Raw genomic sequence first — 110,991 nt, forward strand, 5'->3', positions numbered from 1 at the left:
TGTGCCTGTCCGAACACTTTTAATCCCAGCGCTTGGGAGGCAGAGGCAGGCAGATCTCTGTGAGTTCAAGGCCAGCCTGCTCTACAAAGCAAGTTCCAGGACAGCCAGGACTATTTCACAGAGAAATCCTGTCTCTAAAAACAAAACTAAATAACTAACTAACTAAATAAATAAATAAAGCAAAGCAAAAACAAAAACAAACAAACAAACAACAACAACAAAACAATGTGCCTGTTACCCAGAATATATGTCCCCCACTCATAGGTTCCCAGGAGACAATATGGACCACAGAGAAGGACTCATTGATGACAACCAACATTTCTAGGCTAGGTAAGTTAATGGGCTTGTCTTGCAAAGGAAACTTGGGTCTGGCAATGCCCCTGATTTTTGGTAGAGGAGGAAGCTGAGTACTTAAGTCTACTTGTTAAGAGGTATCAGCAAACGAGATAATAACTGTTTGTTCAGGATATATTTAGGCTGAAATGTTAAGTGTGGACTCTAAGGCCAAACTGCTAAGTCTCAAGAAATCGCACCATCCTTTGCAAGCCATTTGCTTGCTTCAGGCCCTTGTGATCACTTTGGTAAAACGAGGTTATAATAATACCTACCTTGAAGAATTGGGGGTGCTGGTGAGTCAACGTGAGGCCAAGCATGTAGAATATTGGCAGTGAATACTAAACAGTCGCTCTTAACCAGCATTTCTGCTTCCCCGTAGCCTCTGCTCCACGCAGTGGCCCAAGACAGGTACTTGGGTCCCATTTTACCAAAGTGGTTCAGCCACTAGTCCAAAGTCACAAAGAGCAGACGGCAAAGCACGACTAGAACTTCCAGGTTAGCATGAATTGGATGACTTTCCTTTTCCACATCCTCAAAAGGTTGCAGAGGGAAGAGCGTCTCAATGACCAAGTGGGCATTGGTGACAGGAGGGAAGAGAGGGCACGTGTTCTCCTGACATGCGTGGTTCAGAAAGACGCCTGTAACATAAATCGTGCCCTCCCACTCAAGGGCCAAGAGCACCCCACCTCCAGCCCCAGTAGGCAGCAGAGAGCTGTGGGAGGCAGAAGATGAAAAGGAAGGCGTGGTTCTGGAGGCTAAGGGACTGGACCTTCCCCCAGAGCCAAACTTTCACAGCTGGCCCTCGGCAGCACAGTCTCTCACGAAGCCCTGCCCTCTCTCCGAGCTCCTTCACAGAGCTGTTATATTTTAGGAATTAAAGCGGTGCTTGGTAAAAGCACCAACGCCACGCGCCTTAGCAGAAGAATGTGCCTTCGCTGGCCACCCGCCCCACCTGCCCCTCATGCCCCATGTTCAAAGGCTTCCTGTCTCTCAGTGCCTACCGGTTTTTCCTCGGAGTTGCCTCTTAAGAGCCGGCTAGCTCCGTTTCAGAGGCTAGCTGAGGACAAAGGAACCTCTGGCCTGTTTGTCCTGTTGAGTGTTTTGAAAAGAATGCTCTCAGAATAACCACCTCACTCTCCAGTGTGCTGGGCTGGAAGCTTTGGCCAAGCTGGCCCTTCATGTTCACATGTGCATCAGCGGGGCTGGAACCAGAACTGGTTCTTGCTAGGAAGCTCACCCAGCACAGGCTCTAACGTGATTCCCTTTGAAAGCACACAGGTCCGGAGAAGCCTGCAGGGACTTCACTCACAGTTCATTGGTTCACTGTTTAACACCGACAGCAACGTGCTGGGTTTTCCGCCCACAGGCAATGCCCAGGAGACTGCAGCAGCCAGAGGCCGGCATTGTCTGGTGGGGGAGCCACAGGGCTCTTATATGACAGAACAAAGCCTCTGCTTTTTTGCTCTGGCTAGAACCTAAGGAAGATCCTAGGGAGGGGAGGAGAGGAAGGTGAACTCCTAAGGCCAGTGGCTTCCAGCACTTGCCCTTGGCCCCAACCCACCCTTACCTTCAATGAAGAAAGGTGAGGCCCTCAAGAGTGTCCTCAACTCCACCCCCACATGACTTTATAATGCTTTGAACCTGATTTCATCTAAATGGATAGGTGAGGAGAAGTGGAGGAGGGACCAGAGTAGGCAGAGTGGCCTCAGCACCCTCTGAGAAGTGGGGTGCAATACAGTAACTGTCAGAGCCTGGCTGTGCTCCAGAGAGAACTGTGTTTAAATCGTACCTCTAGGATAACTGTTTATCCACACGTGTGTTGCTTACAAAGTATGGGTAAAGACACCCACCTTCTAGGATCGATATCATAATGAGCTAACATGAGGCCATAAAGTGACCTTCACCCATAGGTACCCACTAAATGCCTCTTCCCTTCCCGCTATAGTGCGGGAGTGGGGGCGGCGCCTCTGGGGCTTCTAGCTTATTGCGGTGGAGCTGAAAAAGAAAACTGTGTATCCAGCTCAAATGGGATCTCAGAGATAAGCAAATGAAATGGAATAAACTTGAATCCACAAAGGCAAGCAGCGCTTTCTGATCTTTGCTTTCCCTCGGAGGAACCTTCTGGAATAAGGAAGAACAGAAAGCCATTTTTGTGACTTTGCATAATCTGATGGAGGGGGCATTCTGCGGGATGCTAAGCAGCTTCCAAGCAGATAAGCCTCCTCCACCCCAAGTCAAGCCCTGGAACATTCTGAGACTCATATCCAACCTTTGCCTATGAAAACTCGAAATTATTCTTTCTGCCTAGGTGCCCGAGATGCTGCCTAGGCTCCCTCAGATCCCCCTAGCTAAGCTCCCTCAAATCACTACAACCATCTACTTTGAGCATAGAAATATCACAAAACACTGCCACATGAAGGTCATTCTTTCAGGAGGACAAAGGGGCTCTTAATAAAGGCTTTTGGAGACACCACCCACAGGGGCTACATCCCTGGTGGGAGGGATCTCTCCTCCCGCTGCAGAGGTAACCTGCTCTGCCAGGCCAGACACTTTGATAAGCATGCTTTACCATATTTGTTAAGCTGCCTAGAACTGTATTCCTCTCCCTCCCCGCTAACTGCCTGATGTGGCTGCCCGACCCAGGTGTGGCTGCCCAACCCTGGATCTGAGACTGAAAACCTCACTCACGGTGGCTTCACCTTGCCAGTTTGAGTAAAGATTTAAGGCAAATACCAGAAAGAACCAGTGAGAAAGGAACCACTGGGAATTGGGGGGAATGGATCTAGAGAACCCCTTTAAATGATGGTCTCGTGCCCCACCTTTTGACCACACAGGAAGGCAATAAAATATGTAGTTAGCTGCACTATTTGTCTTGGGTGGTTCCCTTAAAGAAGGGTCATATCTCTGGAATAATACCGGTCCAGAATCTTCTCCCAAGCAAAGGGGTAGATACATCTTTCTCTCAGGTCTGGAGGCAACCCCAGGAGACATTGAAAACTCTAGGGTCCCCAGGCAGCCAAACTCTGCCATTTAGAAGTCTCGAATCTAGCTGAGCAGAAATTTCCAGATTTCAATTGTGCTCACCCAGGCATGATGAATGGCCTCAGACAGCCTTGAGTTTGCTCCAGCTTCTTTGCCGGCGGTCAAGTCCTTATTTGACTCCACGGTCTATACCCACAAAAGCTCAAGGCCCAGTGTGGCTGCAGGTTGGGTGTCCACCAATAGACCAACAAGCCATCAAATCCCCATCAGGGTCCTCCCAACATAACAGGAAATAACAACACAGTCAAGTTGGACTTGACAATGGCAGGCAGGCTGGTGGATGATCCTTAAGAATTCTGGCCTTAGAGTCCCAGGACCTGAGTGAGCGAGGTCCCAACCCATTGCCTTCTCATGTGAGAGTTTGGGCAAACGCCTCCATTTCTCTTTGTCTTTGCTGTCCAGGTGTTCTAGGGTGTGTGTTGGGGTGAGGGGTGAGAGAATACAAAGAGTGGCCTCTATGTTCCCATAGCACTTCCCGATCCCTGTCTCCAAGAACAGCAGAAGAAGTGGCGTTGGCCACTCATTCCACAAACGGCTGTCCAGTGTGCATGGGTGTCCAAGGCTATTTCTGAGACCCTCAACGCAGCTCTGAAAGGCAGACTGAAGAAGCAGCTTTCCCCCAACTGGGCATGGCTTGTCCAGACCAGTCTGTTCAATACTCAAGATGGCTCAGGTCCCATTCTCAAAACTCTTTCACACTCCCCATGCTCCTCTGGGGGTATAGTGCAAAAGCTGGTCCAACTTGCATCCTGGGTCAAAAGACTTGTGTCCCATCTCCTGTGGGATTTCAGGGTTGCTTACTTACTTAGGGTAGCTCATAGCTACCTAAGAAGATATGGGGAAATCTACTCCTCCCCATCCACCCCTAAGATCAATAAGGCAACTGCATTCGTTTCTTCCAAGGTCCTGGGGGAAGGCTCTGAGCAGAATGGGCCAGAGGATGCCTCCGTGTAACCCAGCAGCTAGCGAACACCTTGTTTCATGGAACTATAGCACCACAGAAGTGTTTGCAGCTGCAGGGAGTGGTGTGGGGGCGTGGGGACTGTCCACACTTCATTTGCTCAGGGAGTCGTAGTTCTTCCGTAAGGCGGGGAGGCCAGGTTTATTTATGCTGGGCTTCTGTTCAGGGTTTGCTTTGAAACAAATATTTGCTCCCAAAGAGAAGATCAAAAATCACCTCTCTCAGAGCCCAGAACCCTGAGTTCATCGTGGAGGTTACTGGAGACAACCTTGCTCTGAGCCAGGAGACACCATGGCATACCTTCTGGTTCATTCAGCCGTATATCAGGCACCTGCTGTGTACAGAATACCAGACTAGGTGACAGTAAATTTTTTTAAAGGAAAGAAAAAGCAGTGGCTCTTGTCCTTTGGAAGGCAGAATAGACACCCCTAAAGGCAGAAGAAAGGGCCAGCAATGCTGCTGAGGATAGCCAGCCTGGTCCTCGGGCTTTATTATTTCGTGGGTTTTTTCCCTATTTGTTTATTTGTATTTCCATCCCCCAACAAAAGATAACTTTCCCCGGGCAAACATTTGCACATTTGCACATTGCACACTATTTACCAGACATGTTAGACAAGGGGGGCGCTCACACTCTCAGAGGAGAAAGAACAACTAGCACTTCCAGCCTGGGGTCATTAATATTCTCTGAGGAGTTCTGGGAAGGTGCCACAGGGAGAAAAATTGCAAGGACAGCAGCTTTCCAGATACCTCTTTCAATCTCCAGGGGTTCAGGAGAGCAACCCACAGGACATCCCTCAAGGATGCAACAGGAGCACCCGGTGTGAAGCAAGAAAACACCTGGCCGCCCAGTGTGGGGTTTCAGGCCTCCTGTGGGGGAGGAGTGGAACCCGGTGTTGACGAAGGAGCCCAGAGTGGCTCTGTGGAAAGAGGAGAGTATCCAGCTTAGACCCTGCCAGCTCCAAAAGCAATTAAGTGAAGAGGCCACCGGCCTGAGGCAGAGTCTGGCATGGTTAAGGAGCTGAGGCAATGCCGGTTAAGCTGAAGCGGAGCCAAGCAAAAAAAAGTAAAGGTTCAGAGAAGGAGCTGAGAGCAGAGGGAAACAGCTGGAAGCTGCAATGTTAGGCTGCTCCGCTTTAATACAGTTGCGGTGTCCCAGCAATGGACCATCAGAAGGGACAGTGGTGAGTCACATCCTCAGTGCCCCCTCGGAAGTCCAGAGCTTCCCAGCGCCTGCCAGAACTCCTAGGCTGCCTGGGTGGGGATGGTGGTGGTTTGCGTCTGGCTTGCCCGTAAAGAACGCCTCCGATCTGTGACCCATATCTGGGGCTTTTGGAACCCTGACATGAGTCTCACTCTACATCCGTGCCTAGTCCTCCACAGCCAGGTACAAGACACATGGCTGGGGGGAAGGAGGAAAGGGAACACACTCCCCAGTTCCACAGATTGCAGAATCCCCGAGGTTGGGAAGAGGGGTGACCGGAGACGCGGCTTCCCCAGGGTCCTTCCAGGGAACCAACCTTTCCCTCTGCTTCCTTCACTCTAATAATGTGAATGAAGCTTGGGAGAGAAAGTGAGCGCGCGTGAGCGCGGGGAGGGGAGTAGGGGGGAGGGGAAATCCCGGCCGGGGGGGTGCGAGCGCGGGGCCCGAGGCGGAGGGGCGGCGCCGAGAGAGCGCGGCGGGCGGTGGGTGGAGGCGCGGAGGGCGCGGGCCGAGCGCGGAGGGGAGGGCGGGCCGAGAGGGAGGAGCCCCCGGCCGCCGCCGCCGCCGCCAGCCCGCCTGGCGGCCCGCGTAGCCCGCGCAGCCCTCACTCGCCGCCGCGCCTCGGAGTTTGAGCCCCGCGCAACCCGAGCGCAGGCACGCCCGGGGCGCGGGGTCGGAGCGCGCAGCGCGGCGCCGCCCCCCGGCCCTCGGCCCCCCAGCCCCTGGCGCCCCCGGAGCTGCGCGCCGAGGGAGGAGGGCGGGCGGGCGCGGCGGGCCGGGCCGGCGGGCGGCGGACTATGAGGCGCCCACCATGGTGCGATGCGACCGCGGGCTGCAGATGCTGCTGACCACGGCCGGAGCCTTCGCTGCCTTCTCGCTCATGGCCATCGCCATCGGCACCGACTACTGGCTGTACTCCAGCGCGCACATCTGCAACGGCACCAACCTGACTATGGACGATGGACCCCCGCCCCGCCGCTCTCGCGGCGACCTCACCCACTCGGGACTGTGGCGGGTGTGTTGCATCGAAGGTACGACCCCTGCCCCCAGCGCACGCACATACACGCACACATGCACACGCACACACTGCCCCAGGGAGCGGGCCGGGGGAGGGGTGGGCGCGGCGCTGGCTCCACGCGAGACACAAAGAACCTGAAGCCGGGAGGGTGGGTCCCCGAGCGGACATGGGTGCAGTAGCCTCGGGTCCCTCCAGGCTGGGGACCTTCCCCAACACACTGATCCGACAAACTCTCCGATCGCACGCGCACACCCCCTCGCGCACAGACACAATGAAACACACAGAAACTCACGCACACGCGCGCAACCCAAGAGCGGAGCGATCCCCCAGGGGCCTCGCCGGCGCCCCTGGGGGAGGTGGAGGCTGGCGTGGGGGCGGGAGGAGTCTAGGGTTGTGGGGGAGCGGACGCGGGAGGAGGGGGAGGGGTTGCTTGGCAACCGGTGTCTGTGCGATTGCTATGGGAACTGGCCATCCTGGGGCGGGGCCGGTCGGGGGCGGGGAGCACCGGGGCATCTAGGTGCTCACTCCAAGCCCCCAACTGAGGGAGTGAGGGTGGAGTACAGGTTGCCCCCCCCCCGAGCTGGTCTGAAGGAGCCAGGTAGCTCCAGCCAGACGCCCTTCTCACATTCCAAGAGGCCACAGACTCACTCCTCCATGCGCGATGGGGGACAAGAGGGGAACCACACCGCGTCTCCTATAACTGAAGCAGCGAGCCCTGGATCACAGCCCCTAAGCAGGAAGGCTGCCAGAGACCTCTATAGGAACCACACTGGGGAGTGGGGCCGTCCGCGGACCGGTAGTGGGCTGGGAGGGGCGTGGTCACTCTGTCAGGGCAGGGCGGGGATCTGCGACCCCCCTAGCATTCAGAGGCCTGAGAGGTGTGCTGAGGTTGAAATGCATCTAGAGGTCGCGATCGGGTTCCCTGGACTGTAGGAACAGCTTCCTGGAGTGCGGACCCGATGCCTCCGACGCCCGAAAAGCACTCGACTTCTTAGCCCTCCTGGCGCCCTCATACCCAACTGTGAAACTCGAACTAACAGGTGTCTACAGAGGGGCGGTCTGGTTCTGCCAGGTTGTTGTCTGAACCACTGCTTGGTCTTGGCTCTGAGACTGAGTACGGAACAGGAGTTGGCAATCATTGCTTTAATTTTTCAAAAAAAAAATCCTTGGATAGTGTTTCCTCTTTCTTTCCCGTCACCTTTGTCTTGTGTTCACTCCGCCCCTGGGTGCTTAAGGAAATTCTTCCATCCTCTGACTGCAGCTACGACCCCTTCCGCTAAGTGTGGTGGGATGTGAGGGGAGATTGGGGACCCGCTCTTAGAAAAAGGGCTCTTCCTGGCTGCAGTTGGAGCCATCTGAAAGGAGGCTTTGTGAGGTCGTGTCTGCTCCGTGACGCCCCGCTGTCCCCACCAGACCCCGGACTCCTATCCACCTTTGTCCCCCAACACCGACTCCAGATCAGGGCTGCTTCTGCACTTTGGAGCTTCATGCCAAAGCTCTGAGCAGTTTGTCGATGACAGAAGTGTGAGATTAATAGTTAAGGGGGGAAACACGCCTGCCTCACAGAGGAGCCAGTGGGCCTGCGATGACACCCCCCTCTTTTCTTCTGAAAACCATCATTTGGGGTATGCAGATGCTCAGATCATGAACACCTACTCCTCTTCTAGAGAATGTACCCACGTCACTACCTGCCACAGCACCGGAGTTAGACAGAGAACAAGGGCTGCGGCCGTGTTCTACCTCCCAGGTTTCCCTGCATGCCAACCAAGTGTGGCATAGGGAATCAGGACACTGTTGCCCCCACCCCCGAGAAACCTATGGAGCTGGGACCTTCCCCTTTCCCAAGGGAAACTTGAATGCTGTCAAGCCTGGCCTGCACGGTGACTCCAGTGCCTTCTGTATTAATTCCTCATCCTAATTAGGATTGATGCTGCACTTAGCGTCTTGCCAGCTGCCTCGAGCCGTTTGAACTCACTGTTCATCAAGAGAGCCCGGAGCTGATCAGGGCAGCTGGCTCGCCTGGCAGAGAGAGCCATCTGGGGGACTTCATGGGAAGAACTGGGCTGCCTCTGTTATTCCCCAAAGCTCAGGGGTTTCTAAGGGACAGGCAGGCTGTGTCTACCCCCCAAGGCCAGAACAGCCTCCCGAGACCCAGCGCCATCCAGAGTTAGTTCAGGATTCCTTGTCCAATGCTCAAATCCATAACTAGGCGGGAACTGCCAGCTTATCTCATAAGAACACAGCATGGAAGCCGACAGCTCCCAGAGCTATTGATGCCTCCTGTGATGCCAGGCAGCACGTGGCCAGGGCCTGAGACCAAGACAGTGCAGCTCACCTCGGGCCACTCCGTAGGGACACTGAGAGGTATTTCGGGGGTTGTGACTTCTGTGTTAGTACGTGTGGGTAAAATACACGATTTCTTCCTGTTTTCTAGCAACAGTCCCCCCACAAACATGACATCTGCAACACACACACACACACACCACACACGCACACACAGACACACACACGACTTCTAAATTAAGAGGTAGAGGAGATGAAGAGATGAAACCTTGGGGCAGAAATGGACTACTGCAACGGGCAGCAAATACCCATAGCTGAGTGCAGCTCTGGGAAGGTGGTGGGTTTGCTGGCAACTAACTCGCTAACAGCCATTCCATTTCCTGTGTGTTTCCTATGCGTGCTAGCCCTGGAGAACTCAACCCTCTATGCTGAGGCCACAGAGACCCCTGAAAGGGACAACCGCCATGTCCAGCTTCAGCAGAGCTGACCTTGCCCCATTCCCCGCCACCACCAAATAGCATCTCCTCCACCCACCTGACTTTCCACCGGACAAATGTCAGAAGACACGGGGCACAATACTCCCCGGCAGGCTCACACAGCTTTGTGAGGTACTGCCTTCACCCACACGTGCCGGCAAAGAAAGAACCGTTCTGGGACTTGCCCAGAGGCACCCAGGCAGGAGGCAGCCAGGCCAGATTTGAGCCTCTATCACTACGAAGCTCTTCCCGCCCTGTCACCCTGCCCTTTCACCCAGCAGCTTCTGGTTGCCATTAAAAATAGAACCAAGTATTTGGCTACTCAGTGGAGCCCAGCTCTAAGGTTGGGTGGCTGGCAGGAAGGCCTTTGGAAGCGAGAATGTACAACCAGTGCATTAATTGCATAACACACTCCTCTCTCTCTCTCTCTCTCTCTCCTCTCTCTCCTTCCATTGTGTTCTGGACTAGCTTGTCCCACCAGATGCTCTTCTATCCTCCCCCACCCTGCACTCACCCCACTATGCATCTCTCTATCTCTGACTGAAGCCAGGGACAGAGGAAAGGGGAAACAAAGTCAGTTCTGTCCCAGGCATCAGCAACAAATCCTTGTTGAATCCCTTGTCATGTTGGGATGTGGAAGGTGAAGATCACTTCCTGCTCAAAGACAGAGCACTCTTTAGATGTGGAGGGAGAAGACCCTGGATCCAGAAGCGCAAGCCTAGAGCCATCTACCAAGGCTCCACACCTATCATGCACCCCAAAGCACACACAGGCTGCTGAGGCCCAGACCCCTGAGAGACTCTGTGTTAGCATCGGAGTCGAGTGGAGCCTGAACAGCACACTTTCCTCCCGTGCTCCCCCCTCCACCACATCACCCATAGATGAAGCCGCCTCCAGCACACTCACGACTCTGTCAGAAGCTTAACAAGACAGTCTTGACACTGGGGGTGTGGCTCTTATGCCTCCTTTGTGCAAGCTCAGTGCCGGGCACTAGGAGGAGAAAGTGTAGAGAAGGTTCTAGAACCTTAGGACAGGGAACTCCTTTGCCCTGGTCACATCCACCTCCATCAGCTGGCCAGAATCATACTAGTGTCTCCAGGCTTTATTCCCACAATGGCACACAGATTTTCAAAAATGTATTTCTTAGCACTGTGCCTTGTGTGGGAGAAGAGAGGGGCTAGCTAGGGCGCCTGCTCCCGGGGCTCCTAAGCCTGTCCACCTGTCCACAGGTGGGAGAGGTGTGTACTCTTTGTACATCTCGAGTTCTTTCATGGTAGGTGAGCTGGGAAGTGGGTCTTCATACCACACTCTGGTATGAACCAGGCCACTCAGAGCCTGTGCCCAAGCGGGTAGCTTTGCCACGGCAGCTGCAAGGCCCTGCACTGTGCTGGGGAACACATCGCCTTTTGTGTTTGTATTTCTTTAACTTGCACTAACCACAGACAACGCATCCAGTCTGGCTGTGGTGGGTGGTAGTGGCTGCAGCAGGCTCTCCATCGCTACCACTTTAAGGTGCCACCTTCTGATCTGCTGGTCCCTTGGTGTTAATAGCCGTCATTACTTACCGGAGACGTTCGTAGGTGCGTGTAATTGCCAACAACACTTTCAGGTAAATATTAATTCTCCTGACTTTTTGAGGTGGAGAAGTTGAGGTTCAAGGTGGGTGGAGGACCTGTGTCAGGACTGCCTTTCCCAGCCCACATCAGCTCCCATGTAGGCCATCCCTTTTCCAGCAGTTATAGAATCTTGTATGTCAACCACTCAGGCTTGGGAAAGGGCAGTTGAGGGGCTGTTTTACCATATCTGCTGGCCTAAGAGAATGGCTGACAATATCAGAGGCAGAGCCGTTTAAACCATAGGTGTTTCCTTCCCGTGGTTCTGGAGCCCAGAAAGACCAAGGTAGAGAGGCTGGCTCCTGGGCTTCCGGTGGGATGCTCTTCCGGGCCTGTTGATGGCTGATTGCCCTAGAGTGTTCACGTAACAGGAGGAGGAAGCTGTCTGTGCAATCCCTTCTAAGAGAATCCTCCGCTATGGTCTCATCTAAATATGTCCCCAGCCCCATCTGCATGTCCTGCTGTTCACACTGAAGATTAGGGGACCACCATAGGAACTTGGGGGCACTCAGCAGCTAGTCCATGTCAATATTGCTTTTCTTTCCTGCCCCCACTCAGCAGCTGGCACTCACTCCCCAGTCATTTGGGGGTCCCCTCTCTCATATCTACTTGCTCGTAACACCAGATGGTCTCAGTCTCTTGTGTTTCTCTCTGTCCTCACCTTACCTCTGTCTGTCTCACACTAGGGTCTCATGTAGCTCAAGCTGGCCTTGAACTCAGCACACTGAGATGACTTTGAACTCCTTCTCGTCTTGCCTCTGCTTCCTGGTGCCGGGATTGCAGACGAGCGTGCATCACCACGCCCAGTTTATACAGGTGCTGGGGATCAAACCCAGGACTTTCTGTGTGTGGGCAAACACGCAACTCAGCTGCAGCTCCCCCCCCCCCTTCTCTCTTCTTGAAAGAAATTCCAGCTCCTTTTCATTGGAGCCAGCTGACTTAGTAAGGAAAAGCCAGACAGCTTGGTGGACCCCAGTCTGAGGGCTGCTCTCAGGGTCCCACCACAGACCTGGCTCTTGAGAAGCTGTGTGTGTCCCTTTCAGTTAGGCTCATCAGTGCAACCCACGGGTTTACAATCCATCTCTTGTGTCAGTCTCCCCGGTAGCTCGGATTCTGAGGACCTCCAGGAAGCAAGCGGTCACAGAAAGGCAGAGTGGGGAAGGGACCTCTGGTCCTAGGACCCAGGGTCTCAGAAATGTGGAAGGCAGAGACCAACACAGCCAAGCTGGAGTCACTCGGTGTGGAGAGGACAGACTGCTTGGCCTCTGTCTCCCGATCTGACACATGCAATTTAGCTGATCTGGAACCTTCTCACCTCCCAGAAGCAGACTTAGCTTGCAGGTTGGGTGAAGCTCTGAGCGCTTCTGTTGGAGACAGACGCTTTATGCTCCTTCTGAATACCTCAGCTGTGCTGTACCAAGTCACCTGTCTGCGATAATAGCTGCCTACCTGTCGGCACACTTCATTCATTCATTCGTTCGTTCATTCATTCATTCTTTCTTTTGGCACAAGCACACTAAACACCCGGTGTCCTCAGACCTAGGAGGCCCTGGATCCTTGATGCAAGCAGGATACACATTCTGACGGAACAACTGACAGCTCTCTGCTAATTTGTTCTCTGGTGGAGTCAGAAAAGGAGTGTCCTGGGGGAGACAGCAACCCAATCCTAGTCACAGCTGAACCAAACCTGATGGGAATCAGCAAGGTGGGCCGAGGGCAGTCCAGATAGGGTGGCCCAGGGAGGCTCAAGACCAGGATTAGGGGATCCCTCCTTTTGCCTGGGATTGCTGCTGCTAATCAGACTGGGTTTAAGTATCTGATTTTTTTAAGTTTTTTTTTTTTTTTTCTGAAACGAGGTCCCATGTAGCTCAGGCCATGCCCAGAATTCTATATATAGTCAAGGTTGACCTCGAACCCTGAGCCTCCTGCTCCCACCTCTCAGGTGCTGGGATTACAGGTATGCACCGCCACAAACATACTTGGCTGAGACAATTTGTGTTTTTAGATCCTCCGGCTTTATGTGGAGGAGGGGGATTCCAGAAGACTAGGAGGCCCAGCTGGACCCTGTGGTGGGTGGCCACACTAGAGTCCTAGAGTCCTGGGGCCAAATGGCAGCTGCAGAGATAGGAGGTACGAAGGAGAGGATGGATGGGTGGGGAGGAGAGAATGACAGTAGCCGAGGCTGCTGGCCGGAACTGACACTGCACAGCCGGCAGGGTGGTGGTACCCTGTCCAAAAGGGGGATGACTGGAGAAGGAAGAAACTGTAGGAAATCAGATCCAGGGCTCACTCGGGTTTTGGACGTCATGAACCTCCATGTTCATAATAGGCAGTAGCGCTGGAAGGTTCCATGGAGCATCACGGGAGCCTGTGATAGCTAACCAGGCCCAAGGTTCGTTGCCATCGGCGGCTCACTAGTAGGTAGGGTTTCTGAACCTCAGCATTCTGTCACTGCCCTGCGCTGTAGGGTCTTTGACTGTATCCCAGCCTTGAGCCACTAGAAGCCAGGAGCACAGCTCCTCCTGCTGTGACCACTCCATGTGCCTTCAGATGTCACCGTGTCCCACTGGCCCATTGGTCTAGCAGAAGCATTCCTGAGTCTGGGGTGAAGGCAGGCAGGCCTGATTTCAGACAGAAGCTCTAACCCGCTCTCTAACCTCCAGAGACACACAGGGAACTCAAGCAAGGGGTGGGGCGGGTCTATTAATGGGGTGACCTGGCATCTGCTTTAAGTGTCCAAACTCCTTCCTTTATTAATAGCAGTGCTCACCTGCCTGTGCCACCCAAGCACGAGGCCTCAGCCGGCCTGCGAACTGCTGATGAAGCTTGGTCCTCACACAGGGCAGGTGAAGGGAACTCAGGACCAGCAAAGCGGAGCGGCTCGCCCAAGGTCACAAGGCAGAGCTCCAGTGAGTGCAGGGGTCACCCTGTTAGGGTCTGTCACCAGCACAGCTTCCACTGGGGCCATAAGCAGCCACCACAGCATAAGCATCAGGGTAGCAGCCATAAACGCAGAGCCACGGGGACGTGCACCACTGAGAGGCTCCGTGTCTCAGTGCGGCATTTCTGCCATGGTGGTGCCCTCCACCGCAGCCTCATCCTTGGTAGGTATGCAGGAATCAGTCTTGGGACACCTTCAAAAAGGAACACATTGGTTCCATTCTCCCAGGAGGAGACCCCCCCCAAATCCCCACCATTAATTGGTTTTTTTCTTTTTTTTTAAATTTATTTATTTATTTGTTATGTATACAATATTCTGTCTGTGTGTATGCCTGTAGGGCAGAAGAGGGCGCCAGACCTCATTACAGATGGTTGTGAGCCACCATGTGGTTGCTGGGAATTGAACTCAGGACCTTTGGAAGAGCAGGCAGTGCTCTTAACCTCTGAGCCATCTCTCCAGCCCCTGGTTTTTTTTCTTATGACACTTACTGGCAACTGCTTTACCACTGAGTTATGTCTCTACCACAGCCATCTTTTTGTTTGTTTGTTTGTTTATATTTTGAAACCAGGTCTCACTGAAATAGTGTAGGGCAGGGAATGGGAGAGCAACCAGCATACACTTTCAGAGTAGGGATTCCCAGATAGATGGTTTGTAGGAGGCTGCTTGGTAGATCTGTCCCAGGCCCTTCCCTGCATGAGGCCCCAGGGATAAGCCCTGCGAGTCTTACTAGGCAGAAGAGGGACAGCATACACTGCGTCCAGCATACACAGCAGACCCTCCCAAGGCAGCTCAGCTCAAGGGTCTGTGTGATTCATAGACAGCTCTGTCCCTCCCAGACCCCAGTCTCTGTCTCCGTCTCTGTCTCCCTCCCTTCCTCCCTCCCTTCCTCCCTCCCTCCCTTCCTCCCTCCCTCCCTCTCTTTCTCTCTCTCTCTCTCTCCTGGCCTCCAGACAGCAGAGTGGACTCCCAGCCATACCCAGTGTTGCTAAGTACCTAGAACCAAGAAGGGTGCAGGGACTCCACCAGTCAGCCCCTCCTTGGGATTTTCAGACATTCACCTGGGTTGTTTCTTAGGTGTATGGGTTTGGATCTGGACTGCAGCCACAACACCTCTAACCCCCTGTCTCTCAAGCAGGGCATACAGATGTAAAAGTACCTGCAGACTAAAGCCTTGGTTCCTGTGCTAACCCAAGATTTTATTTGTTTGTTGTTTTGGGGTTTTATTTTTTGATATTTGAAACAAGATCTCATGTAGTCCAGGCTGAACTCACCTTGTAGCCAAGGCTGACTCTGCACTCCTAATCCTCCTGCCCCTGCCTCCCAAGTGCCAGGATTACAGATGTGGACAGATGTGGACCCTCACGCTCATCTTGCTTTTGTTGTCCTTTTGGCAATGCAGAGGTTTGAACTCAGGGCCCCACACATGCTAGGCAAGCACTCTACCTCTGAGCTACAATCCCCAGCCTGTTTTGGTTCCATCAGATGGTCTCACTGCATAGCCCAGGCGCTCTTGAGGCCTCCCTCCTCAGCCTCCCAGGTGCTGGGATTACACCACCACACCTGCTGCCCGTCATTTATCCCTGCTACCCTCTCCATTGCCTCCTCACCTCTGCAAAAGAACCAAAGGGTCTTGGAGAAGTTAGCTAGATTCGGGAAATAACCAGGCTAGCTAAAAGATAAAATAATTATATTTGTATTTATTATAAGGGGAAAACTCACAAAACAGGAACAAAACGCCCAAACTCAGCTGTGCTGCGAGGGAACCACACAGAGAGAGAGCACCTGGGCTGTGTGCTGTCATTTTAATCGGGGGTCCCAGAAAGCCACACCCTATCTTGGTCCCAGGTCTTAAAGATACTTGGTTGGCAAAGATTCCCCATCATCTCCCCCTTTTTATCTAAATAAGAGTGATCCAAACCCAATACAAAACTATATACAATAGGAACATATGTCAAGTATAAATTACAACGAACATGAACAATATTAAGCAAGGAACACGTGATAAATGTTTTAATAGACATTCTATTCCAAAGAGTCTAAGTCTTGCACCAGAAATAGGCTTGGCTGAATCATAAGAGGAAGGTAACTACAACTAATTTTCAACCCCATCGAAGACCTGAGAAGGGAGATAATATTTCTTGAGCAGGCAGGAAGTTCAACCAAGCAGTTTCCAAAGCGAGCAGTATAAGATGGAGACAATTGGGTACCTGAGCAATCACCCAAAGTCTCATTTGCAATGTTGAAGCAACCAACTTTGGCTAAGGCCTAGCATAACTGACCATTTTTTTAAGAGGCAGGAAATTTTCCAGAACCGTCTTACCCTGTCTTGGCAAGGTTTGGCAGTCCTTTTCCTTGTGTCCTGCTTGTCCAGTCCAGATACCATGTACTTCGTCAGTGGTTGAGGCATGGGCAGTTCCTTGCCCAAAGGGCAGTTGCGCCAAGAAGAAAACAAACTCCCAGTGGAATGTCTTTGGTGCTCAACATTCTCTCGGGAATAAATTGGTGCAGTCAGGAGCAATCATGTCTCATGTCAACAGAACCCTAAATTATTTAAATGCCATGTTCCACAGATCCTTGAAGTGGTTGAAGATTACCTGTCTAGGCAGAATACAATCTCTATGTATCTAAAGAACCTAATTAATCTGACTATAGTCTAACAAACATGAACAACTATTGACCTATAATGTTTAATACCTGTATGACTTAAGGACTAAGACTTCATGTCAGAATATTAAATAATCTGTAAACAAATGTGCAGCAAATGAGGGCAGTGACCTCCAAATATAAACAATGTATAAGTATCTTGATCAGAGGTAAGAATAATATATAATGCAATATGAAAATATATCCTAAAAGTTGTATCTATATGCAAAATGTCTTAAACAGAGGTAGAAACATGCATGTATACAATCTGATGGAATAACTTTGCATAGGTGTACAAATATTGTAAGCATAAATATCAAATATAATTTTAACTTGTATCATTATGCAAAAACTATACCAATGTAAATTATCCATAAATAATAGCTAACAAGTATTCACTCTATTACCCACTATTATTATTAGTGTGAATATATGTTAGCTCAATTCAGGAAATAACCAGGCTAGCTAAAAGATAAAACAATTATATTTTTATTTATTATAAGGGGAAAACTCACGAAACAGGATCAAGAAGTACGAGCTCAGCTGTGTTGCAAGGGAACAACAGAGAGAGAGCACCTGGGCTGTGTGCTGCCATTTTAATCTAGGTCCCAGAAAGACACGCCCTATCTTGGTCCCAGGTCTTAAAGATAATTGGTTGGCAAAGATTCCCCATCAGGGCCTAGGAGGTTTCTTAACCCAGCAGAGTTCCACATCAAACCTAGGAGAGAAATGAATGAGTAAAAACAGCCAGTCTGCCTGCCTTTCCTGCCCCCAGCCTTTTACTTCCTGGCTGCCAGGGACAGAAGCAAGATCTGAATGCTCATCACAGTTAACTCTTTCTCCCCACATCCGGCCGTAGAGAAGCAGCGATAGCACAGAAGTCAAAGAGATCTGGGTTCAAATCTAAGCTTTACCACTTGTCATCTGTGTGTCTCCAGACAAATGACCTAGTCTCTCTGAACACCAGTTCTTTCTTTATAAAACAAGGTATTGTGAGATCAGCTTCTAGGGGTTATTTTAATGTCATTCTACAAAACATGCAAAGAGCCCTTCCCTGCGCCTGGCACCTTCTTGACATTTGGAGCATGTCATCACTTTTTTTTCCCATTTCTGTCATTCCTGTGGTTTGGAAGTTGTCGTAATAGAAATAGCTCTCCCAGATGTTGCCGATGACCTGGGCAGATGACCTGGGCAGCTTCCAATGCCTCCAGGGTCTGGGGATGGAGGAGGCTCATAGATGCTAGTGATGCTTGGTCATCACTCTGGGAGACAGAGCTCCACCTGGCTGTCCAGACCCCCCAAAATTGATAGCTGAGGTAGAAGCTGAGTGGTCACTGATATCCAGCAACAAAAAGGGCAGCATCTGGGGTAAAGCTTAGCATGGTCCAATGCATTCATCCTCTTTCTGGGGTAAAGCTAAGGATGGTATACTGCATTTTTCTTCCCTTTGGGATAAAGCTAAGGATGGTCCAGTGCATCCTTCCTCCTGCTGGGATAAAGCTAAGGATGGTCCAGTGCATCCTTCCTCCTGCTGGGATAAAGCTAAGGATGGTCCAGTGCATCCTTCCTCCCTCTGGGATAAAGCTAAGGATGGTCCAGTGCATCCTTCCTCCCTCTGGGGTAAAGCTAAGGATGGTCCAGTGCATCCTTCCTCCTGCTGGGGGTAGAGCTAAGGATGGTCCAACACATCTTTTCTTCCTCCTGCCTGGAGCCAAACTCTGCTCAGACCTCAAAGCTATAGCTGTGATTCCCAGTGTCAGGGATGGGGACAGATAAGGAATGGCTGGGTCCCTGGATGTGGAGACCATTGCAGAGGGTCAGCGGAGGTGTGTACTGGACACTCTCCAGCTGGTCCGCTGACCTCTTGAGTCTCCCTGACTTGCTCAGTCATCAGATTGGACAGATACCCATTCTAGTCTCCATGATCCCTCCCTCCTCCCTCCTTCCTCTTCCCTCCTTCCTCCTTCCTTCTCCCTCTGCCTTTCTCCTCCTCCTCCTCCTCCTCCTCCTCCTCCTCCTCGCTTCCTTCCCTCCTCCAGCTTCCCTTCTTTCTAACTTCCCTTCCTTCTCCTCTCTCTAACCCTGCCCCTGCCCCAGTGGTGTGCAAACATGCAGCGTGAAGAGACTTGGGAAGGCCTGCAATGGTGGCTAGGATCCCACAGAAGCAGGAACCAGGACTTCAGAATCCTTTTCTTGGAAACGCTCTGGGCTTGCCCCCTACCCCCAACACACCTTGACAGGGAAAGGCTTGCTTGTGAGCACCTCACACATGAGGTGTGGGGAAAGCTGTCTGCCAGCAGGAGTCTCCCATCCCCCTCCCACGGATTGTCATCATCTTGTCATCCTCCATTAAAAATTCGGGGGCTCTGCCTTGTGCCCAGGATGGCACCAGCTACTGCAGAGACAGGGTAGAGCCGTGTGTGTGTGTGTGTGTGTGTGTGTGTGTGTGTGTGTGTGTGTGCGCGCGTGTGATACTTGCTAGTCGTCTGGGCTCCCTCTAGAACACAGCTTCTACCTCCTTTCCCAGCCATTTCTCCTCTATTCAGGCTGCCCCTGCCCCTCCACCTAGATGCCGGTGGCGTCCTTAGCCCTCTGCTCGCTCTTTGTGTGCAGCCACAAAGATCTTGCCAAGCCATCAGTGAGATCACATCGCTCCCCAGCTCCCTCCAGTGAGAACGCACCCACTTGTAAAGAAGCCAGGCTCAGCCCCGATGCCTCCAGCTCTAACCCTGTCCAGCTCTGGTATTTCCCAGGGGCTCGAGTGAACCCGCGGATGAGAGGAGAGGTTGGAGGCGGTCGGAAAGGCCTGTGTTGGAGTCTTGCTCCAGTTTGCTTGGGCACGTTTCTTTGTTTCTCTGAGCCTGTTTTCTTATCTGAGAAATGGGGGGTATGGATGGTAGGCCAACCCCATGTCATAGACTAGCCACAAAGGTCAAATGGGATTGAACCCAAGGACTCCCGCTCTGCCTTTATGTGGTGCCACTGCCTCATTGGAGAGCATACTATGCTGAAGGTGCACCCTGGAAGGCTGGGAACACCACAAGGTGATGTCTGGTAAAGGAGCATTAAGAGTCACTAAGTCATGGGCCGGTGAGATGACTCAGTGGGTAAAGACACCTGCTGCCAAGCCTGAGTTTAATATCTGATCCTCACATGGTGAGAAAACAAAAGAATCGATTCCTGCAAGTTGTCCTCTGACCTCCATAATTGTGCTATGGGATGCACAGCACCACACACACACACACACACACACACACACACACGATAGATAGATGATAGATAGATAGATAGATAGATAGATAGATAGATAGATGATAGATACATACATACATACATACATAGAAGCATACATACATACATAGATTGATACATTTTTTAAAAAAGTTCTAGCCCCTGTGTCACCTGCCAAGCTTGAGCATGTAGGGGTTTTGTGGGTGCGCTCCTCCTATGGAGCAGAGGTGGGATGAAGCTGGGCGGCCACCTAGGCTGTCCCTGAGTTGAAATAACAAGAGTTGAAGCCAAGATAGTGGTCTGAGGGAGGTCAGCAGCTGTTGGATATGCAAAAAGAAGAGTGTGTTCCAAAGACTGAAGGAGGCCTTCCTGACCTGCCGGGCATGATGGGTGGCAGTTCGGGGGCAGGTCCAGATGTAGGAGACCAGGAGGAACCCTGAGCCCGAGGAGTTCACAGAAGAGCCATTTTTCAGGGCGGAGTGGGGAGAGGAGAGCTCAACTTCACTATGTATCTGGCTGAAGACCTCCTGGATCCTGGGTTTGAGACAGCCATGGCCTGGGGTTATAGATGTGAAGGAATGGAAACAGCTTTCCATGGTGATGTGCAGTAAGCCCGTGGGCTCACGGTGGCAGTCACACTTCTAATCTGAAACTGCCTGGGAGGCCTGGGGGTAGGTAGGCTTTGGCTGTAGGTATTAAGCTGTAATTCCAAAGGCGCTGTTGGGATCCTGCAAGGTTGGCACCCTTAGTTTGGGCAAGAAAAGGAGAGGTGACTAGAAAACTTGACATCAAGATTGCTAGGAAAACCCAGATTCCAGGGGTCAGAGATACAGCTTATTTGGTAAAGCGCACAAAGCCCTAGGTTTGATCCCTAGCACCCTGCAAACCAAGGGTTGTGTACACATCTGTAACTCCAGCACTTGGGAGAGATGGGAATGGGATCAGGGCCAGCTCAAGGTCATCCTCAGCTACTCAGAGAGTTCACAGACTGCCTGGGGACAGTGGGGGAATGGAGAGTGCACTTGCACACGGTGTGTGCAGGCCCAGAGTTTGATCCTGGCGGTCATCGTTGCTGCTCTTCCTTCGTACTCATCGAGGCATGGTCTCTTCATCAGACCCAGGTCTGTTTATATGGCTAGTGTTGTTAGCCAGCTTACTCTGGGGGTCCTTGGTCCCTTCCTTCCTAGGCTGGGATTACAGCCATACCTGACACCTAGGTGGGATCTGGGAATCCAAACTCAATCATTATGCCCATATTACAAGTTCTACTGAGCCAACTGCCCAGCTCTGAACAAGACAACCCTGCAGATGCCAACAGTGACCCCAAGCTGGTGCTGAGGGGAGGAGGGTCATAGAGATGACTGCTGCTTACAGAAAGCTAGAAGTCACATCTCTAGCATGTTCTAAGAGCGACTGCCAGGATGCCCCTCCCATCAGGATCAGGGACTGCCTCGAAGGGACACACCACTCCTAAGCATTTGCAGGACCCTGCTGAGTCCCTCGCTCTGGACTAGGCACTGTGGGTCCAGAAAACTTCCAGAAACTTCCCCTCTGATCCTGGAGAGCAACCTACAAGAGAGACGTTTCACAGGGTGAGGTGTGAAAAGAGCATGTCCTATTATGGGCTTGAACTAAACAGGACTCCTGTAATTGGCATCGTAGAGAGCAGGCAGGGCAGGGAGGCAAAGCCAGACCTGATCTAAGTCAGGTTTTGAATCCAGGCTGCCTCGTCCTAGCTAGGGAACCCTAAGCCAATCACTCTACTTTCTCTGAGACTCAGTTGCTTTCTCTGTAAAATGGGTTGGCAGACGCCCCTGCCTTGCTCATTTTCCGACAGGAGTGAAGGGTGGACAGGCAAGGACTTGGCATGGGGCTGGAATTGTGGCTGTGCACCATCTGCGCCTCACCCGCTGTTAGACAGAATGCCCAGCATCTGGAGATATTATGTGATAGCGCAGAATGAGCATGGGTCTCAGAAACAGAATTCTAGCCAGGTGGTGGTGGTGCCTTTAATCCCAGCACTTGGGAGGCAGAGGCAGGAGGATCTCTGTGAGTACGAGGCCAGCCTGGTCTAGTTCCAGAACAGGCACCAAAGCTACACAGAGAAACGCTGTCAAGAAAGGAAGGAAGGAAGGAAGGAAGGAAGGAAGGAAGGAAGGAAGGAAGGAAGGAAGGAAGGAAGGATTGAGAAAGAAAGAAAGAAAGAAAGGAAGGAAGGAAGGAAGAAAGAAAGAAAAGAAAGAGAAGGAAAAGAAAGAAAGAAAGAATTCTCCTCAGTGTTTATACCCCAGTACTTCTGCACATCTCATTCCTAATCCATACCCCAAACCATAGGCAAGGAAAAAAAGAGGAACCCCCACCCCAAGACTCCCTCGGGACATCTCAGGACACCCAGGCTCCCATCCAGGGACTGCTCAGCCCAGCCAAGGCCTTACCACCAGCTCATCATTAAGATGCGATGGGTGTGGGGTGAGGCTACCCAGCGCTGCTTCCGGACCTCGCTCTGAAAAGCCCTGATAACAAGTGCACATTGACAGCGAGGGTTCCCCAGGCGAGCATGCTGTCCCCGGCTCGCATCTGAGCCTTCGCCCGAGACGTTTTCTTGCTTCAGCAGTTTGGCTTGTCATACAAAGGGGGCTCTGATTCCTCCTGATGGCCGACTCCTCTTGCATGAAAAAAAAATGGCTTTTGTTGTCTTTGAGTCCAAGGAGCCCAAAGATTCCCAAACGTGAGTCCAGGCCAGATGCCTGGTGGCCGAGAGGTCCCACTGACCTATCCGTTCAGCAAGGCTCACTTCTTCCTCCTTGGTGATCACTTACAGCTTGTAGCCCGAGGCCCTGAGGCTGTGCCTCTCTGACCTCTGAGTTTCTGGCTCCTTTTCTCGTGCTAGTCAGTTCCTTTGTCCATGAGTGGTGGCGGTTTGATGTGTCCCAAAGGTTTCTTTTTGTCTGGGTAACCACCGTGCCACATGGCCACCATCACTTTCATATCTGACCACCCCTTTGATGCTCTTTTCTTTTTTATGTGCCCCCCCATGTATGTTTTTGTGTGTGTGGAGAGAGAGAGAGAGAGAGAGAGAGAGAGAGAGGGAGAGGGAGAGAGGGGGAGAGAGAGGGGGAGGAGGAGGGGGAGAGGGAGAGGGGACACTAGAGTTCAATGCCAGGTGTCTCTTTTGGTCTCGCTCCAGTTTGTCTTTTGAGACTGAGTCCCTCATTGAATCTAGAGCTTACCAATTCAGTAAGACTAGCTGGCCAGAGAACCCCAAGTATCTGCCTGCCTTTACTCCCCAGCACGGAGATGACAGACACACGCCACATCTCCAGACATCAAGCTTGGGTCCTGGGACTTGCATTGCAATTACTTCACCCACTGAGCCCTCTCCCCATCCCAGGTCCTCCTTCCATAAATGTCAGTCCCCCCGCCTTCCTGTCTTCCCTCTTTTCTTTTAATTATTTGTTATGTATAGTTTTCTGCTCGCACATGAGAAGAGGACACCAGAGCTCATTGTGAATGGTTGTGAGCCATCATATGATTGCTGGGACTTGAACTCAGGACCTCTGGAAGAGCAGCCAATGCTCTTAACCTCTGAGCCATCTCTCAAGCCCCCCCCCCCATCTTTTCTCTTTTCCTTTTTATTTCTAATAATTTCTCTTCGTCCCTTCCTGGCCGGCCATATTTAATTCACTTCCTTTACGAGACAGCCTTTTTAAAGTCCTTGAAGCATTTCCAGGATTTAAGAAAAAAAAGTATTATTTTAACTCTGCCATGATTAGAAGTGTTCTTAAACACGGAGAGAATTCTATTGAATAACAAACTAAGAGAGCGAAAACCCCACGGTTGTGGGCCCTTTAAAAATCATCTGGGTGCAGAGTAGATGGGACCGTGTCGATGGCTGCTTTATTAGACTGGGAAAAATATTGAAAGGAAATTCACCAAAATGTTAATGCGGTAGTCACGGCAACCAGTGATTTATCTTATCTCCTATGGCTTCCAGATTTTCTGTTATGTTGGAGGGGGTGGTATAAACCACTGGGCCCGGCTCCAGACAGATGAATGGATGCGTATGTTTCTTTTCCACTGATGGCGTTTCACCTCTTTATTCTTAAGTGCGTCTAGGTGCCACGCCCATGGCTTGTGGCCAGGGTTTCACGACTGGCCACCCCTGACTTATAACCAAATTGATTCCTGGATCAAAGCTTTGGGGAGCCATCCATAGCCGACTCTTTTACTTCCTGTACGTTGCAGTTTACACACTGGGTTTTTTTGTCCTAGAGACGTAGCTCTGTCCATAAAAAGCACTCAAAGTAATTGAGAAAATGAAATGCAGATGTGGGCTCTCAGGGACTTCTATCACATCTGTAAAGCCGAGTACCTCATGGCGAACCCCGAAGGTCCTGAGACCTCCCGAGGGACGGCCAGACTGACTCTAGTGATGTTCAGACAGAAGCAGCCTCGATCTGTTCCTTTCCCCCCTGGGGTTCTTCCCCTGTGACGAGCTTAAACAATGCTTCGTTACACCAAAATTTCTCACACTCTTTTAGTAAAGGGCTCTCTCTCCAAAAGAAAAAAAGAAAGGAAGGAAGGAAGGAAGGAAGGAAGGAAGGAAGGAAGGAAGGAAGGAAGAAAGAAAGAAAGAAAGTTGAAAATTTCCATTTGTGTGAGTTTGGCCAAATCTATGCATAGAGAGTCCATGGGAGGAAAAGCAGCTTCCACGGGGCCTTTCCTTGTTAGTGACGTGACCCCTTTCTCTTGGTGTCACAGTCACTTGGCCCTTTAAACTCCACTTGATGCACAAGTGTCAGCTCCCTGTCTGTCCTGAAGGCCGGGTCACCACGCTGCATCCAGCTAGCCAGGGTCTTGGTTAGGACAAAGGTGTAAATGAACCCAGCAGGAGAGGTCTTGGATGCCAGCACAGTTTCTCCAGCTCTCCTTTGCCGCTCTTGACCTGGGAAGGTTATTCTTGATTCTGATCAAAATTGCCGTCCCTCTGGCAGTGACGTCACTCCTTTCTTCTTCAGTCTTTCCTGGAACCTGAAAACAAAGCACTCGTCTCTGGCCCTGCAAGGCCCTTCTGATTCTCGGAAGTGGTTATTTCTCCTGAGTCTGCCCATCTCTGGAGAAGAGGAAAGGAAATTTACCTGGATTTTTTTATGTGTGTGTGTGTGCGTGTGTTTATATGTGTGTATATATACACACACATACATATATGTAAAATATATGGTAGTTACATTATAGATTATGTAGTAGTGGTATAAGTTATGTATGGTTACATTGTATATATTATATATGGTTGCATTGTGTGTTTGTGTGTGTGTATGGTTGTTTGCCCATTTCTGGCTTAAAATCAACATGCCATTGTAAACTGTGGGCTGCTGCCAGCACTAATGAGATGATGAGTCCAGGCCCCTCCAGGAAACCCCCTCCCCTTTTAGAAGTCAACCCAAGGAAGAAGCAGCCCAGGTTAGCCCATTCCTGTCCTGAGGGTGTGTGCCTTCTCCGCCGACAGCGACTTATCCACCCACCCTCTCCTGATCACCTTTCTCTTTAGCATAATTACAAATCTTTTAACAACTACCAAGCGCTCTCTGCAGACGCAGCACAATGTCTATTATCTCCCCTTCCGTGCATTTCCCCTTTATGTTATTTCTCTTTTCTCCTTCTAACAGCTAGGATTTAACGGTGTTTAATTAATTATTGAATTAACTACCAAGTAATCAGGTAGCTTGTGGGCAGAAGGAGAGCTAGTAGCTGCAATGGCCCTTACTGCGTGCCGGCAGCTGCCCCGAGTGGTTTGTACACATTAGTATACGTTCACCTGGTTAATCCTCAGCTTCCCTCCCAAGGTAGGCACTGCCACTGCTTCCCATAGATGGGGAAACTGAGGAACAAAGGAGCCAGCAGGTAGAGAACTCAGGGTCTGTGCACCTCAGCTATACCAGCTGCCGCTTGGCGACAGTGCTGGCTGCGGCCTGCCGAAACCGTGGCACAGGCATTCCATGGTAAGCCTCAGCAGCACGCCTGGCTTATCCCTATGACTGCCTGGGACACAGTGGGTGTTGTCACTCGGGTCTCAGCCTGGTCTGAACTCTTTCTCCATCCTCTGCTAAAAGCTGCCACGTGCCTGTAGCACCATAAGGAAGAGGAGGGAATTGTATTGTCTATGAAATATCCCAAATGACCCTAGGAGATTGGGGGTCCCAGTATACAAGCAGTCGAGGCCACGGGGAGAGGCTGAGTGTAGTGAGAGAGCAGGACCCACCCAGCAGGGGCATCGCAGTGGCTGGTACGCTGGCTGTGGGCCAGGCTGGTGTGGCAGGCTTCACGGAGGAGGTAGGTAGAGCTGTGGAACCACAGCTCTGCATGATGCTGGGTCCGGATCTGACTCATGCAGCCCACATGGATGGAGGCCACTGTGAGACTGGGGGCGGCTCTGAGATGGGGTGCTCTCAGCGATACCGGGAACGCTCTGCTGAGACACCTCTTGGAGACGACATTCACCACACCCCCCCGGAGGAGGCCCCACGGGGGGCTGCCACCGCCGTCACACCTTCACACCTGAGTCCCAGCCATGCCATTCGCCTGCTGACTGGCACAAATCAGGTGGAAACCAGTGTGCCCGTGCTGCAGGCGGGCCTCCATTCAGATCTAATCCAGAGCAGGCAGGACTGTCGAAGGTGATGGTAGCAAAATGGCTTCTTTTGGGGGACCATTGGTGGGGAGAGGTAGAGAGATCCTGCCAGGCTGGGAACATGTTCTGTCTCTACCAGTGTGGGAGTTACACGGATGTAGACGGTTTATTCATCTAACTCTTCTCTCGGGATTGTGCTCTCTGTATTAGCTTTGATAAAAGTTACCCACGAGAAAATGCAGTCTGGGATGATAAAGGCCCCCAGGTGGCCTGCTCCAGCCCTCAGGTGCTTGTCCTTTGGGGTGTCTGGTTGTTGTTGTTTGAACCTGATAAACGCAGCGCATGCTTATTGGAGGTGTCTGTAGCCAGCCATGTGCTAAGTTCCAGGAACGTGAGGACTCATTCATTCATTCATTTATTCATTTGTTCGTTTGTTCGTTCTTTCAACTGCCTTGTGTGGCCCTGGAAGCTGGGAGAAAGGGGTCTTTATGGACAAGTTTTGGGATGTAAGGCTATTTAGAATGACATGGCCTCTCACAGGGTCATGCATCAGGATCTGTAGCTTCCTGAAATTCTCACGAACCCCATGGAAGGTGGGGTCTCCCAGCCTCTGAAGGTAACACGGCAGGAAGAGAATTGGACTTGAACTCACCCAGGTGTGGCCTAACCTGACTTCCAGCAGGATCCCCTTTCAGTCGCTTCGTAGGAGGCCTACCCTTGGGTTGCTCCCGCGTGGGAGAGGAGCTCCTGGAACCCTTGGTTAGGAGACATTCCTTATGATGTCTCAAGTCTAGGGCCCTTGGCTTCTGTCAGCCTAGGGGAAATCAGGAAAGGCTCCGTGGAGGAGGTGGTACTGCCTCTTTGCTTTAGAGAGCGTGCAAGAGTCCCTCAGGCAGGAGGAATGGCCACACGAGACACCTGTCTCCACACATTCACACGGTTTGTGCTCTCTTCATTCAGCTGACACTAAATGACAAGGTTCCCAGTGACACGGAGAATGCCAGCCTGTCCCTCAAAGAGTGTGAGCGTCCAGTGTGGAGAGAGGGACAGCCACCCCCATCAGGGTTACTCGCGCACGCACACGCACATGCACACGACCGCACACAAGGAGCTTCGGTAGTGAGACGGAGAAGGAGGTTCTCTGAGGAATGGGGGTGTTGTGGAAGGTTCTGTAGACGGCACCCATGTGAGCCAGGTTGAGAAATTAACCATGAATCCATCAGGGCAACAAGGAAAAGGGGGTTCAGGACAGATGGTGGGTGAGGAAGCAGGGAGGATGCTCTAGGCTTTTGTGGCTATTCAACAACAACTGCAGCCCTGGGCAAGGGGGAGTCTCTGGGAAGGTGTGAGCACAAGCCCTGGATTGCCTAAGAAATGTAGCAGTGTCTGAGCAGACAGCACAAGCAGTCGGGCCGGGAAGAGGCAGAGGCTGGAGCTAACGGGCCCTGTCCTCCTGCCCCGCGAGAAGCCTGCATCTGCCCTTCTGGCTGGGAGGTGCTAGGTGAAACTGCTCACTGCCTCTGTGCGTTGCAGAATGGGAGGGAAGGGCAGGACATCTTCAGGAACATCTGAGGAGAATCTAGAGTGGGCACAGAGGGATCTGAGTCAGGACAGGGGAACAAAGGAGAAAATATGGCACTTCTTCTGTTTCTCTTCTGGGAAATGGACCAGATGCAGGAATGTAGGGGACCCATTGTGGGTGATGGAGCGGATGGTGTGTCATAGTGTGGGCACGTGCAGGATAAGCAGGCTTGACTGCCCTGGTCTAGTTGGACAGACTGTACGAGGCTATTGTGCCTTAACTATCCTCGTTTCACAGATCGGGAAACTCAAACACCATGAGGGTCGGGAACTTTCTCAAGTGGCGGGGCTAAGGTTGGGATTTGAACCCAGGCAGTCTAGTCTCAGAGTCATGTCCCTAACCACTGTTCAGGGAGGCCGGTGCCCTCCAGATGCAGGATGAGAGTGATGAGCTGGGCTGTGGTGGCGCACGCCTTTAATCCCAGCACTCGGGAGGCAGAGGCAGGTGGATCTCTGTGAGTTCGAGGCCAGCCTGGTCCACAAGAGCTAGCTCCAGGAGAGGCTCCAAAGCTACAGAGAAACCCTGTCTCGAAAAACCAAAAAAAAAAAAAAAAAAAAGAGTGATGAATGTCTCCGGGATGGTGATAGGAGATGCGCACTTCTTCAGGAAGCCACGGGGCAGGTGATAATGCCTGCAGGAGCCCACAGTTGGGATATGGGAAGATTTGGACCTTCTAGGGAGGCTTCTCTGCTCTGCTTCCAGGAAGAGCTTAACAAGCTGGTACTTCTCCCACCCTGCTCCGTGTTCCTCCCACCCTGCTTCGTGCTCCTCACACCCTGCTCCATGCTCCTCCCACCCTGCTCCGTGCTCCCCCCCACCCTCTTCATGCCTCCTTCCCACAATGCTGCTTGGGAGGCAGCATGGCCCCCATGAACCATCTAGAGACCTTTATCTGTTAGCACCCTGGTTCTGGTCCCTGAAGAAGCCAAAGCACAATAATGGGTTAGGTCACTCCTTAGGTGACTTCAAGACCCTGAGGCCAGGTGGAGAGGGTAGAATAGAGCCTACTGAACTCCCCAACCGGTACTGCTATAACAAAGAACCAGAGGCCGAGTGGCCTCCTGTTACAGACTCCACATATAGCCTCCCTTTGGCCATGCACCATAGGCAGGGGAAGCTGGGAAGCACAGAACCCTGGAGTACAGGGACTTTCAGGAGGCAGGTGATTGGTGAGCAGTGTCTTCTATTGGTCTCGGTGCCAGTTCATGCATGCTGACGTGCCTCAGATCACACGTGTGTGCAAGCCATGGAGGTCCGCCAAGGAAGGAAAGCAATTAGTGTGCGTGCATCTGTAGACATCTCACAACTACACACCCTCTTTTTATACATATGGCACGTGAACGTGCATAGCCACAAAGCCACTATCCTGACAGTCCCCAAGCTGGCCACATGACTCCCTGTTTGTGCCTACCAGGGAGTACACATTTCCCTCATATGGCACCTGAAGCTGTGTCTGCCTGGAACTTGTCACCCACACTCGGGTGGGGTAGTAGGACAGCCCAAGCTGGAGAGTGGGCATCGAGACTCCGCTGTCTCCTCCCTGTGACCTGTGACCTGGCCATTCTGGTTGTCTGAGCCACCTTGCAGAGGCATCTTCCTCCTCCACACTGCTGCTAATGAGAAAGACGCAGCCAGAGGAGCCAGGGAAGAGGAGGCCCTGGGAATGGGCAGTGCCTGTGCTTCTTTGAAGCTACGGGGCAGCTTTTCTCTTCTTAGAAAACTAACCTGGGAACTCAGGGTGCACCCTGCCATAGCCCTAACCCTGCCCCTCCACACACTCACCTGCTGTATCTCACCCGCCCCTTGCCTTGATCAATCATTTATCCCGTATGTCCCATGCCATCCGCTGTTCTCCAGAAGCCAGTAAGAAAGATGAGACATCAGGGGCCAGAACGTTCCAGAAATTTGTTGGCAGAGGCATCCCACCCATATCATCTGAAAGGGGCAGGAGTGGCAGAAGAAGCGGGGCTTTCAAGGGGCTTTTTAGCCACATCATATGTAGCATGGGGGGCAGCTGTAGACTGTATTGTGCCCGCCCCCAAAGACATATTAGAATCCTAACTTCCAGGACCTGAAGGGGACTTTAGAGTCAAATGTAATCAAGTGAGGCTGAGGTCATTCTCTGCTAAAGTGGCCTAAATCAATAACCTGGGCGCTCATGAGAGACACAGGAAGAGAGAAGATGAGGCAGGTCTGCCCTTTGAACTAGAGAGCCTGGCCCTGTCCACACCTCAAGCTTCCCAGGTCCAAGAGAGAATGAAATCGGGTGTAAGTACCCAATGTGTGGTACTTAGTAATAACAAACCCAGGAAGTGAAGTCGGGATGGATTCAGCCTCACATATGATTGCCAAAATCAGTTGACTCCTGAAAATTTTTTGTGCATGACTTCTGCAAGAGACTAAATTTCACACAACTTTGTTAGCCACTGTGTGTTGATAGCTCACTGTGGAAGGGCTGGGGGGATAGTTCAGTCAGTGAAAGTACTTGCCTTCTATGCACAAGGACCCGAGTTCAATCCCCAGAACTCATCTTCAGAAAAGGAAAAAAAAGAAAAGAATGGCCAAGCATAGCGGCTCAAGCTCATTAATTGCAGGAGTGGCAACATGGAATCCGTGGCTCCCTGCAGTTCACGAGCTAGCCTACTTGGGAAGTTCTAAGACAGTAAGAGACCCTGTCTCAAAAAAGGAATAAGTGGACAGCAACTGAAGAACCATACCCAGGGTCGTGCTCTGGCCTGCATAGATGAGTACACCCATACACACATGAGGATGGACACGTGCACACACAGTTCACTGTGGAGTCTAAGCATGCACACACATGAGCATGAACACGTGTGCACACACAGTGCACTGTGGAGTCTAAGCATGCATACACATGAGCATGAACACGTGTGCACACACAGTGCACTGTGGAGTCTAAGCATACACACACATGAGCATGAACACGTGTGCACACACAGTGCACTGTGGAGTCTAAGCATGCACACACATGAGCATGAACACATGATGTGGGAGTCTTCTGTTTTAATAAAGAAACTGCCTTGGCCAGCCCTTAGGTGGGTGGAGTAGACAGAACAGGAAGAAGGAAGTGAGGTAGATGGCACAGTCAGATGCCACGCCTCTCCTAAGTTAGGCAGACTGCTGTGCCTCTCCTCAGGGAGAGAGATGCGATGAAGCCAGCCACCAGGTCAGATGTGCTGAATCTTTCCCAGTAAGACACCATTTGTGGTGTTACACAGATTATTCGATATGGGTTAGTCAAGATGTGAGTAAGAGGCTGAAACTAATGGCCAGGCAGTGTTTAAAAGAATACAATTTGTGTGTTGTTATTTCGGATGTAAAGCTAGCCGTGTGGGAGCCTGGCGGGATGAAAAGCAGGCCTGCCCGCAGCTCCTCACTACATATACGTGTGCACACACAGTGCACTGTGGAGTCTAAGCATGCACAATGGGCTGCCATTCCCCTTCTCAGCATCCAGCGCCCAGAGGAGGTGACCCTCTATCCTAGTCACCTCCTGGACCAGGGAGTGTGGGATACCTGCTTGTGACAGGCATCTTTGCTCCTGTGTGATCAGTGTGTTGGACACGTGCACACACAATGTGGAGTCTCAGAATGCATACACATGATCTATTCATTGGCCCCTCCAACCAGCCTGGTGATATAAATCTTAACCATAGACCCATTTCAGTTGTAGGAACTTGAGTTTTAGATGAAACAGTTTCCAAAAGGTGGCATAAATTTCTTCCTGGGGCCACAACTCTTTTCAAGTCTAGATTGAGCTCCCAAAGGCAAAATGGACTTTTTCTGCGAAACATATACTCATTAAAAAAAGAAGAAGAAAAAAAAAGCCGGGTGGTGGTGGTGCAAACCTTTAATCCCAGCACTCAGCAGGCAAAGGCAGGCAGATCTCTGTGAGTTTGAGGCCAGCCTGGTCTACAAGAGCTAGTTCCAGGGCAAGCTCCAAAGCTAAAGAGAAACCCTGTCTCAAAAGACTTCCTACCACATCACCAAATCTCAGTGGCTTCAGAGAGCAAAGAAAGTTTCTGTGGCTTGGGAATGGGGACATATCCCTAAGCCCTCTTCTCAAGTGTCTCAAAGATACAGATGGGATACGCTCCTTCCTCAAGTGTGAATTCTCCTATCCACAAGCTTGCTGGTTGCTGACAGAAAACAGTCAGTTGTGGTTGTCCATTGGAGGCCTACTGACCTGCTAATCATAAGCCAGGGGCCTTGAAGCCACCCATGGTGGCTTGCCCAGTGACCCCATTGACAGTTCACAAGCAAAGCCCTTTGCTTGCTTCCAGGCTGGGAGCAGAGGGCACACACCTCTCTAGTTCCTTCCTCTCCAACCTGCACAAGAAATCTATATTACATAATTGCTTTAGCATATTCCTAGATTCCACCCACCCTCCAGGAGATATCTTGGGGCCACCTTAGGATTTGCTTGCCGCAGATGGAGAGGCTTCATTTTAAAGGGTGACTCCCAGGCAGGTGAACTTGACTGTGAATTCTGCCTTTGTTCCTGATTTAGGAGCATGATCTCGGGGAATTTGTTTTTGCTCTCTTTAAATCTGAGTTTCCCTATTTATAAAAGGAAGATGATAATACCAGACTTAAAGGGCTATTGTGAGGATTAGATCAGCTCAACCACAAACCCAGGCAGTTGCTAGATGCTCGGGGAAACAGCAGCTCCCTCCCTCCTCCCCTGTGCACACAGATCTCATAGAATATGGGCTTGGTGGTAGAGGGAGAACGCCGCATGCTGGAGCCTGAAGGCCTGTGGGACTCTAGCCTGGTCTTGGGTGGGATTCACCTAAAAAGAAAAAGTCATAATTTTCCACACCCTTCTGTTTCTTCCAATGGTGGGAACCACCGTAGTTCTGCCTGGAGAAAGGAGATGAATTGAGGTCTTCAATCTGGAAACACTTGTTCTGCTGCAATGGGCTGCCATTCCCCTTCTCAGCATCCAGCGCCCAGAGGAAGTGACCCTCTATCCTAGTCACCTCCTGGACCAGGGAGTGTGGGATACCTGCTTGTGACAGGCATCTTTGCTCCTGTGTGATCAGTGTGTTGGCCCATTATATTGGTTCAAACCCTTAGAAGAAGCTTCTGTTAGACTATCAGTGCCCCTTGATCACATGGGTAAGGACACCGGCCCATGAGGGTACTCCCATCCTGATGAAAACCCATCCAGAAAGGAAATAATTTTCCCCAGTCATCCCCCAAATAGGAGCCCATGATACGACCTGATAAATGCCAACTACACACTTGTAAATCACAGTCATCTCTAGGTGATGGGCAGAAACTGTACATCTTAGAGCATGATGTCTAAGTGTGCAGGAAGTAAAGGATCTGAAGGCTGAGCTTGCTTTCCCGTTTCAAAGTAGAATTACAGTTTGAAATTCCTCTGTCTGCTCTACTTTTTCCAGCCTTACTGTCATCTTGCCTGCTGGAATGGACTCAGTCAGGGAGTGGCTTCCCACAGCTCCATGCACCCGCTACAATGTAACCTCATCACCAAGCCTCAGCCATCCCTAGTGATGGTGATGCTTCCTTACTCGGCTGTCAGAATTCCAAGTCTGGGCCTAGACTTGGGCACAATGTTATCTGCTATGTTCCCGGAAGGAGGGCAGGGCTAGTGGCCTCCACTTAGGATTTCAGAGCATCCACGTCACCCGTCTAAGTGAATGTGTTTGCTGGGTGAACAAATGTGCCGAGTGGATCTGGGAAGGAGGGAAGAGCAGGGAACTAACTGTTCTCCATTGTTCAGTAGATCCCTGTTTTCCATAGGGCTGGTTCCAGACCCCTTCGGATACCCAAGGATAGTCAAACTCTTTGTATGAAATGGGGTATTTGCGTATCACCTTTGGCTATCCTCTGGAATACTTCAGACAGTCTCTAGGTGACTTACGGTACCTGAAACAATATAAATGCCAATGTAAGTCATTGTCATGCTGTAATGTGTAGGGAGTAATAAAACCATCTGTATATATTATATATATATATAAAATATATACATATATACAGTATATATGTGTGTACATATACATACATATATATGTATATACGTATATGTGTGTGTATATATATGTACATATATATATATATATATATATATATATATATATACACACACACACAGAGGAGAAGAATCTTCATATACAAAGGGGCCTCTGTACATCTCCTGAAACCTCACAATTGGGTCAGTCCAAGAGTCCCTATGTGAAGCTGTAAAATCTGAGACAAGCAGAGTCTGACTGACAAGCCCCCATCAACCGTCCATCCACCTATCTGTCATTTTTTTCATTCTAGTCCTGGATACGCCAAGGTACTCAGCATGTAGCAATGAGGACCTTCCAGAGCGCTGAAGAGGTGGCTCAGCGCTTCAGACCAGTGAACCGCTCTTACAGAGATTCTGAGTTCAATACCCAACACCCATGTGAGGTCCCTCATAACCGCCTGTTACTCCAGCTCCAGGGGAATCTGATTCCTCAGACCTCTGAGGCCATCTGTACCCACGTTCACACACATACACACACAATTAAAGTCAAAAATAAATCTTGTTTTAAAAATTTGCATGGTGAACTTATTCTTTAATTAAATATACACCTCAGTTGGAGGGCTCTGTACACAAGGGACTATACAAAATAGGCAAATATTTTTAAGGTTAAAAATAAATCTTAAAAAACATTTTCCCAGTAGCATCAAGAGTACAACCCTCTACCCACCACCACACCGTTTCTCAGACAGAGAATGTTAGGTTTGCATAGCTTGAAGCAGTCCTGCTTGGGTAGATTTAGTGGTGGGAGAGGGGCCATAGTGTCAGTCAGGAACCCTGTAAGTCCGGAAGTTCCCCAGACCCTGATTCAGAGCCCACCCATCTGGTGAGGGGCTCCCTGAGTCTTAGGGAGGGCTGCTGTGTTCCAGATGCTTCTGCATACAATGTCAGTCCTGTGGCTGGGGAGCCCTGCACACCTGCCGAGGCAGCCCCACCCCACCAAGGCCTAGTCTAACTCAGCCTTTACAGGGTGTTCTTTTTTTTTTTTTTTTTATAAGAGGACCTGCTCAGTTAAACACAAACGTAGGGGCCCGTAAAATCTACACCTGCCCTTGGCTAGACTGCAGATAAACACAGACTTTCCATGAGAGTGGGGTTGCTCCGCGGGGCTCTTCCGTGGGGCCCCTTAGGGAAGGAGGTGTGGAGGTCCATGGTGGAAATCCCACCTCTGGGCAAAGCTACCTTCCCCCTTTGAGTCTTCCTGTGAGGATGGGGACAGTAGACGTCTAGGACTTCAGCATAGTGAGCTTCCAGTAGGCTTGGCAACTCCTCCTGAATGGAACTGACTTTAATTCCAAAGGCTAAGTCTGGTCCAGCAATAAGGGCCATCGTACCTGTGTTCCCTCGTCTTTGTCCGGTCTCTGTCTCCCCAGACTATCAGAAAACATGTCCCTCAGTCTGCCCTTTCCAGCACCAGCTGTCACAAGCCCTGTCAGCAAAAAGAAACCTTCAAACCTTGCTGTTCTGAGATCCTGGGGCGGGGGGGGGGAGGGGGGGGCGGGAATCCTGAGAGCATGCCTCATACCTGTCCCCAGCAGTCAAATGTCAATAGTCAGCCCTGCTCACTGGCCCAGGGAGACACTGGTTGTAATGACCCTCAGAGTTCACACGGGGTAGACTCGCCAACCCCAGAGTGCCTGGGACTCGGGCTGCTTGGCTCTCAGGTCCCCAGCAGGGGCCTTGGGGCCCAATGCAGAGCTCCTCAGCATTTGCTGCGAGCTTTTTCATCATTTATGAATGAGTGCTGGTAGCGGCCATGCGAATTAGGGCCCAGCTGGAGGCCTGGCCTCTGAGAGGCTGGGCAGGCCAGACCCAGCTTCCAGGCTCTTCCTCTTCATTGCCAGCATGGTTCCTGCTGCTGCTGCAGCTGCCACTGTGGGCCACACCTCTTAGCTCTCATCACACATCCCTACCTGTAGCCATCCATCTGCCTAAGCCCCCATGGCTATGCCAGCACCGGCTAACCCTGTGCATGAGATGTCAGCCCACTCCTGCCCCTCAAGGACAATGGCAGTGGAGTGAAGAGGCTATCGGTGACCAAGTGCTTGCTCCTCCTTAGTCTAGAAACCCAGGAGGCTCATCAGGGCTGTGCGGTAGGGCCTCCTATGTTTTCCCTGAATCTATAACCCCAACCCTGCTGTTATCCTGGCTCCTCGAAACAGGAAAGCGAAGTGTGAGGTGGGGGCAGGAGGTAGCACTGTGGCCATGAACAGCCTCAGCCAGACTATGAATTGATCTCCAGGTGGCCCTGTTCTGTCTGACCAGTAGTGACCACGAGCTCGGCGACTCATGGGAAAGCAGCATGAACTTGGGAGCCAAGCAGAAGCAGTGTGAAAAACAGCTCTCTGTACCTGCTTGTTCTTTCTGGAGCCTCAGTTGCCCCCTCTGTGAGATGGAACAGTAGTATCTATCTCCTGGACTTCTGGGGTCCATTGATACAAAGTTGGCAGCTTTGGGTGAGGGGTGTGTGGGGGGATGGTTCAGAAGCTAAAGTACTTGCTGCATAAGCAAATGCCAGGTGGACCTGGCAGCCCATCTGTAACATCAGCCCCTAAAGGCTGAGACAGAATCCCTGGAGCTATCTAGGTAGTCTTATTGGTGAGCTCTGGAGTCCCTGCATCAAGCCGGGCGGTGGTGGCGCACGCCTTTAATCCCAGCACTCGGGAGGCAGAGGCAGGCAGATCTCTGTGAGTTCAAGGCCAGCCTGGTCTACAAGAGCTAGTTCCAGGACAGGCTCTAAAAAAAGCTGCAGAGAAACCCTGTCTCGAAAAACCAAAAAAAAAAAAAAGAGTCCCTGCCTTAATGAATAAGATGGAAGAACAATTGAAAGTCTTGACGTCAACCTCAGACCTCCCCACGCGTGTGCACACATGTACCCATACCCGTGTGAACATGCACGCACACCACACACAGACACATCAGAAGGGGGCAGGGAGTGGTCAGCGTCTCCATGGTGCTTCTGCAGGGGCTGCTGGTGGGGAAAGGAGATGGGAGACAGAAAGGGGGCAAGAGGAAGGTGGGGAAGGCGGGAGCTGGCACCTGGATATTTCCAGAAGCACACGGCCTCAGACTGTCAGAAGACAGAGCCGCCTTGCAGAGGACATTAGGGTCCATCTAGCATCTTCATTTTTCTTTAACGGATGTCCTCCAGGGCCAGTTTCAAATCCAGTTTAATCTGCCAGCTGAAGCTCTAAAGCCTCTAACTCGGAGTCACTAGGTGTAAAATACTCAGACCTGGGTGGACACGGTGCTGGCTCCACCCGGCCACAGCGCTCAGGCCGCTGACCTGCTTCACGGCACCTTGGCAAGCTGCATTTTTGCAGCCGCTGTCTGAATCACTGCCTTCTGTCTGTGACCCGGAGAGGACAGAGAACTGCAGGTGCGCGGCCCGTGTGCCTGAACCCGGATTTCCAGCGAGAGGGAAATGGCTCTAATGAATAACGAAAGCTTGCGGTCACAAGGCGGCTCCTCGCCATGCCTGAGGAATCTGGCTTTTGAGCTCCAGCCAAGGAAAAGGAGGCATGAAAAGGGCAGGGTAGAACCTGGCAGGGGTTGAGTCTTGGGATCTACCTGCCGCTTGCCGCTATCTTGGGGTTACCTGCGTGACCCCAGAATCATCCAGACTTGATAACAAGACATGCTGAGGGCAGGATTCAGACAGATCTCTGGGTTTTCTGGGTTTTGTTCTTGGAACTGTCCATCCACCCTGCTTACCGGTGCTTATTTCATGTTGATATGAAATCATTAGAAAGGGTGGTGACATAACCCAATCGACAGAAAGCTTAGTATTCAAGCGTAAGGACCTGAGTTCAATGGCCAAACCCACATAAAAAGCCAGGCGTGGTGGCATGTGCTTATAATCCCAGAGCTGGGAGATAGAGACAGGCATCTGTGTCCCCAGAGCTCAATGGCCCAGTAGCTCAACCATATCAGTGAGCCCAGAGGCTCAGTGAGAGTCGCTGTCTCACAAAAGCCAAGGGATAATTTTTAAGGAGCAAAACCTGAGGTTGACCTCTGACCTCCACATGCATGCACACACACGTGGACTCATACCCACACACACGTACTTAAAGTCAGTTAAAATTGTGCTCGTTTGACATCTGGTCACATTGCACCCTGCACTGTGGTTCTTGGGGATATAGCTCATGGATTCACCTCCAGAACTTCGGTATTTCTCATTTTACATCAACTTGGGCTTCAAGCACTGGTTAGTGGGCTCTGGAAGGCCAATGATAGGCACCTTAGTCCACGGCATCATTGGATCAGAGACACTGATATCCTAACTGTGGCTCTCCCTGTCCCTGTGGGCATTTTAGGTCCTGGGGTATTTCTCTCGCTACAGGGCCAAAGGGAGAAGAGCATGGAGTGACCACTGCTTTCTGCCTTTTGTATCCGAGCATGGAACCAGGGCTCAGAGGAGACCGGTGCTTGCTTCATCCCCCAGCCTCACGGGTCCTTCGGTTTTTACCAACATAAAGCAAGCAAGGGACCAAGGTCTCTGGCTTAGGGATTGAAAAACAGTTTAAATATAGGTAATGCAAGAGGCTATGGTGGGAGAGGGGTGCATAGAGGATGGACTCTTCTCTCCACCCAAGCCATGGATAGCAAACCCCAAGAGGCTCAAGTCCCTTGTGCAAAATGACTGTGGATTTGCAGGTCACTTGCCCAAAGCTGTCTGCAGGCTGAGTCATCTCCAGCTTCTGAGTCCTGATACTGGATACATACATTGTATTATTTGGGCAATAAAGAGGAACGTCTATAAGTGTTCGGTACAGATGCACACTCTCCCTGAATATTTTTGACCTGCAATTGATTGACTCTATTGATGCTGAACTTGTAGGTACACAGGGCTGGTGATAGGGAAAATGGAGGAGCAGAAGCCTGGAGGCTTCTTAGAAGGTGTGACACCTGCCCTGATGACCTTTTGATGGAGGACTCTCATTGGTTAATAAAGAAACTGCCTTGGCTTTTTGATAGGGCAGGATTTAGATAGGTGGAGTAGACAGAACAGAATGCTGGGAAGAAGGGAAGTTAGTCAGATGCCATGCCTCTCCTCTCTGGGACAGACTCCATGGAGCCAGCCACCAGGTCAGACATGCTGAATCTTTCCCAGTAAGCCACCACCTCGTGGTGCTACACAGATTACTAAATATGGGTTAAAGCAAGATGTGAGAGTTAGCCAGTAAGAGGCTGAAACTAATGGGCCAGGCAGTGTTTAAATAAATACAGTTTGTATGTTGTTATTTCGGGGCATAAGCTGGCCAGGCAGCTGGGAGCTGGGCAGCAGGAACGCAACCCACTGCTTCTCACAACAACCTTTGAATGTTTGCAACACGTGGCAGGGGTCAAGACAAAGGAAGCATGCTTGGGAACAGTTTCATGTAATAGGGTTGCACCTAGTACAGTGTGGTTGGAGGGTGGTGCCCACAAGAGAACAGGAGAGCGAGAGGCTCAAAGCCTGGCATACCCAGATCTGCTCCTGCAGGGTGGGGAAGTCCTGGGTCATCAGATCCCCCCGAGGGTGATTCTGAGTGAAGACAATAGTGAAAGCCATGCAGAGCCGAATGGGGGCGGAGAAGGAAGGAGGCAGTGTTGGGTGTGAAGCTGAAAGACGCTGGCGGATCTACAAGGCCGAGTGAAGAAGAGGGGAGTCCTCTGGGAAATACACCTCCAGAAGACATACCTCTCCAGTTAAGAGAGGGGCGTATCCCCATTATCCCAGCTCTTGAGAGATGGAGACGGGATGGCCGGAGATGCATGGTTATTTTTTCACTATATAGCAAGTTTGGGGGCCGCCTGGATTATGTCAAACCCTAACTCAAAAAAAAAAAAAAAAGAACAAGGTTGGCCAGATGGCTGAGCAGGTTTACCCCTGGCTACCTGAATCCCATCCCTGGAATCCTTGTAAAAGTAGGAGGAGGGAGCCTGGCATGGTGGCGCAAGCCTTTAGTCCCAGCACCTGGGAGAAAGAGGCAGGCAGATCTCTGGGAGTTCAAGGCCAGCCTGGTCTACAGAGTGAGTTCCAGGACAGCTAGGGTGGTTACACAGAGAAACCCTGTCTCAAAGAACAAACAAACAACGTAAGAGAGAACTGGCCCTACATAATTATTCTCTGACCTCCACATGCATTCTCCAGCATGTATACCTTCCCATGTCACTAACACAAACAGCAGCAACGCTGATGATTTTAATAATTATTTTTTGTAAAAAATAGGCACATTTCCAAAGGGTTCCTCCTTGGTTCTCAGGTACCTTGTATGGTTGAGAATCTGGCCAAAGGGGAGGTGATGTGAAATAGTCCATCTCCCGTGCTGGGCATTGTCAGCCCTCTCCATTTGCACACTGGTCCCAGAGAGGGCAGCGCAGTGTGGTCTAAACACTCGGGTCCTGAAGATGATTGTTTGGGTTCTAAAGACAACCCTACATTTACAGAACCTCCGGGACCTTGGTTTCTCCTTTTGTGACATGAGGATCACAGCAAGGCTCAAAAGAATTGAAACGGTTCACTCAGAACTGGCGTCCCCATGAGGTGTCAGCCGCTGGTGTTGTCATTACTAATGTCATCAGAGTAACACTTGGCGCCCACACCACTCCAGGCTTTGGTCCCATGCCTCTTTCTCAGCTCCGAGGGCGCGAGGAAGTGCACTGTTGTGAACTAGTGCAAACTGTTAGGATAGCCAAAGCTTCGAGTTTGCACTCTCCGCCTGGATGGCTTCTAGAGACCAAAGCTTTATTTATCTAGGTGAATTAGCAAAGATCCCTTGCCTTCCCTGACTAGCTTCCACTGTCCCTAGTAAGGGGACAGTGTGTAAGAGATTAAGAAGCCACCTGGAAAATTTAGATGAAATTGACGATGTCCACACCTTGACCGTCTTCCTAATAAGGTGATGGAGGTGGCTCCCACCCCTCCTCCAGCAAGCTGCCCTTGCACCTCCCTCTGCAGAGCAGGCTGCCGCTTCAGATCCACCTCTTTGTGTGGTTTATTCGCCAGCATTGCTCTTGCTTAATGGTGGGGGCTGGAGTGCAGCTTCTCATTAACTTTTATCCTCCCCATAAATGGCCTGCTTAACTCTCAATGGCGATTGTTCTGCTCCGTTCCCCGGGGGTTTCTCTGCAGCCTGGCTCTGGGCCAGCCTATCTTCTCTTCCTCCAGCCCCACCAAAGCCTGGAGCTCCCAGGCCTGCTGTGCCTGTGTGGAGAGAAGGAGGCTGGCTCTTACATTCTCACTACTTTTTTTCTCTTCCAGCAAGCAAAATCCCCAAGACTTAGCTCCAAACCTAGAAGAAGCTGAAGCAGAGAGATCTCGGGGAGTGGGGAGGGGGCTGCAAATAGCGACAAACTTATCTAGAACCGCCAACAGGGAGCCTCAGGGGCAAACTACAGGATCATTGGCAGCCTTCAGTGTGGGTACAATCTGGAAGAAGTGACCAGAAAAACTACTGTGGTCTTAAGCCAAGTATGCTTGGGAGTGGGGGATGGGAGGTTAGGTGACAGACAGAGCTGAGGAGATACCTTGTTCTGAGGGGATCCTCTCTCTCTGCCCCATATCAGCAGGTGAGCATCCATGAGAAACTGTCCCAAAGTCTGGATTCTGACTGGTCCTTCTGCTTCTCTGTCCCTGACCCCTGAGGACCAGAAGCAGATCAGATCTCATTGCATTGCTAGTTCAATACCTTTCCTAGCTCCCAGGTTCATAAAAGCCCCCTAGGCCACGCCGCTTTCTCCTCCCCACCCCCTTCTATGTCCTCAGCGACTTTACCCACTCATGCAAACGGGTCTCTCTGGCCCTGACTCTACCTTGTGTTCCCTACATCTGGAACATCTTCCTAGTCTTTGGCTTACTGATTCTTCGTGAGTCTCAGTTCAGATGTCATTTCATCCCAGTGACTTCTGTGGCCTGGTCAAAGGCTGTCCAAGTCACCAAGTCACTGTTAAGCTAAAGGCAGGGATGGGCCAGCTGTGAACCACAAACCTGGCCAGGCCCCTGGTACATGACAGGCTGTGGGCATGTAGGTATTGACTTGAATTCAAGATTGAGCTCATGACTGAGTAGGCACCTGCTCCTCAGTGCTGGGGGACCCATCCTGGGCAAGATAAGGGGACATTTGTCTCTGCTGCCATGGAGAATGGACCGTGTAAAGGCCAAAAATAGTGACTCTCTTCCTGGAAAGCAGCCAATGGACTGGCATAGACAGGACTTGAGGTTCCCGGGAGACTGGGGCAGAGGACGTGGGCATCAGGTGTGTCTGATGAGCCCAGAGCTCTGAGGCCTCGTCCAAGCCTGTGTGCTGGTGGCTCTTCCCCAAAGGGCATGTCAGCACCAGGCTGCCGCTGATAACAGTGTGTTTATTTGCCACTGTGGACCACAGGTGTGGGAGAGATGGGGCGGGCATTGGAAATTGGGTTTGAATTGGGTGTCTGTGTGGCTGGCGTTGCTGGCCCCGCCTCAGGTGTACTCAGTGAGCCCTGCCTGACTACCAGAAAACGCCAGTGATTTGGCAGGTGTGTGCTGTTCCAGATGCTGCCCCCCACCACCCCCCACACACACAAACACTTTTTTCTCATCTCTCCTGGAGAATTCTGTGGCTCCTTGGGACTCTTCTAACAAGTTAACTTGCCCTCTCTGGGTCTGGGTCTTTGTTGTGTGGCTCAGGCTTACAGGAGTGCCTACTGTTTGTGGGGTTTTTTTGTTTGTTTTGGGGGGGTCATTAGGACCTTAGGAATTGAACCTAGGCCTCTGTGCATGCCAGGCAAGGCCTTTACCGCTAGACTACCTCTCCAGCTGTGGGAGCTCCTGCTTCTTAAGGTATTTTCCAGGCTTAAATGAGAAATTGGAAGGCATTTAGCTAAGGGCTTTGCAGGGTTTAGTGCTCAGCTGTGGGCTGCTCCTGTTAGTCCATTAACAGTGGAGCTGGAGGGGAAAGAAAGAGTCGTTCTGCAGGGCTCCTCACCGTCAGGCAAACTGCTCATTCTGAAAGTCACAGTGTCGTGGCCATGTGAGGGCAGGTAGGACTCTCTGGCAGCCCCGGGGAGGTGGCAGGCACCCAGGGCTTTCTCTGTTAGAACGGCTGCCTCTGGTGACCTGGTTATAACAGCAGGTAACACATTAGATGCACTTGCTGTATGACCGGCTCAGTGACCTTCCCAAACCCTGCTGTCACCTTCAGAAATCCCTCTGAGGTCACCCCTGTTTAGGATCTCCTTTACACAGGTGGGGAAAATGAAGCACAGGGAGGTTAATTAGGACCTATGTCACACAGCCGGTGGATGATAGCAGAGCCAAGACAACGACCCCTAGAGAGTGCTGAAGCCACCACCTCTGTGTTGTTCAGCCACAGTGGAGCAGCTAGCATCTTCATTAGTGGTCCCTGGATGGGGCGCTGTGTTGAGCCCGATTCAGACTGAGTGACTAGCACTTGTGATCGGTTAGCAGTGTCTGCCACGGGGGTGGTCCCTTACCTCACTGCAGGCCACTGACTCATCACCAATAAAGACACTTTTGACATTTAAGATTAAGGTGGAATTTGTTGGCGTGGGAGGGCAGCATCTTAGAAAATGTTTGGCTGTGTTGCTGTCCTTGCCCGCTAGGTATCGGGAACATCGGGAAGATAGAAGCATGTGTTGAGAGCCCTTACGCAGAGCAGGCAGCAGAGAGTTAGCAAAAGAATGCTGAACTTGGGGGTCCAGAGATTAGCGATCTAGGCTTGGCTGGTCCACCAGCTAGCCCGTCCCCATGGAAATGGCCTTTCACCTCTCCAGGCCTCAGGTTCCTAATGAGTAAAGTGATGGGGATGAAGTAGCCAGTCCCTAGGGTGCCTTTTAGAAGTTTGTATGCCCCCACTGTGACTGTCCCTCCCCCACACAGGCCTTCCAATTAAAACTCTCGGGTTATTTGGGGCATAACTTCCCAGAGATCTTCAGAAGCTGTGGAAAAGTCTGGAATCTGCAGGGATCTGTTTTGCCCCCTCTGAGCACTGTATCTGTTCCTCATTTAAAAAGAAAGAAGAAAGTAAAGAGGAAAGAAAAATAAAATGAGCCGTCAACACGAAGCTTTTATCCAAGCCGTCGTTATATAGCAGATAGAAGTAGAGAAATCACAGAGAACTCCATTCCTCGGGTGCTGGGGGAGAAGACGGCTATTGGTTGGGGAATCGCTGGCTCTGTTCAATTATGAATCTCGGCAGGAAGCCTGGAAAATCCCGGCAGTTCTTCAGCCCCGCACTGGTGGAGGTGAGCCTGGGGCTGTGCTGCCCTCCAAGGACTCGCTGAGCCCAGAAAGGATGGAGAAAGCCCGAGGCCCAGTGTGAGGAGCTGGGCTGTGAGCCGCAGGCCCAGGGTCACCTCTGAAACCCCTATAATGACTAGTTTTAATGGTCACCTTGCCACGATCTAGAATCAGCTGGGAAGTGTCGATGAGGAAATATCTAAGTTAGACTGGCTTGCAGGTAGGCCTGGGAAGGGTTCTGTTAATTGGGTTAATTGAAGTGGGAAAACCCATCCTACCCACAATGGGGGAGGTGCCGTTTTGTGGCCTGGACCCTGGACTGAATGAAAAGGAGAGAGCCAGCAGTGCCCCAGCCAGCAGGCATGAGTTCCTTGTTCTCTGCTCCTGACTGTGGATATCACGTGACCAGCTCTCCCACACTCCTGCTGCTGTGACTTCCTAGCAATGACTGGCTGTAACTGGAATTGTGAGCTATGCTGAGCTATACTTCCCCCGCCACCCCAGGTTGCTTTTGTCGGGGTGTTTCATCACCCTGGCAGGAAACAAAACTAAGATGGTCCCTATGCTGGTTCATGTTTCCTGAAAAACTAAGACGGTCCCTATGCAGGTCTGTGTTTCCAGAGAAGAGAGCCCCGTGGAAGGAGACTGCTGAGGCATTCACTGTAGGTTGTGAGCAAGTAGAGAGGCTTTTTTTCCCTTCTTAACCAATGATAGAAGAGAATTTGCTATTTGTGGGGCCCCCCTCTCTCTTGGTCTTATATCGTCTCATTTTTCTATGGCAACTCGGTGGGGTTCATAGATACCCCTGTTTCAGAGATGGTACCTCAGGTGCTTGTGGGAACATGACTGGCTGGGCGGGTTAACTTCAAGGTGACTGAGACCTAGAGAGGCTGGGAGGCACGTGTTACATCTTCTGATACAGTGTCCTTTCTGTCCAGCCCCCCACCCCCAGATCTGTGATCTCTTGGGAACCTGTGCGCATTTTCACATCTGGGAACAGTGTGCCCGAACTCCCTGTCCAGTAGAGTCCAGGCTTCCAAGTCAGCCAGAACCCGATATCCTTCCCCCAAGCAAAGGTTCACCTGCCTGGGAGCTGGGAAACTCTTGGTTACAAGCATAGATAACGACTTTAGTGGAAGGCTGTGGAAGTCCTTAAGGGTGTAGGGAAGGTAGGGAAGAGTTCAGCCACGACCAAAGAAGAGAAAAGCCAGGCCTCCATCACGAACCACTCAAATGTACTCCACTTGTGAATTCCCCAGCATCTCCTGTGACTCCTGACTGAACTCAAATCTATATTCATGGGGAAGTGTCTGATTGGCCAGCCTGGGTCTCTGACTGGTGGCCTGGCTGGAATGTGGCCACTATGGCTAGTTCTGTGTGAGGACCTTATTCCCAGGGAAGAAGTCACACCGCAGAGGGACAGTATGGCTTCAGGATGGCAGGTGGCTTGCCTCCTACTTGACCCTGTGTCCAGCTGTCCATAGCAAAAGACCTTAAAGAGATGCCTTGGTTTGGGGGTATAAATTGATTCAAAGAGACGGACAGTGGTAGCACACACCTTTAATCCTAGCACTGGGAAGTCAGAGGCAGGAGGATCTCTGTGAATTGAAGGCCAGCCTGATGTACAGGGTGAGTTCCAGAACAGTCTCCAAAGCTACACAGAGAAACCCTGTCTCGGAAAACAAACAAAAAATTCAAAGAATCCCACTTCTGAAGGATGGGGCTGGTGTGTATCTGCACTCGTGATGTTTCTTGTCACCAGACAAATGCCTGACAAGCACAGCTTCAGGGAGTGAAGGTCTAGTTTGGCTCAAACTTTAAGGGTGGAGTCCATCACAACCAACAGGTGGCAGGAGGACCAGGAGGCAGCTGGCCATGTTGCATCTGCAGTCAGGGAGGAAGGGCGATGACCCAATGTTCATCTCTCTTCTCTCTATTCAGTCCAGAACCCCAGCCCACAGATTGACACCATCCGAGCTCAGGCTGGTTCTGCCCACCACCTCCCTTAAAGCCTGTCTCACAACCTCATAAATATGGTCAGAGGTTTATCTCTTAGATGACTCTAAATCCCATCAAGGTGACAGTTAAGATTAATGCTTACACGGTCACCCCTTGCCAACCTGACACCCAAGCATATCCTTTTAAGCTCGCCATATTCTACCCCTGACCCCAGTAGGTTTCCGGTCATCTCATAACACAGAATGCATCCGTTCCAACTTCAACACTCTCCATAGCTGTTAACAGTTCCCATACTGTTCAGAAACAGAAACTCTCTTTTTGAGACTCAAAGCCATCTCTTCACTCCCAGTCACTGCAGAAATTAATAAGCCAGTTACATTCTTCCAACATTTGATCACAAAGAGTAAATGTTTCCAATGTAACGGGAAGGGTTGGGAAGAATAGCAGGGAAAGATTGGGCCAAAGCAAAACCGATCCCCAGCCGGGAGAACACTAAACACTGCAGCTCCACGTCCAGCACCTGGACCTTGTGGTACCATTGTCTAGATGCAAAGGGTGAGTAGCCCCACCCCTCAGTTCTGTTTCGGGCAGCACACGTAGCCTATCTCTCCGGCTGGCTCTGCCCCACACCTCCGTCTTTCCTCCACAGATGTCCTCTGGTCCTGGCGTCTCCAGCACCTACTAGAGTTGCTCCTGCAACTGATGCTCCATGCTCACTGCAGGAAATATTCCTTTGGGGACTTCCTTGCAGGAAACCCAACCCTCAGCAACTTTCTGAAACATTGATGCAAGCCTCTAGGACATGGTAACTCTTGGCTTTTGCACGCCTGCAAGACCAGCCCCATGTGGGCAACACAACCAGGTTCTGGGTCAGCTGAATCTCTAGCGTGATCCCCCTACCTGTGGTAATCTCTGTGCGCCTTGACTGTGGAGCCGAAGAAACCCCCTCTCCAGGCTGTTTTGAAGCTGGAAACCTCTTTAGTGGCTGTCTCAATTCAGGGTCTCTTCTTCTGAATGAGTTTAATTTTTCCCAAGTTTGCTGTGACCTTCCTTGCTCGCTGTCCTGAGTGTTGAGATTATATGTGCGTTCCACCTTGTCTGGCTGACTTAACATCACCATATAGGACACAAAGTTCCCAACACGTAACCGTGGGAGCAAGACCACAGAAGATGCCTTCCTCCCAGGTCCTAGTCTCTGGAGCCCCTCTTGTGTTGCTTTTGCAAACAGTATGATTTGTGGTCCATCACTTCCCATGGTGGTGCCTTCCTCCAGCCAACAGCCTGTGAGGACAGATGAGCTGATTCTGAAGCACCCACTCTTACCCATCCACATGCCTCCCTAGTCTCCCCCTGCCCTCTGCTCTGACAGCAGCCAGCAAGAGGCTGCCCAAGGTCCTCAGGCAGCTGCCGGAAGCTGCTGGTTTAGAGCCGGGGTTAAATGTCTCCTTTACATGGGGTTCCGATGTGAGAAGGCATGACGAAGGGAGCGCTTGTGAGTCCTGGACAAGCACAGGCTGCCATCTCCCAGGCAGCTGAGCCCCTCTGGGACTAGAGGCAGATACCCAAGAGCCCTGGGGTAGGGCAAACCTAACAGGCCAAATGATGCCCAGGCAGGCTGGGAATAGCATCAGAGCCTCCAGAGAGTAGCACTCCTCATATGAGTCATGAGGGGTTTTTCTAGCTGCCAGTCACTCTCTAGTCTCACAATATGAGCTCTCTGTCCTCGTGGCACCTTGAGCAGGTAGCATGAACTGCAGTCCCGTTCCAGGGAACTCAGGCTGCCGTTGTAACTGAGTCTGCCTACAGTTTTCAGACCTCCTCTTTCAAAAGCCCAAATCTCTGAGTCTTCTGGGCCTCCTTTCTGGGCTGCCGTTTGCCCAGCACTATTTAAGGGATAAGCCCCTTGCAGCTCCCCTTACACCTTGTCTAGCACTGAACTTCTTTGAACCCTCTTAAACAGGTCCCTCCCTCATTGTTTTGGCTAGGGTGTCCACTCACCTCCCCATCCATCCATCATGTTTGTTCTCCCAAACAGGATCTGTGTGTTCTCACTCCCGTGGGGCCTGGTATCAATATAAGAATACTGAATTAAAGAAAAACATGGGTAAAGGGTCAAATGTGGTTACATTGTGGTAGTTTAAATGTAATTGTCCCCTCTAAGCTCATAGGGAGTGACACTATTAGGAGGTGTGGCTTTGTTGAAATAGGTACGACCTTTTTGGAGGAAGTGTGTCACTGTGGGGACAGATTGAGGTTTTCTGTGCCCAAAATACTGCCCAGTTTTGTGTATACTTCCTGTTGCCTTCTGGTCAAAATGTAGCCAGCACCATGTCTGCCTGCATGTTGCCATGCTCCCCGCCATGATGATAATGGACTGAACCTCTGAACTGTAAGCTGTCACCTCAGTTATAAATGTATTCCATCATAAGAGTTGCTGTGGAGGCAGAGGCAGGCAGATCTCTGTGAGTTCGAGGCCAGCCTCGTCTACAGAGCGAGTTCCAGGACAGGCTCCAGTGCTACAGAGAAAGCCTGTTTCAGAGAAAAGAAAAACTAAACAATAGAAGGGAGAGCAGCGTGAGACTTTCTTCAGGCGTCAGTGTTAGGTTTGCTGTTTGGCTGAGGACGCTCTAAACCCCACATAGCCGTCCTTGAAGAGGACATAAGCAGCTCTTCACCAGACTCTAGTCCGACTGAAGGCAACCCTGAGATGTAAGGAGTTGAAAACTGTCCTCCTCCTCCTCATGACACTGAGATGAGAAACAGCTTCTCTGACCTTGGCACCAGAGCCTTGGCCAGACTCCTTAGCCGTGTGTTCTCTAAGGCCCTGGAGAGCCCTTTCCTTTATCACCGTTGAGGAACTGTCAATAAAAAGCTCCAAAAGGCATAGGCTTTGTACGCCATAATCTCTCTTATTATTGATTTTTGCCGCAGCAGAAATACTCCGAGATGTGCAGAGCAGCCAGCACAATAGCTGGTCACCTGCTGGAGTTAATAGTCGGAAGTGACAGGTCCAATCAGAGGACCATCATCCTCCACAGTGTGACTCTTGTTACTCCTCCGTTGCTTGGGGATGGAGGTAAATGGGTACGCTTCCTGCTCCAGAACCTGTCTCAGGCATGGCATGTACCACTTCTGCTCGTAGTCCAAAGGACGGTACGGTCACCTACCCCATGGCTGTTGACCATGGGAAAAGTTGGAAATTCGTAGTAGCCACGTGCCCAGTGAAATGATCAGGTATAATGGGAAAATATACTGAGACATCCCCAGACTCCATCATCTAGAAAATAGCAGCTTCTCAGGAAATATAAATTGCACGAAGAAAATTGAAATCTATATTATTTACCAGGGTCTTGAAAGTGTCACTATAGGCCTAGAATCTAGCGCTTCCTTGGAGTGCAGCCCAGCCCACCCTGCTTCTCAGAGCCTGGCATTTCTCTGTAGGAACCCAGGGAAAGGTTTCCCAGCAGCATGCCTCGCTGGAGGGCGGCCAGCCCGCAGGAGACCAGAACATGCCAATTGGGAAATCTGGGAAATCACAGTCATTAGGAAGTTTCTCTGGAGATGGGCGTGGACGTGGATTACGAAGAAGACCTCTAAGTGGGGTGCAAGGCAGAATAAAGAGCCTAAACCGAGATCGGTTGCTCTGGTTTATCGGCCTGCACGCCTGACCAGTGCACCCACTCCCAACTCTGTCTTCCAGGTTCAATGACTTCCCTGTCCCCAAACCTTGCATTGATGTCATCATTCCAGTACCTCAGAATGTGGCCTTGTTCGGAGACAGGAGTCTTTAGAAAGGTCACCCCGAGGTCTGAGGGGCTGGTGAGATGGCTCAGCAGGTAAAGGTGTTTGCTGCCAACCCTGATGACCTGAGTTTGAAGCAGCTCCCAAAAGTTGTCCTTACAGTAAGATATGTTGGAGCTTGTGCTCGTGTGCACACAGTGAATAGAACCAGTGTTGAGTATAGTTGCCTCTGTGTGAAAGGTATAAAAGCCTGGTCTCTGAGGCTTAGTGGTCGGGGATCAAATCCCAGGTAGGTCCTTAACAGCAAAGGATGGTGGCCTTCATGTGTACACCCTGAGGTTAGAGTGAAGGCTGCACTGATAAAGCCTGGGTGCTTCTAATAGTGCCTGGCATACAAAAGACGCTAAGAGACACCACGGAATTCCCAGGAGGCATGAGGAAACACTGATGCCACCTTCTGCCCCTCAGCTCTTCTGAAGCCTGGCCACCCTGCTCTGCTGGAGCCTCTGGCCCACAAAGTCCCAGATCCCTCCTGGCCCAGGTGATTTAAGGCATGGGAATATCTGCCCAGGGCCACCACACTGTTTCTTCCCTTCCCTCTGGGAATGGGATGGAAGCTGGTCAGTGAGTAAACAGCCCTAAAAGGTAGAGCACCACGGGGGCAAGAGACCCAGAATCCTCTGCTCTGACATAGACTTGGGCCGTTTGGTCCCTGTGCCCGAGCGTCTAAGACATATGCTGCCGTCCCATCTCAGTGCTCCACCAGTGAACCCTCTCTAATTGGAACTAATTTGGAGATTGCCTAATTAGGAAATCTTTGCAAAATTCATAAGATAGAAAGTTTAGTTAATAAAGTGACTCAGACACAGGTGGCAGGATCCTGAACAGGGTGTGGTCTTTGCCCTGCCTTTGCTGGTCTGGGCAGTCTCTACCTATATCCTTTCTTAGCGCTGGGCTAAGCCTGGGTCTTGTTTTCTTTCTTTCTTTTCAGTTCTCCTTCTTCGCTCCTTTTTTCTCTCTCAATCACTCTGTGTCTTTTTCTTTCTCTCTCTCTTCTCTCTCCTCTCCCTCTCTCCCTCCCTCCCTCCTTCCCTCCCCCCTCTCTCTAACAGAGGCTAACCTTGTGTCATTATTAGGTGTCATCCATCTCCCCCCCCCCATTTTCACACACTTGTGTGTGGTATGGGGTGGGCTGTGTCTGCACAGGTGTAAATGCACATGTATGCAGGTGAATGTACATGTTGCCACCTAAGGCTGACGTTGGGACTCGTCCTTGACTGCGTGGTGATCATGGCTGTCAAGATGGAGGCAGCCGCAGGCTTAGGAAAGAGCCAAGTCCAGGAGCCAAGAGTCAGCAGAGAGATGCACATAGACTCATGCAGCTGCTCTGCCAAGCACACAGCAGGCCTCACTTTCCTCTTCCTCTTTCCAGAGTTGGGCAAATGCCTATGGGCTCCACCCTTGGGTCTCTGCAGTGGGTCTGTGCAAGCGGGTGGTCTTTGAACCTCTCCAAGGAGCCTACCTCCATCTCCAAAGGAGATACGGTTATAGAGATGCCAACAGGCTGATGCACAGAGTGCACACAGCACACCGACTTTGACCTTTGACCTGAGCCCGAGCCCAGGTTTTTCTACAGGTAGTATTAGTCCTAAAGGTGGCCATTCTAGGGGACCAGAAGAAAGGAGAAGAAGGAAGTCCTGGCCCCACTTCAAAGAAGTAATTTAGAATGGACCACAGAACCTGTGCCCAAAGGACAGAGACTGCAACTGTTTCCCCACTTGATTTCCATCTCCATCCTCCCCTGCACAAAGTCTGCAGGGTGGGTAGCCAGGGATGCCTGCAGAACTGCTCCCCGCAGGCAACCTACTCATTGCCATGAGCAAAAAGCAAGAAACAATTGGTGCAGCTGAGTGGAGGAATGGACAGGGGACATATCCACAAGCTGATGGTTGCCGCGGATGTGAGGTGGGCAGGGGGCTGTCAGGTAGGGTAGGGGATCCTCTGTCAATGCTTGTGGGGCTCGAGTGCCGTGGCACTCTGGGAAGGACACATAGAAGATAAAGGATTATATGAATGATCACTGTTATTAAGTCAGCAGCTGGCATCCTTTTCCCTAGGAGTCCCTTAATTAGAATGGTCTGCTAAGGTGCCTCGTCCCAAGGCTGGTGTCAGATGCCAGCATCCTTGAAATGACTCAAAGAGTGACTAACTACCCCAGCTTTCATACTGAGAGTCTTGTCTCCAGAATTCCTTGGGTCCCTGGGATTGGTCACCTACGCTCTCTGAGAGAGGCATAACCCTGAGGTACAACCTTCCAAAGGGTCATGGAAGGAAAAGATACTCCATCCCACTACACACACACACACACACACACACCTGCCACTGCGATTCTTACCTGACTCAGCAGCTTCCACAGCTGAAGACATCTGTAGTTATTTCAGAAATGCCTCCATCCCCTTGTTTTCTCTTAAAATTAAAGGCTCTAGTCTTTCTTATTCCTCTTTCTGTTTTTGTTTTGTTTTTTCAAGACAGGGTTTCTCTTTGTAGCCTGTCCTGGCACTTACGCTGTAGACCAGGCTGGCCTCGAACTCACAAAGATCTGCCTGCCTCTGCCTCCCGAGTACTGGAATTAAAGGCGTACGCCACCATGACCCAGCGGCTCTATCCTCTTCTAATTTAGTTCACTTAAGACATGGCAGAAAATTCAGAAAACGCAAAGGAATTCTCACACTTAGCTCACTCATTATCCTGCCACCCAGAAATAAAACAGTGGACATATCTTGGAAGATTTCTTTCCAGACGTTTCCTATGCCGGTAGATACTTTTTTGAGGAGACTGGCTCGTGGTGGAAGGAGATGAATGGATGTACTGACTGACACACCTGTACATCTTCTCCCCAGGAAGCCATGGGATCACAAGCAGGAGCGGCCCCTCTGGCTTCTTCCTTACAGAACGGCTTCCTCTGCCACCACACAGCTCGCTTCCTGCTCTTGCCGAGGGCCGCTGCCCCCCTGTGAACACAAGCCAGTAACCACACTGCCCTTAGTGCCTCCATATTCTTGTAGTGGGGTCAGTCCAGGGTCTCAAAATAAACCACCCTAAATATCACTTAGTAGATAACACAGCCAGTGTCCCGACCTGCTGAAAAAGAACTCGAGTGATTTGGAAACGGCATTCTCGCCGACTTCTCTCATCAGCCATTAATTTTCTCCCTGTTAAATGCCTCAAGCCAATGCTAACAAAATTAAAACTTGACAGAGATAAATGTGAAGTCCTCAGGACTGAAACTGTTGCGCTTCACACAAACAGGTTAAGGGAGGTGAGATAACTCTTGTGGAAAAACTCCCAGGAAACTGAGGCAGCAGGAATACTAGGTCCCATTAAGAGAAGCAAAGGGTCCAGAGAAGGAGGAGGGTGCAGCCTGATTGCTGGATTTGCTACTAGGTGCTGTGCTTCAGGGCACAGAGTTTCTGTCTGTCCCTGAGGACAGAATGGGAATGGAGAAGAAGGCTGTTGAAGCCACCAGGAATAAGAAAATACTAAAGATGTATGACCAAGCAGGACATTTCAGGGAAATACTCTAATTCCTACCTTCAAGGACTGGGAGCAATCTCTTTCTTTTTCTAGTCAATGGGAGCAAAAACAATGGGTGACCACCTGCTCCATTGCCCACTGCCTTCTTAGATGGTGATGGCGTACAGTTGATTGTAGTGGGTCTACCTCCCCACATATGAAACAGGAGGCCCACCAAAACCCTGAATGACCTCATCATAACTTTTTTTTAATCTGCAAGATCCTCTTTTCAAAATAAGGATCTGCTACTCTATTTCTATTGGGAAGCAGTGGAGTCTTTAAGAGATGGGGCTGGTTGGAACAAGATTGGTTATCGGGGGTGTGCCCATGAAGGAGATGGGGACCCTAGCTCCTTTCTTTTTCTTTGCTCCCAGCTCCATGAAGTGAATGGGCTTCTAAGCCTTATGTTTTCGTCACAGTGTGCAGCTATACACTATACCACAGGCTCAAAGAGCCACAAGCTGGAGATGCCGTGGGGGGGGATGCTTTGTCACTGGTATGGGTTAATAAAGCGCTGATTGGCTAGTGGTGTTTGCCTGACATAAATTCACAAGACTTTGTATGCCATTCCCAACACTTAAAACCAATGCCACAGTTCAGGTCTATTGGAACTAATCTTAGCACTTGAGAAGCAGAGACAGGTGGATCTCATACGTTTAAGGCCAGCCTGGTCTACACAGCAAGTTCCAGCCAGCCAGACCTACACAGTGAGACCCTGCCTCAGAACAAACAAGCTATGAAAGCTGATAAGTGGACTACACGATCTTGTTCATAATTCCTCAAATAAATACATAAAGGGTGTGGGACACAGTTCAGGGATAGAGTACCTGCTGAGCATGCTCAAAGCCCCAGGCTCAGTCCTCAGTGCCACAAAAATCAACTCATTAATTCAGTTCAATAACGCTCTAACTGTAGAGCAGTGAAATATTGGGAAGATGCTCGGAGCAGGTGTTTCTGGGAGTGTGCAAGCTGGCCTTCCTGAAGCCCCGCTTTGTCTTCAGGTTGAACATACACATGCATGACACCATATGGAGGCTAAAGCCCTTGGCAACCTCAGTGTTGGGGGGAGGGGCTCCCCACCTCTCTCATTCCTATGGGTTTTTTTTTTTTAGGGCTTTTCCTGCATCATTTGGATTGATTATCTACTAACTCTTTTTCTAATTAGAAAATAGCAATTTTCTCAAGACTGAAATTCTTAATTGGAGAGATGTCCGTGATTGTGGGCCAGTGGCAAAAGCAGCTATAGATAATATATATGATATTCCATATTTAAAATAGGGAGCTACAACCATACCAGAGTCTAGCTTGACAGTCTCTCTTAAAACACTTGTTGCTGTCATATGACCCAACAATTGCACCCCTGGGCATTTGTCCCCGAGTGGTAATAAACATATCCCACCCACCCCCCACCTGAACATGAATGTCCTCAGCGACACTGCTGGGAACAGCTAGAAGCAGCGGATCCTTCGGTGGGTCATGATTCAGCAGAGGGTGAGGTTCCCATGCCATGGAACACTGCCCAGCCATGGAAGGCACAAGCCACCAACACCCAAACTGGAGAGTTGTGCTGAGTACAAAAAGCCACCCCCAAAGGTTACCATGCCATGCCTTAGCTTCTTTAAGTAGATCAGTTTTGAAAAGGGCAATACTACCGCAGTTGAGAACCCCACGGAGGCTGCTGTGGGTTCCGGACGGACTAAAGTAGACATGAAGGTAAAGTGTGGTAAAAGAAATGGGGGGGGCGCACAATTGGAGAGATCCTTGTGATGGAAGGTTATGTATCACGTGAGGTCACTGTCACTGTCCTAGCTGTGACATCTTGCTAGTTTTGTCCGGAAACTGAGTAAAGAACATTCCATGTCTTCTTAGTAATTCTTTCTTTTTATGTATATGTGGATGTGATTGCACATGTGTGTGTTCCCCAGTATGGTCGTGCGTGGAGGCCAGAAGTAGACTTTGGGATGTCTCTCAGCTATTTTACTATCATGCTTATTCGTGTGTTTATGTGTGTGAGTGCGCATGTGTATGTAGACCTGAGTTACTGTCGTGTGTCCTTCTTTGTTCTTCACCGTATGTATTGAGGCAATCTCTCGCTGAAACCAGATCTCTCTCACCGTCTGTACCAGTCCAAATAGCTTGCGCTGAACTCCCTGCGCCCCCCCCCCACCGCCCCCGCCACCGTACATCTCCCAGGTACATCCCACCTGGGATTACAGGCAGGCTTTGCCTATCGCCCCAGCCTCCTCCACTTTATTTTTCGAGACAGGGTTTCTCACTGAACCTGGAGTCTGCTGGTCTGGGTTAGACTCCACTGATTGGCTGGTGTGCCCACGCGCTTGCTGATCTGGGCTCGCTGACTGGCTGATGTGCCCAGGAGCCTGCTGGTCTGGACTAGACTTTGCTGGTTGGCTGGTGTGCCCAGGAGCCTGCTGGTCTGGACTAGACTTCACTGGTTGGCTGGTGTGCCCAGGAGCTTGCTGGTCTGGGCTCGCTGGTTGGCTGGAGCCTGCTGGTCTGGGCTAGACTCTGCTGGTTGGCTGGTGTGCCTAGGATCCTCCTATCTGCCCACCTCCCTACCCCACACCTTGAGGTTGTAGAGCACCACCACACCTGTCTTTTTACATAGGTCTGGGGACTCCGATTCAGGTGGTCTGCTTGAGTGGCAGACACTTTACCCACAGAGTCATCTCTCCAGCCCCTGCTCTTATTATTTCTTACAAGGGCATACGAAACTACAGTAATTCAAAATTAAGATTTTTTTTTTTTAAATAGAGACTGGGGTCGAGGAGTAGAATAAATGTTTTGTATGAGCAAGGACTTGGGGCCAACTTCCAGCACCCCTTCAAACTGGAGGAGAACCCTACCTGTTAGTGTGTGCGTGGGAGGACAAGGGAAGACAGACCACAGACCTGAGAAGTCAGCCGCAGAATTGTAGCTCTGAAAAGCTTTTCTTCTCCCAGCCTCTTATTATTTGACTTGTTCCAACAAGCAGGTGTGACTTGGTGATTTCTTTAGATTCAGGAAGTGGCAAAAAATAAAATAAAATAAGGGAAAGAGAAGTGTTGGGGGAGGGTGGTGGCAGCGCTTGGCAGTGCTGCTCCCTCCAGAAAGGGCCAGTTCTTTCTGTCTATGTCTCTATGGAGACATTTTTTTAATCTGGTAGCAGGTCCTAGGAATGAAGTGGAGGCTGTTACTGGCCCACAGAGCCCCTACCAGTCTCCCAACCCCCAGATGTCCTGGGACCAACCTCTTCTGGTGGTCTGTCCCTTCCTTCCCCAATCCCTGCGTCTGTTCACAGACGCAATCACGCAGGGACACATGAAGCAAAAGACAGGTGACTCTGGGGCCAGCAGCAGCAAATCTCCCTGGGTCATTCCCTTTGCCGGTATTGTCTCACATAGTTCCCAGAGCCTTGGAGGTGAGAACTGAGGTGATTGCCACTGTGTGGGTGGGGAAATGCGAGGTTAACTGTGATCCCGCAGAAAACACTGTGAAAGTACATCCCACCTAAGATGTCGCCTCTGAGATCCTTAGTCTGTCCCCTGCACCTCGGATCTGGGGTCCCGGGCAACAGGGCCACAGCAGTACACACAGGTCTTTGGAGCAGCAGCTCCAAAGAGGGACAGAGGGACAACAGAGGGACAGCTTGGTATTGGCGAGCTGGCCAGCAGCTCATTTCTTAGCCAGGTAGGAAAATGGCGTGCTCCCGGCTCAGCAGGGAGACCTTAGTTGGACGCAGGGGAAGACAGATGCGCCTCTGGCACACACCCAGCCAGCCTCCAGAACCACTCCCACCCACTGTGAGGTCGGGCTGGGCAGCTAGAGGCCAGCAGGACGCTTGGCAGCAGCTGCGAGAAAGGCACAGGCTACAGCTGGAAATAGACCAGCTCTGACCAGTTACGGCGGGAGGGAGGGACGGGGGTGGGGGGGCACGGGCGGGGGGGGGGGGAGTAGCTCAGCTAGAGTCAGTCAGTCGGCTGACTAGGCAGAGGAGTTGGCAGGCAGGCATGAAGTGACTTGACTCCTCCCCCCGCCATGTGACTTCCCTCTCTGCTGGTGTGTTTAGTGGTGGGCATTCCCCCACTACAGGACAGCAGAGGATTAGGAGAAAATGGATGGAAGATTCTGGACGTGAGAACTGCCTGTCCTCCCACAGTTACTGAACAAACCAGGAATCCTGCTCTTCCAGCCTTTTAGCCCTTCTGGAAGTTTCTTGGCTCTCTACCATCAATCAGATTGATTGAGGGGGTGGAGTCTCGAGTCCATCCTAGTATTGGTATAAGGAATTTGTACCATACTGAAAAAGTACTACCCGACCTTTGCCTTTATGAGTCTTGCTGTGCCTGAAAGGTCCTCTGCCCATTCGTCAGGAACAAATTCGTGGTCATCTTTCAAGCTGCAGTTCTAGAATCCCCTTAGGTCTGGGGATGTCACCTGCAGTTTGGAACCTTTTTGTCTGGACACTGATTACTGGTGTGTCATTTCGTTCTTGATGATGACTAGTCTTAAGCATAAGTGATATGGTTGTGATTGTGGGTCATCTCAGTGTGTATCTGTGTCCCCACAGGGCACTAAGCAGTGGGGACTCCAGCTCCGACTTCTCTTCCCTCTGCCCCTGTGACCCACCCAAAGCTTCCATGTCTGGAATGAACGGTGTGTGAACCCACAGGACACTCACGGCATGTGTTTGCCCTTGTTTCTTCCAGGCATCTATAAAGGACACTGCTTCAGGATCAACCACTTCCCAGAGGACAACGATTACGACCATGACAGCTCAGAGTACCTCCTCCGTGAGTGCCAAGTACCCCAGCTGCTTTGTATCAGGAGGGGAGAGGAAGGGAGGGGCTAGAGAGGTGAGCCCTGTGAACTCAGCCCCAGTTCTTTACCCTGGGGAAGTCCTGAGCTCAGAGGGTGGGGTTGAGCCTAGGAGTGCCCTGAGTGTGGGCGGGTACAGGTCAAGGCCCCAGACCCAGTGAAGCTGCAGCAGTGGGGTGCAGCTTCAAGGGACCGCTGGTGGAGCAACTGAAGTTAAAGAGAACTTCCACTGGAGATGTAGCTCAATTGGCAGAGTGCTTGCCTAGCCCATACAGAGCTCTGGGCTCCATCCCCAGCACCGTTAAAACCCAGCTTGGTGACAGTACTCAGGAGGTGAGGAGGATCAGGAATTTGAGATCATCCTCTCAAATTCTATGCTATGTAGTAAGTTTGGGACCAGGCTGGGTTATATGAGCCCGTCTCCAGTTTTTTGTTTTTGTTTTTTAAATAGGGTTAGAGAGATGGCTCAGTGGTTGAGCGCTGACTGCTCTTCCAGAGAGCCCAGATTCCATTCCCTGCATCCCCAGGCAGCTCACACCTGTCTGTAACTCCAATTTCAGGGCATCTGACACCTTCACACCAATGAACATAAAATAAAGTTAAAATTGAGAGAGAGGGGGGAGGGAGGGAAAGAAAAGCTCTGAGCCCAGTGTGATTGTTCACACCAATAATACCAGCGCTCGAGAGGCAGAGGCAGGAGGATCAGGAGACCAAGGTCCTCCTCTGCTGTGTAGTGAATCTGAGGCCAGCCTGAGCCTTGTGAATCCCAGTCTTGAAAAAGTTCTGCCCAGACCACAGCTTCCTGGGGGATGGAACATCAGAAGCACACTATGTAGGGATTAACTCACCAGCCAAGACAGCTTCCTGGGGTCTTGAATCCCAGAGTTGGTGATGGAGACTGCAGGGTGTCCCAGAGTTGGTGATGGAGGCTGCAGGGTACCCCCTGACAGGTGTCCCTGAGTCCCTTAGACCCTGACTAATACAGCCAATGACTCTGCCTATGGGCTGCCCCTAAGCCCTTGCTCCCATCTGGTCATGTGGCTGAGTGTTGCCTCCCAAGTGCTATCCACAGCCCATGCTGGACTCCAGAGGCAAAACCGCCCCTGCTCCTGCAATCTACCCAGAGTTCATCTGTGGGCCTCTGAACACCCCCTCTCCAGAAGGCAGGAAGCCGCAGCCAGAAGGGCTAGAAGTGGATGCTAGAATTTCTGTATCCCTCCTCCTTCCCCATCAGCCAAAAGACACAAAGAGCTGCTCCTCGCAGCTCCCCTGGGGCTGGGGCCCAGCCTCACACATGGAGAATCGATACCAGTGTGTCCTCAGAGAGAGCACAATTCACTGTGCACCTGATTATGGGTCTTTTTTTTCCCCTACAAGAAAGGATTTGGATTATGAGTCATCTGATGAAACAGAACAGTGTGCAGTTCCCATGGAGCCAAGGCCATGCCAGGCTGCTCTAGCCAGGCCCAGAACCTGAAATAATATCCACCTCCCGTATCTTCTCCTCTGTCGCCCTCCTGCCCTCTGATTCCACATATTAGGGACCCCCACTCGACCAGGTAGGTGGGATCCCCTTAGAGTGGCCATTGATCACCGTGAAGGTTGCTCAGTGTGCAACACAAGGATTGCAAGTTGCATAAATTATGGTGTGAATGACATCCCTCCAGTTCTGCGAGGCAGAGCACGTGAAAGGGAGCTGGAAGGACAGGGTTGAGTGGCAAGAGCTGTGACCTTTAGGGAAGAATGTGGCAGCTTCTTCGTTTTGCAGCTTGGCAGTGAGAAGCCTTGGGAATAACTCCAAACAGTGGCACTGTCCTCCAAAAGCCAGAGTTGGGAGCCTTGTGGTTTAGTCCACATAGTCAGCCTCCTGAGGTCCAGGATGGGACAGAGAAGGACAGAGTTAGGGTCTGGAGTCACACAAGCCATGTGACCAGAAGCTTTGGCCCTGATGCTACAGGTCTTCCTGCCAGCAGTGTCCCCTGGGTACCCAGAGGACTGGGAGTGCCTCAGAGGGATAGTATCAGTGTGACAGTTGTCTCTCCCACAAAGGACGTGTTCTCAAATGTATCAGATCCCCAAGGAAACCTGCTGGTTTGTAACAAGCCCAGAGGTACCCAGGGAAAGATGACAGATGGCCCCCAGGCCTGCAGGCTTTGGCTATTGGTGAGTTTGGGGGCAGAGGTAAGTTCTTAATAAGCTAGTGTGTGCCCGTTCGGTGGCTGTGGAGATAGGGACACTTGGCCCTGAAAACTGATTTCCACATTCCCTCAGAACACAGGGCAACCTGGAGCCAGCTGCATATGCAACTCTGAGGCCTGTGAAGGTCGTAGTCTCTGTAGCCACGGGGCCTGTGGCTCCCAGGCTACCCTGATTCTGTGTTCAACCTTCTGGTCTCTGTCCAGACTGTTATCTCCAAACTGTAGAGAAGCCAGGAGAGTGGTCTCTGGGGGCTCATATGATGATCTCACTTATTTCTTCATTCATTTGACAGAAGGTGTGACTCTATTGTGTGCCTGTCACCATTCCGAGCAAGTGGGTACAGTGGCATAGAAATAGCTCTGCCCTCCAGGTGCTGTTCTGGTGGCAGAGAACAGTAGTTTGGGGAACCTGGAAGGTTCTGTGGCAAGGGAAAGCCCCTGAAACAGCAGCAGCCCAGTAGGCCCAGAGGCTAGGTGGCTCTCACTCTACCTTAGAAAAATTCAAGAATCAAGCCAACCCTGACACTCAAGTTCCTAAGCCTCCCAGAGAAGCATGCATTTTGAGTTGCATTATTGTCGCTGGATTTCTGGGTGCACACTCATAGCTTGGGATTTGGGGGTGTCACCACCTCACACCCTGTATAGTCTCTATCTTGGGTGTGTCTTGTCCCCACGGTCCAGTCCCTGCCTGTCTTGCCCCAGGCCTGGCACCTCCCTCCTAGGTTTCCAGGATTTTCAGTTAGATGAGGGGATGTCTGTGCCAAGCCACAGCACAGGTGTCGAGACAGCTCTGAGTCCACAGTGAAGCCTAGAGTAAGTTATAAGATAGTGTCCATCCCATCCGTCCTCCAGACAGACAAACATCATCCCCGTCCATCCTCCAGACAGACATATCATCCGCATAGCTTGATGTGGTCACGTGGTGTGGCTGGCTCTAGCCTCTCATCCCTCAGACACATGTTCAACAAGGCACTCAAGCATACAAGTCTAGTGGCAAGGGACAGGTGGTTGCAGAACTCACCTGGATGGAGGACTCTGAGGCACAGGCCTCCAGTGTCTTTGAAGGAACTGGAGCACCCTTCTCTCTGGGCCACCTGACTGGTCTTCAGAAGGCAGGACAGGGTCTTGACCTGAGTCTGGCCGTCTCAGCTCAGAGGCATGTTTTCGAAGCACACCGGAAGCCGCCTCCCAGAGCCTGTGAGTGCAGAAAAGCTAAGAGGAGTGGGGGAGGAAGCGCTGGAGAGAGGAGTCTCATTTAATGCCCCCACACAATCCCTTCTCTGTGGAACAAGGGCTCACACTGTGTCACACAGAAAGGAGACAAACACTGCCTTCAGAGGCTGCAAGGCCCCAAGCCAGTCAGCTGGCTCAGGAGGGGCACCTACCCGCACTTCCTGACTCACGGTCCTCCGCTGGCGCCACCAAGGCCCACACAACTGAATTTCTCTAGAGCTGGGAGGACACAGAGAATGAGCTCTGAGCGTCCCCCACGTCTTTGTCCTCTTCCTCTGACCCACTTGCCATCCACCCAGATGCTCAGGGTGGAGACCAGAAGCCTGCCATGGGCTACGGTGGGCGTTCACTTCCGAAAGGGCTGTAGCAAACCGTCATGAACCGTGCGGCTGAAGGCAGCAGAGATTGACTCCTGGGTGACAACAGGAAGTCAAATAGGGGACACACTGTCAGGCCCCTGCCCCTCTACATGCTCAGGGAGTGAGACTCTTCCCTTGACGCTTCTGCAGTGTGGAAGCATTAGAATTTCTTTTTTTTAAAATATTTATTTATTTATTATGTATACAATATTCTGTGTGTATGCCTGCAGGCCAGAAGAGGGCACCAGACCCCTTTAAAGATGGTTGTGAGCCACCATGTGGTTGCTGGGAATTGAACTCAGGACCTTGGGAAGAGCAGGCAATGCTCTTAACCTCTGAGCCATCTCTCCAGCCCGCATTAGAATTTCTTGACCATGTCACTGCCCTCTGACTTCATCCTCAAAGCCTTCCCCACTGTCTTAGAAAGATGCTTATCCATGAACTCAGGCACAACTTTCAGGACGGTCTCATCTTAAGGGTCCTAAGGTCTCTAAACACATATGTAATACCTTTTCCCACAGGAAGCCACATCCACAAGGAGAGGGCACAGTCAACCCTTCCAGCATGGTATCACCACTGTGGCTAAGTCATAAAAAGTGAACTCAGGTGATCATGGAAGTTCCCTGCCCCCCCCCCACCTTGCTGGTCAAGGGTAGAACAAGGATTCAGACTTGGTTCTGTTGACCAGCGTGGGAGACCCCGTCTCACCGCGTCCTGCTGCCTCTTCCGTGACTCGCGCGTGTTGTGAAGTTGTCCTTCTTCATCTGTAGACACGGTAGTGATTTGCTGAACAGAACTAGTCACTTAGGAAGTATTTGCGGCAGCCGGCCCTGTGCTGATCTCCTCACAGAGACAAAACCAACCACAGCACAGTGGCCCCCGCTAATTCACGGTCTAAATTTGTGAGATTTCAGTCCTTATTCATGGTTTTGATTTGTGGAATTTTAGCCAACAGTAATTTAAACTTATGAAATGGAAAATGCCAGAAATAAAGAGCCCATAGGTTCTTCAAGTAATTTTTATTACAGTGTAGTGTTGCGGTGGTTCTGTTAGGCACCATCATTCACTTTCTATATTTGATTTGTCAATAATTAAATTTTATCATGGTAGGTTGGCAAGATGGCTCCAGGTAGAGGTGTTTGCTATGTGTGCAAGCCTGGTGACCTGAATTCAAACGCAGAACCCACCTAAAGACAGAAGGAGAGAACTGAGTCCCCAGAGTTGCCCTCTGACCCCCACACATGGGCTGTGGCCTGTGCATGCATACACAATAATAATAAATGAAAATGTAAACATGTTGATTTTATCATGAGTATGTAGGTATAGGAAACACAGGGTCCTTCTCCGATTTGGTATTTGGAATGTGCCACCTTAAGAGATGAGTAGACACTGAGTTACTAAAAACATGTTTCATGAGTGGGGAAAGTGAGTTTTTGAAGAGTGGAGGAATTTGTCTAAGAACACACAGCATGTCACAGAGCAGGATAGACACCCAATCCCATTCAGTATGCTAAAAACCTGTTCTGCTGACGGTTGATCCAAGCTGGCTCTTGGGCATGTTATTTCCCAGCCTTCTAATGCAGCTATGGTACGTTCAGGGGAGAACTCAGTGGGCTGTGAGCTGTCGCATATATGTCCACGCCATTTAGAACATTAGTGACTGTTACTGTGGCCTCCCCAGTGCCAGTGAGGGAGACTCCAGTCCCTCTCATCTGAAAGCAATGTGAGAAAGAGGCCCAGTGACCTGCAGGCAGGTCTGACTGCTGGTCACTTGGCTTCTAGAAGAGTCAACGGCCAACCTAGGGCCATCGTTTGCCTGGGTCCAGCAGCAGGACCCCTGGGAGAAACACCCGTGGCCATGGCAGAGAGGATGGCTGAACTCACTGCCCTCTCTGTTTTGTTCCTACCCTGGCCTAGGCATCGTGCGAGCCTCCAGCGTCTTTCCTATCCTCAGCACCATCCTGCTCCTTCTTGGAGGGCTCTGCATCGGCGCTGGGAGGATCTACAGCCGCAAGAATAATATTGTCCTCAGTGCAGGCATCCTCTTTGTGGCTGCAGGTAAGTCGGGCTACCCCTATGGGATCAGAGCTACGGCCGTAGTGGTGTGCCTGAGCGTGTGGTCTTCACTGCCAGGAGTGTGCGTCGTCCTGGTAGGAGGGCAGACTGAAGTCAGGGCATGGTTAACTTTAAGAGGACAGGTGTGTAAGACTGAGGCAAGGGATGGGGTGCAACTGCTTAATGGGCTTTCCTTTGGAGGAGATGACGGTCTTACAAACGGGGTTTCACCCACTGTGAAGGGCTGCACACATTGTAAGTACACTAAATGCCCCTGGACCGTGTCCTTCAGAAAGGTTCATTGGATAGTATGTGAATTTCACCTCAGCTCAGAAAGGTGGGTGTGCAAAGTACAACCAAGGTACTAGGTTCTGGCTGCTTTCCAAACCTATAAGAGGGTTGGGAGCTGGCCAAGTTGGATCGTCGGGAAAGAACATGGAGACTCCTGGGATGCCATGTAAAGCCAGGGCGAGGGACTGGAATAGGAAGGACAGAATAACATCCATTTACTTAGCGTAGGATTGTGTTGGCTGTTACAGGCTAGTTAGGGATGAATTGGGGAGTTAGTGGGCTATAGGTAAATGCTACGTTACTCTGAGGGACATGGTCATCCCAGATTCCAGGTGCAGCTGAGAAGTGTAGAACTTACGTCTCACAAACACCCACGGGTGAGTGGACTTATCTGGCTGTGGTGGGGCAAAAGAACCAGGAGTTCTGACTGGGAAAGACAGCTCCGTGGTTTAAGAGCACTGGCTGTACTTGCAGAGTGAAGTACAGTTCCCAGCATGCGTGGTGGCTCACAGGCATCTGTAACTCCCCTTCCGGAGGATCTGATGCCCTCTTCTGGCCTTTGCAGGCAGGCACGTGGTGTGTGCAAAACACCAATGCACATACACAGAAAATAATTTTTTTTAATGGGGATGAGGAATTCAAAGCCAGCCTCGGCTACCTAAGGGAGGTCTGAGCCAGCCTGGATTGCACGAGACCCAATCAAAAGGAAAGAGAGGAAGGAAAAAGGAAGGAGGGAGGGAAGAAAAGAGTGTAAAAAGAAGAAAAATTAGTTACCAAGCCAGGTATCGTGGTGCATGCCTGTAATCCCAGCACTTGGGAGGTGAAGAATTAATTAGAAGTTCAAGGTCTTCCTTGGTTACTTAAGTTCAGGACAAGCCTGGGCTACATTAGTCTCTTTCTCAAAAAAATAAAAAATGAATTACCATAATAAATAAATATCATGGAGAAGACTGGCCACCATCCCACCTTCAGGGGCCTGTTCTCTGACCTGTCATTACTGCTGTGAGTCTGACCTCTAGTCTCTCCTGCCTGCTTCCCTTTCAGGCCTCAGTAATATCATTGGCATCATCGTCTACATCTCCAGCAACACAGGAGACCCCAGTGACAAACGTGACGAAGACAAGAAGAACCATTACAACTACGGCTGGTCTTTTTACTTTGGAGCCCTGTCGTTTATTGTGGCGGAGACCGTGGGTGTCCTGGCTGTAAACATTTACATTGAGAAAAATAAAGAGTTGAGGTTTAAAACCAAGCGGGAATTCCTTAAGCCCTCCTCCTCCTCACCGTACGCCAGGATGCCGAGCTACAGGTACCGGCGACGGCGGTCCAGGTCCAGCTCACGATCCACCGAGGCCTCGCCTTCCAGGGATGCATCTCCCGTGGGCCTGAAGATCACCGGGGCCATTCCCATGGGTGAGCTGTCCATGTACACGCTCTCCAGGGAGCCCCTCAAAGTAACCACAGCTGCCAGTTACACCCCGGACCAGGATGCTGGCTTCCTTCAGATGCACGACTTCTTCCAACAGGACCTAAAGGAGGGTTTCCACGTCAGCATGCTGAACCGGCGGACGACTCCCGTGTGACCTGCCCACCTGTCTCAGCACCGGCCTCCCCCAGAGCGGCTGTTTGTGTGACACGCAACAGGGTGACCCTTAAGATTATAGACAGTGAACTGGAGCCGAGGGCAGCTCTCCCTGGCTTCCAGAAGATGCCATTAGTTGGCTTAGAGTGAAGAAAGCCTAGATACCAGAATCAGGTAGAAACTGAAGGCTAACTTTCTCCCACAACAGGGTGTATTGCTGCCCTCCGGGTCTCTGAAATTTCCCAGGAGGCCCAAGAATTTTCCAGAAGCTACATCGGCCTGCCTCTTGGAAACCAGGAAACATGCCCGAAGAAGATGTCAGCCCCCCTCTCCTTCCCTGGGCGCTGGGCCACAGGAAGGCTTCTTCCAGAACTGGGACCACTGAGCCCCCATCAGCTACTTCCCACCCAGATATTCCTGTGTCCTGGAGCCTGAAATGAGCCGAGGCTTGTTCCATTTCCCTCTGTGTCTCCCTCTCTCGCTTCTGTCCAGCGGCCTGGTGGAGCCTGTGGTTGAAAATGTCATCCGTCCTAAAGAGAAAGCTCTGTGGCTAACTGGTGCTTCAGCCTTGAGCTGTCCTGCGGCCGGCTTCACTCCACCTCAGGAGACCGGGAATCTGGGGTAAAGGCAGAGGCTCTGCCAGCTTTCCTGCCTGCTTCTGGAAGTTTCTCCCGAGCTCGGAATAGGCAAGACCTACTCACTAAACTTGGAGATCTGGAGGGTTCCATGGGTCCGAGGAAAGGTAGGCATGTAGCCTCTTGCTGTGTCTCTCCCCACTTGCTTGAGGAACCACTCTGACCCCTGATGGGAGGTGGTATTCCACGACAGATGTATAAACTTCGGTATGAGAAAGGGGATCCTGAGGATGAGCAGAGACGAAGAAGAACAAAGAAAGAGCATCCGTTTCCAGGTGATTCTGAATCATGACACACTAAAACAACAGCAGATCAAGCTGCAGGGAACAACTCCTCATCCTAAAAAGTAGCAATGGCATCGCCCCCAACTGCTGTCATTATAATTTATTCCGCCGACACCTGAAGGACTCTGTGGACATTTGACTCCAGGGGCCATCCTGGGCTTTCTAACTTTGCCTGAATCTAAGGATGAGTTCTGTGTTTTACAGTTTGTCCAACCATTCCCCCTTTCCCTCTTGAGGTGAGCAAAAACCATGTGAGCTGTGTCCAGATTAGAGAGAACTCTCCAGGAAGTGGAACTCACCCCCTTTTCTATAACACACGTGCTTTCTAAGGATCAATTGTTTCTTACTTTTTGAGACTTCTTAATCCAATCTTGAACAGTCATCTGTGACCCCGGTAACTGTCTCACTTAGAAGTGACAAGCCAATTCTTACCTCAGTCACCTGCTCATAGAGCCCCCTAGGCTGACACCGAGTTCAGGCCCACGTCCATTTGTCCTTCCCTGCCTGCCCTCCATTGCCCCTACCACTCCGAAGGGAGACATCCCATGTAATAGCTGCAGCCGACTGCCCAGGAGCTGGGGAGCTGAGATATGAGCGTGCTATGTATTTGCTCACAACCATCCCTTGTTGTCCAGGTGGGCTCTTCAGCATGTGTCAAAGACTGCACAGCAGTGAGCACCAGTGTCAAGGTGTGTGGCCTGTCCCTGTGCAGGCCCTGTCCCCAGCCACCTCCCCAGCTACCCTCACTTCCCTACCCACCTTCCCTCTACCACCACTGTAGCATCTCTTGAGGCTGAAGGAAGCCCCGACCCCCAGAGAGACCCAGGATCTGTCTCATGTCTCTTCTGGACATAGAGAAGCCTATAGTGACTTCCACACAAGCTACCTTCCCACCTGTGGTCCCAGGAGTTTCCACGAGTCCACATAAGAATGCTATGTTCCGATGAATCCTACCTCTTGTTCAGTCCCAGGCAGAGTATACAGGCCCACTCCAGGGACCAAGAAAGAGCTAGAAGGAAAGGGAAGAAGGGATGGTGTGAGGGAAGGGGGCTAGAGCACAGGGAGAAAAACCTCAACTGCTCCAGCCCCCACAGCCTTTCTCCCACTGACTGTTGGCCTCAGTCTGGGGACTCTGGTCACACCAGCTTGCTCTCCCTATGGGACAAGGGGAGTGGAGCTGGGCCCCACTGCTCACAGGCTCAGATCTGGCTCCCTCTCTGAAGGGACATGAGGCCTAAGCTCATCTTCCCACCCTTCCTCATTCCTGCCCCCTCCCCTGTGTGTCTCACCAGTTAAGCCCCTGTGATCCTGTATCCACCAATGGTTTGCAGTTGTTAGTTCTGTCTCTCTTTTTTTTAATTAAATAAAAACATTTTTAAAACGTTCTACTTTTGATATGGTAGGTGGGTGGGGGTACTCCCTTGGGGTCCTTATGGGTGTCTAGTATCCCAGGGGTAGGAATTGTGTGGGATATCCACGAGAAGGAGGGTGGCAGGGTGGGGCAGACACCATGTGCACAAGACCGGCTTCTCTGGCTTGACTCTGAGGACCAGGCCAGGCTGTAACCTCTGGAGAAGGTACCACTAAGATGCCTTTCCACCGATAAGCTGGGAGCACAGGAGAGGGACTAGATAAGAAAGGGAGAGAAAGGGCCAGAGCTACCCATCCATCCAAGCTGTACTTGGCAGATTGCACAGGCCCAGCAACAGCTGTTATGGGTCTCCAGTTTCTCCCTTTTGCAGCCTTTGCTGGATATCAGAGGTGTAATGAAAGATCTTCGGTGACTCCCCTTATTCTACCCACCCTATGGGGACCTTCCCACCTCACGCCACTATCCCTGTCTTGTAGGACTGCGATCTGGAATTTTCCCAAGGGTGATGGGCTCGCATGGTCTCTGGTCTCTCAGAAACCAAACTCTCTGCCTCCTTCGAAGGCCTCTTACAGCCTGATCCCAGGGAAGGGCACTAAGCTAGGAAGCCGAGAACTGTTGGCCCAATACGTCTGCCTTCTCCCAGCCTGTCTGAACTCTGCATTGTATTTCTTAACATGTCCCCGGGTATGCTGAGCCACCAGGACAGCCTGGAGAGCTCAGGTTTTTGCCGGGTCCCACCAGTGACCATGCTGTGCACCTGCTGTGCCCCTAGCCTGGAGCCAGTTCTGCCTGGAGTTAACGCCCATGTCTACTGGTTATTCTTAGCCTTGAGGAAACCCTGGTTCAGCAGAAGCTGTCCAGCCATCCTGAGCAGACTCTCGTGCCAGGCTGCATTTAGGGACTTGCCACCACTTCCTGCAGTCACATGGTCGCGTGTTTAGTTCAGCTAAAATTGCTGCCCCCCATAACTTGCAGAGCTAGGTCTATTAGAACCAACACAGAAATCAATGTATTCCCTAATGCAATAAGCTCCAGGACTGGACGTAGGAGATGGCTCAGTTAGTAAAGCAGTTGCTTTGCAAGCGTGAGGACCTGAGTTCAATTCCCAGAGCCCACAAAACAAAACACACACACACACAAAGAAACTCAAGCCTAAGGTGATGGGCACTGACAATCCCAGTATTCAGAAGGCAGAGAAAGGAGAATCTCTGGTGCTCTCTCTGGCCGATCAGATGACCTCCAAGGTCTATGAGAGACCATGCCTCAAAGGAGAAAGACAGAGTTCCTGCGGATGGTCTCCATATATATGTGCACACATGTGAATACCTCCCTCACACGTCTATTTATATTAAAAAAGTAAACATTCATAGCCTAGCCATAGGCCAGCTCAGTAGCCACCATTCTAGCCTTCACTGCGTTATTTAAGAGTAGGCCAACTATATGCTCAGCAGCCCCAAGTGTAAATGCTGAAGACGAAAGACCTTCATTTCTCATGTTAAGTGCACCTAGTGGAGTGTGAGGCAGCCCTGGTCTATGCTTTCAATGCAGGCACTTAGAGGCCCAGGCTGTGGAGGTTCCGCTGTGGCAAGTGGAAGATGAGCGCGGATGATTTTTGGTTTTATTGGACCAGGAAGTTGTGACCGGCTGTCCACACACCATAGGCTGGAACTCAATCATATCTGTGCATCCAAGAGAAAGATAAGTAGGTGTCTTACTGAGGGCTATTGCTGTGAATAGGCGCCATGATCACAGCAACTCTTTTTTTCCTTTTCTATTTTTTTCTTTTTCTTTTAGTTTTTGGTTTTTGGAGACAGGATTTCTCTACGTAGTCCTGGCTGTCCTGGAATTCACTCTAAACCAGGCTGGCCTCAGACTCGGAGATCCGCCTGCCTCTGCCTCCTGACTGCTGGGATTAAAGGCGTGTACCACCACTGCCTGGCACTCTTACAAGGAAAACATTTATTTGGGGCTTGCCTACAGTTTCAGAGGTGCAGTCCATTGTCAGGGTGGGAAGCATGGCAGCAGGCAGACAGACACGGTGCTAGAGAGGTGACCGAGAGTTCTGCATCTGGATCAGCAGGCGGCAAGAAGAGAAAGTGACACTGGGCTTGGCTTGAGCTTCTGAAACCTCAGAGCTCAGTCCCAGTGACAAGCTTCCTCCATTAAGGCCACACCTCTAATAATGCCAGTCTCCGTGAGTCTACGGGGACCATTTTCATTCAAACCACTACAGTAGGAATATAATCTGTAGAGGAGAAAAGAGTTTGGGGGGCAGCTGACGAGTCTCAGGACCTGCTGGACAATTTTGGTACCTCTCTCTTCTGCCCTCCTACTCCCAAACTTTCTGAGGCGTGTTCACCTAAAAGTAAAATCTTTGTGACAGTCCCAACCCCCATGTGTCCTGAGCCCCTCCTTGGGATCCTACATGGCATCTGGGCTCATTGCTCCAGATGTCCTTTGTATAAAATGGGCCTGTGTCACTCTCTCTTCCCAACTGAGGAATAGGTTTGAGCTCATGCCATTATTACCCAAGAGCACAACACCATTCAACACATGACCAGCAGGCCTGGCCTGGCCTCATCCCATCTGCTCATCATAGAAGAAACAAGTTCAAAGGTGGAGAATGTGTGAATGAAATAAAGGAAGGCACCCTTTTCAATTTCTTAACCATTAAAAGGAGACACATCACCTGCCCAATGGGAGAAGAGATTTTGCACTGTAGGGGACACTTGCCAATGTCTGGAGACATTTCTTCTTGAAGTGGGTGTAGTTGTGTCTTCTGGGAGCCACCAAGGAAGGTTCTAAATCTTGTACAGCACCCAGAATTAGCCTCTCAGCCCTCAGAATGGTCTGTTTCAAACATCAGTAAACTCAAGGCCAAGTGCCCCCACGCAAGCCTGACTTCAGGGCAGAAATCCAAGGCACAGAAAGAGGTGGTCATTTGTGCAAGATCACACAGCAGCTTTGGGGTACGTGTGTCTAGACCATGAACATAAAACACTTTTTTATCTGGGCAGTGGTGGATGCCTTTAATTCCAGCACTCTAGAGGCAGAGGCTGGTGGATCTCTGTGAGTCCAAGGCCAACCTGGTCTACAAAGTAAGATCCAGAACAGCCAGGACTGTTACACAGAGTAAACCCTGTCAAAAAAAAAAAAAAACCAACAGCCAAAAAAATATTATTCTCCATGTCCCTTTTTTCTGCCATGTTAGGATTTCTGCATCATTATTGACCCACACATTTCCAAAATAGAAATTGGAGGTTGAGGAAGGACATGGGAAAATGGCCCACTGGGGGTGAAAGATGGGGCGCCTCCTTGAAGTCTTTGTCCCTGGATTTGGGGAACAGAATGTTAGGAGAACTGAACAAGCCCCAAAGCATGGCCCAGTGTGACATATGGGCACACAGCATGGTGGTGTCTTCTTCCTCAGCCCACATCCAGCAGCTGCAGTGATGTGGCCAAGGGCCAGGAAAGAACCCAATAAAACTTCAGTTCCTCCTGCCTTCCTCCTAGGGCAGCCACATTGAGCAGCCAGCCTATCACAGCTCCGTCCCCACCATCCAAGGAAGAGGTTGCCATGAGATCTTTGAGAGAATGAATTAGATTTTTAAATAAGGAAATGCTTTAAAACGCCCAGTTTAAACACTTCATCTGAGGGTCTAGAGAGACGGCTCAATGGTTAAGAGCATATACTACTGTTGTTGAAGACCTGAGTTCAGTTCCCAGCAACCACGTCAGAGAGTTCACAACCTGTAATTCCAGCTCCAGGGGATCGGACGCCTCTGGTCTCTGCAAGCTCCTGCTCTCACGAACACATACCCACACACAGACACAAACATCTACACATAGTTAATAAACCAAATAGATTTTTTAAAGACTGCATTTGAATGCTCAAGAGTGTTCACTGAGGGAGCTGAAGAGATGGCTCAGCTGTTAAGAGCACTGCTGGTCTTCCAGAGGAACTGGGTTCAAATCCCAGCAAGCTCATGGCAGTTCACAGCTGTCTGTGGCTCCATTTCCAGGGACCAACACTCTCACACAGACACGTTCAGGCAAAACACCAATGCATTAAAATAATAATAAATAAATGAAAAAACAAATATCTATAAATGAATAGATAGAGTGTTCGCTGACAACTCTCAAGGAGTTTCCAATGTTTGAATGTTCTAGAACAGCTCTCGAGGGGGACAGTCTGAAGACCAGACCTGCCCATGCATACTGCTCATAGTATGCCTGCATCCTGTTGAGTCCTCCTGTGGCCAGTTCCACTAACATCCACTTCCTAGATCTTTCATGTTCCCCGGACTTTTGGGTAGTAGTGCTTAGGTACTTGTAGGCCCTATCCTGCAACTTCTGTTACCCCCTGGGGAAATGTCTGGCTTCATAAAGCTCATACACAGGACTGAAAAAACCCAGCAGTGCCAGAAGCCTAGCTGTACCAATAGACTACCTTTGCCAATGGCTCACCGAAGTGGAGCCGCTGGAGCGGGTTTCATGGAAGGGAGAAGAGCCCAGAATAAGCCCCTTGACTTCAGGTCCCTGCTGCAGGTACCAGATACCACACCTTGCTGCCCAACTCCCAAGATGAGAGGTGTGAAGTAGGGAGGGGGGGGAGGCTTAGAGTCCAGAGGGCAGATGGAGAAGATACTCTCGGTAGAGATATTTTTAAACTTGCAGCTTTCAACAAAACTGCAGAAGCAACCTCAGAAGCTGAAGCCTGCAGTCCAGGAGAGTTGCCACCATGTGCTTATGCCTGCAAGGGAGGGGTTTGTCCTTCTTGGCCTTTGTCCCCTGGTAAGCATTCTAGGGGACAAGCTCCTGTGGCACACCCAGAACCTACAAATAAAACTGCAACAGCCAAGTCCCTCTAAAAAACAATAAAACACTTACATCTTCAAAATTCTATGGTCAATACCTTTATCTTTAAAATGTAAAAAAGTTATAAGGGATTGTCCATCAACAGACCTGAGTTTTTGGAACCCCAAACCCAACTGTTGTGAGCTGCCATGTGGATGCTGGGAACTGAACCCAGGTCATCTGGGAGAGCAGCCAGTTCTCTGAACAGCTGAGCCATCATCTCTCCAGTCCCAGTTAAAATAATCTTAGTCGATCCCTCACAGACATACTCAGAGGCCAGCCTAATCTAGACGATTCCTCACAGGCATGCCTAGAGGCTGACCTATTCTAGATGATGCTTCACAGACATGCCCAGAGGCTGACCTATTCTAGATGATCGTCAGAGACATGCTAGAGGCTTGACTCCCAGGGAATTATAGATCCTAAAATGCTTCTTCCCACCAGACTACACTCTTGCCCATCCTCAGCCATACCAAAATGCATTTCCTGCTAGTCCATCAACTAATAGAACTTTGGGGGAAATCACTCCAAACCTAGGAGCATTAAACAGCCATTAAATATGGGCGGAGGCCTGGCAAGATGGCTCAGTGGCTAAAGGCATTTGCCACCAAGCCTGAGTGATAGCCTGACTTCAGTCCCTGGGATTTTTGTATCAAGCAGGGAACCAACTCCCAGAAGCTGTACTCTGACTTCCACACATGTACATGTACATGCACACACATGTGCGTGTTTTCACACATGTACACGTACACATACACACACAGGTACACACACACACACATACACACGCGCGCTCATGTTATGTGCACCCGTTAAATATGCTCAAGAGTTCTCAGTTCAGTTCAACAGGGCCAGGGCCTCCTGGTCCCTCTGCTGCACAACCTAGAGCCTCTACTGGAAGGCTCTATGGTTGAATCTAGAATCACTTGGAGACTCTTGCTCAAAGGTCTGATGTCGGAAGCAGCATATTGAATGCCTTTCTTCATGCCTAGAAAACCCCTCAGGACAGCATCTGGACCCAAGAACAGGTGTCCTGAGGCAAGAAAGAAAAGTGGAAGTCTCAGAAGATGGAAACCCTTTTCTGGGCTTATGTAAAAAGAAGAATATTCCAGGACCCTGCTGTAGTGCTAGCGATGCCCCTCCCATCCTCTATTTCCACTGTGCTCTCCAGAACTCCCCAGATCTTCAAGCCTCTTCACCAAGTCTCTTTCCCCCTGCCTGGAGATGTGATTCCACAGCCTTCTGTAAAGACCTGCTCCCCAGGCCTCTCTGAAGAAAGCTACACACCCTGGAAAAGCCCCTTCCCAGGTTCCCAGGATAGCACCCTTGACTGCCCAGTCCCAGGGGTATGTGATGTGAAAAGGGATAACTGGGGATGTGTAGGTTTTGTAGAACATTAGTTTAAGATGTGTTGCGTTTATTTATGCTGTGGAATATTTGTTGAATGGTGCAAAAATGTGCTGCATCTTTTTACGCTGCATTTATTTAACTCTCTAAAGCTGTGCTACTTTGCCTGCCTAAAACACCTGATTGGTCTAATAAAGAGCTGAATGGCCAATAGCTGGGCAGGGGAGAAAAACAGGTGGGGCTGCCAGGCAGAGAGAATAAATAGAAGGAAAAATATGGGCTCAGAAGAAGGGAAGAGTGAGAAAAGAAGGAGAGAGGATGCCAGGGGCCACCCAGGCACAGAGTCAGCCATGGAGTAAGAAGGAAAAGAAGCTATATAGAATAAAGAGAGGTAAAAAGCTCAGAGACAAAACATAGTTAAAGAGAAATGGGATAATATATGTTAGAAAAGCTGGCTGGAAACAAGTCAAGCTATGGCCAGGCACTCATACGTAAGAATAAGTTTCTGTGTATTTATTTGGGAGCTGGGTGGCAGACTCCCAAAAGTTAAAAAAACAAAAACAAAACAAAAAAGCCCAGCTACACGTAGGGTCTGAAAGGATGCTGGGACAGATATGCCTGAGATATGTAACTTCCAACAAAACTGGCCAGATGATCTTAGGAGCAGAAATCTGGAAAGAGAGGGTCATGAACTCCCAGACTCAGAGTTACAAGAAGAGGCCGAGGCAGACAGCCATGAACAAACCACCAGAAATTCTTTCCTGTCAATGCCATCCCCTAACAGCCTCTCCACTACACCTGCATGTGTAGCAACGATGGTGCCTCTGCCAGCAGGCTCCTCTATGCCCCAATCCCTGCCCCCACCACAGGAGTGAGGACCAGTGTCAGAGAGAAAAGTCACTCTCTCGACTCCCTGGCCTCACAGCTCTCTGGCCCTCTCGCCTCTGTGGATACATGTACGTACATATAAATAAATAATCAAGTAAATCATTTTTTTAAATGTTAAAGATGTTGAGGCCAGGAGGCTGCCCTGGATTACCCATGTGACCCCAGTGTTTCACGGAAGTCCCTGTAAAGGAAAGAGAGGAGCAGAAGGCCCGGAAGTGGAGAACAGAGCGATGGGATTGCTGGCTTTGAAGATGGAAGGGGCCGTGAGGCAGAGGTGGCCCTCAGAGGGTGGAGACGTATGGAGTGTTTGTTTTCTTCCCCCAGGGCCTCGGGAGTAACACAGACCGGTGGACATCTTCCTTTCAGCCCGGCAAAGCAGCTGGACTGTGAAATATGAAACGTAGAGTATTGAACCACTGAGCGTATGACAGTTTGCTCCCAGAGCAACCGAAAATTAATACAGGGTTCCTGGACATGCCTCAGCACCTCTGCCTCCCGGCAATCGTTCTTGAAGCCCTATCTAAGCTGTCACCCCATCCTCACAACAGCTGTGTTGGCTTCCTAGTTCCTTGGACCCCTCCCTATACTCCTAGGCTTGGCCGGATCTCCTGCGTCACCAAGGAAACAGGAGGCTTCAGAAGGTAACAGCGCCAGTCTCTCTGCCACCTGCACACTGCTCCATCCCATAATCCTCTTCTCCCCTGCCTAGGCAGAGGATGGAGTCAGCCTTCCCCTCCCCCATCTAATGTCAGCCCTCCCATCTGATCCGATAGCTCATGCCCCCTCCTCTTGAATCTTTCTTTCTAGATTTCTTTTTTAAACCTCTTTATTAATTATTAGTATCACTGTGTGTATGTGATGGGAGTCACATACCACAGCACGTATGTGGAGGTCAGAGGACAGCTTTGTGGTGTCAGATCTTGTCTTTCATCTTTATGTGGGCTCTGGGACTTGAACTCAGGTTGTCGGGCTTGGAGGCAAGCACTTTGACCCACTGTGCCACCTCACTGGCCCTTGACCTTCCTTTCTAAGCTAACATGTCACAGGAATGATCTATGCTAGCTGTCTATCCTCCCTTACCTGGCATCTATTCCTCAGCTATAATCATAAATTATTGTCTGTGGCATTGCTTTATTGCCTGTCAGTTGTTAAAAGCAATGGGCACTTTTTGGCCGGGGCCTTTGTCACACCTCATCTTATTGGCTGCTGCCTTCTAGAAATCCTAGGCTTCTACACCTTAAACTCAAAACTGGTAACACTCAGGGAATTGGAATCTGCCTAGTCAGGATTTCCTCCGATTGGAGCAAAAGACCCGCCAGCCCATTGACAACAGTGAGTTTGAGTTCTTGCCAATTCAAGCACTTCCCTGCACATTTGGAAGATCTGATTTGATCTTGCACCCTTTCCTCCTTCCTGAGCCTTTTATGATAACAGTGAGCCGGGTCTAGCCTCATGGATGAGAATAATGCACATGACAGAGCAGCAAGCAGGGAGACTCCTGGGTGCATGGTTTCCTGGGTGAAAATGGTCACACTACTAACCAGATTGCCTAGACTGGAACTGGCCCATGGAGGTGCACTACCAAATGAAGTCAGTGCCTTTGAGGCTCTTGATTACAGCAACACAGACAGACTAGCCCGAGGAGCATAAACTCTGAACCTGCAGCCTACTTTCTCCTTAGAGTAGCATCTTCCGGTCAGCAACACTACTGCCCACCGAGGCCTTCGTGACCCCAGTCTTCACCTCTTTCCATAGTCAGTCTCTCACCAAAGGCGTTTGTGTCTACACCGGTAGGTTTTCCAAACAGACCCTCTTCTTAGTACCTGCCGTGGGTCACGACCTTGGTGACCGCCACGCCTACCGTTCAGCCTCACTCTCTCCCATCATTTGTGAACCGACAGCCTTGGCGGATGTAAGGGTCGTGGTTTGAATGCAAATGGACCCCATAAGTAGTTCAGGGCTGCAATACTTGGTCCCCAGTTGGTAGAACTGTTTGGAAAGGATTAGGAGGCGTGGCCTTGTTGGAGGAAATGTGTCATCGAGGGTGATCCTGGAGGTTGAAAAGCCTTATGCCACTATGAGTCAATCCCTCCTCTCTCCGCCTTGTCCTTGTTGTTTTGAGATGTGAGCTCTCAGCCATTGCTCCAGTGCCATGCCTGCCCACTGCCATGCTCCCTGCCGTGATGGTCACACAGGGACTCTAACCCTCTGGAACTGTAAGCCCCAATAAATTCTTTTCTAAGCTGCCTTGATCATGACATCTTTTTATAGCAATAGAAAAGCAATTAAGGGCATAAGATAAATAGATGCCTTGCAAGTCTTGTGGTTCAGGCTGTGACTGCAGCTCCTCAGGAAGTTATGACAAGACGATTGTAGGTTCAAGGCCTGCCTGGTTTACAGAGTGAGTCCAGGGACCCTGAAGGGAACCCTGTCTCAGATTAACAAGAGGTGTCTGAAAAGATGGTTCAGCAGGAGAAGGTGCTTCCCAAGAAAGCTTGGGCACCCGAGTTCCCCCAGGAGCCATGAAGAGTAGAAGGAAAGAACAAACCCCACCATGTTACCCTCTGACCTCCACATGCGTGCCGTGGTGTGAGACTTCCCCAGTCCCCATCACACACACAGTACAATTTTTAAAAAATTGGTCAGGCAGTGGTGGCGCATGCCTTTAATTCAAGGATTTCTCTGCATAGCCCTGGCTGTCCTGAAGCTCACTTTGTAGAGCAGGATGGCCTTGAACTCCCAGAAATCTTCCTACCTCTGCTTCCAGAGTGCTGGGATTAAAGGTGTGTGCCACTATGCCCAGCCCAAGTAAATGATAAGAGGGGAAACACTTCGACACTTCTCAGCGTTCTCCTGACTAGGGCTCTGGCACAATTTGTCTTTTTACTGGGTTTTGGGGACCCTGCAAGATCTGACCCCATCACCTCTCTCCCTTCATTTTATTTTTACAAACCACAGGCAATGTTTTCAAGTCTTGGTTTTTCTTCCCAGTGGCCTCCGTATTTGCTTCTTCCTCTGTCAACTGCACCCCCCCAGCCCTCACCTCCACCCATCCTCCTGTTCCCTCCTCAACTCCCTCCCAATCCTCTGACCAGCCTCGCTGTCCCTGCCTTAGCATGTTCAGAGTGAGCTGTCCCTCAGACTACCTCAGTGACTCCCTAGAGGGACTCACAGAATCAAAAACTGTTGTCCTGATCACAAACATTTGCTCTACTTGATCTTTTAATGTAATTTACCATTTCATTTTTAAGAGTGAAGATTAAAATCAGCAAAAGAGGAGAGTCCACATGGCGGAGCACAGAGGCCAGGTGTGGACGTCCAGCTGAACTTGCCTAGCAGAGTACTAAGGTCAAGTATGTCACGTGTCAGTGCGTATGCCAGCACCCACCAGTCAGGACAGCGCCTGTGTCTTCCTGTTCAGAATTTCCTCTTGAGATCAAATAAGACTGTGGTGCTGTGCTAATGGCCTTAGCATTTTAGTATCTAGCTTGAGTTAATGACGGCTGAGGTTAAACTCCCTGGCATGGGCAGGGGCAAGGCATAGATCCCTTCTCATGATGCATCTGATGTTAATCATATGCACACTCAATTATGCATAGGCATGAGATGGTAAATAGGGGTGTTTCCCTAAAAGTTCACTCAGAAAACACAACCTGTCTTACTGTGCCCTCCAGGAGGGGCGCCCTATCTCCCGTCCCCTGATGTGTCCTGGAGAATGTTGGACAGAAACGAATCACAGAAGGGGAAGCCAGCAAGAAGTTGCTAAGGGAGGAGAAACTTACTCTGTTGTTTGAAGAGGCCTGTGCTGTGCGTATGGCCTGAAGCAGGTGAGGGTCATGGGTTGCGAGGTGTATTATGAGAAAATTGATCTGCCCACAGCCCAAGGCCAGTGGCACCCCAAGTTGCAATGCTATTCCCATGCTTGCCGGCCTCTATTGTGTCCCCCCAGGACATCACTTAGAAAGTAAAGGTAAATTATCCGAGTGTTACTAAATCTACCCCTACTGCCATTTCTTAGGTCCATGTGACCTTACACACATGGAAATTTCCTTAGGGTCGTCTAGTGGACTGGAGTATATGATCTATTGTCCCTTTCTCTCAGCCCATCCATCCATCCATCCATCCATCCATCCATCCATCCATCCATCCATCCAACACCAGTCACTCAATAACCACTGTGTAGATTCTACCAGGCCAATTGCCCTGTGTTCACAGAGGAAAGGGCGGCTTAGAGAGGCTCAGGACCTGCTGGAAGCCACACAGCTGGAGACCGGCCCGGTGGGGTGTGATCCTGAGGCCACTGTGTCCCCAGTAAACTTCTGCCCACTCTCTGGCTGCCCTAGTGAAAACCTCCCCTGCCTGACGCTCCAGGAAGCACCCACACTGGGTAATGGCGATTCCCGGCAAAGTCCCGGCTTCTGAGCTCCTTCCTGGCCCAGCAAGGCCCTACGTGAGTTGACTGAGACAGCCTTTAAGCAGAAAAAGGTGCATCAGGAGAGATCTAGCAGAGAAGAGAACCCACTCATCTACAGTCGCTGGAGCTGCCAGCCAAGCTGCGTGCTTCACACAAAAACGGCTTCAAAAAGAAAAGGCCATCAATGTTTAATGCCTCCTCCACTCGCCAGGGTGGAGGACTCAACACCCGCCTGCCCTCCCCTCCCCCTGCAGAGGAAAATGCAAGAAGAAGTTGCTTAGTGGCTGCCCTAGCCACTCTTAGCAGTACAGTGGCATGCTGGCTGACACTGATTGTAGCCTGGGCTAGACCACATTCTAAGAAATCCCTCCATAGGCAGTACAGGAGAGCAAAGGGTGCCCCCCATGCCAGGAAATCCCAAATGTATTTGTACATCTTCATACAAGTCTAATTACTAAGATTAAGTCGCTCTTTGTTTTCTGGATCCTCTGTCTTCAAACACCACACTTGTCCAGTTCCCCAGCTGCTGCTTTGCTGGGTATCTGGCTCCCATTGGCTGTACCTGAGGCCACCCAGCTTCTCCTAAGCACGGGCTGTCAAAAGGGGCTCAAAGGCCGTGTGAAGTCTTAGGTCCTCGAAGCTCTGCACGGAAAAGATCGACTCCATGGAGACAGATGTCGCTGAGTGGGGACAACAGAGGGTGTCAGCAAAACATTAGGCCATGGGCCGTCTGCCTTGATGAGCTCTGGGGAGAATGCCGAGCTGGGGATAGGGAGGGGCAGCAGAGTTAGGGAGGTTTATACTGGAGCTCTTGGGAGACTATACCTGGGGGCAAGAGGCTATTGTAAAAGGACAGGTCAGCTGGAATTACAGGAACACTGGGCCCTGAATGCAGGCAGCAGGTTCCAGTTTAGCCCAGTGGCCCTGTTTGTCAGATCATCACAGCTCAGTGCTGGTTTTGGACTGCTGTGGATTCCTCCTCCAGGAGACTTTGAAAGTTTCTCCCAGTGAACAAATTACTTTTTTTTCAAGACAGAGAGACAAGGTTTCACTGTGTAGCTCTGGCTGGCCTGGAACTCACCCTGAAGACCAGGCCGGCCTCAAAATCACAGAGATCCGCCTGCCTCTGCCTCCCGAGTGCTGGGATTAAAGGCGTGTGCCACCACCGCCCGTCTGACAATGACTGTGTGTTTGAGTCTGTAAGTCCCTATCTATAAATGGGGAGTGACAGTTGTACCCACCCCATGGATTAGTGTGAAGATTAATGTGACAGCCTGCTTCTGTTGTCTACAAAGGAATCGTTGACAGGAATGACTGGGGGTAGAAGAATTTCTTTGGCTCACAGTTGAAAGATTATAGTCCAACCTGGTGAGGATGCCAGCTTGGCAGCCAGGGCTCAGCGGGCAATGGGAGCTTTGAGGCATGGCTTGTTACATCTCAGCATATCAGAAAGCAGAGAACTCACTGGAAGCAGGGCTCTCAACAAAGCTCTCAAGAACCCTCTTCCAGTGAGCTGCCAGCCCCCAGCCATGCCTCCCACACTTGAATTCATAACACACCATGATGTGGAATAATCCTGTACACTGTGAAGATATGTTGCTCATTGTTAACAAAAAACTGATTGGCTGATGGCTACACAGGATTTTCGGGGCAGAGAGAATGCTGGGATGAAGAAGGGTGGATTTTGAGGAGTCACCAGGAAACAAAGAGGGAACAAGGCATGTTGGAGGACAGGTAAAGCCACAAGCCACGTGGCAATACATAGATTAATAGAAATGGATTCATTTAAGCTGCAAGAGCTAGCTAGTAACAAGCCTGAGCTATCAGTCATGGATTTATCGTTAATATTGGGTCTCCATGTCAGTTATTTGGGAACTGGAGAGCAGAAAAGAAAAGTTCACCTACAATACTAACCTGGAGGCAGGTCTCCAGGAGAGGGCCACAGAGTAACCACAATCACTTTTATTGGTAGGGTCAGCACTCTGTGGTTTGCACGTCTGAATGTTTCTCCACACCTGGTGAAAGCCTTCTTAAAACTGTCATAAACCTGAGCCTGGGATTCTGAGGTGCAACACCCTGCTCAACTCAGGAGTTCCAATTCCAGTCATGTGTCAGCCTCATGGGTTCACCCAAAAGGGTCCCCCTGCTGATCTGGGACAGGGAAACATGGCAGGACCTCAGGAGCTGAACTAGGAAACGCATGGCCCTTAGACAGAGGTCCCAAACTTTCCCAAGCTCCCCCACATACACGCTATCTGTATCCAGCTTGTTTCCTGTCGTTCACCTATGAATCGACCTCCTTCTGTTTGAAAGTGAAATGCCTGGAGACATAAACCAGCTAATGGAGTGCTTGCCTGGCATGCACAAGGCCCTGGCTTGAGCGCCAACCACGTAAACTGGCATGGTGACACGTGCCAGTCACCCCAGCCCTTGGGAGGCAGAGACAAAGAGAAGGAGAATTTCAAGGACTCCGTGGCTACACAGTAAGTTTGAGGCTAGCCTGGGCTACATGAGACAGTGTCAAGAAAGAAAAGCGGCGAGGGGAGCATAATAGAAAAACTTTCCTGCCTCTGCCAAGGAACAAAACTGAAAACAGCGCAAAGAAATGGCTTCAGTCTGGTTCATGACCTCTTCACTCTCGAGGCTGTTCTGCGGGCTGCAGACAGCTGGGTGCCAACGGCAGGAAGATGCAAGGACTGCAAGGTCAGCCCCAGCGGCTCCTCTGGTCCCAGCTGCAGATGGCAGTAGAAAAAGAAGCAAACTCCTCAAGCTGGGCCAGTTGGAAGTGGCTGCGTGAGGATGAGGTAGGACTTGCCACTAAAGTGCTTGCTTGGAGGGTGAACGCTGTGGGAGTTTCTTCTGGTGTCCTCCAGACAGTTTCCTGTGTTCCTCACGTCTACCGGTGTTGGTGGCTGCCTTGGCAGTGTGAGACAGGAAAGTTGTGGGGCCAGTGACCCATGGGGTCCCCTGCCCTTACATGATAATGCCGTATGTCCTGAGTACCCACACATCTAGTGAACCTGTTTCATACACACACACACACACACACACACACACACGCACGCACGCACACGCGCACACACCCGCGCGCGCGCACACACCTGCGCGCGCACACACACACCAAGTCTGCTCTATAGACCTCTCAAGCCACTATCTAGCGCTTTCTCTCTCACCCTGGGGGGGAGGGATATTTCTAGCCCCCAGATGGGAGAAAAACCCTGAAACCTGAGCAGAAGGTATCCTCAGTGGCACGCCTAGAGGCAAGCATTAATAGAAGCCTCCCTCAGGCCAATGACGCGCCTGGGCAGCTGCTCCAAAGGCCCAGTGTCTCTCAGTCCCAAGGCCAGCCCACTCTGGCTCAGCCAGGCACACTAAACTTAGCTTCCACTCCCAACTCCATAGCCACTGCCACCGGCTAGACGGCTGTCACCTATCCCTGGGACACACGGCTGCCCCCTGCCCAGCCACCGTCATGTCACAGACCAGAACCCTAAAGGTACGTGTGACCCTCTTCTTCATCCTGGTGGGAGGAGTGCTGGCCATGGTGGCTGTGGTGACCGACCACTGGGCCTTGCTGAGTCCACACCTGGAACACCATAACGAAACTTGCGAGGCGGCCCACTTCGGCCTCTGGAGGATCTGCACCACGCGCGTCGCCGTGCGTGACAAAAAAGACAAAAATTGCGAACGCATCACGCTGTCTGGAGGTAAGCTCCTTCCCCCCCCCCCCCCCCCGTTCTCCCTCTTTCCATTTCTCCTCTTTCCAAGACCCCAAGATAAGTTGCCTGGGGGGAACAGAGCTGTTGCCAGTCCTTTCTGCACGAGAACAGATGGGGCGACCTGGGGTAATTTTTACTGTTAGAACCAAGGTAAAAGATGAGGGTGTTTGTCTCCAGGTCCATCTTGTGAGGCCTGGGCTCTTGATCCAGTGCAGGTTGCTAGAGTTAAGAGGGTCCCGAAACTGTTGGTCCACCAGACCCGGAACTTCTGGCTCCAGCAGCGGATGCTCAGGGTTTATACTCAGAGGCATCTCGGCTCCATTCTCTCCCTGTACGGACAAGCTGGTAACCCTAACACCTCAGGCTGGAAGGAACATGTGGGGCAGGCTGGCTCCTTCCTTAGCCTCTACGCAAAAGTATAGATAAGACTACCACCTAGTCTGTCAGGCCCTGCAAATAGGATACACCAGGTTCCTTCTTCTTAAGTACTGAGAACTTCACGTGGCTAACGGCAGAGCATGAAACTAAGCAGGGGGTACTTGGGGGTCAGGGTGCTCGGGGAGGCGGCTGCGTGGCTGTGAAGCAGATGTGGTGCGGATACCTTCTTAGGGCCTGTGATTCTACTACGGGTTCTCCCTTAGTTCCCATCACTCAGATCCTCAGGGTTCCCATCCATAGCGACTGAACGCGATTCTTCCATTCCCTACCCACACCTTGCAAGTTCCTTGCCTGGGAGCTCGGGCATCGGTGTGATGTGTCTCTATCTTGTCAGTGCAGAGCCCCCGGGATTTGGAGCAAACTGACAATACATGATGGGAAAGAACATGCCAGGGAGAAAAGAGGCGCAGGCTGTAGCCGTCATTACCCACTGTTTTTACCCATTACACCGTTACCCATTAAAGGACTTTTTCTTGTTGACAGCATCTTGAGCTAGCTGTCTAGTCAGTTTATGGAATGCTGGGGATGGAACCCAGTGAATACTAGGCAAAGACTCTACCATCTGAGCTACGCCCTTAGCCCTGTGGAGGGCTCTTCAGACAGGACAAGGCCATCTCAGCCCCTGCTTGGCCAGTCCGAAACAGTAGGATCACTTCTAGAGCTCACGGTGTCTCCCAAGGCCTCCATGAAACAGAGCACGTGTAGCTCTCATCCTGATGCTCAGAATGACTCCTTCCATGTCCTGCCTCACGCTTGCCACTCGAGCGGTCAGTCCTAGGTCTCAAATCCCCAGCAGTCTGCATGTGGAGCGAAGAGCTCGCCCTCCTTCTCTTCTCCTCCCTCTTTCTTAGCTCTTGCTTCGGGGGAAAACCCGGGTGGGTGTCACTCATCACTGCTGGGTAACTAGAGAATTGTAACCACTCAGCTGTCTTGGAAACACAGAGTCTCAGGGCGGAGGGCCTGATGGGCACGAACATGTGCTTGGAGGCTATCTATCGCATAGCCTGATGCCCACACCCCTTGGCTACTCTACACACTCGTAAACAGGTGTATCCTCCGCCAACTCCATGGGCAGGGCAGGGCAGGGCAGCGCAGGGCGAGGCAGGGTGAGGCAGGGCAAGGCAGCTTCTCCAGGGACCGTGCGTGTGGAGGGACACTGGTTCTGTCCACCTGTCCTTAGAGCCTGTGCCTTTTAAAGTCAGAGCTGATGAGCCAGGTCCTGAGCAGAGACAAGCTGATGAGAATACCAGCCTCAGGGGACCGACAGGCAAGGCTTGGCCTGGGGCCTAAGCGGAGTCTGTTTGTCTGCCTTCTCGCCCCATCAGCTGTGAATCATACTGCCCACACTTGTGACACCGAACCTGAGCTCCCCCAGCTGTCTTCTCGATCCTGCTCCTGCATTCAAGCGGACATCTTTATCATTTTCCTTCCCCGTCCACCTTTTCTGTGCTCCCCGGGAACTGTCTTTTCTGAAAGGGGGTTCACAACGAGCCCTCTCATTTATCAGCAACTATAATAATAAGGCACAGCCATGTAGGGAGCTGTGTGCGTAGTAACTCTGGGCAATATGAGAAAGAAAATGACTGCGGGAGAAATAACCCCTCCCCGGCTGCGTCTTCGCCCTCGGTGATGACGATGGCGATGCTGGGAACAGGGAATAGATTCTTTATTTTTCAGAACTCTGGAAGTTAACCTAAATCTTACAACAACCTGGCAAGCGCTTATTCAAGAAAAGCAGGAGACTTGAGAGAAATAGCTAATTTTTTGTTTGTTTGGTTAGTTCGTTGGTTTTTTTTTTTTCAAGACAAGGTTTCTCTGTATAGTGCTGGCTGTCCTGAAACTTGTTCTGTAAACCAGGCTGGCCTTGAACTCACAGAGATCCGCCTGCCTCTGCTTCCTCAGTGCTGGAATTAAAGCTGTGTACCACCGCTGCCCATGGAAACAAGTGAGTTTTAGGGTGCTTTAATTTCCTCACTTCTATTGTGTGCTTGGAAGCTATTCCCTCAGTAAAACAAAGGAAAACCAAGAGCCTGTCTGGCTGACAGTAGAGGGGACAGAATAGGGTTGGACCCCTTGACGAGTCCCTCTCCTGTCGTTATCTGCATTTTTTTTTTTTGTCATTTTGCAAAAGTCCTCAATTGCAAAGCTGGGACTGGGGGATGAATGGGCTCCTCACATGTTAGAATGTCTCTGTTAACTGATGGTCAACCCAATAGAGCAGAGGTTTCATGCTCAAGAATATAGACATCACAAGATTAGCTCAAACACAGCAACTGGAACAAGCCTCGGGAAGGAGAGCCAGGCTTCCCAAGTTGCCACGTTGTGTGTATATTTAAAAACTACCAGCCATTAAGAAGGGTGTGGTGGCACACCCTTTTGACCCCCGCACTGGAGAGGCAGAGGCAGGTGGATATCTGTGTCTTTCAGGCCAGCCTGATCTTCATAAGAACTTTAGTGAGACCCTTTCTCAGAGCAAACAAGCAAAAAATCAAAAATAAAACAGAAAACAAACTATGCGGAGTACTAGGTTGACGTGGATATGAAAATAATATGTGAAGAGGAAATCCACAAACGAGAATGAGCCTTTGGAATGTCTAGATGTGGACAAAGACTGTATTACATTTATTTGCTTGCTGGTTTGTTTCTGGAGGCATGTCAGAGGACGACTCGAGGAAGTCCCTTCTCTCCTTCTACCACATGGGTTCTGGAGACCACACACAAACCGTCAGGTTGCTGGTCAGTGTCTGCTAAGGCAGCTCACCAGTCCCAGTTAGACAAAGACTTTAAATTAGCAGTTTCAAATATGTTCTGAGAACTGAAAGAAACCATATCTAAAGAATGGCAGAGGAGGAGGGTGCCCTCATGAAATAGATAGCAATCAAGAGGCAGAAATTAGTTTTTAAACATCAAATAGAAACCCTTTTGAGAAGGACAATAATTAAAGAAGAAAGTTCAGTAGAGGGACTCAATGCCCCGCCTGAGCAAGCAAATAAAAAAGTCTATGAACTTTAAAAAATGTTCATGGAGATTCTCCAGGCAGAGTAACAGGAAGGGAGAAAGGGGCAACGGCTCAGACACATGTGAGACACCATCATATACGTCACGGGAGTCTCTGGAAGAACAGAGGGGAAAAGGAGGAAAAACTGTTTGGGAAAGATAATGGCTAAAAGCTTCCCACGCTGGATGAAAAACATGAACCTACACATCCATGAAGTTCAATGAATTCTAGGTAGTATAAACTTGAAGAAATCTAGACCTACATACATCATATCCAATCTGGTGAAAGATACAGAGAATGCTAAAAACATAAAGTCATGGTTCTGATGACTTTGATTTGTCAGCTTGACACAACTTAGAATTACCTGAAAGAGAGCCTCAAGGAGGAATCATCTATACTAGGTTGGTGTGTGACATGCCTATGAAAGGTGCATTACTTTATTGCTCTCTATTCTTGACTATGGCTGTAACGAGCTGTTTCAAAGTCCTGCTTTTCCAGCTTCCCTACTATGACCTGGAACTCTGAGCGGACACAATCTTCCCAGCAACAGAAAAAGGAAACTAAGACGAGGCACTGTCTCAGGTTGCTTCTCCATTGCTATGATAAAACATTAACCAAGAACAGCTCTGGGAGGAAAGGGTTTATTTCAGAGTCCAGTTACGGTCTCTCATGGAGAGAAGCCAGGACAGGCACTCGAGGCAACAACACAGAAGCAGGAAGTGAGCAGAGGCCATGGAGAAGGATGCTGCCTACTGGCTAGATCTCCCTGGCTTGCTCGGCTTGCTTTCCCATACAACCCAGGGCTGCATGCCCAGGGCGGTACTACCCACAGTAGACTGTGCCCTGCCATATCCAACATTAACCAAGACAGTTCTCCTGGAGCCAGAGAGTTGGTTCTGTGCTTAAGAGCTCTTACTGCTTTTGCAGAAAACCCAGGTTTGGTCCCCGGCATTCACATGGTGGCTCATGGCTGTCTTTAACTCCAGTTCTAGAGACCCTGATGCTCTCTCCTGACGTCTTCTAACATTATATGCACCTTGTGCACATATATACACTCATGCACACATCCATACACATAAAATACGTATTTTGGAAGAAGATACTTTACAGACGTGCTCACAGGCCAATCTAATGGAGGCATTTTCTTAGGTGGCCCTAGCTTGTGTCAAGTTAGAAAAAACTGACCAGCACAACCACTTATCACACACATGAAATTCCTTTTATTATTATCATTTTATGTGAATTGGTGTTTTGCCTGCATGAATGTCTGTGTGAGGGTGTCAGGTCTTGAAGTTACAGACAGTTGTGAACTGCCATACGGGTTCTGGGAATCGAACCCGGAGCCTTTGGAAGAGCAGCCAGTGCTCTTTACCACTGAGCCGTCTCTCCAACCCCTCATGAGTTTCTTAATAAGATAAGCAGATTATTTTTCCCAGACACCATAGTAGCCTGGAGATCATGGGAGGCCATACATATGCAGCTGGATCCCATACATCAATATTTCGGTCAACGATGGAGCATATGAAAAAGAACGGCCTTGTGGGATTATATCACATGGTGATGTCATAGTTAACCTAGTTGGTGTTTGTATACGCCATAAGGTTTACACAATGACAAGGTTGCCGAAGCAACACACAATTATACCAGCTCATCTAATCTCACAGAAACTTCCAGGAGACCCGTACATTTATCATCATTCCATATCACAGATAAGGAAATGAAGCTCAACTGAGTGTGGCTATGTAATTAACGAACAGGAATTTGTCCCTGGACATTTGTCTGTTATGTCCACTCTTTCAGTTATTGTATCATAGAGGTTTTTGTTCTACAAATGGTTTCCATTTGACAAGGAGGAACACTAAAGGTAGCGTGGCCTTCCCCAGGCTAACAAGGAGAGGTTCAACACTCAGGTCTTGTTGTTGTTTTTTTTTTTTTTCTTTTTTTTTGGTTTTTCGAGACAGGGTTTCCCTGTAGTTTCTAGAGCCTGTCCTGGAACTAGCTCTTGTAGACCAGGCTGGCCTCGAACTCAGAGATCCGCCTGCCTCTGCCTCCCGAGTGCTGGGATTAAAGGTGTGCGCCACCACCGCCCGGCAACACTCAGGTCTTAATCCCTAGCTCCCTTGCTCTCCAGAACCATCCCATAATGTCCAATGTACACACACAGCTCCTAAAGCCTTCTGACTCAAGAGGCCACAAGGAGTCCCGCATAGGATAAGACATGGTCAGAGACAGCCAGACTGAGCGCTGATACAAGACAGTTTCAAAACAGTTTCACTAGAACCCTTTCTGCCATGATGTGTTGGAGGTTCCTCACAGGATGGGCAGGACAGGATGCCTTGTGTGAGCTTCCCACTGTCCACAAAGAGCAAGAGAAATTCTGCTCTGTACGAGATCAGCACCAAAGCTTGGTCCCAATGCCTCCTGAGTGAGGGGAGGGGCTTTCCCAGTTTCCAGGGGAGACCATGGATCAGCTGGGAAGCCCCAGAAGGACCATCCCCTGCCCTTGTTTTTTTCAAGTTCTCCCTCTCTAGGGTAGCCCCGGCAGCTCATTTCTCTACACACACCTCTTCCCAGTGCAAGGATTATGGGCGTAAGAAGAGCATGACATCACTGATCTTGGGAATCTCCAGGGCTCCCTCTCCTATCCACAGGCTGAGGCTGCCTCTCCTACCCACGGAACTCACACTGAGGCTTCCTCCTCTACCCACGTGAACTCACACTGAGGCTTCCTCCTCTACCCACGTGAACTTGTGTTGGGGGTGCGTGAAGCTTTGACTAGGCTCCCCCATGGAAGAATGGCACTCTGGGTCCCTCCATGCGCATCTTAGGAATTCTCCCGTGCTGATCGGAAGAGCATACATCTTTATAAGCTTGCTGAAAGCAACATGGGCACCATATGTGAGATTGTCTCCCTGCTCCAAGCCACTAGTTCCTGGGGTTTTACATATAAGTTATTTCTAATACAATAAATCTGCACTACCAAGGGCTCGCTACCCTGGTGATATTCTTAGTGATAACGCAGAGCTCTCCCCTGCTAAAGGTCACCTTGGGGTTTCATGGGCCTGCTCCTTTGGTTCTTTGAAATTGCCACCCTAGATTCTGCACAGCTGGTAACTGAACCATTCTATAGTAGCCAGCCACCCTGCCCAAGTTCCCAGGCAAGCGTGAACTGAGCTCATAATTTTGTTGTTTTGTTTTGTTTTTGAGATAGGGTTTCACTACGTAGCCTTGGCTGGCCTGAAACTCCCAGTGTAGACAAGGCTGGTCAGGATCTCACAGAGATCTGCCTGTCTCTGCCTGCCCAGGTGCCAAGATTAAAAGGGTGTGTCATCACACCTGGCTGTGTGTATTTTTAAGAAATAGCCCGGTTCACATCTTTACACCACTGAGTTTTGTAGAAAAAGAAATCTCAGAATCATTATCAGCCAGTTTCAGAGACAAAAGAGATGACAAGGACCTCAGATCCCGATCACAGTCCTGGATCCTCTTGGAACTGGACCTCTGTTTACTTGGTCTAAATCAGTGTCTGTGTCTGCACAGCGAGGGGACAGGGCTCATCAAAGCAGAGTGTGAGCCCCCAAACCTATACAAGGGTGTTATACCTGGTATCGGAGACAATAAATGACGTCAGAGAGGCAGAAGCAGGAGGGTTCGGAATCTGTATTCTACACAGGGCTGTCCCTATCATCCTACCTGTGAGCAAATGGCCCACTTGGGGCCTGCTTCAGATGGTGTGTGTGTGTGTGTGTGTGTGTGTGTGTGTGTGTGTGTTTGTGTGTGTGTGTGCAAGTTCACATGAAAGTCAAGGGGTTACACGCGGTGTCTCCGTTATTCTCCACATTATTGTTTGAGCCACAGTCTCTCACTGAGCCTGGGAGCTCACCAGTTTAGCTAGGCTGACTGTCTGACAGCCCTGGGAATCCACTTGTCTCTGACCCTCCAGCTTGGCGTCACAAGGGCAGGTCACCAACTGCACCACTACCCCAGCCCTGAAGGTGCTGAGGATGGGACTCAGGTCCTCATGCGCAAGCACTTTGCCCACTGAGCCATCTGGTCTAGACTCTTTTAATGCTGAGTTTCCCAAACACTACCATCCATCAGTGGGGCAAAGGTGTGAAAAACTAAGTCACGTGAGGCGTGCCCATCTGTGGGCCCCTGTGCTGTCCTCTGAAGGTGCTGGCTTGGTTGGTTCTGAATGCGATTGATGTCTGGTGTGGCTACTCCATCTTTGGAGCCCTCAGGGACTCTGAAGGGATTTGTGTTCTCCCCACCCACCCCCAGCAGCCCTCTGGGTCTGGAGCAGACACGTTTCTCTCAGGTTGAAAGCCAAGTACATGGGCCTTCTTTGTGTGCCAAGTTCAAGAGAGAAGACTGGTCAACCTGTCTGCCCTCTGGTGCAAAGTTGAGGATATTGGGGAGAAACTGAGGCTTTCAGTAGTCCTAATGCTCCCTATCCCGTCACCCACATGTGAGGGCATTGAATGGAGGAGGAGGATGAGGAGGAGGAGGAGGAGGAGGAGGAGGAGGAGGAGGAGGAGGAGGAGGAGGAGGAGACATTTCATATTCTACCCAAAGGAAATAGTCACCCCAGGGACACCTGCCTTGTCCCCAAGGCATGCAGACTATTCCACTGCACCTGGATCCAGACTTCTCTGTCCTGATATCCAGAATGTCTGTCTGTACATCACTGTCCACCTTGAGTGGAGCCCGGCATTTATCTGACGGCAACTGACTTCGCAACATGCCATGCAAGAGTCGCCTCTGCAACCCAGAAGGGTCAACCATCCGTGGTCACCAGACTCTCCAGGCTCCCTGTACCTCCCAGTCCTCACTCTGAAGGCTCTTAACTCACAGGCAGAGAGGAGCTGGGAAAGCAGCTGACCATGAAATGCACTTGAATTCAGTTGATTCTTCTTGGAGGGTTTTCAATGGCAACTGAAATTGGCCCTTAGAGAATGAAACAGAAAATGTCCCTTTGTCTGGAGGGAGACCCAGGGAGACGTGTCACATAGCATGAGCTGTTTTGAGGCAGTGATTCAAGAGCATCTACAGCTACTGATCTCATGAATATAAGAGGGTTGCATTATGCTTTAAAATAGCCATGGCCGCTGTGAGAAAAAAGCGCAGTGTTGAGTCTGACATCACCGCTGGTCTTCAGACACCCCAGGTAGCTCGGCTCAAAAGAAAAGGGATTTAAATATAGAAGCTTGGGGGAAAGGCAGCTTGCTGCCAGGAACAGTCACTGCTGTTAGGCCAGACCCCATCTCCAGGCGTCCTGGTCCTGGACCTTGGGAGAGGCAGCAACTGAACTGAGGAGGCATGGAGAGGGACAGGATTAAGTCACAGTAAAATGATGTAGCCAGACAGAAGAAAACCTTCATCCCGTTCAAAGCCATGATGGCGGCAGCGTCCAGGTACATATTTAAAAGGAACTGGGTACCAGTCTTTAGGGAATTAGCATTCCACTGTGGCCTAGAAGGGAAACCATAAATCCACACTCACTGCCATTGAAACTAAAAGCAGAGATTTTTTTTTTTTTTTACAATAAAGGAGACAGAAACACAAGAAAAAGACACCAAGGTGGGGCCTCACATAAATAAAAAAAAAAAACCTAATTTAGTTTTCTTAAGAAACAGAAAATAGGGAGGAGGGTGTCGCGCAGTCGGGAGAGCTCCACCCCCAGCACCACACAAACCAGAAGTGGTAGCAAGGACTTGCAGCCCCAGCGCTAGGGAGGCGGAGGTAGACAAATCAGAAGTTGATAATATCATTGGCTACATATGGAAGACCATAAATTCAAGGGTAGCCCTGGGCCATGTGAGACCCTGTCTCGAAAACAAACAACCAAACATGAAATAATGTAAAATAACCCATTCGTATACTTCCTAATTGAGTAATTTCATGGGTAAAGAACATTGAATGTGCTCAATAAGGATCTCAACTATACTTTGGTGCCATGTCAAGCCTGTGAGGGAGACTAAAGGAGAAAAATAAAGGAGAAAGCTGGAAGTGGAATCATGTATAAGATCCCCATTGCTGTATTTACACTACGCCCCTCTCCTGCTGCCCATAACATCTAGGTCTCAAGTCTAACTGTCCACATGGCTTCATGACAGTGCTCAGTGGCCAGAAGCTTGCCCGGGGATGTTTTGTCCGGGGTCCGCATGACTCAGGTCATGAGGGTCTGAAGAAGTGGCGGGCAGAGGAGCCCTCTGTAGGGCAGAGGCTGGGGTGGTCAATCTGGATGAGCATCCGAAATCCTTCTGGAAAGAACTCTCCTTTCCCTCCCTCCCCCACCTCTCCTTTCCCCCCACCCCCGTGTGTGTACATTATGGGGTTCACACACACTTGTGTGTATGTGCTTGTGGTGGCCAGGAGTTGACATCCTGTACCTTCCTCAGTCGCTCTCCGCCTTGCTTTCTGAGATAAGGTCTCTCACTGGTCTGGAGCTCGCCGATTGGCTGGACTGCTTGTCAGTGAGTTCTAGGGATCCGCTCCCCAGGACTGGGACTACAGACACACATCCCCTTACCCAGCTTTTTACCCAATGAATGCTGGAAATCTTCATGCTTGTGTGAGGATCTCCCTAGCCCCTGGAAATCTATTGAAAGGTCCCGCGGCGAATGGAGGATAAAGGTCTGCTTCTGGCTTAATCCAAGGTCCCTCAGCATCACCACTGCTAACAGTTCCAACTGGATAACTCCATGCTGTGGCAGGCTTTCTTGTGAAATGTGGGGTCTTAGTACAATCCTTGGCCTCTAGGCATTGCCCAGGGACCCCAGGAGAGGGATCCACATGCTAAGATCATCGACTGGTTATTTGCTAAGCATGTATGCCCCTACTTCAGGAACAATATGAGCCTGGGTCTCAGTTACCCCAATTGCCTAATTGGCTCAGGGCTTATGGGCTGTTTGTCCCGAGAATCCATCATCCTTTACTTCCTAATGCTGTCCCAGCATCCTTTGCCATCCTTTATCTGCTGAAATGGCTTGCTAAAGGTCAGGGAAATGTTTGGCCCAGATTCAGAATGTGGGGGAAGTTGGCAGTCATAGGGCCCTGCATGCCCTGTGGGGAGACACCTACCCTTTCCACCAGCTCACAGACTGTCTCCTCTTTCACAGACAAGAACTGCTCCTACTTCAGGCATTTCAACCCAGGAGAGAGCTCAGAGATCTTTGAATTCACCACTCAGAAAGGTGAGGCCATGGAAGGCAGGGGTGGCGGGAAGCCACTTCTGTCACCAGCTGCTGGGTTAGGAGTCACTTGGCAGAGACGTGCTGACTCCCACTTGGGATGGAAAGCAGCTGGACGCTGGTGCCCTGTCGCACCCCTGCATACTGGTGCCCTATCACACCCCTGCATACTGGTGCCCTGTCACCTCCCTGCACACACAAGCAGTTCTGGGTCCAGGTACTCAGCGCACATATGTTGGTGTAGACTTGCTGGCAGGCTGTGAGCTGCAGCAGGAACATGTTCCATCCTGCGGAGCCAGAAGAAGAAGGAAGTGGTACAGCTCACAGTGCTGGAGCAGGACCATGGGGTGGGTGGGTGAGAGTCTCTGTGGCAGCAGTTGGTAGTCCTTCCCTCCTTTACTAACAGCCCCCCTGAGCTGAGAACACATGGCATTCCTGCCCTTCACCAACAGAACTCAGAGACCACATCAGCAGGAAGAGCCTGGCCTGTGTGGAAGCAGGTGACCACACAGGGTACAAGAGCTGACACAGACACATTCACACACATGCTAGAAGACCCTCACATGTAGTCACATGCACACACCAACAGGTCCTCAGGCACAAGGCCCACATACACACTGGCAGCCTTAATGCAGGAACATGCATGCATGCATGCATGCATACATGCACATACCAACAGAGCCTCATGCATGAACCATGCATACACACTGAGAGCCTTAATGCAGGGAACAATCATGCATGCATGCATGCACATACCAACAGAGCCTCATGCATGGAGCATGCATACACACTGGAAGCCTTAATGCAGGGATCACTCATGCATGCATGCACACACAGACAGATCCTCATATGTGAGGTATTTATAAGTGCTGACAGCCTCAGGAGAAAAGCACACACATGTGCATCCACATATGCCAATAGATAGTCTCTCTCTCTCTCTCTCTCTCTCTCTCTCTCTCTCTCTCTCTCTCTTTCTCACACACACACACACACACACACACACACACGCACGCACACTTCTCACATGCAGACACGGGCACATACTCTGATGGATTCTTAGGCAACCCACTCACGTCCTCTTCACACACACTCCCATGCTAGGTAACACCCACACACTGTCAATCTCCCAGAGTCCCCCTGTCAATCTAAGACAGACCACCTACAGCTCAGTGCCTCCTTCCGCCTGTCACTCAGAAAGCTTGGCTCTAGGAAGGTCTCTAGACGCAGGGCATCCTGCCTCCTTTGGAGGTCTTTGCCTCAGAGAACCTTGCAGTTTCACTCCCTGGAAAGACACAGGTGACTCCATCCTGTTGGCACCTGGCCTTGCTCTTCCACAGCACCAGACTGGGAAGGGGTAAGAAAGGGGGGTGGGCCTCAGTCAGGTGTGAAATGAGAATCCAGGCTGTGGGAGCTCACTAAACCCCCTGACAGGATGAAGTGCCCTGAACGGTCTGCTTCTGAGGCTCCCTTTGCTTTGCAGAGTACAGCATCTCAGCAGCGGCCATTGCCATCTTCAGCCTCGGCTTCATCATCGTGGGCTCCATCTGCGCACTCCTGTCCTTTGGGAATAAGCGTGATTATCTGCTGAGGCCAGCATCTATGTTCTATGCCTTTGCAGGTAGAGTGGGGTCCTGCCGTGCCTGGGTGGGAGGGGGATGCCTTAGGGATCCCCATCCCATGCTTAGGCTCCACACAGGAACAAACTCAGAACCCCGGTGACCCCAGGAAGGATGCAAGGGAAAAAGCTTGCTTTGTTCCTCCCCACCTCCCCCCAATGACACTACGCTTGGGAGAAACACTGAGGAACCGCCCCAGAAAGCAATTAGCAAAGAAGGAAGGAAATGTGGCCAGTCTCTGGCTAACCTCCTGCAGGATGTGGGAAGTGCATTGTAGGAAGTGGCAGACGTGGATCATTTTTGCAGATTCCCAGTTAGAACCATCTAGAAGTGTTTTCCTCTCAGGACCAGGTCAAAGGCCGGGAACAGAGGTTGGGGGAGGACTGTGGTGGCAGTGGGAGCACCATCCGTCACTGAGACTCCTGGCTTTGTCCCCAGGGCTCTGCCTTATTGTCTCTGTGGAGGTCATGAGGCAATCGGTGAAGCGCATGATTGACAGCGAGGACACCGTCTGGATTGAGTACTACTACTCATGGTCCTTCGCCTGTGCCTGTGCTGCGTTCACCCTGCTCTTCCTCGGAGGGCTGTTCCTCCTGCTCTTCTCCCTGCCTCGGATGCCCCAGAACCCCTGGGAGTCCTGCATGGATGCTGAGCCAGAACACTAGCTTTGGGAAGATCAAGCCCAGCCCGGAGTCTTCCGGAGGCAAGGAAGGAGTTTTACATCTGCCCTAGGCCCTTGTCTGTCATGCTCTGTGCCTCTTCCTCTGAGTTCCTCTGCACAGGGACATGAGCGGAGACCTGCCCAGCATCAGAGGAAGCAGGCAGGTGTTTGAAGGGGCTCTCTTTTACGCCTGCCCCAGTTCAGGCTTGCCTACCATGCCTGTTGTCTTTGAAGAATGGGTCTGGTCATCTTTAGAAACCTTTCAAGGACAGCCTGTACTCATTCACCAGTTCTGAGCTTCACCAGCGCCAGCGTCCGGAGCCAGCTCCTCCCCCACTCTCCTCTACCATGATATAAAATCCTCTTCCGTGACCTGAACATCCCTCCTTGGCTTCCAAGATCCCCAACAGACATTTTTAACTGGATAGATCTGTGGTTTTGAAATAAAGATCTCAGAAAAAAAACTTCTCTTTTTCTCTTGTGCCTTGCATACCAATTGCTGAGACTCCTGGCCATAGGCCCGGCACCCTAAACCCTGGAAGAGAAAAGGTAGGACTATCCCTCTGTGGCACCGGTTCTCACCCTGTGTGGTCACAACCCGTTTGGGTGTCACATATCAAATAACCTGAATACCAGATATTTACATTATGATTCCTAACAGTAGCAAAATTACACTTATGAAGTAGCAACAAATACAATTTTATGGTGTGTGTGTGTGGGGGGGGGGTCACCACAACATGAGGGACTGCATTAAAGGGTTGTCACAGCATTAGGAAAGTAGAGACCCACTGCCTGGGGCACTGGGGACTTTGAGAAGCGAGGTGGGGATAGCTTAGAGGTTCTGAATTCCAACTCGAATGTCTGAGCTCTGGAATTGTTTGGAATGAAACTAGAAACCTTGTGACTTGGGCAAGGGTGTTAAAAATAGGAGGGGTTATTTCTAGAATCATCCAGCCCCTCTCAGCACTGAAGCCCCACGGTCTCAGTCTAGCTTCTGAAGCCAGAATCTTGTTGGAAAAACAGAGAACAAACAAACAAACCAACAAAAAATCACAAAACCAAACCCAAGAAGCAGGGCTTCACAGGCACTTAGCACCCACGTATACATGGCACCATCGTTTAAACACTCCTCAGACCCCTGCTGCACTGAACCTGGCCTCCAGAAACAGAAGCCAGGCTTGACTGGCTGACAGGGAGGACTCTGCAGTCCCTGAAGTGGACATTGGAGTCCCACGTGGGGCTGGCACAGTTGGTAGGGGGCACACTCCCACCTGTGGGAAAGACCTGGCCCATAACTTCTTGTGCAGCCTACAACACAAGGGTGGTTTTTACAGCTCGACAGACATCGCAAGAACTTGTCGTGCATGTGAAGAGTATCTCATGACATGAAAAGTCTATGCCATTTGAATCTCGGTGTCCATAAATAAAGTCTTATCGGCACACAGCCACACCTGTTCCCGTGGGTATTCAGTGTGGCTGCGGCTGCTGTCCTCACAGCAGCACTGAGAAACCTCAGGAAAAAGGTTTTGCCTTGCAATGTAAATAATATTGACTTTCGTACTAGACCTAGTGGCACATGCCAGCAATCCCAGCACTCAGGAAGCTGAGGCAGGGGGATCTCTCTCCACCTTATTCCCTTGACACAGGCGTATTCGTCACTTCTTGATGCTGTGACAAACACCATGGCTTACAGTGATTTATGGAAGAAAGAGTTTATTTTGGCTTATAATTCCAGAGAAAGAGCCCATCATGGTGGGGGAGGCGGGGGAGAGGTGGGAGAGGTGGGGGAGGCAGGGGCGGCAGAGCAGCAGTCAAGCACGGTACCTGGAGCAGGAAGCTGAACGATCACCTTTTCAACCCCAAACACAAAGCAGAGAGGGCGAACTGGAAGTGTTGTGGGATAACCTTTTTTGTACATTATGAAGATGTATCTCTGCCAAGGTGCCTTCTGATTGGTTGGATAAGGAGCTGAATGGCCAATAGCTAGGCAGGAGAGGATAGTCAGGACTTCTGTGGAAAGAGAGGAACTAGGGGGAAGAATCTGAGAGGAGAGGAATTTGCCATCCCAACACAGAGGAAGTGGGATATATAGTACTAAGCAGAGGTAATGAGCCAGGTGGCAGAACACAGATGAACTTCAATGGATTAATTTAAGATTTAAGAGCTAATTGGGAACAATTCTAAACTAAGGCCAAGCTTTCATAATTATTAAGTCTTGATGTCATTATTTGGGAGCTGGCCGTCCAAAGAAAGTCCAGCTACATGAAAGCAAGGCAAGGTTAAAAACCCTCAAAGCCTGGCCCAGCAAGGTAAAGCTCTCAAAGCTTCCACTATAGTGACTGTTTATTTGTGCTTTAACAAATAAAACTTGCTTGAAGATCAGAGTGCAGAGATAGCCACACTAGTTATCCATGGAGGCCAAGCACTTGGGAGACAGAGGCAGACTGATCTCTGTGAGTTCAAGGCCACCCCGGGCTAAAAAGTCTAAAAAGAGAAACAGAGCTCCCAGCACTTGGACTCCCACACCTTTAATCCCAGCACTAGGGAGGTGGAGACAGCAGCGATATGGCTGGGCAGAGAGAGGAATATGAGGCAGAGGGAGACAGGAGCTCAGTGCAGTCTGAGGATTCGGTCTGAGGATGTGGTCTGAGGTTTGGTGGGAACAGATACAGCCTGAGGTTTCGTAGAGAGACATTCAGTCTGAGGATTCATAGAGACAGGATGGCCCCTTCAGCCTAAGCGCTGGTAGAGGTAAGAACTCTAGTGGCTGGCCTCTCTGCTTCTCTGATCCTTCAATTTTCACCCCCTCATATCTGACTCCAAGTTTTTCTCATTAAGAGCAATTAGAATTCAAGCTACATTCTACAAACAGTGCCACCAAATGGGGACCCAGTGTTCCAAAACATGAACCTGTGGGAGACAGTTCAAACCACCACAAGGGGGCTTTCAATGGCCCCAGAGCTAAGCCGACGGCCAGCAAGCCTCAGAGGGCCTCCTATCTCCACACTCAACGGTACTGGACTTATAGGTGTCCGTGGCCATGCCCAGCTGAGCACGGGTCCTCGAGCTTGATCAGCTGGTCCTCTCACCCACTGAGCCCTCTCCCCAACCACTTGTTTTCACCGTCTGGTTCTTCTCAGGAAACATTATCTGACCCCTGCATTAGCTTTCTGCCACTCTGATAAAATACCCAAAACAACCTAAAATGAGGAAGGGTTGATTCCTAGCTCAGTTTCAAAAGGCCTTGGTCCACAGTCTCTCGGTTTCACTTTCTGGCTTGTGTCAAGATAGTTCACCGTGTCAGAGAACACACCTTGGGCAAAGCTGCTCACCTCGCCTCATGGCAGCCAGAAAACAAAGAGAGAAGGGGAGTAGGGATAAGATATGTCTTTAGGTGACGCTTCCCCAAGGTCCTGCTTCCTTTGACTCGGCCCCACCTCATGAAGTGTCTACTGTTCCCAACAGCTCTGGATCCATAAATAGGCTGATCCATTGATGAGGTCAGAACCTTCATGACAGCCACCTCCCTATTCCTGTGACTTTATTTCTCTTTGAGTTCACCTGACTCCATGTATAGAAAACAAAGCTTGCTGGGCATTATGGTGCATGGGTTTATAAAAACCAGCATCTGGGAGACTGAGACAGGGGCACATGAGTTTGAGGGTTAGTCTGGGCTACATAGCAAGACCATGAGAGGGAGAGGGAGAGAGAGGAGGGGAGGGGGAGAGAAAGAGAGGGAGAGTTTTCAGCACTAATTGGAACATTTCTAAAGTCCTGGGCAAGGTCTCTGACCCATATTCTTAGGCACCCACCCACATCCAGACAGCTTGTCATCTGCCCGTCTTTTTAATTAGGGAGCAAACACCACCAAGTTGCCTTCTCCTCCGGTTCCGTGTGATCAGCTAGCCACATCCACCCTCAGAGTCCATAGCTGGCTCCTCTGCATCAACTCCCCACATCTAGCCCATACTACTTTGTACCGGGGGGATTAGCAACTGTCTCCTGAAAATGTTTAAATCGATTGGTAGAGCATCAGGTTTAATGAGCCGAGGGTGGGCTTAGACCGTAGGTTTTACAAGCTGCAGCTTCTAGCCAAGTTAATTCCCTCCCTCTGTGGATTCCACATCAGCCAGAGCTGCAGACAAAGGGGGGGATTTCATCCCATTTTCAGAGCCCTGCATGATCATGATAGGTATGTACCATGGGCCCATAGAGCAGGCTATCCATCAAAATTGGCATAACCACCAGGCAGTGGGGCACACGCCTTTAATCCCAGCACTCGGGAGGCAGAGGCAGGCGGATCTCTGTGAGTTCGAGGCCAGCCTGGTCTATAAGAGCTAGTTCCAGGACAGGCTCCAAAGCTACAGAGAAACCCTGTCTCAAAACCCCAAAATAGTAATAATAATGATAATAATAATAAAATGTAAACCTATAAATAAATAATAAAAATATTAAAAATGGGCATAACCAGAGTGAAATTGTGAAAGAAAATGTTTTGTGACACCTAGTATGATAGAAACTGGCTTGGGAACTAAGCACTGATTTCAACACCACTTGAAGCTGCATGGAACAAGTAGGAACATCACAGCTTTCTGTTTGTTCTTCAGCCCTGGTCATCCCTCTTGTTGAGGGGGCTGACATCCGGCCACACTGTGGCCAGTGGAGTGGGTGAGGGCATCTTTAAATTGTTCTTTCCCACTAAACCTTGGTATTCCACTCGGCAAACACTCCTGAAGGACTGCGGTCTCTGCCATCCAGAGCTCACACGCTCTTCACTTGAATACAAAGACAGATACGATTTCATGGAAAGCACCGAGGAAGGGGGCGGTGTTCAAACTGGGGAACCTGGGGAGGTAGAATTTGCCTAGTCTCGATTAAGTAAGTGGAGCATTCCAGAGTAGCCTTGGGGGCTGAAAGGGCTTGGTCCAAGCCCAAGGGGAACTAAGCAAGTCAGGAGCTTCCTGGGGGGCAAATGGTGAGGAAAAGGGAAAGTGTCCTCTCCGGACCCCAAGATCAAGTCCTCAGCACAAAGGAGATGTATTTGCCCCAGAGGGACAGAGAGCAGGGATAAAGGACAAAGACAGAAGATAGAAGAAGAGGGAGACGGGAAAGAGGACAGGCATATTTGCTTAGGAAGAACAAAGGACTGCCTTTGGATAGAGAGGAGACAGATGTGGCACATAGGAAAATGGAAAAAGGTACAAGAGGGAACCCTGTGTTAGGATGAGATGTTTAATTTTAATTGGACATGCTAATTAGGTGAGACAAAGGGGGCCTTTGATTGCTGGACTTTGATACTTTGATAGCTTGAGCTTGGTGGTCAGACTCAGGAAGAAGTGGCCAAAGAAGGGAATAGATGTTGGGGCTAGCTTTAGGAATGTAATCTAATGGCTTTTAGCAATGCAGAGGTAACTGGGGAAATGCAAGTCCTGCTGCACCCACATGCTGCTGCGGGACAATGCTTTTGTACACTGAAAGGATTGTTACTGGCATTGGTTTAGCAATAAAATGCTGATTGGCCAGTAGCCAGGCAGGAAGCAAAGGCAGGGCGACCAGACTAGGAGATCGCCAGGCAGATGCAGAGGAAGAAGAGACAGTTGCACTGAGTAAGGTACCAAACCATGTGGCTAACGCAGACAAGAATTATGGGTTAATTTAAGTTGTAAGAGTTAATTAATAATGAGCCTGAGATAATAGATTAAACAGTTTATAATTAATATAGGCCTCTGTGTTTCTTTGGGACTGAATGACTGAGGACAGGGCAGGACAGAAACTTCCATTTACAACATGTTCCAGTGGGCTAAGGTCCCTTTGGTGAGTGGTCTGTGCAGCCTGGGGGTGTTTCTTATTCCAGACTAAGATTTGGGAGCCCGTCATGGGGACTGAGTTAGTAGAGGCTGGGGAGGTAGATCGGTGGGTAAAATAGTTGTCATGAAGAGTGAGGGCCTGGGTTCAGATCCCAGAACCCAGTTAAATAAAGCTGGAGGCTCTAGCGAACATCGGTAACCTCAGTGCTCCTATGGTGGGATGTGAGGTGGGACAGAAGGACCTGACAGTTAGCTTGGCATATGAAGTGGTGAACAAGAGACTGCCTTCAAGGGAGGTGAGGACAGACACCGAGGTTGTCCTTTGATCTCCACACACACCCTGCACTCTCACACATATTTGCTGTCTCTCATACACGGAGAGACAGAGAGCTTTTAAAACAAAAGAACTTGGATTCTTCAAACATCACGTTAAAAAATGCAGGACATGTATGGTGTCAAATGTGGTGGTACACACCTTTAATGCCAGCACTCAGGAGGCAGAGGACGACAGATCTCTGAGGTGAAGGTCAACCTGGTCAATGTACTGAGTCCCAAGCCAGCCAGCACTGTATAGTGAAAATATAATTTAAAAATAAAATAAAATAAAATATGCCATATTGGAGAACCACTGTGGGTGCTCAGAGAACTGGTGGGATAAACAGGATGAAAGGTCATGCAATGGCCAATTTCTCAAATCCTAAGGATTTCTATCTAACAGGGAGTTGATTGGTTGAGACAAAACTGTAGTGAGGAGCTGAGGGCCACATCCCACCACCTGGCTCCTGACCGTCTGGCTAGATTATGTCCCGAAATAACAACACACAAATTGTATTCTTTTAAACACTGCCTGGCCCATTAATTCCAGCCTTTTTCTCACATCTTGATTAACCCATATCTAATAATCTGTATAGCACCACGAAGTGGTGCCTTACCGTTTAGTTTCTAGCATATGTCCAGCTTGGGCTGGAGCTTCATCGCATCTCTCTCTCTGAAGAGAGGCATGGCAGTCTGCTCAGAGAGGCGAGGCGGGGCAATTCTTTGAGCCATCTACCTCACTTCCTTTTTCCTGTTCTGTCTACTCCGCCCACCTAAAGGTTGGCCAATCAAATGGGCCAGGCAATTTCTTTACTAGCCAATGGGAGTCCTCCATCACAAAACCATGTAATTCAAGCTAAGGACTGATGAGTGTTCTAGATTTGCCAACAGCAGTGTCAGAGCACACACACACACACACACACACACACACACACACACACACTCATACCAGCCCAGCCTTCCCTTCCATCTGGTTTCTGTGGGATTTCTCACCTTGCTGTTCTGATGAAAGCTGGTGATTAATCAGTTACAATGCCTGCTAAAAGTAACCGCCTAAGAGTCATCCTTGCATTTATTCACTGATCATGGGCCTTGGATTACTTCTGCAGAGTGGAGAGCACAACTCCAGGAGTCTCCAAATCCACCACACTTATGTGGAAGAAACCAGTTTTTCTTTTTAAAATCCAGAGGTGGGTGTCCATCCTGTCTAAGCAACATAAAACAAATTGTCTATTTGCAATGGAGGAGCCATTGGTTAAAGTGCTGGCTGCTCTTGCAGAGGACTGGGGTTCAGATCCCAGTACCCACATGGTGATTCACAACTATCTATAACACCAGTCTGACTTCCACAGACACCAGGCACACATAGTCCAAACATGCACGCAGTCAAAACAGTCACGCACAAAAGATAACCTAAAAAAAATTTAACTAGATACAGTGCAATGAATTATAAGCTGTTGTCCCTGGAAAAGACCAGCCATGTCATTCACAATGGCAGCCCCGAAGCATGATGTACTCAAGCATGGTGTACTAGGGGCACTACATTAATGGGGTGTTCAACAGAAAATATGACACGGGGAGCAGTGTGCAACCTTCTAGGGGGTCTCAAAGCTGTATCGCCACAGACATAAACATTTCTCCAAGAGAAACAAGATGGGTTCGGGGCAATTCCCTATGTATTGTTAGGTGTAGTACCAGCCCCTCTTTAATATATCAGCATATACTAGATTAATGAGCTCTCAAATTCCAAGCCACCCAGGCCTGGTACTAATGACTACAAGACTTGTTAAGAGTAATTCAGAACATTTGCTAAAAAATAAATAAATCCTGACCCAGAGACTGACACCTTGAAGATCATTTCTACGTTGCCTTTAACCTTCCAGGTGATATTACTATGCCCAAAAGGCTTTTTGCTACTGCTGAAGTCAGTGATTTACGTCACAGCTCTCTGTAAAGTCACAACCTTCCTTCTTGATAGTGGGCTCTCCTTCCCATGAGCTTTACGGTTTTCTGTGTGAGCTAGCGGCTCCCTTTTCAACATGGAAGGAAAAGACAGAAAGTGCACACAAAATAAACATGCTCCGAATTATTAAAAAGGCATTTTATTATAAATACATTTTAGTTGTAGCAGTAAAATACATTTTGTGTTACCATGAATCTTTTAAAACAAAAGAACTTCACTGACAATGATCACACCATAGACTCCTGGGCTCAAAACATGTCCTAAGGAAGTAGCATAAGCTAAGGGGATTCCAAAACCCAAGTTAGGAAAGACAAAGAAAGGAGAAAAGAAAAGCCTTGGAGGACAGTTTTGGGGTTCTCTATGATACAAAATCATCTTGACTTTTAAGAATAAACTCTTTAGGTATTAGGGCCTCCCACATGAGGTATGATAGACCGCAAAGGAACGTAGTCATTGTTATTACTTTTGCCAGAGATTATGCATAACCAGATGCTGCATAAGTGGTGCTTGCAAGAGAAGTGGACCAGGGTGCTTTTGACGTGACCTCCCTCACAAAGGTTTTTCCAAGAGAAGACCCAGAATGAGTCTACTACATGACTCCATCCACCACTGGCCACATTTAGAGAATTGTATTTTTTAAAAATACATTAGAAAGAAAGATCCTGTGTCACTAACGATTAGGACTCTTTACTGAAATGCAAACCCTATTAGCTTTATAATTTAAGGTATTTGAACCACTCTACTCACCAGGGATGCTAGCATTACATATAACTGTTACCTTTATGGTTTTCAAAGAATTGGGTCAGATGGCTGGCACAGAGACCAAATACAGTACTTGATGTATATAATGTCTTATAGACGGATTTATAGGAGCAGGACCCTTCCTCTGTGTGTGTGGGAAGGGCTGTTACTGAGAAACAGTCTCAGCTATAACTGACACTCTGGGATTTTAACCTGAACGAAAGAGTCCTCAGACCTCCTGAAAGATACAAAGTGGTATCATGCAAGACAAATCACAAATAAACCAAAATCCCTCATAAGCTGGGAGTGCATAGAGGAAGCTGTGCTGGGCATGCCAGCAATCTGCAGCTAAAGCTTCCGGACCTTTCAGGGAGTAAGTACTGGGGGCTAAGAATTCTAAAACTGTACATTCTAGGATGGCCACCGTGGATTATACCTCTATGCCTATGCCTTTCTACACTCTATTACCTTAAAAATAGATTTGTTTTCTTGCTAGTAACAGTAAATTCAAAGCCAAACGCAAAAAGATAAGCGGAGCCCAATACCCGCAGAGCTGCAGCCCAGGCTGAATGTTAAACACAACACACAAATGTGAAAATATCCAAAGACCTGTCAGGTTTATTCTGTTGTAGGCAGTTTCTTTCTCAACAGTAACTTGCTCACCCATGTATGCTATGACTTAGGGGCCACTCATGCTGTGGAGGTGGTGTGCTCCCCTCAACTCTTCCACAAACATACAGAGTTCTTCAAGGTAGCAAGGGAATCAGAAACAATTGCTTCTTTTCTGCCATATACAATACCCATGTTTTCCCTACCACTGCTGGCATGGCAGAGAACCCAAGTAACTTTGTTAACCTGAGAAACATATAATATGAAAGTAAATTCTTTGCCCTGGCCCCCAACACACATACCAAAGAAGAAAAAGGATTAAAAGCTATAGACTCCATTATTTGGGGACTATGTTTCTGATGCTCCGTGTCACTGCCCCCCTCGGACAGGGACTCCTGCAATAAGAGCCCCGATAAGTGTGAATGCACTCTCGGGACACCCGATGGCTTCTTTCCACAAGTCTGTCCCCAAGTGTAGGGAAGAAGGTTGACTCTAAGCACATCCCACAAACACACAGCTTCCAGATAACAGCCAGGCAGCTCCGCCCCTAATGACAAACTCACCCTAGAAATGAAAGTGCCCCTGCACCCTAATGAGAAATGGCAGAGACCCCAAAGGTAGAGAGAGCTTTTTCCATGAATGGGCCTCTTATGGGATCAGAATTATTAAAATGACCCAAGAGTAAAGAGATGGAAACGCTCCAACTTTCTCTAGACCAGTGGGGTCCCTGGACAGCTGTGGTGGGCCCCCTGGGGGTGGGGACAGGGGTCTTCTGCACGTCAACATCCCGTCCAGGGGAAGCTGAGGCCATCCAGTTTCGCAATCACTTTCTTTTCTTTTCTTTTCTTTTTGCTTTATCTTGCTCACAATTCCAAAATCTTAAAATATGACAGATTTGTAAATAGCTAACACTATATGTAATTTGCCACCCTTTCCCCCTTCACTTTCAAACATTAAAATACTAAAACAATATTCCATAAAAATCAAAATTTCTTAAAAGGTAATATTGATTTCCCATCCCATACATCATTCTAAGGCAGGCAACCACATGCTAGTATGCTAAATAAAGTACAGAAGAGACCTCATATGAGGTAGAAAAAGACCCCCTAAAACATACTGAAAAATCTCATAATATTGTTTAATGAACTCACAGAATTATATAAAACTTACTATGCTTTATGTTTAATATTTGTATCAAAATAAAATCTCTCTGTTGAACAAATTGCAAGTAAAGTCTGGTCTACCACGCTCATGACTGAAACGACAAGACGCAACTCCTTGAAACTCACTTCAGAAAGCTGTAGGCTCCCACTGTAGAAATGGGCTGGGATTTAACCGTGGCTCACAAGCCTACGTCTAGATTCTACTCGGTACCTCCCTTCCGATGAGGTCTTTAAAGATCACTCCAAAGCAGTAGAGTATTTTTAGTAGGTTTGAATGTCTGAATGTTACACTAAAACTTAAAAAAAAAAAAAAGGTTTAACCTGATATTCTAGCTTAGAGTCGATGACATCATGCCACTTTCTGCTATCGTAGTAGAACATTAAGTTCTAGTGAAGATCTCCCCCCCCCCCCAGCGGTCTTGGGATTGCTAATTAAACAGGAATCAAGCTGGCAAGTGTGAATCTAGCAGCCTTGCTGTCGAGTCTCAAAAGGAATGTGAGTGCCTTGCAGACCGACGTGATGTGTGCTGTCTGCGCACACGATGATGGGAGACAGACTAAGTGATCTTCGGAACAAGAAGTGGCCAATGCAACGTTCTCTTTTCTAGGCAGTCTGAACGGCAGTCAGAAGACATGCCAGAGCTACCAAGACATGTGTACCTGTATGTTTTTTTGCTTCTGGTAGAAGCACGGTTTCCATATGCCGAAGGGAAGGCAAGAAAAACATTGTCGACTCACTGCGAAAAGGCAAGTTGAACTGTGAGGAAGTGGGGAAGTGGGCGGAGAAGGATGAACAGTCTAGTAATATCTGAAAGGGGTAGTGTATATGTTTTACTATATGGGAAGTTTGAATCTCACATTTTTATAGAATTTTTCTATTAACAAAACTCTCCACTATGCAATGATTTCACACATGGCATCTTTCACACATGGGCATCTCCTAAAAATCAAATATTTAAGGAAATCTAACTTATTCCATGACAATAGTTGAAATACTCAGATTTAACCTACAATTGTTTACACACCCTGACCCTTAGTCACATTGGCTAGAGATATGTTCTTTTAGGTTTTCAGTTGTGCTCTCGGAATGAAACCGATCCAACAGAACCATCGGCTACACTAGGGCAATACAACGCAACATATGAGCTCGAGGTTAAAGCCAGTTAGCCTCTTCAGGACTGCAGTGCCTTCGGAAACAAGGAACCCTCTTCCCTAAATAGGCTCAAGAGACAGCTGTGTTTAATTGGGTAATGCTTATTCCACAAGATTTCTGCTTAACTTACCCTGCAGTTCTCTGAACAGAAAAGATCAGTTGACGCTCAGACCAAACCTGAACTCATCCTAGAATCTTGATTACAACAAAACAACACAAAAATAACCCACACCAGGCAGTTGGATGCTCTCCGCACGCAAGGCGGCCCACACAGAAAGCATGTCTGTGTGAGGCCAGGAAGACTGAGGTCGTTAGTCTGAATGGTCAGTAATTAACCACGGACTGATCAAGACAAGATGTTATGATTAGCAATGGCAGAGCTAAAATGGGCTTCTTTGAAAAAAACACACCAGAAAATATCCATGATACAGTGAATGAGGCTGGTCAAACTTCAACAGGAATCCATTTTTAGATCAAGAGGGAAAGGGGGACCAAACTTAGCATGAATTATCACCTAAAAGAGAAAGAAAGGAAAAGATGCAGGAAAGGAGGGATGGACGGACGGAGGGAGGGAGGGAGGGAGGGAGGGAGGGAGGAAGAGAGGAGGGGAAAGAAATATCTCGAGTTGTGGTGTACTGTAAAAACAGTACTGGCAAGGACAACGAGACTTCACTGATTAAAAAAAAAACAAAGAAATGAAAGAAATCATAAAATGACCTCAGAAGAAATCCACCCAGAAGAGAAGAGCATCACAGAGCTATCAAGTTTTCTTTAAAAAAAAAAAAGGTGTGCTTATGTATGTAAACAAACATATATATACAACATACACACACGTATGTACGTATGTTCCATCTGAGCTCTAAAGTTGAATCTAATGAGTGAAATAAGCTATTTCATGACACTAACTAACCCTGCCAAAATACCCAAAGTAACAGCGAAGAGCAGCAGTGAGAACTCACAATGGTTCTGCTAAGACTGCTGAGGACTGTTACCAGATGCTGGGCATAAGTGATAGGCTCCTTTGAGTCCAGACAGGAAGACAGGAGGGAGCTGGGTTCAAACACGCACCATATGCAGAACATGAAAACACAGAAACAAATCCTCTACCTGCTGCAGAAAAAGGAAGAGAGGGAACACTCAGTCACCTAGGGAGTAGCTAGTGTCATTTCTTAGAAATAACCACTTGGAGAATGTCACTGCAACCTGATGATGGGTCCCTCATCCGGGCATTCCACCATCAGTGTTTCTCTATAGGATGATAGGACACAGCACAGGTGACTTTACCTAAATATAAATAATTTAAAAACTGATATTTTTTAAAGGTTCAAGTATGAGAAAAGAAAACTAGGCAATATTCTGCTGACAAGAGGTGAACCGGGAGTTGACAGCATAGTTTCATCTGAATTAGCAAAATGGCTCTGAGCACTTGCCCAGCGTGTGGGGCTGTCCTGTGGGTCTGCATGTGTGCAGGCAGGGGCTATCACGATGGGACGGACAGCCTCATCATGGGGGAGTCCTACTTCTTGTTTGGGCACAGAGTTAGAAAACCAGTCCTGTGGCAAAAGCTGTCTTGTTTAGCCTAAAACACACCCAAAATACATGGGGATGTCACATCACGCACAGGTGTGGTACCCTGGCCCACTAGCTCCACTTCCCTGCTGTGATGTGTAATATCCATTAACATATCTCCAGTCTGTAGGTCCACATCTGCCACCTCAAAAGAGGTACTCAGTCTGAGACAGGAAGCCAGGTAGCAACGGCTCAGTCCCGAGCACAAAGAGGGAACTAAATTAGAGAGGTGGCCATCATTGATCCTGGAGTTGGCTAGTCCTTATCCAAGGCAGCCTTTTATCCCACATTGTCTGGGAGTTACAGGAGGCTGGAGATGGCTGCCATAGACTAACTCTTAGTCATACAGATGTAATTCTACCTTCCCCTTGCCACTTTCAACCCAGTTTAAAATGTTCTGTCAAAATAACCTTCCAGAAAACTATGCTTAAATGATCACCAGGAAGGTTGGGCTCTTCTGAAATATCCCCTGGGCTCATCTTAATTTAAAAAGAAAAGAAAATTATATATATACAATATATATATTGTAGTCTCAAGATATCTCAGAAATATAAAATTAGAGCTACTGGGTCAGAAACAATAAGGACATTCATTACTTCACAGGTGTTAAAGAACACATGAGAAGGACAGAAACTTCTTCCTCCCTCTCAACGTCACCCGAAACAACTGTCAGGCTGGGGACTACTGCAGACAGCTGTTAATGAGTTCAAGGGGGACTTCAGAAGAATCAAAAGATATGAAACATGCCCCAGATTTGATCGATTTTTGGACAAACTTTCTTTTTCCTTTAATGATCTTTCTCAAACAGAACAACTAGAAACATCTTAGACTTGCCATGTGTAATGTCATATCTTAATGTAAACATCAAAGACGGTACCAAGATTTTCACTGGAGGAAAAGAAAGCCAAACCTTTAGTCGGCACAGTCCTTTCTGCCCTGGAGGAGAGGCCAGGCTACAAACACTACACATGCAGAATGAGAAAGAAGGTTTTGTCTCACTAAATTCACGCAGTTTTAAAATAGTTATCAAGTCTACTAAGCACCAACAATCCTAAAAATTTTCAGCTTCATGATTTGTTTAAAAAAAAAAAACACTATCAAATTAACATTAAAAACAAACTAAAAGTGTTGCTTCTCAAAAAAACAAACCAAACCAAAACTAAGTATGCCACTAGGTTTTTTTTTTTTTTAATTTGTTTTTTTGT

General features: G+C 49.9%; 2 protein-coding genes across 2 annotated transcripts; both read left to right on the forward strand.

Annotated features, from left to right (window-relative positions):
* The first annotated feature begins 6,351 nt into the window (after window positions 1-6,351).
* Window positions 6,352-66,045, forward strand: Cacng4 (calcium voltage-gated channel auxiliary subunit gamma 4). The gene is made up of 4 exons (XM_038328583.1): window positions 6,352-6,571; window positions 58,218-58,301; window positions 64,034-64,174; window positions 65,507-66,045. The coding sequence occupies exons 1-4, from the start codon at window positions 6,352-6,354 to the stop codon at window positions 66,043-66,045; spliced, it is 984 nt and encodes a 327-aa protein (XP_038184511.1).
* A 17,268-nt stretch (window positions 66,046-83,313) lies between these two features.
* Window positions 83,314-96,470, forward strand: Cacng1 (calcium voltage-gated channel auxiliary subunit gamma 1). The gene is made up of 4 exons (XM_038324627.1): window positions 83,314-83,548; window positions 94,118-94,192; window positions 95,670-95,807; window positions 96,244-96,470. The coding sequence occupies exons 1-4, from the start codon at window positions 83,314-83,316 to the stop codon at window positions 96,468-96,470; spliced, it is 675 nt and encodes a 224-aa protein (XP_038180555.1).
* The last annotated feature ends 14,521 nt before the right edge of the window (window positions 96,471-110,991 follow it).

The sequence above is a fragment of the Arvicola amphibius genome, chromosome 4 (assembly GCF_903992535.2).
Source record: "Arvicola amphibius chromosome 4, mArvAmp1.2, whole genome shotgun sequence".
NCBI classification, from domain to species: Eukaryota; Metazoa; Chordata; class Mammalia; order Rodentia; family Cricetidae; genus Arvicola; species Arvicola amphibius.

Excerpts from the sequence above, each read along its gene's own strand:
- Cacng1 (XM_038324627.1), top strand. The coding sequence starts at position 83,314 with ATGTCACAGACCAGAACCCTAAAGGTACGTGTGACCCTCTTCTTCATC. Across the intron at positions 94,193-95,669 it reads TGAATTCACCACTCAGAAAG|AGTACAGCATCTCAGCAGCG; the intron begins GTGAGGCCATGG and ends TTTGCTTTGCAG. Across the intron at positions 95,808-96,243 it reads TATGTTCTATGCCTTTGCAG|GGCTCTGCCTTATTGTCTCT; the intron begins GTAGAGTGGGGT and ends CTTTGTCCCCAG.
- Cacng4 (XM_038328583.1), top strand. The coding sequence starts at position 6,352 with ATGGTGCGATGCGACCGCGGGCTGCAGATGCTGCTGACCACGGCCGGA. Across the intron at positions 6,572-58,217 it reads GCGGGTGTGTTGCATCGAAG|GCATCTATAAAGGACACTGC; the intron begins GTACGACCCCTG and ends TGTTTCTTCCAG. Across the intron at positions 58,302-64,033 it reads CAGCTCAGAGTACCTCCTCC|GCATCGTGCGAGCCTCCAGC; the intron begins GTGAGTGCCAAG and ends ACCCTGGCCTAG.